The following is a 136,600-nucleotide window of genomic DNA, read 5'->3' on the forward strand; positions in this document are numbered from 1 at the left end:
TGTGAATCAACTTCTTCCACAGTTTGCAGACTCTTTCAATGGCAGTGCTGTTCCAAGTGAAGCATGCAGTGAATAGTTAATCATTAATTCTTCATGGTTCATATTTGCTGTCTGCTTTACTGCATATAGTTTGATATAGTTCCTTCCAATAGACTTAATGCTTTCATTAGGAGTCACATGCTGGATCTTTATCTGAACTATTATCACAGTCCAGACATAGCATTACAGCCTCCCTTTGTAAGCCAAAGTTATGGAGTTCAGAAAGGCTTAAAACTTAATAAATACTATGGGTTTTATGGTAATGGAACAGCTGCAGTGGCAGACTGACACACACACCCTGACTGAGCTTCCCTAGTTGCTGTAAACAGGTGCACCTAGAGGCTAAAGCTCTTTTTTTTTTTTTTTTTTTTTTTTTTTTTTTTTTTTTTTTTTTTTTTTTGTCCATGACACTAATTTCATTGTCAAAGTCTAGCCTGACAATTGTGTGTGTGTTGGGATAATGTAAAGGAATCCAGACACATGTGGTGAGCGAAATTCCTGGCTTTTACAAAGAGGGCAATTTTTAAAATTGAAATTGCAGTTATCATTGTACAGATAAAACAGCCGGGCACTTGTAACAAAAAAAATAAAAAAATCTTTTGTTATTATTGGAAATCATAGGCTGCTGCATGTTATGGGGAGACTGCCCTCAGAATAACAAAAATCACCACAAAGTGGAGTGAATTATAGTACATACTGTTCATTCTAGGTACATTCCAGGAAGATCTAAACCTTTACTTTAAATTTTCAGACATAGCCTGGGATCAGATTCATATGTGCTTTGGAAAAACTAGCTTCTCACTGTGTTAAAGTGCACAAGTGGGAAGGCAGAGGCATTTGAAAACTTCAGCTCAAGTGCCTTAGATCAGATCACTAGGCCTGTGGCTAACCTACTCGACCACACTAGAAACACTTTCCTCCTCCTCACTGCACATTAATCTGCCTACTTCTTGGAAGATAATCACCACAATCAGGATCAATGGTAAATAATTGCATTTGGCGTTCCCATTTGTTGACACCTTCCATAGGGGATGCAGTGAATTTAATTTATTTTGGATGAATCACCTCCCACACAGAAGTTTTTTTTTTTCCTTCCAGCCACTTTTGGAGAGTCTGCTTAACAGGATGTGATGTCCCAAAAAGGGTAAGTGAATTCTAAATAGGTTACTGTGGAACAAAATACCCTTTGCATTGACACAACACTTTCTGTAGGCTAATAGGCTCAACTGAGAAACAAATCATGAGTCTGGGTAAAGTCCTGTGTTAATATAGCCATAATGCTTCCCATAACCTAGCAAGAAAATCCAGGGTGGCTTCCAGGATCTCTGCATGACACTGAACTGTGCCATAGATACGGATCTTCAGCCCACAGCTTTTAGATGAGCAAGTTTCCCTTGTTTCAGGTAAAAAAAAACTTCATTGGTGTGAAAGATGTTATAAAATATAAGAGAAATGAAGCCAATATAGATGTAGAGAAATGTTCTGTGGAAATTTATTTATAATTTAATACTTTCTGAAAGTCTGTTAGCCATCCAGTAAAATTCAATACAGATTATATCTCTGCTTTGGAAATTGATGAGTTGATTGAAAGGTGAAGGTTTGCTTTAAATTCCATGTGGTTTCCCTCTGGTGGCTGGAACTTGTGTAGAAACAGAGGCATGTCTTTTTAGGGTTCATGTTCTCCCAGCCAGACACTGATCCCAGCTTCCAAAGACAGTTTTTGTCACCCCTCTTTTACAGTGCATTTCTTGGCTTTTCAATTGGCAGCTGTGACCTGAGCATTTATAGAGATGTCACAATCAGGCTTACTGTGCTTGATAGCTGGAAAAGTCATCTCTACTTGCCTTCAAGAAATCAAACTTTCCAGACAATTTCCCCATAATGAGACAAGCTATGGAATTGTAATGTCTCAAAACTGATTTAGAGATATTTCTAAGAGAATGCTCTTAATAATTGTCATGCAGAGGTTTTTACATAAAGGCCGGTGGAGCATGTCCAGCTGGGTTTGAATTTCCTTGTGTTTAAGTCCAAAAAGTTCCACACATTTTTTATAAACTAGTCTATCAAACAGTGGTTGGCTGTCAGATTTGATAAAAGTTGGTTACCACATGTGCTTAGTATATGATCCAAACCAGGAAGCACAGCATCCGATGAAGTAGATGACAAAGTGCCAGCAGCAGATATCTGGAATATGTGTTGCTCAAAAAGAAAAGATATTTTGCTGTTGGGCAATAGCTCACAAATTCAGTTGTAATTGTCTCCTTTCACTTGGTGCTCTGCAATTCAGATATTTGAATTGTTCTGAGAGCCTTCTGCACATCCCTTAAAATTACTGAAGAAAACGATAGTGATTCATTTCTTCTGCCAGTTTCTCATTGAATGACGAACGTAATTTTGCTTTAATACTTCTTTACTTTAACACTTCAAATTTAATAATTTAGTATAGGTTGAAATTTGGGGGAATTTGGGACAAATGTTTAAAACATAGATGCTTATTTATGAATCTTTAAATGCTTTTACCTTCCCCATAACTCCTTTCTCAAGATTACAATTTTTTATGACATCTTCTGAGATTGATAAGGCCCAGCAGCTTTCAATGCTTCTCTAATGTCTTATGTGTCCTAAGGTCAGTTCCCTGTTCTCTCCCTTATGGGAATTAACCTTTTGATTAACATCACACAAGAATGCTCTGGAAACACTTGGCCCTTCTGGGACTTTTCTTTCATCAATGTTGTAAAAGATTTGTCTGATACTTTCCATTTCCAGTCAGGAAAAAATTAACTATACTAATACATTAGCATGTATACACTGTAGGTATTTTTTATTATCATAGTTATTGTTTAGATATAATAGAGACAAAAGTCCTAGACATAGAAGTGACAAGGAAAGTGAGGGGTCCAACTATGGTTTTTGCGGATGCCAAAAGCTTTGGCTGTTTGCAGAGAACAGGGTCCACACAAATGGAGAAGCCAGAACACAACTACTTATACTTCTCACCACTCTTTTGCTGTTTGTTTTTTAAACATAGAGGGCTTGCATTTGACCACATTCAATTCCTTATTTTATGTTACCAATGTTTTCATCTTCAGTATTCTCTTGTCTCAAGTTTGCTTTTCAGTAAGGATCCATTGTTGGTTTTCTCTGTTACTTCCAGTATTTCCCTAATTTTGTTCCCCTGCTTCTTTTATAGTCCTCATCCAGATCTTTCATATCCAAGCCTGTTAAACAGACAGACAGCTATGACAGTATAGCACTAAAAAGAATATAACATGTAAATAAGTCTGTTTCTCAGAAATTACTGTATTTCTTTTGGCTGCTCTGTGGCATGACAAACCTAGTTCTACTGGTGCCACCTAAAGTGAAGCGTTACTGTATTTGCTTTCCCTGCAGCCAATGTAAACCAGAAGCAAATTAGGACCGTTAGCCACGCTAATGGAATTGGCAATACTCACCCACAGTAGCAACGGGAAAGGCAAGTGCAATATGTAACAAGGCACAAGACCCAGCTCCTCTACAGATCAAGATGTGACTCACAAATTTTGGAGTCATGAAACTGGCAGCAATATAGCCTGGTCAAGGGAAAAAAAACTCCCAAGGAGAGATTATATTACACAGTAAGATTTAGTTTTGAGGCCGGCTTTTATAAATTGTTTTTTATATTTTCTCAGTTCCTGCAGGAAAACTGCCTGGCTGCAAGATAAAGAAAAGAATAATAAGAAAATTTATCTCAATTACCCAGAACCAGCAGAAAAGTTCCTATTGATCTCCAGGCTGCATTTTCATCTCTATTTGAGAAGTCAAGCAGACTCTGTTCAGAGGTTCAGCTACCAGGTCTAAATGATTACCCCAGAAATAGGGAGCATTTGAAATAAATGGAACAGCTGTCTGTAGTGCCTCAGCTGTAAAAGGGGCCGAATGTCAATAAAGAAACACAAATAATGAAGTATTTTCTCGGGCTGTGTTAGGATGCAGTTGGGACCTCTTCCCTTTCAGCCTCCTGGTTCCCCCTGGAGCTTAGAGACCACATGTTCCAGGCAACTTCTGGGACTGAATGACTGGAAGGTGGATTTCCTTCTGAAACAAAACTAAAAAGCATAGAGGATGCCATCACTCCAGAGTCAGGGAAGGCCTGCTATTGCTGTAATTTAGATTTTTTTTGGAGTAATTTTGGTTTCAAATAGAAGAGTGATTCCAGCTAAATATTATTTGCTTGCCTTGTGCTTGTAGTTTTTTTGTGAGGGAGAGGGGATTTTGGTGATTTGTCTGCATGTATGCATTTTTAAATGTATTTTTAAAAAGTTCAGTGGAATAGTTATTTTTCTAACAGACAAGGAGTAAGAAGCAAACCTGGTAAGAGGTTTTCTCCTGACTCTCATTTACACTGAGTTGTTTTGAGTTATCTGACTCATGTGACAACGTCTAGGCCTGTCCAATCACCTGTTTTCTAAGGCACAAAATATTGCCATATAGCAGTTTGTTTTGCAGCTTGAAACAAGTATGAATTTTGTCATGATTTTAAATGAAATGAAACCTTCATGTTTATAAGAAATGTTTTGATTATTTCTGGGCTGGGATGAAAGCTTAGAGGGGAATCCATTGGATCACCTTTCTTCACCTTCAGCTTTTTGCTGACCACTGGGAGAGAGCCTGCATGATACAGGATAGCTGCTGCTGTAAATATAACAAGTGACAAACTAACACCCCTCTCTCCTTTGTTTCTCACTTAAAAAGATGCAACCTTGGGTATATTTTACATCCAGAGATGCACTGCTGGGAGACAGTGTGGCTCCAATGATGATCATGGCTATGTGTTTTTTGCAATTCCTTATGAATTTTCAAGGGAGAAATTCCACATTCTGGATGAGAAAGACAAGATAGCTATATTGTTTGAACAAAAATAACTTCTGGGTTTCTAGTTAGAAACAAAAATCTGTTTCAAAACAGATATGGATGTTTCATTAAAATAAAAACCTAATTTTTAAAGTGTATTAAAAGTGTCAACACAGTGCCTACTGCCACAAGAGCCCACTGCAGTGCTGTTGAAGGAAGGAGGACAGCATCGTTATTTATGAGCGTCTGCACTCTCTCAGCCTTTCATGAAACCCTAATTTTATCTGGCAGCTCTTAAGAATCTCTGAGAAACTGGGTCCTTTGTTACCACTGCATCCATCTAACTTCTGCACCTAAAAAGACATGGGCACTTCTTTCATAAATAAAGAAGTCCAAACATTCTGACATTAATGTCACACTACTGTTTTAGGCCCTAAACTTTCAAGCTCCTCTCTCTGGGCAAGCACCAACAAGTGCTCCTTTTTGCTCAACTTCCAGCTCTGGATTTTACAATAGTTTTGCTGAGAACAGAATCAGGCCTCAGTCATCTGTTTTCATCAGAGGGGAAAAACAAGACAAAACAAAACAAACAAAACCCCTTTATTACTCTTTGACAGGAGTAGTGCTAAGCCCAAGGGGGTTATTTTTCTTCCATTAACTTTTGCTAACCTCATCCCTCCCTCATTTTTTTTCTCAGATTTACTCCCAAACAGTTCATGCATATGTGTGAATGTGTCTGTGTGTCTGTGTGTGCATGTGTGCATACGTACGTGCACATTTATCCTTGCAATGAAAAGGAATCTATCTGTTCAGATAATTTGCTGTTGTTTGCAACATGATACAGCTAGTCCTTTTGACTTCAGTCTGAATAAACAGTCTTATCCCATAAAATAGGCCTTTTCTCTCCCCAGAGCTTGTTCCAAGACTGCGGAACCCAGGCTAGCAAAGAACATCTGCAACAGTTAGTGGAAACCCTAAGAATTCTTGTGAATAAATAGATTGGAAACGAAGCTGGAAATTTCTCAGTGAGATATAAATTTTAAAAAATGAAATCCAGTTGAAGTACCCAGATTCCCTGGGAGAATACAAGTCTAGCCAACCCAAGTTTAAATACATGTGGTAGTGATCACTGTATGCTGTTTCCAGTTTATCATCAAAAACAATCACAGCAAAATTATTGTCATTCAAATTTAGCTTCTAATAAAGAAATGTTACAAACCTCCTTTAAAATGAAGATGTTTGTTAGAAAATATTTTAATTTTTTTAAACTTACTCTTTTCTTTTTTCTCTTTCTGTTATCAGATATTTTAGATAAACATTACGTTTATCAGTAAAGGCCACCAATGAAGAACAATACAGATCAGGTAGATTTAAGGGCTGTAATTCAAGTTTTACATCGGTCTGCTTTTTGAAATATTCGGGGTGGTAACTCTTTGCAGATCAGACTCAGTGAAAAACTGTTTAAAGGCTGAGATCACTTAACTCTTTAGACTTTCACTTTTATACTATCTCTTTCCTTAGATGTGCCTTCTTCATTTCATTTGCATGCTCACTCTCACAGTTGTTAAGCTCATACAGTCCTTAGAGGCTTCCTTCAATTGTTTTGATGTTTACCCCTGGCAGAGTGTTATGAAGCAAAACATTTGAGTTATAGAGATTATAAGTTAATAGATACGAGTTACCAGCTTCGTGGGAAATACTTCACCCTTGTAAAAAAAAAGAAGCAATATTGTTTGGCTTGATTTAGTATAGCTTTGGTACGTTGAATAAATCTTTTGCAGCTGGCTTAATGCTGCATATGCTCTGGGGGTGAGGAACACATGCATGTTATCAATTCATTATTTATGCTGCAGTTCCTTACCACTTACGTGCTGGACAGCGACAGCACTGTCTACTCTACATCTGAGGGTATAACAGTAATGGCAAGAGATATCAAGCTGTTGGGAAGACAGCAAAAGCTAGACTGTGGTTGGATTAACATTTGATTGCCTAAGCAGTACAGCTTTGAAAGCATGGGAAAATTTGCCTAGTGAGCATGCTGGATTTTTTTAAAAAACATAAAGCCTGCCAAGATCCCAAACCTAAGGGGAAAAAAAAGAGCTTGTGGAGAACTTTAATTAAAGTAAATGGGAAAATCTCTCCTCTTCTTCTCACAAAAACATAAATATGCTATTTTGACTCTATGGTCAAACTGGTTCTTTTTCTCTACCAGCCCCCCCACCCCAAAAAAAAACAAAGTTAGGCAAGAAATTTTCACAAGTGTTTTTTATTGTTCCAGTCCCTATTTCCTTTTTTTTTTTTTTTTTTTTTTTTTTTTTTTTTTTTTTTTTTTTTTTCTGTCTATTATGGTGAAGAGAAGAAAGTCTGTTCAAGAGAATACTGGCCCAAATTGTTCCAGAAGACTTATTGTTTCTCATAAATATGTGTGTATACCAAGTGTTTACTCAGTTTAGTGTGCTTTTGAGGCAATATGAAGTTTCCCCCATACTTTGCTGCATGGATACAGGCTGCTGAAGTGGCTGTACTAAGGATGCCCTCTACTGAGAAAAAAAGGATAGGAATCTAAGTAGGAGAGCTACAGAGGATCTTCACCAGCTAGTACAAGTAATAAAAGACTGCTTGTTTTCAGGTGTAGAGAACATTAAGCTTTATTTCATTTTCCAACTTGAGGATAGTTCTGAGGAGCATGTGGACAGACTCGGTTACAGAATTACAAATTATAGTGATACCAGCAAATTAAACTGGGCCAGGGAATGTTCCTGAGCAATTTGTCTTGGTCATTGGTGTTGTTCAAATGGTGGAAGGGTCTCCACACATCTTTGGATGATATCAATTAGCAGCTTCCTGAACAAATTCTAGGTATGTCTTGGCAGTTGGCACAGGCCAATGTCCATCTTGAGTGGGGTGGAGTTGGCCACCTCATTTTGGGTGGCAAAGGCATTTAAATACTTTAGATATACATTGCTTTATACTAGCTGGAGTCATGTCAGAAAATGAGCCTTGGCAGATTTAAATTATCAGTACAGATGAAGCCCTAGAAAACAGGGATACAAGGAGTTTGATAAGATCAACTGCTTCTTGCAGATAGGGTTGATAATGCAGGACAAATGCTCAGTGCTCCTGACAGACTTTTGTCCATACAGTTCTCAAAAACCTCTTAGGACAGAGATCACATAATCACCACTGGTTGCTCATTTAATTGAGAATCATACTTGGTTTCATTCAAATCTAACCTAAATACACCCTACAGCCATGGTAGGCAGCTATTTTCATATCCCAGTGGACTAAGGAAAGATTGTGTTTCTTTTCTCTTTGCAGCTACCATTCAAATACTTGGGATAACAATTTATGGTTTCAATGTTTTCTTCTTAAAGTTAAAAAAACTCAATTATTTTAGTTTCTTGTGAGTCATGGTTGGCAAATCTCTGACATCACACACATATATGAAGTATTTTAGTCAACATATTGACAACTAACAGAGCATAAGAAAATTCATCCAGTAAACCGAATTTTCGTACTCCTGAGGCTGAGTCATGTCATGCAAAAACAACTAACAGAGGTATGATGAGTATGTCCTGAAGACACCTATTTCTTACCACTGACAACAAAATTAGTCCAGGTTTACTAATTCCTAATGAAAGATTTACAGAGAGTTGCTAAAACAAGAGCTGGAGAAAGAGAGGCAATCTATTATTGTTAGCGCCAAAACATCTATCAGCAAACCCTGAATTCTTGATAACCACACACCTGTGGCATGTTCCTGTAATAGCTACCACAGGCCCAAACAGAGACCAACAGCTTCCTGGAAATATGAATAATTTTATTCTTGCTTATATACTTCTGTGATCAATAGTTTTCTTGCAATCAGGTAGTACATGGGCTGCAGACATTTATGGGAAAGCAGGAAATATTGTGTATGATGGCCAGGAGGATGTGCATCACAATAGTTTTGTTCAGAGGAGTCTCCTGAGGGAGAAATATGCATTCTGTTAGAGTATGGTCTATCTAGTCTTCATATTGTTATACACAGAGTGACACAAAAATTATAAAGACACTACTGACCCTGAATGAATGCACCCTCAGAGTGACTGGCTTCATTGAGACCATTCTCAGAGAAGTATCCAAAACATATCTTCTAACTTTTATCCTCTCTTAGCTATAAATAGGAGACAGATATAACTAATCTTTCTACGATGTCTCTTCCTGGAGCCTGAATAACTTCTACAGTAATAAGGAAAACATTTGTAATGGAAAACAAAACATTTGGGTTTTTTCACCAGAAGGAATGCAATAGTGGGAAAATTATTTTTTAAATTACGTTGACTACATGCATTATTTACCAAGTTTTCTCCACTCTATCAAAAGGAAGTCCTCCTTTACTCCCAATTTCTCTGTCAGAAGTGACTTCTCTCTCTAATGTGGGAGGAGGGAACTCACCAGTGCCTTTTCATTGACACAATCTGGGCACTCTTCTGAACTTCCTCCCTATTCAAGGGTCTTTGAGGTTTTTTCCACGTCTTTTGATCCCAGAAAGGATGGAGCCAGACAGGCAAATGCTTCCCATCACTTGGTGTCCCAGCCATTGTTATCTGAACTCCTTTGAAGCTGAGAACCTGAAGTTCTTATCTGTGCCATTGTCTCACCTTTCCTGTCAACTTCTGCAGCCTTTCCTTTTAGAGTTCCCTTTGCCTTCACAAAGCACTCAGACAGGCAGCAGAGAAACCAAAAACACACGCAGTCCCTGAAAGGTTGCAGTTTTCCAGAACTGTCACACAGGAAATTTCAGGGCATGGAGAAACAAGGGGGTTTTTAAGGTAGCCTGCACAAACTATAAGAAAGTGATTTCTTGGTGACTATGACCAATCGCATGATGCATGTTGGATGGCATTCCCTGATTTCACCACATGCCTGGAAACTGCAACATGATGGCACAAGACTGCAAGTCCCCAGAGGCTGAGGCATCCTTCCTAGGGCCACTAGACAAGGAGCCCTTAGATAAAGCTCAGGTATTTTAAATGCTTTTTGTGGAAGGATATTCTGTAATCCAGAAGTTCTATGTCTAAAGATTGGATAGAAATCAATGCTGTGTTCTGACTTCTACAGTGAAGATTTTTCTGTGCTGACATTCTCACTGTGTAATGCACAAATATTTAGACTTGCATGAATAGTTGGTTATCTGGTGAGGCAGTAAGGATCAAGACTTGAGACTTATTTTGGACAGATGAGTTTTAAGTTACATAATGAAGTGCTGAAATTAAGAGATTAGTGTCTTTTGCATTTTCCTATAATCAGTGGAGAAAACTAAAAAGGCTCTCCAAAATACTGTCTAGAAAATATCTCTCTCTCTCTGAAGTAGTATTTTGTTGTAACATTAATTTTAAAAAGTACAGGGAGGACATTATTTGAGGCATAGTTAATATCTATTACTGATGTAGGTGGAAGAATTAAGCAAGCCTTTAGGTATAGAAACATTAAGGCTGGAAAGGGAAGCAACAAATGTTTTGACATCCGGAATCGAAATTGAATAGTATATCCCTGTTAACACTTTTGGTATGCAAAAGAGGGGGCTATCAATATGAATTGTACTGAAAAGGAAGACATTCTTCAGAAAACATATTGTCAGAAAAGAGAAGAAAACTGGTTGCAATTGCTTGCTTTTTTGTTTTTTGGGTTGGGGTTTTTTTTTGGGTTTTTTTTTGGTTTTTTTTTGTTTTTTTTTTTTTTTTGTCTTAATAGCTTTCAGTGTTCTTTCAATGGCTTCACATAATAACTGAAAAAAAGTAGTACTCATATTTTCCTAGTGAAAACTACAATCTCAGCTTTTTCTGGTTAGGACTGGAACATCCACGAAGAATTAATATCTCAGAAAAGAACCATGAATATTCATATTTTTGTTTAGTAGAACGATACAAAAGAACAGAGAATGAAAAAGTGAGAACAGCTCTAAAGGAAATAAGTAATCAAGTTAAGACTTTTTTTTGCAAAATAATCAACCAAGCTTTCAAAAGAAGATTTTTGAATTAATATAAAATATTTCGATTCCAAATGAAAGGTATGATTGATAGTTTAGAGAACTTCACATCTTTTTTTTTAATCTTTTTTCTTTTAGTTTGTTTAATTTAAGGCATTGCTTAAATTAAAATATTGCTTCAAAGGGACGTATTAAAATATAATTTTAAATATATTCAAAAATCCATAGGTAGTCTCCTGATAAGTTCATCCCACAGATTAACATTGTAACAGTATATTGTGGTATTGTTTATCTTCTTTACAGCTAGTCTATTTTAAACTCCGCTGTCAGCAGTCTTTTGCTGCATTTGTGAGACAGAAATGGACTTTCACTCTATGTTTCTAGAAAACCCTGCCTTAAAAAAATCCTGTTGTATGTACAGGACTCTGAATTACAACCATACATATGACTTGATACAAGTCTCCTAAAGGAACATTTTTTGGACAGAGACAGGTGATTTATTGAAAGTGAAATATTTGTCAGAAATTATATGACACTGAGAAAGTTGTGAAGAAGCACACATGGATTCTAGCATCTGCTGACTGTGAAAATTTGCACCCCAAAGCTGACTGTTCCCATCCTTTCACTTGCAATGCTGATAAGGTACCGAGTGGTTTTCTGAGGAGCTGAGCCTGCAGGCTGCCAGCCTTTTGCCAGCACGTGTGGTAGATAAAGAAGCAACTGTGAAATACCTTATTGTCAGAGATTGGTGTCTAAGCCCAGTGCACAGGCTACAAATGCTGTGAGCAGTGTGCAGCCAGCAATGCTGTTCAGCTTTAGCCTCTCTGCAGAAGACTAGTTCACTTTCAATATGTCACTGTTACTTCTGAGCACCTTATGTTAGCATATATCCCTAAAACACTACTTGCTAAACACACACTGACCAATAAGCCCAGAAAATCCCTGTCCCTTTAAAGAAAAGCTATGATTGCAATGGAGAGCATTACTTTGCAAACTGTTCAAATGCCAGCAGGACTTTCATTGTTTAGACAAGATGGCAACAAAAGGACTACCTTAAATGACCTCTCTTAAGGGGAGTATTTGCTTATGTCACAGCAGAACATCAGTAGATCTTGAAAGCCAGGGCAATATCATTAATCTTGAACTGAACAGATGCACAGGCTAATACAAGGTCAGAGACAACAGCACTTACAACTTACTAACATTGTAAGCAATATCCAAGCTAAAGAAATGAAAAATAATAGTCAGACATCTTTCAAAGCTGGGTTTACACCCATAAGGGGAATTCATACTGTAGATGTGAGCAATATATTTGGAGCTCAATATCATTCATTACACTATGAGAGAAAGTTCTCCCATGTTCAGTGTTCAACTAAATCCCCACTGCAGATGATCAAACCTGATTTTTTAGATTAGTCATTACAGAGTTCCCTTTGTATAAAATCAGAGGATGATTAATTTCTTTTCTAATCAGACTGTAAGTAAAGAAGACCAAACAAAAAGGGCCATTGTAGAGAGGAAAGATGGATGTATTCACTTCTTATAGACACAGAACAACCCACAAATGTAATAAAAGATAATATGGTCTCCACAAAGTAAATTTTTGGAGACACATCATTGATGTAAAATATTTTTCTGTCCTCAGAGACATCACAGCGTGTTTGTCTATATTACGTGTTATCTTTTGGAAAAATAAGCCACCATCTGGCTTGTATTTGGTAACAAGTTTTTTTGTACTGAAAATAAAGTAAACATTGTGATGGTAAGACAACTGCCAAGATCTAAGTAAATAGGCTTTTTTTCCCTGACGAAAGACAATTGAGGACCATAACCAGTGAATCCAAAGAGTTTTGGAAGGAGACAGCAATATCCTGCTAAACAAAATTAACATTTTATAATAAAATAGAAATTCCATCAAATAAGAACAACATTTTGGGATGAGAAAATGGACCACAGTAAGGTCAGGATCATCATGGCCTGCCTGACTGAACAGAGGAGGAACAGATATAAGAGTGTGACCATTCCATTTCAAAGGCTGGGATTAAGATATGAGAAAAAGATTATTGAATAGGAACAAAATTTAGTGTAGGAGCCCCAATCCTTACTTGTCCACAGGTGAGTCCACAGGCTGTGTTACTATAGTTCTCTGGTATCAGGAGAGGCTAAAGTGCAAATCAATGGTTTGCGCCCGTCCTATCAAATACTAAGCATTCAAAAAGACAATTTCGTTTATGGTGTTTTGTTAAAAAAATGTACATGACTCTACCCAATAAACTTGCAGGTAGCTGAAGCAACCATGGAAGTCCTGAGATACATAGAGGAATACATTTCTTCCATTATGTGTGTATGACTTGGAAATTGAATACCTTTAACAACGTCAATGACACAATAAAGGTGATACAGCAAAACCGCACTAGAATGAATTCTACAGTCAGAGCATGGACCTAGCAAACAGATAATGTGTGAAAGAAGTCTGAGAGAGCTGGGACTCTAGCCTGGAAAAAAAAAAAGAAGCTCAGAGGCAGGAGGAGGTGGATCTTATCAAATGTCATAAAAGTTTACACTGATATATTGATGAAAAAAAGGCAGGCAGATTCTTCTCAGTGGTGCCCAGTGATAGGACATGTGGCAATGGGCAGAGGTTAACAAACCTGAAATTCCATTTGAAACCAAGAAGAAAGTCTTTTTTACTCTGAAGTTAATCAAAAACTGGAACAGGTGGTCTAGAGTGATTGTGGAGTTTCCTTGAAGATATTCAAAACCTGACTTGGCATTTTCCTGGCCAAGTTGCTGCAGGCGACTGTATTTGAGTAGAGAGGGTTGACTAGATCAAAGAGCCATAGAATATGCTGATTTGGGAGGAATCGATCATGATAATTGAGTTTAGCCCCTGGTCCTGTACAGCACCACCCTCAAGAGTCACACCATGTGCATGAGAACATTGGCCAAATACTTCTTGAACTTTATCAGGCTGGCACTCTGACCGTTTCCCTGGGGACCTTCTTCCAATGCCCAGCCATCCTCTGGGTGAAGAACATTTTTCTAATATCCAGCCTAAACCTCCCCTGACACAACTTCAGGCCATTTGCTCAAGTTCTGTCACTGGTCACTACAGAGAACAGTCCAGTGTCTGCCCCTCCTCTTCCCCTCACAAGGAAGTCATAACTGCAAGGAGGCCTCCCCTCAGTCTCTTCTTTCCCAGGCTGAACAAACCAAGGCTCCTCGGCCACTCCTCATACGGCTTCACCTCTCAAGGCCTTTCACCATCCTCATGGCCATCCTTTGGTCACATGCTTATAATTTAATGTATTTTTTTATATTGCTGCACCCTAAACTGCCCCCAGGACTTGAGGTGAGGCTGCCCCAGTGCAGAGCAGAGCAGGACAATCCCCTCCCTTGTCTGGCTGTGATGCTGTGCCTGATGCTCCCAGGACAGATTTGGCCATCCTGGCTCCCAGGGCACTGCTGTCTCTTATTTAAATTTCCATCAACAATGATCTCAAGAGCTCCCTTCCACCCTAAACCTCTGTGTGATCCTGTGCCACTTTGAAATGCAGCAAGCAAGCAGATGAGCTGTGTGCACAACCAGGAGTGTAACAGGGGCCTCAGTGCTTGAGATAGCTTTCTTTGTCTTAGCAACATGGATGAAGCCATTTTACAAATAGCCTTTTTCATAGTCCAGAAACGAAGGACATGAGTGACAGTGAGCTAATTGCCCAGAAAGGTAACTAGAGGCACCAGCTCCAAGTCCAGACATGACATAACTTGAACTAATGCAATTACAACTGACTAGCACACAGCACATCAAGACACATCTAAATGGCAGAGGGATGTTTGCCATAAAGTTTCCTGCTCATGCCACAGAGCCTGCTGGAGCTCACAGTAACTTCATCACTGCTTGGGTGAGTTTCCCTTGCAAGACCTGGCAATGTGAGAGGTCGCCTTCTTTTAATTATGGTTGCTACTGCTCTTTCTACTACAAGGGTGATATGAGGAGAAAGTCATGATAGGCAAAGGATGTGTGCTGCAGACATACTGGGTCACCCCTGCACATGCAGAAGAGTCTAGAGTGATTAAGTCCTTTATTTTACTCTGTTTATCCACACGTCTTCCATCTGGATTTCCTAATAAAGGATGATGGAAATCCTCTATTAACCTGGCTTTTGGTTTGTACTTCCTATCCATCCAGCAAATGTGTGCAAAATCCAAAATCAAACATACCGCAGGCTACCTCTTCTTCCAGAGGATATGTAGGAAGGGAACTCAGATAGTTTACAAATTTGTTAAATAATCAATGATAATTACTATTTATTGCTGTATTTCATTAGGAATAACAGCTATGAGGGCAAAGGAATACAGGAAACATATTTATAACACAGTAGATTCATCATTTCCACTGTCAGTGGAACAACTTACAAAGCCTTTTCAAGCAGGAGTGACCAATTCACTTTCAAAGAGTTTAAATTGTTCATTATTCTCCATCTAGTGACTCAGAATTTTATTGATCTGTCAGTACACTGCACCATTTAAACATGGGCTATTTTTCAACTAAATGCCCAGTTAAAGCTTTCATAGTCACTGATTTTTTTTTTTTTTTTAATAGGAGTTGAATTGGAAATTCCCAGGCTTTTTCCTGTGACTAGTGATCCACAAGCATTTATTCTTTCCTTTTCTTTCTTCAGATCACAAAGTTTTCAGTGTTCTTAGAAGAAAATTAGAATTATCTTGATGAAAACATGAGGTAATACCTGTTATTTTGCTAGTCTAGGACTCACACTAAAAATGTAAAGCTATTACATTGAACAAATTAAAAACACTTACAAGAATGGAGGTAGACTTCATTAGCCCATGCTGTTTGCAATCAGAAAATTATTCTAATCTTTCAGAGAGGCTGGGAGTGGGAAGGGTGGGGGAAAGTCAAGACAAGTTTTCACACAAATTTTAGTTTGATTTTTCTTTCCAAAATAAAATAATGGAAACTGCAAGTTTTATAATTCTGAAGGAAGTTTTTCTGGAAATAGATTTTCTGCAGTTAATTTGGATGAAACAGTCCTTAGTAAAAAAAAAAAAAAAAAAAAAAAAAAAAGGGATTTAAACCTCCAAATATCCAGAATAGTATTTAGGAAGGTTTTAGTGAATTGTACAGTCTAACCCCATCAGCATTAGATTTAACCAACATTTCTACTATTTATTTTTTCAGTAATCACAGCAAAGGACAGCAAATGCTCTAGATGTTTTAGAGAGAAAGCACAACTAGGCAGTTATTAACCAATGGTATTGTGTCTAAAACTGAGCTGAAAATAAATTTGCTTTAGGAAAAATCCATGCTGGAGCTCTTAGTGTGTAATGTGTAGACTTTAGTACCAAGTGTAATAACCGATCTGTAACAGGAGAAAACATCAGTATGTATATTTTTAGAGCTATAGGAATGTTTTGAATTCAAGCTGACTAGACTATATCAGTAATTGTCTCAGACAGGATGTTTTCCAAGTTATTTATAAACCCATGTGTTAATGATTTATTTAAGTCAAGCAGGTGAGACGCTATAATTCAGGGCATAACAAATGAAATATTTAGTGTGTCTTGCACCTACTAATCCAAGTGAAAAAAGATAAAGGGAACAGTCAGACATTTCACAGTTTGGGGTGAGAATAGCATTTATGTGAACAGTAAATAGGTTGAAAGGGAAATTCTGGATGCTCAGTTCCGGTTATTTGTATTAAACAATAAAAATATTTTAACTGTGGATTTGTCTTTCATTATTTAAATAAAGTTTGGACTGTAGATCAAAACCCAGTGCAGTGCAAGTTATCAGAGAATCAGTCTTCTCACTGGTTGAATTTTAAAGGATTTTGCAAACCAAATGTACCTTCCAGGTAACCTTTTCTGTTTCTCTGCTCATACTTTAGAGATGTAAGTCCACCTAAAGTTAGGGTAGGAGTTCAAAGCACTGTTTTGATGGGCTAGAAATTACTTCTTCATCTTTTTCTGGCGTGTATTATAGAAGAAAAGTATCCATGTAGTATAGGAGGAATGTAAAGAGTTATGATAAAGACCAGTGAAGTACATAGTGCACACTGTATATTAAGAGACAATTTTATGCAAGAAACATTATTTTGACAGTGGGCAATAAAGTTTACAAACCATTAATGTGAATTAATGTTGAAACTTATGCATTTAAGACAAACCATTCTTAGTACAGGCTCAGAAATTACCTTCTGCCACAGTTCAGTTTGTTGTACAGCAGAAGTTTGAGGGAAGCAGCCACTTTGTACTTGGGACATAGCTGCAATCATGAACAGGTCAAACAAAACATAAAATCTGTTTGCAGAAACTTATGGAACTTGACCAAGAATCTTATAATTTAGTACTGTTTAGCTAAGAAGGGAAAGACTATTTGCTAAATCAAGAAATATGGAAGTTGAAGAGAACATAATTCAATTTTCTTCCCAGCATGTGGTTACCCAATTTTCCTTGAGAAGTCATGGTCAAGTAAATGTTGATAACTCTCCAAGAAACTCCAAATTTACTCCACATTTAAATTCTGAACAAGGTAATGGGGTGATGGGAACTGGAGGAGGGAATGGACTATGATCTATGTCAAGGGACAGGGCACAGCAACTTTCATTGTATCAAACAACAGGGTTTGCCCCAAAATCAAGCTTTGGGATGTGATGGGGAAATCAGTAGCAGGTAGCTGATCTATGCCATAGCATTTCTTGTGGAGAGGGATGCTCGAGGGTCCCATAGGCCCCAAGGACAGGGTGACATGAGACAGAGGAGCTAAGGGAATCCTGAAGGACCTTACCCTCTCTCATCCTCACCCCATATACAACTGCATCAGAAATAGTGGTTATAAATTTCTGAGGGAGAGGCCAATGTATCAAGTGTATTTGTATATGTTCATAGAAGAAAGAAAACTGGGATAAAAAACTTCAGTACTATTCTATGTGTGTGCATATATATATATATATATTTGTTGATGTCTAAGGTTTGCAATGCATGAACTATTTACTTAACACATAAAGTCACTGCCAAGGAATATTTTTACTGTCAATGGAATTTGGCAAATCTATATTCTGCTTTCATATGTTGCTACTTGCCTTTTGTTTTCTTCATCTGTTACAGAATTAGTGATCTGAGTCTTTTATGAAGGTGTCCTTTATCATTTTGAGCATATTCATGTGCTTCAGTCCTGTGTGATGACTGTCCTCTAGTTAAGCTTGTGTGTTCATTCACTGAGGTCAAAGAAGTTCGTTATATTCACATCCCAGTGTTCATGTAACATTCAAATATTTGGATTTAGGCCCTAAGGCTGCAATGCAATGGACACCTGCTGTTTGATACAGAGTTCCAGTGTTTACCCAGGAAATGAAAACGAAATTCAGAGTTTTACGAGGGAGAGATGTTATATATTGTGTTTGTCTCCACAAGGAGCTCAAATGGGTTGATCCACCTGCTGTTGTTTGGTAAAAATGGGAAGATCAGTTCCTACAGTTCCTTTGCCATTATTGCTGTTTTATGAATAAGTTGCCATTTAAGGAGTTTATTCTTTTTGCCTACAGACAAATATGTCACACTCTTACATGTGAATGAATTATTTGGTTTGGGATAAGAATATATGCACAATGATTTTCCTAAGGACAGTATTTGCTACAATAAATTCAGTGAAAGAACTGTTGCAAGTTAGAAGTACTTCAACCTTGACTGAGAGTTGTTTCTTCTTTTAAAATCTATTTATTCATCTTTCTTGTGAATAAATCCAAGAATAGTTTTTGCCAAAAAATAAATTTATATTTTTTATATTTTGCAAATAAAGGCAAATCTTACTCCTTTAGGCAAATCTTAGATGGTAGGAAATGCTGCAAGTGTTCTCTCTGTGAGGTTTTCTCTATTCAAGCACCTACTGCTATAAAACTTAATATAAAACAAAATTTTCCATTTAAAAAATCAATAAAATTGTCTAACAAGGCTATCCTAGATCATACTGAAAGCCCTTGAATTCTCATCTTCCATGTCCAATTGAAAATAGAAATAAAGCACAGTATTTCTATTAATTTTTTAAAAGGGACGTATGAGTTATTTTTGTGCTTTACTGCCTACCAGTTTAGCTGTCATTGATCCTTTGCTGTGGCTGATTTGCTGTCATGTTCTATTTGAAGTTGCCTGCAGCCGTAAAAAGCTGCCAGACACTGCTAAAAAGACAGCACAAAAAGGCTTTGCACACATTTTGTCCTATTGTTTTGAAGAGCTTTCCCTTTAAGAATATGCTTTAGGTGAGATTTTTTAAGACATATAATTGAATAATAATTAGAAATTGATTTTTCCATTAATAATTTTTGTCATTTGTCAAGTTAATCATCAATTACTTTCCATGTTGGTTTGTCACGTTTCAATGACTGAGCAGCTTTGAGCCAGAAAGCCATTCCAAAACTTTTTTTTTTCTTTTTGTCCAAGTGCAAGGAACTGAATAAGGAATGGATTTCCACAGTCCGACCAGACATGGTGCTGAGCTGATCTCCTTCCTTCTGAGGGCCATCCTTGCAAAGCTGAGCTTCAGTACAATTTCTGTCTAACTTAGTAAAAAATTGAGAAGCTAAAGGAGAAAGGATAGACATCTACTATCCTGATCCCCAAGTCAGTTTTGGTTGTTTATCCACTGATAATCTAATAGAAAGGAGATGCACACTGCAGTTAGCTGGGTCCAGCTGGGTTCCACTAAAAGCTCTAAGGGCTCCACAAGCTCTGTGGATGAAAGATGCTAAATAGCCTTTCTGTTCTGTTGTCAATTTTCTGTCAGTGTGCTAACCAGCCAGCATCTCCCTCCTTCTGTCAGCATGCGAGACACTGCGCTAACCAGCAGCACATGGGCATTGTCATTGTGTCAAACAAAAGTAATCTGTGGTTTAACGAAATCCTATTTTTCATTTTCTTCTCCAAGGGGCTTGGGCAGTGTTTGAGTGCATGTCCTCATCATCTTGAATCCCAAACTGCTTTAGGTGACTGACAGATATTCATTTCCTTGTAATGGCAATCTCAGTGTTTGAAGGTGAATCAAAACAGGAACTGAAGATTTCAAATAGGTAGTAAGGTTTAATGGCTTAGTGAATTTTAGATGCCTATGGGATTAAGCAAAATTGAAAACTGAGTGACTTTTAGGAACCTAAGTCACAGCATAGGCAGGGTTTTGTAGACTGAATCCCACTCAACATTTTTATCATCTGACATCTTAAATGAAGCAATTCAATCACCTACATCAGCAGGCTGATTTCTTTGTTCTTCCACCTTCTGTGTCTCCTTAACAGAGAGTTTTCACCAGCTTTTGAGCTTATAAACACTTTTAAAAATCCAAATTAGATTTTCTGCAACTGCATTTACAGATCACAGTTTAACAGTCTGGGCCTTCAATATTCAGAATGTAGCCAGCATAACTGTTTTATTTCCCATGATCGTGAAAGTCCCCACCCAACTCTGAATGGAGTCACTGTGAAGCATTACTTCTGAACTTGACAACAGCATTCACCTTATTTGACACAATTAGGTGCTGTTGCAATAGCCGATAACACACAAGAGCAGGAGGGAGGGGATGAGGGGGAGAAGGACATCCCATGGTATGAGCAGCAAGTGCTTGCACAAACCTTTCTTTCAGTTCAAGTATGTCAAGTGAGATAAACAGTCAAACTGCAGATGTACTGTATGCAGCAGGAGCCAAAGGCTGCTCCCCAGATTGGCAGCTCCACAAACCATCAGCACCGGATCCTCTCAGCAATTACCAGCTTGGAAATGCCCTTCCATTGATAGTGATGGACATAAACCAGCTGAGTCTCAATAGTGAGAGAACAGAGGGAGGAATAGCCAGACAGCAGGACACAAACAGCACCAAACACTGGGACCAGCTGCAGCCTTCAGGTCACACTTCCATGTCAACAAAAAATGTTATTTAATATTTTCCAAATACTGAAGTAATTCATCACAAGGTATAAGTGGATCTATAATGTCTGAGATTGCTGGTTGAAGATTAACTGCACGTATCACATTTCCAGTGCAGCAACTTAAATGGGAAACAAAATAGCCTGAACCTCATAGGCAAGGCACTTATTCATTCTCTGCAGTAGCAGGGTTCCCATGCTGGCCAGCCTCAGCCATGTCATTTAGGAAATCTTCATGCCAGAACATTTGTATGCATGAAGGACGGTGCTAAAGCAGGACAGTGCCAGCCTGTCGGAATTCAGCTGATGTGAGAGCCTGATCAAATGTACGCAGCTGCCTTCATCTAATCTAGAGCCTGTATAGCACAAAATTACTGTGAATCACCAACTGAGACAGGAAGAGCTTGATTATTGTTTAAACATAGAGACAAACTGGCAGTGAATGGATCTCTACTGGAGGGTGCCTCCAAAAATATCTACTTTACCCCTGCAGACAGTCTTCAAATGGACACCAGGCTTTGCGCCTGGCAGAGGTGGCACTTCCAGAGAGGCAGAGTCACAGCAAGCTGCCTTCACTCACACGCTGCACTTGCTTCACACAGCTTCAAGATTTTATAACAGAACAAAGACCTTTAAAATACACAGCACAGAGGGAAGTCCCACACAAACTTTATAGAGAGGTGGAATTGTGCCACATATCTCAAAGTATAGATAAAAATAAAAGAGTTTGGAAGTGGCTTTTAATTTCTCACTTATTACTTTTTAGCACATCTAACTCAATCTGTATCTGTGTCAATTGTATCTAAAAACCCCTAATAATTAATAATTCAATCCAGAGTCATCCAGCAATGGTAATGGCTGACATTTCTGTTCCCTGACTTCTGACTGTCTGCATCACGGTTAGACTCCAGCACTGCTGACACCGCCTCAAGTCAAGAGCAATGCTCAGGTAGTGGCTGTGGAGCAAGACAGTTCTGACAGGAGCTGCAATGCTGTCCCCAGTATCATCCCTTCAGAATAGTCACTTCTTGGGAACACTGATTTAATGCAGCCCTTGTATGCCACAGTACCAGCTCTTCTACCAGACCTCAGGAGTGGATTCGTGTGCCCTATTGCAGGTGTCCAAATCTTAGATGGACAAGTCTGAACACAGTAAGCAGAAAGAGGAAAAAAAAAATCCCTCTTCATTTAAGCAAAACCTCTCATCTGACCCCAAAAATTCTCTTCCCCACCAATGTTCCTTCAACAATTTTTGAAATAATGATTTTCTACAGAGAGTAAAGGTCAGTGCTGACAGTTTGAAGGTCTGGTACAGCTTTTTCCTCTATACACATCCAGTCAGCTGTAAAAACACTGCCAGAATCATTTGCTTAGAACGAAGAGAGAGGAGAGCATGCCTGTTCTGGTTTTCTTTTTCAATTTTTTTATTATTATTATTTTTAAGAGCTGTCTCATTTTTCCGAGAGCAGTACCAAGGCTTGTCAATACACATCTATCAGAAACTGAAACCCTAACAAGCAAGAACTGATGGATACATAGCCAGCAAAATTTAAAGTTCCCTTCTGATAAAATTCCATCTTTCAACAGCTCTTTTAAGAGTTAGCTTTGTGTAGAGTGAAGGAGAGGTGGCAAGGAGCATTCCCTGATGTGTTGTCAAACAAAACAACTTCACTCACAATATGGCTTGTTTGAATTCAGTTTCATGTGAATTTGAAATAAGCATGACCCTTCTTTTCTGAAAAACAGTCAACATTGTCCTGCATTTTTGTACTACCCATCATAGTTAATAACATCCTCTCAGGGTGCCCTCCTGTATTTAGCTGAAACCAGTTCAAACCCAGCACAGACAAATTCTGCCCTAGAAGTCAGATACATTATTTAGTTAATAAGTGAAGGGCTGAAGGAATAAGCTTGACAAGAAACTTCCAAGTGATGTTGTCAGGACAGGGACTTGTCTCAGCATGATCCCAGCAAGAGAAAACACCAGGGAGAGAGAAAATTCCCTGCCTAACATGCAAAGGTTGTCTATAGTCGAGGCTTTCAGTGCAACAAGAGAGGAGCAGAATGAAGCAGGACTTTGCCCTGCCTGGAAGAGATGTGAACTTCTGATCATTAATAGAAAAGGGAGGATGACTGACAACTGATGAAATCAATTTCCTGTATCAGAGCTGGAGGTCTCATAATTAGCAAAGCTTAGGGCAACTACATGAGTTTCTTCCCTTCTAGGTTTTGCAGGTTTGTTTAGGCATTGCTTTACATTACTGCATTACTCCCGTGCTTTTCAGTCTGAAATTACTTTCTGGCTGTGTGCTGAGATCTCTGCCCTGAAAGCTGATCCATGAAGTCAGACCAGAGAAGTTTCTGCACAGTCAAGGGGCTGCTCTGGGGATAGGGCTCCTCAAGATGAGGGTATTGGAGATGCCATGGTGCCAAGTGACAGTGTAGGAAACCGGCTCCTATCCAGGAAAATGTGCCAGGTTAAAGAAAGGGATTAACCCTTGAATTCAAAAGGCAAGAGGGGATTTTTAATTGACAAACAAAATGAAGAAGCGATTGATTTTAACACCCATGATTTATGAGAATGCAGAACAGCACTGCACAGAATTAGCAGCAGCTCTATAAGAGGTAAGAAAACCTATCCTGGGGAAACTTGTAACAAGATTTGGTACACTCCTCCTTGTTCAAGCTTTCCCATGAAAAAACAAAAAACAAATAAAAACTGACAAAAAGCGAACACAAGTTGATCTTGATTTGTGTGGGGTTTTTGAAAGAAAAAAGGATGAACACGTGATGTGTCATTCTATGTAATTCACCTACTTCACCAGTTTGAAAAATGTAAGACTACTTGTGCTGTTTGTGTTGGTGGCGTGTCCTTACACCATCACCTCAGAGGCAACCATGCTGTGCACACGTGTCACAGGAGCCAGTCCCCTGTGTCCCTGCACACACACACACACCTCCCCTCATTTCTAGTCAAAATAAACACAACAGGCAAAAGGTCTGAAGAGAACCCACAGTTACAGAGCTGAAATGTCCTTGTTTTACCACTTCTACACCCACTACTGAAGTTGGGAGGCCAGGTCTTCACTTCAAAGCTGAATAGCCCTCCTTCTTTCCTTCCTTCCTTCCTTCCTTCCTTCCTTCCTTCCTTCCTTCCTTCCTTCCTTCCTTCCTTCCTTCCTTCCTTAATGTCCAGTTCTAACCAATAACACAGTATTTAGGGCTTAGTTCTGGTGTTTGGGAAATGAAGGAGAGCATGAGCAAAAGGAGAGGAAGCTTAGCTTTGCCTCCAGCATGTTCAGTTCATGCCACTGTCAAAACTCCACACAAATGGAAACACAGGTGAGCCCAGCTCACTTGGCAAGTAGTTTGGATGTGCCTGTATGGGGTGATGTGGTGTTCAAACACTTACCTTTTCTCCTGAATCCACACCACAGCCTTTCTGATTTCTTCTCCCCACAAGAAAATATGTAAATAAAAGACACATATTCTTTGTTCTACAGGGTGTTAAAAATATAAATACATGAAAGACAAAAGATGCTTGCACCCCGTAATAAGGGAATCATCCTTCTATTCTGCAAGAATTATTTCTGACTATTGCCAATTTTAAGATTTTTTTTTAAGTTCCAAAATGTGTGTACAAATGCATTTGAAGAGAAAACTTGATACACTCTGTTCTTTAGAAAGGACAGATCCTTCTCTGTGTTGATTTTTTTTTAAATGTCCTTAAAAAACAATAACCTGCCCTTCACCACCACCACCCCCGGACTCTTATCCAGAGGCTCTGCCATGTGCCTAACTAATCAAAGTGTTGTGTTATGATTGCCATGGAGACTGCAATCCAGCAGCTGCCTTGACATTTCATCTTCAGCTGCTTTCAAAATGCTTTCTTTTTGCCAAGGAAAACTTTTCACTGTTATTAATTTTTTTTTTTACTATACAGTGCTCCCTCCACTACAAAAGAAATATTTAGGAAAAAAATCAGCAGAAACTGCCTCAGTTCTAACAACATATTTTGCTAATTGCTTTTGTTCTCTTCTCAAGCAGTTTTAAAGGTTCCTGAGGCTTTAAACTAAAAGTTTATTCTTTATTTTGCAGATCAACTGATAATTAATTGTGCACTACTGTGCAGGGTCACCACAAGAGCAACCTCCAGCCCTCAGGTGCAAGGGCAACTGTCTGACCCTTCATGCACACTTCTTCTGGAATTTTAAGGCTGTTGCTACTTACTTCTCCTGTCTTTTGAGGAGGTGAGGAGATAAGACAGTAGAGAATGCATCTAAGCATGTCTGTTTCTTCCTCCCCTAAATGAAGGAAGGTTGTGAAGTAGCTGGCTGGTGTGGAAGCCCCCAGGAAAGGTTTTGGGGAAGCCAAAGAGGGTACAGAGGTAGAAGACCACGATCCCCTACTTGCAGCACAGCCACAGGGTTTAGCATCTGAAGTGGCTACATTTCATGTACAGACAGGATAAGAAAGCAGCATACAGATTTTAAGGACATACAGAAGAGATCTGCTAACTGATGATTCATTTCACTTTATTCATTTCCCAAACAAGCGTTTTTTAATTAACTAAGCTGGTCGCCCCCTTTCTTTTCCAAAGGAGGGAAGGTCATAGCTTTTCTTTGAGCAGCCTGGGACACATAAGAAAGAACCTTCTCTGCAGCCTTTCAAAGCACTTGCCCCCAAAGATGCTTTCCCATCCTAGTCTGCACTCAAGGATGTCTCAGATCAACTGGTGCCAAGAAGGTGTGGCTGGAGACATCCTGGGGCATGGAGATGTGCACAGGACATATTGAAAAGAGATTGATTCAAAATCCCAGTAGAATCGATCATCTGCAGTTTGGCCAAGATAGGAGACACACATTATCTGTGTGTGTCTGTGTGTAAGTTGAAAGGATTTTCACAACAGTAAGAACTAGGTTAAAACTCTGACACATTTGGGCTGGGAAGGAGTAGGGTTTAAAATGAAAGCTTGAAACCATTTTTTAACTATTCTTCTTTAATTATAAGATACGATGACAAATTTGAGTTAAAAAACTTTATCTGAAAAGAATATATGCTTAACAGGAGGAAGAAGGAAAACACCTTCAGAAGCAGTCAGTTTCCTGTCTTATGTTTTTGAAGTCAAGCTGATGGCTCACAGAACGGATCTCAAATATGTATATATATAATCCCCACAGCTAAAAGTCGTCTATTTTAAAAGACAAGTGTTTGCTCACCCTAGGAACATTGTACTCATGCTTCAAACTTTGTGATCCATATGGGTTTTATCAACTTGTTTGCCAGGAATTTAAGAAAAACAAACTTTATTCATGTTCCTTAGAGAAATTAATCCACTTCATGGTCTGCACAAAAAGAAATACAGCTTCAGAAAATAAAAGCCCAGGGCCTTCCTGGAACTGGAAGGTCAGAGAGCCAAAATAACGGATCCACTTAATATGACAAATGAGTGACTTGGAGTGGCATCATTATCAGCACTGGAAGTACATGGTTTCAACTTAGAAAGTGATTTCATGTCACATCCTATAAAGGACCCCCAAATGCGAAGTGCTTTCACAAGCCCTCCTAGAACCAGGCACTGCCTCTGCTCTGCGAGCAGCATTTACCATAAAGATGAGGTGTGCAATCCACTTGAAGCAGAAGGTGTTCCTGGAGACTTACCTTTGAGGAGCTAAAGTTACATGAGATGAGACCTATTCCATATTACCCTGTAACATGCCTTGGTATATTTGTTTGTGTGTAAAGAATTTAGTTGTATAACCCCAGGTTTGGTTTTCCAAGCTTGATAAAAACCTGTGGGCCTCTACATAATTTTTCAGTATTTTGTTTTTTGTATCACAAAGAATAGGCAGTTTCTTCAAGATGTGTTAATACACATTGCTGCTGCAAACAGAGGTGTTTTTCTCCCATGACACTTGCTTTAAAAGTACAGTCTAATACAGGAAATATAAATTCTGATTCATTCTTAAAGCAAATAATTATGCAGACTAATGTCTATACAGTTAAAATTTAAATAGGCAGCCTAAAATTAATACATTGCAAATGTTTATGGTTGCAACACTATAGCATCTCACCAGCTTTTAAAGAAAGCTGTATTTCTGCTCCATAAGTGGTTTGTTACATTGAATTAATGTTGCATTAGAACCCTTTCAGTAAGTCAAATCACATTGCTCACCCCTATAGCATTCTTGGCAAGCATCAAAAAACATTTTTAATACTTAGGAACTGCAAGATTGAGCCAGACAGTTATCTGATGTTTAAAACAGGACTAGGCACCTTAAGTCAAAATTGCAGCAGAGAGAAAAAAAAAAAAATCAAACCCAAAAACTATTTACATTCTTAAGTCAAAAGGCACCTACTAGTGAAAAATGTTTCCACATACCCCTGCATCCTGAACAGAGTAGAATAATTTAGCCTTTTCTTCGCATGTTACTGTGAAAAATAACTTGTGAAACCACAATTATTCTTCAAACAATACTGAGAAAAAAATCCATAGCTGATCTGTTCTTAGAAAATGAACCTGATCTATTTTAATGGTGCATGTGGTACCTGCACAGCCTGGTGCAGGCAGGGAGGGAGGGACTGTCCCCTTCTGTCCCCAGCTGTAAGAGCCTCCGCAGCATTTCCTCCATCCCTTTCTCAGAGCAGCGCAAAGGGACTAAATCACATGAGCAAATCCATGGTTACCCCTGTTTAGCATTCAGGTGATGACACTTGGGTTGCTTTTCTCACAGCAACAACCTCCCTCAGATGCATTCAACCTCTTGGCTGTCCACCTTCCAACAAGTCTACAGGTGGCTTATGGATAGACACTAAGAAAGTGAAAAGTCCCTCACGTCATGGGTTAATTTTTGTGCTGATGATGACTATAGCTGTTTACTTTTTAAAAAAATGCCTGATACACAGTGCAACTGGCTGAGTGCACAGTCAAAAACAGACCACAGGAAATCTCTTTGACAGCCAGGATGGCAGAATTGTTAGCATGGGTCTGCATTATGGTTAACTTTTTTTTTTTTTTTTAATTAAAAATAACAAAGGTTGTGAGATCTCAAGGAGAAAAGCGGATGCTACAGAAAAAGCCAAAACCACAAATGGCCAGTTTCTTAGAAGAGTCATCTATGAATAGCACAATCATAAATAACTTTTTCCATTTTATCTGAAGGATTGTTGTGGCTTTTCACCCCAGTTTATTTCAGCGGAAGTAAAGACGAATCTGCAATACTAAGCAAATAAACCAGCCTAATATAAAATGTTCACTAGAGATAAGAAAGCACACTAGGTTATTTATTGCTGTATTTTTGTATTTTGTTTCTGTTCTCCTTTGATCTGTGCTAACACAGGCATTAAACTGACAGCTTAGGGCCACAATACGCACCAGGATATTGAAAGGCGGTCATGTATAAGGGAGTATCAAATTGTTCGTTTAGAGCAAGTTACAAGTTTTGGTTAATCAGTTCTCTGGGGTCGAGCTCCGTCCATAAAGATAAAATGTTTACTGGCTTTTCAAAAAGTTTTTAGATAGAGAAACTCTGTGAGCTCCTGTTTTTTTTAAGGTGTAAACATCTGCAGCAGATACTGAGGTTGATTTTACTTGCAGTTACAGTAGTGTAACAAGAGTTGTTTCACAGACGGCAGAGGAATTTCAGCAGTAAATGAAAAAAGAATAAGGCTCATTGTGCTTTTAATTTTGTTTCATGTAGGCAAGAGGGGAGAAAATTGATTTTAGTCCCAGCCTTTTTTTTCTCATACATGTCACTGATGCATTTTCAACCCTTGGAGAATTGGTGAATGTGGGAATACAGGCTTTAATACAAAACACTTGGCCTGTTTTCAGTTCCTAACACATACTCCAGAGTTCATGTTATGGTTATCAGAAAGAATCTATGAAAAATGAAGCTGCACACAACTGCAGACCATCAGCGTGGCTTAACCCCGTCAGGCGGGGATGAAGCAGGAAGTGCTTTGTGACACTGACTGGCAGAAATACAAACTGATGAAGAAAACACGCGGCAGGAAAGAGGGTCTTAGATGGTGAGTTAGAGCCGGGGACATTAACTACAGCTACACTCTGCCAGGGCCAAGATCAGAGGAGCTTGACATACTTGTTAAAGGTTTCATCAAAAGGATTAGTTCCAGCAGCTTTTTTTAACCTTTCCTACAACACAATTTACCCAAAGGTGGCCGAGGGCAACAAGGGCTGCCCTGTGAGATAACATTTTTAATTGTACAAATGCCATTCTTGATGTCATAATCCCGAGGTTAATGCAGTTGCCGGTCCTGAACAGATGTGGTGTAGGCGGCTCTGTCGTACAGAGAGGTGGCCACTCAGGCAGTGAAAATGGCCACAGTTCAGAGAGGAGTTTAGCTACTGCCCTGAGGGTTTTCCTACACTTTCCCTATGAACTTTTGCACTGTTTTAAATAGTCTCTGCCCAGATGTAAAGCAAAAAAAAGTGTTGTTCATACAATGTTTTACCAAGAACCAACAGTCAAGTATAGCCACTGCCTAATGGCACAAATCATAGACAGGGCAAGCTGATGCACAAATGAATGTAAGAAGGAAAAAGGGGAAGAGTCCAGAAAGCAGCTGGATCCCACCATGCTAAATCTTACACCTTGTTATTTTTTTGCAGTGTTGACTAATATGAAATAAGTTTCAGAAGGAGAATGCTGACATCCTCTTTAAATTCTAATACTCCTGCTAGATTTTAGCAGAGACCATATTTTGCACAATCTGGGGAGAATTCTTGATGAGTTTCTGGATGAAGTACTCTCTTCCTCCCTAAAAAAACAAACCCAAACATTTCTTAAAAGAAATGTTCACACTATATAGTTCAAAGAGAAAAGTTTTCCTCACTTTTAAACAGAGTAAATAGTTTAGTCCATGTGCTAAGCTGCTGCCTATGTCACCAGTCCCCAAGCAGAAAATCATGCCTTGTTGATGTGACATAAGACTGTGCGGGTTGCAGATCAGTTAAATAAAGGAACTGAATCTGGGCAAATTTTATGTGGAACTAGCTTGAATATTTCTGCACAGCAGTTCAAATATCTGCAGCATGGTACAGAGTGGTTCAGAGACATTCATTCACACTGGGGTGGGAATGGGCAAAAAGCAGCAGATGACAACACTTAAAAAGGGCAACCCCTTTTTGTGTATCAGAATTTGGGTTGTGTGCCACTAGGAGGTGCAGCAAATTGGGTCACTGTCATATAAGCTTTAGAAAAGCAAGGGAAAATCAACAATAGGCCATATTCTTGTTTTGTATGTCATCTGTGTGCCTACAAAAGAGGATTTGCCCCAGTCAGATGCACCAGTTGTGATTCAGTTTCCTGCTCTTAGATCTCACTTACCAAGGGTGACTTGATGCCTCACAAAATTGAAGGGTATGTTTTCAGGGATGCACGTTTCTTTGCTAGTGACCACAATCTTGTATTTCACATATGGCTGAGGTGTTAAAAGATCACTGAAATGATGCTTTGATTATCAGAAATGTGGTTTAAATTTTGGACTTCTGGGTTATTAAATCCTGTCTTGAACCATTTCAGTTCTACGTACCAGCTCAACCTTATGCATCCATAATTCATCAGTGAGGTACAAATGCAGTTTATTCTTGCAAGGCACTGCACAGAATATATCTCTTTATGCAAGCATGACTTCACAGTCATTAGGGCTGAAATTGCTACACAAATCCCATCCTGAACTGCTCTGCATCACTACACCTTGCAGTATTTGGCAAGGAAAGCCCAATGTTTGCAAAAGATATGTAAAAGGAGGATTATTCTTCCTGAATACTGGATAAGATAGGAATGAAGACAAAGGATTACTTAGAGCAGTGGAGCCAATTTACTCAAGAAGACGGATGGAATTGCAAAGGGAAGGCATTATTTCAAATAGGATTTGGGGGAAGGCTAACAGGTGCTGGGGAGCACTCAGGTCAGATGAAGACATCTGCTGGAGATGTCAAGAGCACAAAGGTAACTCTGTGTCTGGGAGTAGAGGGTAGGATAAAAATGACAACTGAACAGGAAATGTGGAAGACTGGGACTGCGGAGGTACATCCCAGCAAAGAAACAGGGTGTCAGATGGCAGAGTAAAATACAAACACACACACAAAAACTGTGAATGCAGACACTTGTGAGGAGCCTGGGGAAAAAAAAAAAAAAAGAAAAAAAAAAGAAAAAAAAAAAAAAAAAAAAAAAAAAAAAAAAAAAAAAAAAAACCAAAAAAACAGGTGCACTAGAAGGCTGGATGTCTGGTGCAGAAGGATGATGATAACCTAAAAGCATTTCTGAAATGTGACAGGGTGGTAATATTAGGCAGAATATCCTTCCATCAGTCTTTATACATGAATGAGATGTCTTTTGAGATGCTTTCAAGTTCCTATACACACTATAAACTTGACTCTAAATGCAAGCTGACCTATTGGCTACATTGCATAGGAGATCTGATAGGATGTTTTCAATGACCCTGTGACTAAAATATAAAAAGAACCAGTACAATATAACATATGGGCAAATCAGTTTGCACTGAAGCAATTTAAATCAGCAGTTCTGTGAGCTTTTAAGTCATTGAAAGCTGATCTTTTCCCTTTAAAAAATGTGTGACTACATTTAGCCAACTTACAGTAAAAGCATTCTAAAACATACATATTCATACATTTAAATAAGTGAAAAAAGAGTTAAAAAATAAACTGCCAGAGCTGTTATGCAATATACTTTTGTTTAGTACAAAGACACAGAACACTTTCAGTTAATTAAATGTTTGATCATCAATATCCTGTCTTCTGCAAGCAAATGCCCCCATGTAAGAAAATCAAATAAGGCACTTCTAAGTACAGAAGCTATCAGGTACTTTCAGTTTACTCATTTAGGTTATTCCATATGTTGAAGTTCATCTTTCTCACAACAAGATTTAAAAACAACTCGTGTGATGGACGTTAATAAAATGCAATAAACAGAGCCAACAGTGTAAATTGAAAGTAAACACATAGAATCAGTAAGAGTATCATATGATACAACAGGATTTATGAAACAGATCTCATCAAAACACTTGATTAGTTTCAAAACCGTCTAGAATATGTGCAAATTCACACTGTCTACAAGAGAATTGCTTTATGATAGATGAGCACAGCTTTGCTCCTGATTTCTGCGCAAATAAAGGTTCATAAGATAAGGATCCATTTCCACTTATTCTGTGGCAAAAATTGTAGTAGTGGTGCAGGACAAGGTGCCCGCCCAAACACTCCTGAGGTGTCCCAGACACCCGTCTCAACCCCCAAGTAGGGATACCTCCTTTGTATGGGTGTTTCTTGCTCTTTGCATTGTCCACACAGGCAAAAGAACAATGCTTTTAACCTTGGACACTTTTTGTGATTTCTGGTACACTTAGGTTCCAAGTTTTGAGTCTGAACCACAGTACACATCTCTCCATGTGAAATTCATGGCCAAGAATTGTCTCTTGGATGACTGCTATTACACCACCCATTTCTCACACGTTGCAGTCAAAAAGAGGAAAGAAAGGCCTCATATTTCTGATATGTCCAGAGAATACTCTGCTGGCCTTTATGAGAACAACTGCAGCAAGGTTTATTCAGCTTTGGGAGTTGTTTCATAGATGAGACCCTGACCAACAGTAGGCGTTTCTTTGGAACCTCAAAGTCAGTGTTTCACTTTCCGAAGTAGTGTCTAAACCACACTATCTCAAAGGTATTTCCTTAAAGCTAGCTAAGCTTTTCCACTCCATATTGACTTCTGTGAATCTGCCTTCTGGTACTTTCTCTCTTCATGGTTTGATTTCACTACTGACAGAGACACAGATTCCTCTAATCTAAAGTCAGCAGGCAGAAAGATGAATGTGTAATCCAAGCTGGCCCTCTCAGCTCCCTCTATGGTAAGCAGAGAGGAATTGGTGTTTTCAGACAGAGCCACAGCCCTTACCACAAGAGCCCCATCTCAAATGCCAGGCTGGATCCACTTTCAAAAGAAAGTTATAAAAGAAACAAGGTAAAAGGAAATTGTGAAATATGGTACCAGTTAGAAATTTTCTGAGTTACTACTCAACAACATTAAGAGGTTTTTGAATGCTCTACCTAAATCTTTAACATCAAGTGGATGTAAATCAGTTGGTTCCTGTGGCTGTAGAATCTGAATACATTGTCTTCCAGCTCAAGGCTATATAAGGCTTCCCAGTCCCAAACAATGAATATTAGAAATGGCAAAAGCCTCTGCAATTCAGAGCCAAGCACTGACAATGTTTGAAGTCAAGCTAAAAATACAGCCCATGTCCAGATCCCAAACAAGGCAGGCAACAAATGCAGATGGTTAGAGGGGATAGAGTGGCAGGGATGTACAAACAAGCAAGACACAAGATTATACACAACACTGCTTCTTTCTCATGCTAACTGCTACATCCTTTCCTCATATTTCCTGAAATTTCTTACCATTTCTTAGGCATTTTACATTCATCCTGAAAGAAGTTTTACTGAGTTCACAAATTCACGTCAGACTGGGCTTGGCTGCCTTTTTCCAGGCTTGTATCACGTAACTCATTAACTCAAATGGTTTTTCATCAGTCCTTGTTGAGTAACACAGAGCCCGTTCAGGTTTCTGTTATAACCCCTCACTCACACACTCTTAGCACAATGCAAAAAGTTCTCCCATGTCCAGAGTCATCAGATCAGTCACTCCCTAGTTTTTTGTGAGACAGACTCCTGCTTTGACTCTCCTTCCTCTGCAGCAGCAGTAGGAAGAAGACTTTCAGTGCCCAGAGATCAGTGTTGGGAAATATATTCTGTAACTTTGGAGCAAGTCCATCTTTCTTCCACCGATCTTGTTTCTTTATGTAAACTAAACCAAAGTTTGTTTAACCTCTTATTCACAAACCTCTAGTGGTAGATTTCCATAGGCTCTAGTCTAGTTTAGCATTTAGTCTTCCTTTATGCCAGAAAGGCTTTTGGCCAAAACAATTTCCACTCCAGTTTAACAAAATTATTGAAATTATTTGTTTTCCCAATGGACCTGAAAAGAAGATTAATTTCCTCCTTTTGGAGGTTAAATTTAAATGCTGTAATCACTCTCCCCTCTTCCATTGCACCTTCTCATGTTATACTGAGAATCAGCAATTAGTTGTAGCAAGTAAAAACTGTCACAGGTATTAAAGGCAGAAGCACCATTCGACATTTAAAGAAGTCCCATGTGTGGTTTTGTGCTGTGGAATGTTTTGAGGAACTGTTGTAAGTGTCTCTGTATTAACCTGGTCATTGTCTGGGTACCTTGAATTTCAGCTGAGAACAACTTTTGGTTGCTCATGGTAGGATATAGTTTGTCTAAATATTAAGCATCTAACATATAGTCAGCTAGCCTAAGCATACTGCTTGGGTTACCTCTGAATGAAGGAGGAAGAATCCCTGGAGAGAGAGAACAATCCTTATTTCAGACCATTCCTCTTGAGTGAGATGAATCCATCAACCCTGACCACAGAGGAACCTTAAAGGATGAGTTTAATTTGGAGTGAGAGAGACTTTAAGCCTAGCAACCAACTCTGGGATCACAAATCATGTTTCGACATGTCTATTTCAGAAAAAAAAAAAATGGTTTTCAAGTGTAGATTTTTTAGGAGACACAATAAAAAAAGTTTTTAACCACTTTTCAGTCCATGTCCTATGTGCTGTAGGACATCAGCAATACAGCTTGATCCTACCCAAAGTATGTTGGGGCCCCATCCTGTTTAAGCAACGTTTTTGCACAGTTTTGTAAGCAATACATGAGTCCTGTAGCACTTGTGGGAATTCACATGGCCTGTATGGAAACAAGGAATATGGCACATTAAGTTACACGAAAATCTTATACAAAAACTCAGGCTAAAAAATCCAGAAAATAAACCTTTTAATTTGCTCTGGCCTGGTGAAGACCATAAGGTTAGAAAATGTTTGGCTGTACTGGTACATGGCTTGCTTCTTATAGCTTCCCAAAAAAACAAACAAACAAACAAACAAACAAACAAACAAACAAAACAAAACAAAACAAAACAAAAAAAAAAAAAAAAAAAAAAAAAAAAAAAAAAAAAAACACCAAAAAAAGGAAAGCAGCTCAGCTCTTTCCAAGGCCAAGAGGATAGTGGTGGGGAGGATATTTTCCCTGCTGATATTCAGATAAACTTCCTGGCACTGCACCCTGCAATTTAATTTAGTGTAAAACTGTGCCTTAAAGCATTGGTCTATCTCTGAATAAAGACTAGGGGATATGGTTTTGTATCAGCACCAAGAGTTGCCTTTTTTTTTTTTTTTTTTCCCTTTCTTTTTTTCTTCTTAGTACTGAATGCAGAGAGGAAAAGGCAGGCAGATGCATGTCATAAATAAACCCAAGGCGAACAAAGAACAGATGTCCCGAGGAACTTGCTGTCTCAGTATTTGGAGCACAAAGAAATGAAGTAAGCACAGCCCTTCATAGAGGAAGTCCTTCACTTCCTCGAGAAGTTCGAACATGCCGAGAAAGCAAAACAGTTTCACAAGGCCAGAGTATACAGGCTTCTAATCCCATGAAAGTAGTATATGTTCTGCCACAAATGCAGTGTCAACAGAGCTTTCCTTTAACACAGGTATAGTATAGTTAAACCATGGGCTTAATACCAGTAAGGTTGTTATCACTTTGGAATTCTATTAGAAAGTGTCAGGAGTTTTTTGCAAGATTAAAGCAAAGATTAGAAAAAAATTTATCTTGGTTGCTTCTTTTTTCTCCCCTAGCTAATTCAATGCATTATAACAAAGATGGATCTTATTCTCCAGACCTGGGCAACAACAGATGGAAGACCCATAAGTATTTCTGAGGACTGTCTGCTTCGAAACTCTGACTCATGGTTATTCAAATAGTGCAAAAACCTGCAAAACAGAATGAAAAAATACACAGAACTCACCATACATCACAAAGAAAGGTTGTAGGATCTGCTCTATTTACTCTGCATTAAATGCAATGGTTTTATTTCCCTTTCAGCAAATCCCCTGGAAACAGACCTGCGAGTGAATGCAGAATTACAGATGTGGAGCAGAGCCAGACACCTCTGTGCTCCCAGAGCTGCTGCTGCCCAGCATAGGGGCTGTAGGCCAACAGCAGCAGGGCCAGGAGGAGACAACATCTGGGGAGGCAGGAAGCTGGAGGGACCAAGCTGGATGGACCAAACAGCTCCAAGCAGCACAGCTCCAGCCACAAATATATACTGATAAGTGGTGCTGGAGTAATGATGGTCTAGGAACATAGGCAAGGAAGGATCTGGAAGGAAACATCATATCTTTTATTAGACCTAACCACTGAAGAAAAAAAATAAAAACAAGATTGCATGATCTAAAGCTGAACCATTATATCTGGAAGTTGCCTATTTTGTCAGCGGTATCAGTGTCTAAATAAAAGACATTGCCTCTCCCTGCAGCTCTCAGTTCCTAAGTATTTCCAGACTAGTGTTTTTTGCTACTGCATTTTTAACTCAGACTTCAAGAAAGCTGATGGGAAAATAAAAATTAGGAAGCCACCAATCAGAAGTTGGAGGGAAATGTAAATAAATAAATAGACTGGGAAGTTGTTATAACCCTAAGAACCACATGGTCCTTGCCAGTTGCAGTTTTTGGACTCAAGCGTACACCTGTTTTGACAACTCTCAGTCTTGGCATGTGCTGAGGAAAAGAAAAAGGAGGTAGGTGGTAGCTGGAGTTTCCTGCTTGCCTGTCGTGGTGTCACAGCAATTGACAGACTGGAATGCAGACAGAGGTGAATCCCACTTCCAGCTGGGATGGAAGGCGGCCAAGAAGGACAGTAAAGACATAGGATGTCCAGTGCACAGCACAGCCATGACTCCTCGAAGTGGGAGTCTGGCACCAGTGCTTCAGGCAGCACCCCTCCTGGCACCATATATAGGGGTCTGTTCTTATTTTCACCAGAGTGTTGCTCATGCTTGTCACCACACCCCACTTTTGATCTTTTTCTTGTCTTGTTTTCTTTTCTTGTTCTCTCTGCATCTGTTTGTGCGCCCCTCTGCACCTCCCTGTCCCAATGCACTGCCAGAAGCCCCTGCCCAGATCCACTCTTGTCCCGCTCTCTCTTCCTCTCTTCCTCAGCACATCCACCCCAGAGCCTTGTTAGCTCTTGCTCCAACTCTGGACAAGAGGTGTTGGGCCCATCCTGAGCTCCTGTTCCCCACTAGCATGGCAGCAAACTGTCCTCAGGGCACTGGTGCTGTGCCAGGGGGCAGGGAAGGATGGCTTCTCATCTGCAGGGGACAGCTCCTCCCAGCCCCAGCTCCTGCTCACCGCTCAACCTCACTGTGCATCACAGGCTGTGGGGAGAGGCTGCAACCAGCAAAGGGAGACCTATTGACTGAGACATACTAGACCACAGACATCTACTTCCCATGGGACATCTTTTTTCCACACAGCCCAGTTTTTCTCACAGACAAAGGGTCTCTCTCACATCACCACAAGCAGGGAGCAGTGTGCTGCAGTGGGAAGAAGAAGTGGGGGATCACGGGGGCCAATTAATTTCTCTGAGTGCAGGAGCAATGCAAGAGGCAGTAATGTGACTCAGTTTCACAAAGTGCCCAAGGAGAAACTCAAAGCATTCTAAAAAAATCACATCTATAACTATGTGACTCCATCTTTCCCTTATTCAAGTCTCTATATCATCTTTTCCCTATACACACATTTTCTTACATGTTGTCACAGTTGCAACTATAGTATTTGCCCTACAAATGCCATGCAGAAAAGCTACAATACTGTTTTTTCTTAGATCATGTTTTTGTTTCTTCTGGTAGAATTTAAATATTTTCCTGCAATTAGATTTCAAAGGGTTAACTTACTACGATATGTAAAAAAAAATAAAATAAAAGCTTACAGCTCCTGAGATAGTATCAGCCCATTAAACATAGGTAAGAATATGAGAGGCAAAGAGAAGGGAACAGATATTATATATGTAAGGAAAATTAAAACTCAGGATGTTGGGCGTGGGGAGAATGTGCTTTGAAGTACAAAAGTTCCATTGTTAATGTGGGACAAAACCTCCCCAGTATGGGACAGAGATAAAAAGGAGGGAGTTTCTAACAGATCAAGGTCAACCAAGATATATGAATAACATAAATGCTATTAATCTCGTACAGCATGAATCAGAGAATTGCAGCGGGGTATAGCTGTGTGGCGGAGTTCATGGCATGAGTGTTTTATGCCACTTTGTATTAGATAATGAGCGTATTCATTACAGACTCCTACACATCATCCAAACTGGCAAAGAAGGAGCTTTAAGGAGCTCAAGAGAACAAATCAAAGAGCTGGATCTAAAGCTCGGAAAGGTAATAGGGATGTTCAAATGCTGCCCCAAGTTTAGATATTTGCAGGCATTCATACAATCTGACTCTGCAGGAAATAGCGTGAGAAAGAAGCTCTAGGTTGGACAGCTTACTGCTTATTATTTATCATGCTGCCTCTGTCATAACAGCTAATTTTACCAATTAAAGAAAAAAAAAAAAAAAAAAAAAAAAAAAAAAAAAAACCACCACAAAAACATAGAGCAATACAGGAAAATACTATATCAGAAAAAGTCTACCTTGCCTTTTTTTTTTTTCCCCTCATGGCCGCAAACTCAGAGACACAAAGAGAATCAATTTTCATCTTGGAGGGCTTAATCTAAACATCGTTGGGAAGTAAGGGACTGAGCCATACTGGAGTCAAAAAGTACATAACCAGATGTAATTCTGATTTCACATGTTGCATTTCCACACATTTTAGTCCCCTGGAATTTCAGACACACATGTGTTCCACAGGAGAAGCTTAAAGAATAATTTATCTTGGGAAGGAAGGAAATGAAAATGTATACACGTATGTATATAATTTTGACAACAATCTGCAACCAGATTGCTTGCAGTGGTTTGCATTTCCATTTATTTATTCCGAACAAACATTTTAACTCAATGGCATGGATCTATGTGGCATGTTTTCCCTGATTGTTATGCTTTCAGATTTTTGAAATAAAGCTGAAATACAGTTGGGACCAAATTAAAATTCCGAAACCGACTAATTCTTTCTCCCTGAGGTTAGCAGGGTTTTCTCAGCATGAACCTAGACTCGCATTCAATTCTACATTTTGGTGCCATGTAATCAATGGAAAAGGGCAAGGCCCGTAATGGGGCCAGCTCTCCACAATGAGCACATCCAAACTTTAAAAAAAGAGATTTTCAAAGAGGAGCTGGTTGTTTGTATGCAGTAGTACCTAGAGGCTGCACTGCATTTGGAGCTCTTCTGCAGCACTCTATATATGCATTTATATACATTCAAATATACACATACACATATATATGCTCTGTGTGTGTACATGCACACTACCCATGCATACATACATATGTGCACTGTACATACATATTCATACAATACCAACTGCTTCTCTACCTGATCCTTAGGAGATACATTGTTTGACCTTAGTGAAGGGAAGCTGGAGCAGGGGAGGTGGGGAAGAGAAAGAGAAGAAAGTGCTGGAATGGCTCAAGGTAAACTGCCCCTCAGGAAACATCTGAAGACTGCTCAAATGCAATGCCACTACTGTGATCCAGCTAATTTCCAAATTGGCTTAAGCAGGATAAGAATACTGGAAGATCAAAGGATAAGCAGCAGCTGGGTTTCAAAACTGTCAGCAGAAATATCATTTTGTGTGGGGAAAATCAGGTGAAGACAAGACTCAGTCAAGATTTTGACCACCAAACTCTGCTCTTGGCTACCTATATCCAAGTAGCCAAAGGATCCTGAAAACCTGTACTGGACAGCAGCACTGAAGCCTGAGGATCCTGCAGTCCATCAGAGCCTCTCTGGTGAGCCTGGGAGCTTCCAGAATCCCTTTCCTTGAGCACAGTCCTCTCCATGAAGAGGCACCCATCTCCCACACAGAGCTCTGCAAACTGCTGCTTCACATCCGCTTCACTCAGACATTACCTCTACTACAAACCTGGGCTATTAAAATGCTCTGCATCTTGAAAGAGGTGTTTGCTGCATGCAGGGTCCCCTCTGAGCACACCTCTGGTGCCCTTTGTGCACAGCTTTAGTTCAGCTGGTCAGAGCATGGTGCTAATCATGCCAAGGTTGTGGGCTCAATCCCTGCATGGGCCATTCACTGAAGGGTTGGTCTCAAGGATCCTTGTGGGTCAATTTCAATACAGAATATTCTGTGATTGTGTGGAGGTCTCTGGAGAAAGTAATTCAGGCTTCACCTGCAAACTTGCATAAAGAGCCCATGGTGAAAAGAAGTACCTTGCCACTGGAAGTTACTTGCCCTTCATGGGCACCTTACCTGGTAGGACGGGTAATCAAGAGTGTGAGTTGGAGAAGGAAGAGGAGTTGGGAGCAGAAAAAACTCTATTCTTCAGGCTCATTGTCAGGGCATAAAGCTGAGAAGAGGGGATCAGAAATATCAGGCCAGCTTCCACAGTTTTTGAGTCACTGCATGTCTTAAATTAGACCCATCCCCAGTCTTTTTCCATTTCCTAAAAATTCCTAGCCATACCAAACAGGTACCCTCAGGGAGCTGTTGCTCATACAAAGCCAGGCTGGTGTATTTCTGCAGAGGGAAGAAGCAGCATGAGAGGAGGCACAAGAAATGGCACATTCCCTGAAAAATTGAAGTGTGTCACTGCATCTTCTTTCGAGATGTGGAGAACAAAAATATGAATGCTTCACTTCTGACAGTAGCCCCACAAAGCTGGGAAGGCAGCAGGGGACAGTTGAATGTTTGCTCCTGCCCCACCATACAGACACTCAGCCCCGGCACAAGAACAAACAAATAAAGGGTAATATTCAGTTGCATAGTTACAGAGTTGTGACTGTAAAATTTGGAGGTTTTCAGTGTAATTACTACATTCCATTTATTTGGATTTGTTAGACCAAAAAGCACCTCTCTCAGAGGCTTTTACCTCATAGTTAAATATAGTGGTGAAGCAGTTAACATAGTTTTATGCATCACCGTGTTGGCACGGGGTTTTAATCTTTTATTGGCACCATTTTATCCCCGGAGACAATAGGAGATTGTTCTCACTGTGTTTAAAAAGATCTTGTTCTGGCAAGTAGGGTTTTCCCAGTCAACAAGTTTGGAATCCTTGGTAAGGGAGAATAGGCCGTGTTGGGACTGGCCTGCTCAGCACCTCCCCACTGCAGCAATCGCTGTGCCATTCACTGCTCACAGGGCTGCTGCAGCTCAGAGCCCCTGCCTGCAGCCCAAAGAGGTGAAGGATGGAGCACCAAACCCACAACCCTCTGCTGTACTGTTATTACAAAGATGGGACAAAAGTCTAGATTGATCTTCTCTAGGCATAAATTATGCCATAACTGCTAGAAACTATGGGGCTAGAAGAAAATGTGTGCTTAGAAGCTTTTTTCTTTGCTAAAACCTACAAAATCCATGTGGAAAAAAAGGGTTTGATTCCTTGATTTGGATGCTTTTATGTATTCCAAAAGTACAGGATTTTCTTTTTCACTTGTCTCTTCCTAGTTGTATAAATAGTGCAATACACAATTAGAGCAGTCAGAGGCATTACGGATAAGGAGCTATTTACATCGGAGATGTACATATGAGATTATGTGAGAATGGTAAAGTTTTATCTCCATCTTTAAATAAATATTATGCTTCATCCACACCCAAAGTCTTGAAAGAAAGCTGTTTTAGTGTAAACAATTAACTTCCTGGCCGATCACTCAATTTTTTTGATGACTTGCTGCTGAGAAATTCAGATTCTGTACTGTAGACTACACCTTACAAATTTTGATCAGTCAGATAATCCACCCCAAAATCACCCAGACACTATATTTATTTGCAGTCATACCACAGCATTAGGCAGGCCTGGTATTTCAGTTGTTCTTATTTGCAGAGGCTATAAAGTGATTTAGTTGCTACCAGGTTTGACAGCAATTAGGAAAACAGGCATGAGCGATGGCAGTCTCTGCTGTATATTTCATGAATGCCCACAGCTCAACCCTCCTGCAAAACATGCCTCAGATCTCAGATTACACTGGAAAATAAAGTCTCTAGCAGTTAGAGCTGCAGTCAGCTTTCAAAATGTTTACTGAGCATAAGGCAATGCGAAAGTGATTACAAACCAAACCAACCCCCCGGGCTCTGCGATGATAGGAACCGCCCAGAAGGTCAGAGCTGAACTAAGATCCTACAGCCATGACTATTTTCCAGATGAACTGAAATTCATCATCTTGCAGCAGACAGAAAATGCAAAGTTATCTCCTTGCCCTGCAGGGATCAAACTGCAGCTGCACTTCCCTTGCTGCCTTTTCTCTGCAAGGCCCAGCAAGCTGCAGATGTGTCAATAAATTCCTTGTTTTTTTTCATTTTACTTAAGTCTTGAAAATAAACCACTGAAAGAAATTAAAAGGCATTTTTCCAAAGCAGAATGGGACTTAAAAAGAAGTATCTTTAATGACTTAATGACACTGAAACAAACCAAACTGTTTTTGAGGCACATGAAATTCTCAAGCAGCTGAGCTTCAGCATTATCTGCAAAATGAAGGCAGTAGTGCTTTTATTCAGCAGCTAGCGTGCTGGATTTGGGAGATACTGGTTCAGGATGTGGAATCCTTAGCAGTCATCTCATGGGAGAGGATCCTGCCTGCCCTGACAAAGCAGCCCTGTTCTGCCAAGCTCTGCTCCTGGAGCTGTTCCACTCCTTTGTATAAAGTAATTACTTAAATATACATTGAACAAAGAGAGAGGGAAATTACTTTAAGTCCTATCAGTTAGGCCACTCTGCTGGGAAGTAAAGCAAACCAGTAAATAATTCATTAATGATGCTGCTACTTCAGAGACCTAATAAATTTTTATTGGGTAAGAAAAAAGCCATCATCAGGGACTGGGAAAATAGCCCCCAGACATCTTGTCACTTGGGGGTGCTGTTTTGGCATGGCATAACTGTCGCGTTTCGAATGGATACAGATTAAAAAATCCCCTGCAGGTAAAATAAGAATTGCAGCTTCCTCTGGCAGGTGTTTTAGTGCCACAATTTTTGGACAAAATGGGAGGTGGAGTTTGTTTCAGAGTCTTGCAAAGGCTCACATCTCAAAAGACGAGAATTGTAACTAAGGCTTTTAAAGAGCTCAAGTCAGACCACATCTTTAATAAATTAAATAAACTGCAGAGTTCCTGAACTAATTGCTTTAAATGCATCCTCCCTGCTTTATTTGGAGGCTCTGCACTCCGGGCAGGATACCTCCGGGTCCCACCAATGTCTGTTTATAGCTCCTTTGCTCACTGGCACTGCAGCCCAGGAAGAGGTCGAGACAGACAGATGGTCTGAGAGCAACTTAAACACCACAAAAATTAATAATAAGTTCCTACATTTCCTGGGATATAAGAAAGGAAGACCACCAAGGTGCTCAACAGTGCCACATTATACTTCCCAGGTCTTCCTGAAGCAGGAACTGGCAAATGCAGCTTAATGAATCAAGTGTCATCAGGAGAAATGACCGTGTCTGTCACGGAATTTTATGCCCACAATATTTTCAGCCTCAAAGCACAGCAAAGAAAAGGAGGATGGCTAGCTCCAAAGGTAAGCTACTGCAACACAATGCACATGGTTGGAGGATTTAGACACTCCTGCTGTAGAAAGTGGTGACACAGTGCCCTGAGGAGAACTCCTTGTCCCATCTCTTTCCTGGCCATGGAAAAGTCTCCCTCTGATTTCCAGAGCCTGAAAACTTTGCCATCTGTTCTCACTGAAGAAAAATTCTCATTGTATCTTTTTCATTTGTATTAAATAGTTTTCAAACAGGAGAGGCTTAACATGCAGGCTGTGCAATAGCGTATGATACAGTTAATTTCTCTCGCCATCTAATGTTAACAACATATGGAGACTGGCCTGAGCTGCCAAAGACATAAATCTATCCTTGCCTCCTGGTTTGTTCACTGAATCTCAACTTTTTATTACTGCACATTCCTCCACAAGACTTCACCAAAACACCTGGTGAGGACCTTCCAGAGGAAAGAATTTCACTGTTATGAAAGAAAAGACCCTTCACCCCATCCCCAGAAACAACCCACCTCCCATCAGTCTCCTTTCCCCCAAATCCGGATTCCCGTTTCCATTGATAAAGTACATTCCATTACCAAAAAACTGATTCATGTTTACAGTGTTATATAAACGTCTACAATGTTTCTTTAACGTTGTTTGACTTGTGGGTGACTTCAGAGCTCCTGATGGCATGGGGCATTAGTATCAGCTGGAGCAAAACCAGTGGCAGGCAGGTACTGTGCCAGCTTCCTCACCATTTTTCCAGTTGACCTCACTCCTGACATGCCAGTTGGCTGCTGTTCCCTTCCCATGCCAAACTATGCAGTGGTTTTGAGATGCATACAAATAAACTATCCAACATGCTGAATAAACCAATGCTTGAATTCAAGTTCCAGGATGAAGATATTTACACAAACCTTGAACTCTGTTGCAGCCCAATTTGGGCATTTCAAGGACACTGGATATCACTCTTGTAGCTTTTATTACTTTTAATACTGGGGATGCAGATGGGCTTACAGAGCAGCTCACTGGAAAACCATGGAAAAGGGAGCAACACTGCAGACTTGAAATGGGCATTTTCACTTTCCAAGTACAACTTCAAGACAAACATGGATGGTTTTGTCCTTCTGCTTGTATACAGCATTAAATGTTGTATTCTTAGGTACGTAGACATGAAAGATGGACTCTGTTTGCAAACAACATATGCATCTGGTCTCTCACAAAGCCTGTATGTGAACAGTAAAATGGAACCAAATCCAAGATGCGAAACACACATCTGTCTCAGGTGAAACCTGATGTTAATTAATGCCTCCTTATTCTCCTCTTTATTATCTTGTCTCTTTACAACATATGTAATGTACATATTTCATCTTCACTCCAGTAGTATGAATATCTTTCAAGTCTGTCAGAGATGGAGGACTAAGCTGTCATTAGTACAGCCTATGAACTCCTTTCTGTTTAAGCAAAAGGTAAGTATTTAAAGTCAACTGGTGGCATTTTCTTCAAAAAGTCTTTGCTAACTCTCTGTGGAACAAATCTGACCAGAACAGCCTGTGGGAGTTAACTCAGCACTATTTTCATAAAAAATACGTGGCCTCATAACCTTAAGAAATAATCCTCTTTTTTTTTTCCAGTATCAACTGGAATATCATATGATGAACTGGATTATTCATTATAAAATCCTGCTATATTGTCTTACATATTATGAACTCCTATGGATTTCAAAGGATGTGCAAAGTTACATCTTCACTTTTTTTAATCACCCAGTAATTATTTTGCTTTGGATTTCAGGCTTCTCTCCCAGTTCAAGTTCTTAATCCCATTTTCAGGAATACAGTATGCCTCAATAATATCAGGAAGACAAAGGCATTATTTCAAGGAACTGTCTTTTCTTTTTATGGACAAATTAATCCAGAGTTTGTGTTTGGAGAAAAAAATCCCAAACCTGAGAGTAGCAGGTAGAGGAGGAGGAAGCAGGGCATGTTGTGCCCCATCCAGACCGACACTGGGATCTCTCCTTGCAAAGCACAACACACCAGATCCCAAACCACAGCTTTTTTGATGCTTGGACGCACCTCACCTTTCACAAGCAGTGAAAGAAAGGACGCTGTACGGTGCAAACGCGATTTTATCGCTATGTCAACAACAGTGTGGGCCCCAGCATTCAGCAAGAGATGTTTGCACTGGAGCTGAGAAGTTTCTCATCAGCCGGGGCAGACAGCACACACCACCAGTTTCACCACAAGGCCCCTGTTTGTTTTGGTGTAGACACAGCAAGGTGCAGAAATGCCGTGTCCAGCTGCTGTATTTCTCAGCCGGCGAGTTTGGGTCAAGCTCTCGCTGCCTTAGTTAGGCCCCATGGAGAGGGGACAGGGAGGAGGAGGGGCTGTGGGGCAGAGAGCACGAGGAGCTGCCTCCCATCCACACTGTTTGGCAATGTGGAAAAGAGTCTCACAAATAGGTCACTCATTAAAACTCTATATACCTGAATTCAGGAAGCCTCCTCTCACTAGAACAATGGCAAAAGGAAAAAACCCAACAAAACAGGTTTTTATAGAGCCTTCTGGGTGGGCATAACCACCAGGATGAAGACAAAGCTCAGGTGAAGTGTTTTCTCCCAGATACCCATCCAGCCCCTCAGAGAGCAACTGATTATCATTTATGCTTGTGCCAACAGATCTCCCATCCTTTCCGTACCTCATTACAGAAAACCAAAAGAGGAAAAACATTACTAAAATATTAAAGAAGTCATATTTTCAGTGTTTGGTCCTTAACCAAAAACATTGATTGAGATTTATAAAAAATCAGAGAAAACCTCAGACTCACAAAGAAAAGCATCTCTTCTAAACTCTCCCACTCTTCCAGAGCAAGGGAACCGCTTACAAATGCAAAGTGAAGATTACGTGCTAATGTTGGCAGGATTTAAGGCCCTGCAGCTTGTGAAACTACCCAAAGATTGGTCTCTCTGCCTGGGCAGGGCGAGTGTATTTGGTAACACACTTTCCTTTTGTGGCTGTTTGGACCCGAGGATATTTTTAGAGCTCTCTGAAATGTCCTTTCTTTGTGTGGAAACTGCCCTGCCAGAAGATGGGATGGGGAGTGGAGGTGGGAGCAGGCAGGCACTCCTATGTCACACAGAATGAAAAATTAAATATTAACATGCCCCTTCTGCTACCTGCCTGGAAGCCACACAGTCACAATTTTTTAACTTGTATAGTGGTGGTGAGGGTACGTTTGAGCTTACAAGTGGTGTTAGACTCTCTCGTTCCCCATTTTGGATCACTTTGTATTTCATGTAACAGATTAATACATCCAGGCTTAACCTTCCAATTAATAAGAAAACTTGCTTGTTTTGGAGCAACTGGCTCATTTTCCCAGAGCTGACAGAAGGAGTCTCCACTACTTCTTAATCAATATGGAGGTTTTTCTCAGGCTTTACCTGACTGAGCTTGCAGCAAAGTAAATTTATGGTGTCATGAAAATAAGTTTTAAGGTTATGCCCACATTGCTCAATGAAGGAGTTGTGGATTGAAAGCAAGTACCTAAGCCCCAGTCCTCTGCACAGAGGAATTGTTAGGTCATTCTCTGGTGCAATTTTGGATTACTCTGAGTAAGTTCTCTCCCCATTGACTGGACTTGGATGCAGCTCAGGCATGAAATTATTCTAGAGGAGGCTCCCAACAGGCAGTATGACTAAGACTGCAGCAGGTTTGACTCTCTTTCCTCTTCTACTGTCTCAGTCCTCCAAACACTATCTCAGAAGTCCTAGGACAAACTGAGCATTATATATATATATGCAGCATGGACGCAGTCAAGTCTGCTGCAGGTCTGCTGTATCTGCACAAATGCAAACTGTTGTGCAAACTGGCCTGGGTGTCAAGGATCTCTTTCTGCAGCTACACTGCACTCAGGCTGCCCCTGCAAATCACTTAATCCATGTCGGTGCAAGTCCCTAAGCCCCATCTGGATGGAAAGCGTTGCCTAGTGGCTGAGCAGCACTCCTGCACCAGGATTGCTCTTGTTTCGTGCCAAGTGTCTAAGTAAAACTCAGAACTGGGGGAGCCCTCGGTGTTACAGAGGAAAGATTCAAGTATCAAATGGAGCTGTAGACCTTGGAGCACTTGGGTGACCCCTCAAAATCTCAAAATTACTCAAATAGCAAACAATCCCAAAATAACATCTGGAAAGACTGTTCATAAACTAAATAAATGAGCTGGGAACATGAAAATTTTTGACCAGCAGCTTGCTGTGTGGCATTCTTAACACACCTTGCCAGCTCTATCATGGAAACATACAGCCCTCACAAGTCATACCAAAAAGTAGCCTGGCCATGGGAACTGGTTTCTCTGGTCTTTACAAAGAACTCAGCCACTTTAATCACAACAAATATACAAATACTGGAGGAAGGAGTCCCACAGCTCAATGGTACGTTTTGTGAAAAAATTTTGACATCTGTATACTTGTTTCATTATGTCTTGACAATTCTTGGATCAGAAGGGAGCAAACAGCTGATCCTTATTTGCTTATGAAACAAAGTCTGTAGGAAAACAGGATTTCACAAAGCCCAAACCATTCCATTTGAAACACCACAGAGTGAAGTCCATTGCCAAATACAAGGCAGGATCCGGGAGGAACCCAGGGGACTGGCAGCTCTGGAAGTTGTGGTATCCTCAGCCATGGGACAGATGTTCCCGAAGGGCAGGAACACTGGAAATTGTGGAAAATTGCACAACTGAATTTCACAGAAAGAAAAGTGATTTCCCTATAATTGAGGAACTCTTCAGCAAGTTCCAGTGAGAGAGACTAAAAGCTATTGTTTTCTGAGGCACATTTTTTGAAAGGTACATTTTTGGAAAGGTACTGAAAGGTGCAGTTTACAGTCCAAATATTTTAAATGCCGATTCCTTTGACTCCAGTTTGGACATATGGTTTTGGGTGGAAAAAAGCATCATTTGAAATTGCATTTCTTGATCTGGCAACAGAGTAATCCTGCTAACTAGCTTAGACTAGATGGCAAATGAACGCAAACTTTTAGGCAAATGAAATTAGATTACATGAATCATATGGCAAGTGATCCAGGCCCTTAAACCTGTTAGTTGGAAACAGGAATCATGGGAGAATACCCAGATGCCATGTATTGAGGAAGAGGCCTCATGAGGGAGATAATTTCAGGAACAATTAAGAGTATTCACAGCATCCAGTACCCTCAGTGCTACAATGCTTAAACAAACTGGCAGGAAATAGTAGGAGAGCCACAATCCTTTTTTCAGTGTTTGAAATGTGAGCAAGAGACCTGGGTTACATTTCTCCTCACGGCAGGGTTCCCCTGTCAAGAGAGAGCTCGGAGCTCTGGGGTGCTGTGGAAGGAGGAACTGACCACATCCCTCATCAAGACTTGGTCCGTGATGACAACACATGAGGATAATCAAGCACTGGGACAAGTCACCCACGATGTGTGGAAAATCATTGTGCTCTGGGGTTTTTAAGATCCATCTGACAAAGTCTTAAGCAATGTAGTCTGAATTCAGCCCCAGCCCTGCTTTGAACAGGAACTCACATCAGATTACCTCCTGTGGTCCCCTCTAACCTGAATGACTGATTGTGCAGTGAGTGTGGAAACTACTGGTCCAAAGGAAAGCAGGTAAGAAGAAGCTGCTCAACCCTGTAAATCAGCTATAGCAATCAGACAGGAGTTGGGATTCTTGGGAAAGGTGACTGATTTATGCTAAATGTAGAAATAATCCTGGAAGAAGGAATTCAGGACAACCCATTGTGCAACCAAGCAATATACCTAAATCTGGCGTCATCGAGGAACTTAAATGTAATACACATCAGTCTGATACTCATTTCTCACTATCGTTAAAAAATAACTGGTTAATATGGATGGCCAAGATTAGCTGAAGAGTGTGATGCTCATACCCAACTTGGCCCCAAAGGCAAGTGCTTCAGGCTCACCAAATCTGTTCTACTTGAGTTACAACCAGCCATGTCAAACCCAAGCTGGCTCCACATCTAAATTTTTGACCCATAATTTCCAGTAGTCCTGATGATACTAGTCACAGTCTAGGAAATTAAAGATAGTTCTGGATGCAGCTAGATCAGTTGCAAAGGACTTATTAGCTCAGGATCAGGGACTTTGGGTGGCTATGGTAGCTTTTCCAAACTCAAACCTAAATCCAAGCTCTTAGCATGGTTGCTGTGACTTAACAGATTCAAGCACAGACTTGGATGCCATACAAGATCAGGGAAGGAGTCAGTCTGTGGGATTCACCATGAAGATAAGCTGCCTCTGGAGAGCTGAGAGTTAATAGTATGGTATCTAACACTGGAAGTGCAAAACAACTCTGTACTAATAAGGAGTACAAATAATACTAGACTGAATTCCATGCATTTCACAAGCCTCAAATCTGGATTAAATCACACACATGATTTGTAACGTGAGCTGTTTAATCACTTTTGTAACACAGATGCTCTATAATTAGAAGCTCTGAAAAAGATGGGGAGTGGGACTCAGCTAAACATTTGCACAAGCATGAACACAGGCATCAAAAAAAGAACAAGAAAAAAATGCTAGGAAATAAGTATGTAAAAAACACTTACCACTACAATTAACAGTTTAGGGCTGAGATGAAGAAGTAATAAACTGCTGAAATCTGCTGAAACTTCTAAAGCAAAACAAAAGCAAACTTCACCAGGTTTGTTTTGGTTTTTTTTTTAAAAAAACCCACACACTATCTTTTCTCTTGATAACTTAAATGTATAGTGCCCACACATAAAATAGGTCACTTTATGAGCAGGGACTACAGACAGAGATCAAATTCTATATATAGTACTTATACAGCCTGAACACTATAAGTCTTTACAAAAGCCACAGGGAAATAACAAGAAACATAAAAAATGCTGTGATAGCATTTACGAACTTAGTAGTAAGAAACTTTTAAAGGTCATCTAATGCAACCTGCAATAAGAAGGAACATCCTCCAACCTGGCTTTGAACATTTCTATATATGACGCATTCACCAACTCCCCAGGCAATCTTTCCAGTGGTTCACCATCCTCATAATAAAAAATTTCTTCCTTAGATCTAGTCTAAATCTAGTAATTTTCAATTTAAAATCATTACCCCTTGTCCTATCACAACAGACATTGCCAAAATAGTTATATTCCATATTTCCTGTAGGCCCCCTTTAGGCACTGGAAGGCTGCCATAAGGCAGAGCCTTCTTTTCTCCAGGCTGAACAACCCCAATCCTCTCAGCCTTTCCTCACAGGAAAACTGATCTCTCTCTGATCATTTTGGCATCCTTCCTCTGGACTCATTCCAACAGGTCCATGTCCTTCCTGTGCAGGGACCCCAGGGCTGGATGCAGCCCTGCAGGTGGGGTCTCACCAGGGCAGAGCAGAGGGGCAGAATCCCCTCCCTGGCCCTGCTGCCCACGGGGCTTTGGATGCAGCCCAGGACACCTTTGGCTCTCTGGGCTGGGAGTGCCCATGGCTGGGTCATATCCAGCCTCTCACTCAGCAGCACCCCTAATTCCTCGTCTGCAGGGCTGCTCTCCATCTGTTCATCCCAGCCTTTGCTGACATCAGGAGTTGCACTAACCCAGTTACAGGACCTTTTACAGGTATTTAACTTTTTGAAAGCAAAAAGAAAATAATGAATAACATATCTTGCAACATTATCAAGTTATTAATTTTTATATTACAGAATTTTTTGTATTACAATTAACAAAGCTGCAGCATCTTCTTGCATTATATGCCTTTAAGAGAATTGAGGAAGGCAAGAATCATATGAGTGTCTTGCATCACACATGATGCAAATCAGCCTTAAGAATTGGACTGGTTTATGACTCTCCATTGAAGAATCTGATCATGGAGGTAAAAAGAAAATCCCAACAACACTTTACCTCAGACATTCCTTAGAACTAACAGCAAGTGCACAAAATTTCAGGTTAATTATTATCATAGAACAGAAGCTTCTCAAGTTACAAAATCATTAGTTTTCTTTGACTAATCATGAATTATATGTGTGCTTACTGTGGGAGCACAAAACCAATTGAACTGTAAGTGCATAATTGGAAGGACACCTTCTGCTGAGTTCTTATTAAGGTCAATGATGTGCAAGGTAAGATAGCAGAACTGAAGATACTTTTTCACAACCAGCAATGGCAAAAAGTAAAAAAAGCTGACAGACTTTTTTACTTATTTGGGGAAGTAGAGAGAACAACACACAATGGCTTTTGCTTTATTTCTTAGGTATACCTCCTTGACTAATTTGATTCCTAAATTTTTGATAATTCATTGTTCTTGAAACTTTCAGTATTGCACCTCAAAGATGCACAACCCTATAAAAACAAAGTGACTCAGCCTCTGAGGACTGTTAACACTCACCATTTAGAAGTGTCTATCCTCCATTCATATTAAATGTGAAAATCAAAGTTAGAAGTAAAATAACACTGCAACATAAATAATTTAACATGGTACTCAAAATTTTTCACTCACTGCAAAATGTTATATATTAGACACAATCAGTAAGAAGTGTAATTGTTCTGGTCTATGTTCCCCATACCACTCTTGCTGTTACTGAAAAGCTAACATTTCTAGTAAGCAGCAGTTTCTCTTTAAAAATTCAAGTTTTAAGACTAAAATGCTAATTCCTAAGCAGCCTGTCACAAAATTTACTGACTCTTTGCACCAGGTAGTTGTAGAGAGGTCCTGCCAAGATCAGGAACAAGTGTTAATGACTGTATCATGTCCACTTCTGAGATTTTAAAGAGCATTCAGGGAGGGAACACACCTTTTTCACCTCTAAACATGTGTAGGTACCACACTAACCAAAAGCGTAAGGAAGGTGCCAGCGTAATGAGATTTGTGACAAAATACAAAGTTGAAAAAACTGATTTCTTCATTAATGTAAATTTCGGTGTTGAAAAAGTTGAGTTCACGGCATATCCAAACCACAATGTGTAGCAGCACTCACCATCATTATGAAGGAAGAATTAGGCAGAGACCTGAGCCCAGTCATATGTAACCTGCTGAAAACAACACGTGATGTCAGCTTTCAGTCAGAATTCAGGAACATTTAACTCCTGAATGTATAAACTTAGTTTGATAACCACAGGATTATGCTGTCAGTGTTTCTTGCACTTAATGTATGCAAGTTTACTACTACTACAAAAAAAAAAAAAAAAAAAAAAACACCTCCAAAACTTCTCAGGGGGAAAATAGCAGCACTTGAGAATCCTAAGCACAGTAACACTACAACAGACTGACGATAATTACAACAGAAATGCCTTTTTTTTGCTTAACCAGAGCATCATACTGTTCTCAAAGCAACAACTTTTAAGTTGGGATCTGGTTTTACATTTCAGGTAGAAATGGCTTATCAGTTTAATTTGAAGATATCATTTCCATCATTCTGTATACAGAAAAGTGACCCAACAGTGGTGTCTTCAGAAGTTCCTTGTTTCTAGAAGTAGAGGTAAATTTGATCCATCAAAAACAGCTTGTCATTCTCTCAAAATAAAAGTCCCTATAAAGACTTTCTATTAAAATGGCAAGAGATCATATCAAATCAATTAATTAGAAGTCAAAGAATCAAAGAATCATTTATGTTTTGGGTTGGAATGGACCTTAAAGATCATCTAATTCCAACCCCCTTGACCTGTGCAGGGATACTTTCTACTAGACCAGGTTGCTCGAAGTCCCACACAACCTGGGCATTGAACACTTCCAGGGATAGGGCACCCACAGCTTGTCTGAGCAACCCGTTCCAGTGCCTCACTACCCTCACAGTAAAGAATTTCTTCCTAATATCTTAACGAAACATGCTCTCTTTCAGTATGAAGCCCTTATCCCCACAACACCCCCCCCTTCCCCCCCCCATAAAAGGTGCACCTCTGCTATAGGGCTGCTTGATGTCAGCAATCGTCCCACAGGTGCTCATGCTACCAATTACATGATGATTAGCACTGGCTTTATCTCAGCAACATTTCCAGCAGTAAGACCAGCAAACTCTGCTCAAACACCACACCTGGACAAGATACACCTAAGACTTCAGACTCCAGGAGAAAGCTGTGTACAACAGAAGCAGAAGTGGACTAACCAGCAACACTACTGCAATTATATTAAAATTACCAGACTCAGTTAATGAATGCATCCAAGTGAAACATGCTTCATAGTTATTTAACTCATAAACAATTTATAACAGCAGGAGTCCACGTTCCATGGGCATTTGGAAGTCACAGGACTACACCACCCTAGAAAATTAAGAAGGATGTGCATTTCTGTAGCTGTGTATAACGAAGAATCAATGAAGAATTTCTCATATTACACTAAAGAAGATTCCCACACAAACACAGTGTTTCTTTGACCACAAGAAAGATTAGGAGTGAAGACTAAAAGAACAGAAGTAAAAACACGAGAATAACTGTGACCATCCCTCAGCATGAAAGAAGCAAAACATTTTAAACTTTTTTTTTAATAGATACCATTCTGTTCCTAAAAAAGGAACAAGAGCTGGAGATTTGATGCTGTTTGCAACACTTTCAAACCTCACTGCATTCCAGTTCTCAAGTAGAAAACATACCACAAGTAAAAATCCAAGAAAGCTGACTTTATTTCATTTGAAAAGGTTTGAGGGGAAAAGACAATTACATATCAGAAATAACAATAAAATATGGATGTATGGGGATACAAGCCATCATTGTAAGAAATAAAAAAATACCCTTCAGAATTTCTAGGTACTTTATTTATTAACTGTAGCCAACATGCAGTAGAGCAGCCTTCTGCCGATCCTTGCAGGGACCACAGCCAATGCACAGAGAAAGGAGAAGGGATGTGGAACTGGAAAGCATATGCTAAGTACAGAACATACAGATGGTAAAAGTATACTCAGAATTATAAAGAAAAAAGATAAGGATCTCTGAACGGTGGAAAAGAACATACACTGGAGAAACAATAGCCTAGACTCCACTGTTTCTGGGTAACTGTGCACATGTTAATCATGTTTTAACATCATTAGGATTTTTTTCTTGCCTTATTGAGAAATATTTACCTCCATATCAAAGGTTATTTATCTTCTCTTCAAAAGCCCCAGAAGCTATCTATTGTCATTTCATGACATGAATGTTTTTTGCTCAGTTGAGCAATGTAAGCAACCACACAGGAGGAACTAATGCAGAGTATTACGGGAAAATATTCTCAAAAAGTGGAAGACATTAAAAGCTTTCTGATGTTACAATAACACAAAAATAAAGCCACTTTTCCTCACCTGTTGTCATTATTCAAAGGGAGGGAAGCAGATACAGAAAGAGCAGGGTGTTGAAATCAGATTAAAAGGTGTTGCAGGATGGGGACAGTGTCCATACCTTAAGTGAGACAGCAAAGCAGAAGCTTGGAGACAGCCTCTGCTCCCTGTAACTGAAAGTGGGGACTGAAAGTGAGTAACAGATCATTTCTGAAATGTTGTTAATAGAGTCCCACATGCTACCTGAATCACATTCAAGACGCCAATCTTCCTGTGGTGTCAACATCAATAGAAGTAGATGACAAAACTAGAAAAATTTCAATGCCATCTGCTCAAATAAACCAGCATTTTCTCTCCTTACCTCCCCTCTTCAGCTGTTTTAGTCCCAAGCTTCAAAGCCTTATTTGCATCCATACAAAATCTGTTTACAGTCAACTTCATTGTGATACTGGAGCTTCTCCCCCCACACCCCCAAGACACAAAGCAAAGCTGGCCAGGTGTCTCTAAACCACAGAGCCAGCTGCTCCAAACCAAGCTCACAGGAAATAGCAAGGAAAATATGCAGCATTTGACACATCTGGAATAGATTGCAGTCTTTGAAAATACTGTCCCAGTTCCCCTCCTCCTGCTGATGAGATTTCAGGCTTCCAAACTGATGCATCAACTATAAAGGATTAGATAATGTGTACATTTTTAACTCTGCATATTCTTTCTGACCAAATGAGAATTTTTCCAAGGTAGTACACAAAGTATTTGTATGAAGCTTCCTATGAAGTGGACCAAACAGAAGTAATTCTACCAGAAGTTGCTACTTAATATGGGAAAATTGATACAGTTGAAAAATAGTGCTAGTTAATTTTGGTAAGCATAGAAAATGAATCAATATTGTTGGCTTTTCATGGTTGCATTAACTCCTTAAAAGAAATAGCCTCAGAGCTTGTTGCCATAAAACATGAGATGAAAAAGAGCAGGGAGGATTGGTTAGTACCTATTTTGCCAAGTAATTTGACTGTAATTCCATGTTGACACAAATACTGCAGAGTGCATTTTTCAACATGAAGTACAAAAGAAATAACCAAAAAGCATTAAGTCTTAATTAGCAAAACAAAGCAATGCTTTATTATTTGCTTCTTTTTCATCTGGACAATGAATGCAAAAGAACACAGAAACAAAGAGAAGTTTAGAAGGAAATCCCAATAGGATATTGAACATAATACTTAACTTTCTTCTTTCCATAAAAAGCTGAGAAGTAGAGGTGCCCCTAAAGTTTTAGTCACTATCAGTTATCTCGGAAAGATTAGGAAAATGAAAATGTTTACATATGTATATTTTAAACATTCATTACAGATACAAAACTCAATACAGCACAAGCTTAACACAACATAAACCTCACTGTTTTTAATGTTAGTAATTAAAAAGCAGAATTCTAATAAAAAATAAAAATGGAGGAAACTATTTGTACTTTTTTTCCTCAAAGGTGCAACCAAAAGCCAATGTATTTTTGCAACTGAGATTCCAGTTGTACAAAGGTCTGAGAGATGCCTTCTCCTATTTAAAGGAGAAGCACTAATTTCATAAAATTTAAAAGAACCTACACATGCATGAACAGTAGACAGTACCCTTTAAAGAGATGATATTTATAAGAACGTAATGGTATACCTTAAATGAATAAAGGGAGAGGTAAAACACATTTTCTACTTTCAGAGCTTTAAAAGATTTTTTTTCCTTCATAGATTACTTCCCAAATTACCTCGTATTTAAACTAGTTTGTTCTTATGAAATTAGGCAATGTATTTATTCTAAACAAGCATTGTCAAGTAGTTGGATGATTTTTTTTAAGAAGCACTCAATGCAGATGTTGTATTTATAGTGACCTCAAGAATGCAAACCTCCAAAATTACATCTACTAATAACTAAACCTTTAATAGCCAATTAACAAAAAAAAAAATGTATATAGCTCTAAGATTAAACAAAATTTAGAGACTATGCTGTTACAAAATATATTTTGACATATTTCCTAAGAAGCAATTAAAACAGTCATTTATGTAGAGTTATTTACAGGGGACTCAAAGTGTATCAGTTTTAGCACAAACCAGTATATTGGTTTGAATTTGATAAAATATTGGCGAATATAAGTTTGTGACAAAGAACTCTGGGGTTTAGTAAACTTAAAAATGTTCTATACAATCATCAGATGAATCTAAATTATATTAAAAAAAACCTGTCTGAGCTGGTTAATCTGAATCATTTAATGCATTTTATTGTACTCAGAGGTTCAGATCACCAGGTCAGTGGTACATACAAGCTGTGAAACAAGTTACCACTCAAATCTTTCAGATACAACAAGCACAGATTAACTGAGTCTGACTGTACCTAATCTATACTTACAGATAGTATTGAAGTAAAAACAAACTATCTTTTTAACAAGCACATATACAAATGTGCTAAAACAAAAGGCAGCAATTATAAATATTTACTAGAATGACTAGAACTGGTACTTGATCATAAGCCATCTTGTCATTCATTTTTGAAGCCATATTTTCATTAATTTGTCTTCTGGTTTTAGTAGCCTTCTATCTTATTAACTTGGAGGGTTACAGATCATCTGGAAGTTTCACACCAGCATAGGAAAGGAATGTCTGTTCGATGCAGTCTGGAGATAAAGAAAAAGTTGTACTTCAGTTCATCACTGTGACTCACTAGAAGCAGCGTTGCTAAGTGACCAGCAAACCTGAACTGCAAGCTAAACAGCAGACTCCCCATCCCCCATGTCAGGATGGGAGAAAAACCCCAAAATTTTACTGTTATTTTGTTATGATTTCAAAAGAACACCTGAATATTTCCAACTGTATGGGTGTTACTTGTTATTTATTAAAACTAATAGTCATTGTAGAGGAGTCACTTTGAAGGAGCTTACTTGTCTATGCAAGAACAAGGACATTTAAATGTGATAGCAATTAATTTGAACTTATTGTTTCAGTACTTAAGATGCTTCCAAAACCTAATATTCATCTCTCTAAATACCCCAGAGACCTTATGAGCCACAATCTGCACATCTCAGTGGGGCTTACAGGTAAAGAAAAAATTCAAGGCCAGTGAACTCTGATAGGACAGTTCATTAACTCCAGTAAATCCTGGGTTAAACTGTTTTGTCCCAACACAGAATTTTAACTGCAGAAGAGCAAGGAATCCCAGATTCCATTATCCTACACTTTCACTATTCTCAAACTACAGTTCTCAAATACAATTTAGTCCTAACAACTGGTTTTAAAATAGTATTTTTAAACTTTACTGTACTGAAAGCTAATAGATATTTTCAGTCATGTCTACAGATTTCAGTATTCTGAAGAGGTTACCACAACACTGAGAAAAGAAGCCATATCTAACTATTGCAAAAAGGCAATGCTGTCATGTAGTTCCCAATTTAGATTGGCTGCTAAAAGGCAATATACACCTTAGTAAGTTAATTAACTTACTGTATAATTTGGAAAAAAAATAGCACACTTAAAAGAAATATTATGTCACAGTTATGTTAACAGATTCTTTTCATAAACAAGTGTATATTGTATAGCACACATCCATCATTAGCTGTTTTAAAATGTTTATCAATGTCTTATATAAAAAGAACCAGGGTTTTTTTTCAGTCACATACTCTCTCTGTTTTCAAGCTTTAAAAATATGTTGCAGGTTACTTCAAATTGATCCTGCGATGAATCCTGGAGAAAATTTATAAAATACTTTTTTCTTTTACAGCAAACATAGCTTCTCAGGTACGTCAAAATACAGTCTTTAAGCACTTTTAGTAAAGTGCAGGGCAATGAAAATGCTGCAATACTTATTTCTAGGCTTAAAATTATCTTTTCATGCAATTTAAATAAAAAAAAAGTTGAATGCAAATAAAGACCCCTGGTTTAAGTTACATAGTGAAGTCCAATAAATCCACTTAATGGATAAATAGTATTAAAAAAAAAAAGAGAGTGGATATGTGCCAGACTGATTAGTCAGCTACCTGAAGGATACATAAAGCACATTGTTGCATACACAATAATCATACTTGTACATGGCTGTCTTAATCCAATCATGTAAAGAGAGACAATACTCAACTATTGTTTGCATGTTCAGACCCATGTCAATCAGATTTAATATGCAGGCAGATTAGTGCTTCCTAACTTGCTGACAACAGGTTGACTACTAAAGCCAGTTTTCCAGCACAAAGGACAGTATCCTGATAGCAGCAGATACTCTTTCTCAGGAAAAACAACATGCTCTTCCCAATTTTTGTTGCTGAACATTTGTTCCAGGGAAGACTGGAGGCAATGAGGATGCATTATTTGTTTCCAAGTAAGAGATTTCACACATCTCCAAGCCCATGAAGAACATATATACAATATTCATGACAGATGTTCAAAAACCGTGCAACTTCTACTTCATCACAGAAGTTTGATTATTTTTAATATTTCTTTCTTCTCCATTTTCCTGGGAAAGATAACCTCATCACTAAAAATGGCTTACCTTCAGTACAAGAAAAAAAATCTTGTTCTGTGAGCAGCTGCCATGCTTTCAGACATATTTCTGACTTTAAGATAATTAACAAAGCCTCGAAAGAACAGAAGGAGTCCTGAAAGTGTAGAAAATGCACAAAATTAAGTATATTAACATAAATACACACTATCCCACATTCTCATTAACATAATTTTTAAAATCTAGCCTACAATGTAAATTGAAGTCTTTATTTATCATTCACAATTCAACAAGCAAATCAGCTTTCATCTTGTGATATAAGGATTCGATTTTATGAGAGGTTTTCACAAATTTTAGTGATTTTTAGTTCAAGTGTCATCTGCTAAAAAGACTGCATAAAAATACCTACAAAGAAGAAAAAAAAATCCTGAAAAGTAAAAGAATCAATTTGCAAATTCTTTTCAAGCAGAATTCTCAAAATAAATTACTAGTGTGTTAGAAGAGTACCTGTTTACAAAATGTACTTTAACAATGTGCACAATAAATGTACTGTAAGTCAAAAGAGGAAGAAAAAAAGACAAAGTAATAATTGCTCTAGCAAGAAGCCAATAATGAACTATAGCAGATTATGGCTTGGGATTTAACCCAAATCATAACCTGCTATAAAAAATGAAAACGCATCTGTCCAAGTGGAGGAAAAAAATTGCCAAAGAAACTTACTCAACATATGTCAATATTACAGTTTTTGTCAACTCAAAATTTCAAAATTTTTAAGTTATTTACATTTCACTGCATTTGAAAGAATATTTAACTGGAAAAAGATGTACATAATAGTCACAGAGAAGTCACATTTGCAATAATGGTACCTTGAAGATATATCCTTATGTGAATATACAAGTGTGCATTAAAACTCCAAAAGTTCAAACAAAAATCTAAACTGAGGTTTTACAAGCTTAGGATTTAATTCTTATCTTTCCTACATGATGTACTTTTTCTTCCTGCTGTCCTGGATGAACCCCTGATTTTTTCCGATGATCATTTCTTCTCTAAATTATTTTTGTGATTTTTTTTTAACTTTCCTTTGTTTTTTTTTAAACCAAAGCTTCATTAGGACATGCATGCAAGCAAAAAAAAAAAATAAAAATTACAACAGAGAACACTCTGTTAACCAGTGGAACTTCATCTAAGCCAGACATTTCTGTGATTAAGGCAAATTCTCCATACAGAAGAAAGCAGTAAGATCTTCACTGTAAGTCTATTACAAAACCTGCTATTCAAAGGCTACAAGACATAGTCCCCCTTTCAACTGAAAAGAGCCTGAAACAGCAAAATGAGGGCAGGCAGGTCTTTAGGTGCTTGATAGCATATTTTCTGCATTTTGCATGTTGGAAAACCAGTCCAAACTCAACCCATATTTTACATTTGCCTGTTAAGGGAAGAAAGAAAAACCACCCCACTTTCCATTGTCTTCCTCAATAAGAAACATTGGGTAACATTTAAATTTAAAATTTAGAATTGTCTCTCTCCAATTTTTTCACTGTACATGACAGCTCTTTGGAAGTAGACTACTTTGCTTTTCCATGACGCCTAAGCAGACCTTTCCAGATGTTGAAAGAAGGAAAGCGAGCAGAAACAGATCAGTGAACACCAGAAGAGAGGAGATGGCAGCAGGTGGGCTGAAGGGTGTCAAAGGGCTAGGCAAAAGAAGGACGCCAACTCATTCACTCCTGGAGAGATGCTGGACATACTACTTTGTGTGCTCTAACAAAAGGTCATCCAAAACAACAAAACACAGATCTGGTTGGCAGTGTTCCCATGACATGATAATACTCCTCCATGTCCTGCTAAGTAGCTTTTCTAGGCAGAATCCTTCTATGGTGTTCTAGCGATACCATACAGCCACTTTATCAGTTTAAAAATATTGTTGGCATATTTCATGAAAAACATAGCACAAGGGAATGCTGACTGCCGGATGCACACTGTATGCCTCAGAGTGCCTTTATTCCAAGGCTTATTATAAACTTTGTGATTTAAAGAAAAAATAAAACATCCTCAGACACTTCAGACCAAAAATAAGGCTTTCCCAAATTAAAGTGAGCTATTTCTTGAACATGTGCAAAAGACTAGTAAAAAGAAAAACTGCCGCTTTTTTCCGTAGACATGCGGGAGCAGGGGGAGTGCTAGGGGAAGAACGCTGTTTTCATCCTAGTGAAAAAAGGTGTCAAACCTCAATCTCAGGCACCACGGGGCTTGGTTTTAATTAAAAACTTATCTGGAAATGTTTGTGCCTGCAAAGAGTCATTTCCCTTCAATGTCTGTTTGTGCCTGCAGAGAGTCATTTCACCTACTTCAACACAGCCTCAAACAATATGAAAACATTCAAGGGACTGATGCTGTGATGTGTTAAATATCTGCAGTTTTTATGTATTTCAAGCAACCAAATGCACAATAGCAGAGTAAGGTGGGCATTAGAAAGTCTGATGAATGTCCATGAACACTACTAAAAGGCAGATAGAGAAATTTTCAGGTAATGTTGTTTAAGACTTTTGACATATCTTGCAAGTTAAACAGCAAGTAACAAATAGTGAAGGTCCCAGAGTTGGTGTTTTTTCTTAACTTACTCAACACTTCATTCTAACATCTGCTGTTAGAATCAACTGACTCAAAGGGAAGAGTGCCACCTACTGAACCAGCAACAGTTTACCGTGCTCCCAGAGCTGGAAACAGAAAATTAAAATGCATAGCAGCACTCACTTCTGTAAAACAAAATTGTTCCAGATTCCATATTCAAATTACAAAATCCACAGTTAGAGAAAGGTTATGGTGGTTGGGATTGGTATATCCTCATTAAAAAGAAACAGAAGAGCAGAATTTGATGTTCATAAGACTTTGAACATGGCCAGGCAGAGTCCTTAAGAGAAAGCTGACATCATGGGACTGCTGTGATCAGCAAGCATGAAGCCATTCTCTCATCCTACTGAGCAAATGCTAATGCAGTTTGCATTTCAAAGGACTCAAAAAGGACATTTTGTGACCTGTGCACAAGACAGCAGACTCCACCTTCCTGGGTTCAGTCACATTTCTTAAAATTTAATACTTGACATATAGGTTTTTACATGTAAATACTACTTATCACTCACTTTTCAATATGTTCTCTACATAAAGCCAAAGTTTCATTACACGGTTCTGCACCCCTAGATCAGTAGAAGTAGCTTAAAAAGCACAAATGACAAGTGTGTTTTACACATAATCTCATATGCAGAACAAAATTTTTTGAGTTGAAGGATATTTGAATAGTCCACAGTATACACAATAATACCACTATGGGAAGCAATAATCTCATGACTACTAGGAAAATAAAAACAATGTATGAACTACCAGCAGTTAAGGAAAAGCATATAGGTAAACTTGTTACAAAACTCTTTTTTACAATTATATGATTCATCTTTGAGTACTGCTACATCAAAAAAGAAATGAACTCAACTGCCACTTACCAAGTACGAGAAATATCCACCAAAGCCAGTACTGTCCATTGAAATATCCAGTAAAATAATCTGAAAACTGAAATTCATACATGGGGCTTAGCTGCAGTAAGGTAGATAACTAAGACATACTTAATGCACTATGCAAATAGAGAAAGCATGGAGGAAAAAGCAAGTTAAAATAAAAGTAAGGTAGCCTACTAAAATGCAACACTAGCATTTGTACAGCAGTTTAATACACAAATAAAACACTTCTAGTGTCAGTTGGTTTACAGCAAAGTAATTAAAATTTTCTAAAAAAAGTGTGTCTGTGTACCCGTATAAATATATATACACAAAAAACACCCTTGTATTACTTGTCAGTAATCTGACTTTATTATAATGAATCACCACTTGTTGATTTTCCCTTTTTCCCCCAGTGCCTGCCATCCCAAACACATTACAGCAGCCTGCTGCTTTAGATATTAACACGAAAAGCCACATTAGTTTAATCTTATCAGACAGGGATGTTCTGCTGACCCCACAAAAGAAGAGCTTTTGACCTTCTGTATACCCCCTACTGTTAATCGCTGCCACGAATACCAGCCCCATAAAGACCCCCAACTCATTAAAGTCTTTTCATTTTCAAACCAGCATTCAGTTCCCAGCAGTGAGCTGAACACAACTAAATGAACCTTGAAGTGCCATTTCAACTGTTCCTTCGAGTGACCATGGCAGACAGTTTTGTCCTCCTGTGAAGTGGGAGGCAGCTGGAGGGCAGGGTGTGATCATACTGGAGACAGGTATCTGTGCCTTTACCAGACTCCAGACTTCATGCTTCACTGATAAAAAGGCTAATCAAATATCTCCAAAACCCACACAAAAAGTACAAATGGGGAGATGAGTGAAGAGTTGCCAGAAGAAATAAAATAACCTACTTAGCAGCTCTGCACACTTTCCATACACTTTTACCCTGCTATCATTCATTATGTTTACTGCATCCTGACAATGCCTCCCATTTGCCCTTTCCAGGACATTTCAGTACATCAACGAAGTAGTAATGAAGGGGAAATAAGAAACCCTGAACAAACAAAAGAACCCCCACAAAAGCAACAAAACAAAAAAACTCAACAAAACAACAACCAAAACCAACCAACCAACAAATACTAGGCCACATATGCAACCAGATGAAAATTTAGGGCATTTAAAGAATTCCAGATAAAATTGTATTTTTTTTTCTTCAATTAATCCACATATTTTCTCCAGAATAAAGCCAAATCATGTGAATTCTTCGAGGGTTTTTTGTTATGTACTCTATTCATCTCTATCATCAATCAAAGAAAAATAGCAAGAAATAGAATTGTGAAGTTGAACTAAAGAACTGGTATTTACATTATCCCTATATAAATACTCCATTCCCAGGATTTTGACAACACATTGACATTGATCCCATCTCAATTGTTAAGTCAGTATTTTCAATTCCCTAGACTTTATATGTGTGTGCATATAAACACACACACACACACATCAATATAATTTCTCAACAGTTACAATTTCATTTAATTGGAAAGAAGATTTACTGAAACCAACAATCAAATACTTGCCCACATGCATTTCTCTCCTCTCCTACTCTCCTTGGGCAGAATCAGCCATGACTGTAGAATTTCCCCTATAGTAAAACTGTGCTTTTGTTCCCCCTGCTCTTCCTTCTCCCCAGTAAAAACTGATACTGATCAAGCATATGTGAATTCGGGCTGTTTAGACACTAAAAAGTTTTGTATCACTGCCCTTGTGTGACAAAGGGTGACAAGCCTTTGGAAGATCTTGAAAGAAAGGAACAGAACAATTTGGTGCACACAGGCCTGCTTGTGTGTCACCATTAAAATGACTGTCAACACACACATAAGCTTTCTGCTCTTGTCCCTAGGAAGGAAGACAACAGAGAAACGTGATCTTCATTATGAAAAAAAACCACCCCTGAGTTATTTGAATTGGCCAGCTCTAATATTTTTGAATTAGTAATGGATTACATACAATAATTTAATTATAGTCTAGAACACAGTAATTCTGCAAGGAAGTTTAGCATATATTAATTTTTATAGTTGTTTTGAGCATGTTTTCCAGGAGAGAGGAATAATAAAACTGACATAATGAGCAAGTTCTGCCCTCTGTTTATATGCCTTAAGGGAAGCTGAAAATATCCCAAACCAACACATGATTGAAAAATTTATGCCTTCTCTCTCCATTAAGATGAATTCCATCTCAGCCCCTGAATTCTAACAAATACATCAGAATCACGTCTGGTCCACCAGCATTTCCCTGCTCTGAATGAGCAAAAAGGAAATTTAAAAAAAAGCTCTAAGAAGGATGCAATACACATTGAGGAAGGACAATGCAATCTTTCAACAATATTTTTACTATCATGCTAAGACTAAATCAAGGTACTAACACACTCAGGAAAAAATGTTTCTTAAAATATCCCTGATGGCAGAAGATGAAAGATATAAGTTATCCAAGATATTTTTCTTTGCTAAAAGGGATGGGATTTTAAATGTAGTGTCTCACAGATATGTAGAATTCAAGTTCAGAAAGCAGCATTACATTTCATCTAGCATCCACTTAGCTAAGTAACTTTTATTTGGCTTATGTGCCTTTTGGAGTATCTAGTTTTGCAGTGAAAACAAGCATTTTAGAAATCAAGCATTTAAGAGTGGAAAAATGTGACTAACTTCATATTTAAGTCGGACTTGATCCCATACGTATCTTACAGAAAATAAAAGAATCAAATACAAGGAAGAAATGTTTTCTTATATTTCCTTCCCAACAGGCCAAGACATTTACAAATCGTTTATAAATGACACTATAATACCAGTGATATTTAGGTACTTGCTCCACTTCTGTGAACTTTTAAATACTTGTACAAGGAATGAGTCATTCTGCATTTATTTTAGTGGAAATATGAACATCAAATGCTATGTCAGGTAAAAAAAAGTTATTTACAATTCCCTTATTATGCCCTTGAATAAATTGTTATGGATTTTTTCTACAGAGTCTGTACAGAGTGTGAATCGAGGAACATACCCGTACAATGAGAATCCATTTGATCAGGGAGAGACCAAATCCACAGATTGCACCATACCTTCCAGCTATGGTATTTGTTATACAGAAGGATAAACAAAATCCAATCCAGTTGAAAATAAATGCCACTATAAAATAAAAGAAACAGTAGCTTCTGTTAATTTGTATAGCTAAGCAAACAGACTTAACAGTAATTTCACTTTTAAACTACTAAGGACATGCTTACACAGTCAGTTAATTCCCTTCCGGTAATTCAGGCTTTCAGAGATTGACTTTGAACCCAGACATTCTCCATGGTATAGTCACTTAATGACAAAGCAAATGGTAAACAGGCTGGAACCTACTACTTCACACAAGAAAAAATTCCAACATAAAAGGAAGTATTACACTGCAATAGACACCAGATTATACTGGACATGAAAAGCAAATTCAGAAAAAGGACTACAACATACAAGTTTTGGATTAAAACAAAGAAGAAAAATCCTTGCTACGCTTTTATAACCAAAAATATAGTTATACGGACACATGTGCATGTATCAAGGCTGCATATTCAGCTTTATCCAGTTTGGATACAACAGAATAGAAGTATCCACTCTTGCTCCATAAACTTAGTGTAGAAATGAAGGTAAGTGAAGAAGTTGATGTTTCATGGATCTCTCTTAGATCTATACTCATGTCTTCTCTTCTAGGTCTATGTTCACAAGACATAAGAAGCCTTGGAAGCTTTACATAGAAGTTTAAGAAACCAATGAACAAAAAGGACATTAAGCATAACTACCACTATTGCTTCAATTCACACTTTTACACAACACCCAGTTCAGCAACTTAAAGTTTCATATCTGCATATGTACTTGGCAATCAGCATCAGCATCTGTTTTGACTTCCGGCTGCATGCATTACATCAGAGTGTGAGAATTCACAATTAGAGGAATGGCCAAGCTTGGGAGTCAGTGATGGCATCCAAAAATAAAATTGCCAAACAGAAGAGCTGGAGGAACTGATAGAAGAAGGTAACTCCAGGATTCTGGAGAGGACATGACAGTGGAAATTTGAAAACATTAGAAAACTCCACAGTAAACACAAGAATCACAGAGGAGGGAAAGAGGAATGGAAGAGAGGCAGAGGGGAACAAAACCCCTGCCCACAAATCCTTAATGTTTAAAATCCCAAACTTAGCTACATAAAATTCAGACATTAAATCAGAGGAAAGTAAGTCTGTCTCTTCAGTTAAAGTTTGAATACACAACTAGGAACAGAAAATTGCTCAATAGTTTTCTTTAATTGAAGCATTTTGAAATACTATCTATAAAAAAGCACTTTTTATACTTAAATCCTTCTTCCAATTATTCTTCCAATAATCCACAGGAAGATGCAATGATGTACTCACAAATACAAAATTAGTCTGTAAAACTGCAGCAGGATTCCATGAACTTTATTTAAACTGAAGTTCCAAGAGAAGTTTTGGAAAACTTCACATCAAAATAGTCATTTAGTACAAGTGAGAAAACACCTTGCATTGGTCAGAGATATGGGTAACAGATGATGGGCAAAAAAAAAATCTTACTTTTATACAAATTACTAATTTAAGAGGACCCAAAAAAACACTATCTAAAAAACCCCACAACTTTGAACAGATGCTGATCCAAACTGGCATATACAGAGGAAACAAAACCAATCCAACCCCTGCTAAAAAAAAAAAAAAACAAACCTCTACAGAACATTGTGACTCTAACATTTACCTATCTTTCCAAGATACGTTTACATTTCAGAGAGCCTGGATAAACTGTTTTGATTTCCCTATTTTAAGCAAGCTTAAATAAAAATTAGAGATTTCCCAATCATAAATACAGGAGGGGGAAAAAATTAGTTTTGATAAATGAAGAGGAGCAATGACAATTTTACCCTACTTTAAACTCGGACCAAAGGAATATTCAAAATAGAATCCACTGTCACTGCACAAGTATTTGATGGATATTTCACATCAAGGTATTTGTCCAGCTCTTGAAAGTAAAGGCATCAGCATGTTCCAGTCTTGTCCACAGTAAGGGTTTTTTCCTCTATAATCAGCCTGCTGTTCCATCAAGTTACATAAGCAGCTAATGCAAGCAGAAAAGACATAAACCTTATAAAAGTTGTAAACTATGCAAGTTCACGCATTCCAATAAAACTGAAGTACATACAGAAGAAAAATCTCATTATTTAAGTTTTTATCTGTAACCATTTGCTAGAATACTCGTACAATGAGGACCTAATCAAAAATCTGTGTCTTCAGCAGCACAAGGAACATGTTACTTCCACCTCTCTAAAACTCAGGCAATGCATTAGGGAGATTCTCCCAACACTGCCTTGGTGTTGCATCATTTTAACAAACTTAAGAAGGACAACAATAATGTCCTCATGTTTTCCATCTTTCCTATTACTTCTGTCTTACATCCCATGTCCTATTAGTACTTTGTCCACTCTCCTTGTCTCATTCTGGTTACAAAATACACTATTTACTTTCAGAAATGCATCTCCAGCTTCTGAGCAGACTACAATTCCTTCCAATTGCTTTTCTCTACATCAAGATCAGCCCCGTTTGCCTATCTGTATATCTTTTTCCATCATGTGCATCCATATGTATCTTCTGTCAGCCATGCAAGCTCTGAGCTTTATACTGTATCTAGTAAGAGTTATTGCAGTTAATTCCTGTATATATTCCTGCCTCAACTTACTATTGCAATGAAAGCTGTCCATAATTTTCATCCCTGTGTTGCCATAGAGAATCCACAGCACAAGCTCTCCCATTAAGCTGAGGGAGAAAATGGACAGGCGAGGGGAGTGACCAATAAAAGGAATTGCGTGCATATTTCTCTACCATTATCAACTTCCTCCTCTATCTACTAGAGACAGCTAAGTTCCTTGCTACAACAAATGCTGTCCTCCACTATTTTTCTGTGTCCACTCACTTTGTGAAATGCAAATGACCTACTCAGCTGTTCAAGAGATGATCTCATCCTTCATACCACATCAGATTCCATGACATTCCCACACAGACACTGTACCTGCTATGACACTAATAACATGCTATCATAAGGAAAGCCATTCTTAAAACTGAGGGGGAAAAATGAGTGAGCTGCTGTGAGCTGCTGCAACCACACTGATTCTAAGTAAAAAAACAATTCCTAACTTCTGCTTGCCCATCTTCTTCATGCAGTCAGGTTCTGTGTGCATACTGTAGCTCTCCACTGCAAATCAAACCACTGTGCAACAAGAATTGTCTTCTATCCCCAAAGTGATTACATCCCTACTTGAGCTCAAATTTCACCTACTGTCAACTTTCTTTTAATAAATTTCAGAAATTTAGGTGAAACTCACACTGACTGCACTGGCATCATGATTTCAGTATCTACTTTTGATACTCTAGCACCATTCAAAAAAGTGGGACTGATATAAGCATGAGTTTTGAATTTTGTAACTCCTGAGGTGATGACAAGAGGAGAAAGAAAGCCTATATAAATGTAATTTACATAAAAAGAATATACACATTTGCATTATCTCCTCATGACAACAAAACTCTTAATGAAACACATAAGAAATTGGTTTTTTTGGGAAGAGGAGGGTTAAACTAAAGCGTTGGTGATCCAACGCAGAACCTACATTTATGCTGTATTTCTCCTTAAGGTTTTCAGTAAGATAATCCCAGCCAAAAAATAAAACACAGAACTTTTGAGTTGTACATATTGAAATATATCAGATGAAATTATAATGACAAGTGTATTATTACACTGTGGTTTTTCCCCAGTTGCTCCAGCACTTCACCTGCTGATCTTTTTTACTTAGCCTTCTACCAGTACACATTAATCACCTGTTTTAAGTTTATATTCAATATCATGAAAAGAAGCCAGTAAAACTGATCTGAAGCCTTATGTTCCAAATTTTAGCCATGGCTCAAGCCTGTAATAAGATTGGCAACTACATATACAAAAAGCAACTTATGCCCTGCTGTAGCCTTTATTCCACAATTTTTTTTCATTTACTTACTATTTTAATATATAGCAAACACCAAAGAGATTAATGTTTTCTACCTGGTCTAGACTTACTAAGCACATACAATAATAAATAATCCTCTCCAGATCTTCATGCACCACTAGGAATTGTTCTTCCCATTCCTGTAAACAATTTGTTCCATTCTTTGACTAGGATACATCTTTTCTCCATCCTGAAGGTTCAGTTACAGAGTGATGATGATCACTAAAAGTATTGGCTATCAGCTTCCACAGAAAACAGACAATTTTTTTTCTTAGCGAATAGTGTTCAGAAACATTCCTTGGCAATTTATTCCTACTTTTTGTTGCTATGTTTTTCTTGCTACCCAATTAGAACCTTCCTCATTCCAATTGTTTTGTATTATACCTAAGGCAAAAACAAGTCAAATTGTTTCTACAGAAAGAAGTTAGGTGACTGTGTATGAAGGTCAGTCAACCCCCCCATAATAACGAGAGAGAAATAAGAACTCAAAACAGTTCCTCTATTTCTCAACATTAGAAGTTAAATGAATTGACTTCCCCTCAGCTTCTCTTGCATGACTAAGGGAAATCTGGATAACATTAGTGATGTAGACATAGAGAAGTCAGGCTTCCTAAAGTTACACAGAGGAAGCCTCCCATGGGAAATTCAACCACACTTACCATACTGAGGAATCTCAGGAAGCATACACCAGGAGGCTGTGCTCTCTCTGAGCTTGTGCCTTCCAAATTGGGCTCCCTTGAAATGCCAAAAGTAGGTATCCAAGCTTGTGTGCAATTTATTGACTCTTTGAGGCACTTAACAGTTTTGAAAACTGTATGAACACCAATTTACAAAACTTTGGTACAGTTATTTTCTGTTCAATATAGTGTCTAGGACACCGCAAACATACATTTACATTTCCCTGTAAAACAAAGTTTTATTGCTGTGAGTTGTATACAGTGCTTAAATTGCCTAGATGTTCAGAAAGAACAGGTCAGATTTCTGTATGAGAATTTAAGCTTTGGTTGTACTACTGAACACTTTTTTCCATTTTTTTTTCCTCCTTATTAAACCATCTGCAAAGTTTGAATTCATTTTTCTTATGTTCTAGGGACAACTCAAAACTCCCTTACATGGTTTCAAAGAATCCAGATAAGCTCCACAACTCCTCTTGGGGCCCCCACGGGAAAAAAAGGTTGATTCTAAAGCACTCCTTAAACATAAAGGAAAACCATATAAGCCTTTTAATAATGTCCAAAAGGATCTCCTTCAGAGAAGGTACCAGTATGAGTTTATCAGACATAATTGAAAAGACTTCCACTATAGGCAGATTAAGCATGGTAACCAAAACCTTTGTTCATGACAGTTACTTGCTCAATCAAAATTGCAGCTGTGTTCAAAATGGAATGATACAGCTCAGAAATTCCTCCCTTTTGTTGTGCATACAAAAAAATACTCTGAGAAACTCAACTTCTAACTTTCTCTGGCATTCTAGAAAATTTCTACTATGCTGTATAAGGCACAGTTGACTTAAAAATATGAAATAGAAAAAAACACCTGAAGTGGTCTGATAGCAATGGGGGTTTTTTTTCCATTTTGCAATCATAGCAAAGTGAATATATTCACATATATATTCATTTCCCTCAAAACAGGAAGCTGACAGACACCAGTCCCAACTATTAGAGAGCAGATTCTTAGCTCACCAACCTAATCACAGGCTAAGGGCAACACCAATTTTCTGAAACATGGTTTTACCATATATTAGAAATGAAATGGATAGTTTTCCAAAGTTTTTCACTAAGTTTCTGCATCAAGCAAAAAAAAAAAAAAAACAATCCACCTCTTCACGCAAAGGACATCACTTTTTTAGTGTGTATTGTCTTATTCTGTTTAGTTCTGCTAAAGAGAACAACGCTTTGGAGCTTAGACGGGAAACAGGTCTGTAACTGGCATACACCAGGCTCCTAAACAACCAAAACCCCCGAACAAACAATCTGGCCACTAGATGGCCGGGAGAAGGCAATTTTGTGCAACGTGGGCAGCCACCACTAGATGGTGGCTACATATCACTAAGCGACTGCAACATCCAGGTAAGCTCAGTAAAAAAGTTTATTTTGCTACACTTCACTTGAATAAAATGAAATTAAGGAATGCTAACTTACTGTTATACTTAAAGCTATCTGCCCCTGCTTGCATCCCCAATATCTTCCAAAGCTGTACTTGACAGTCGAGGAGGAGGTGGGAAAGCACATCTTGAACAAGCCATTTCTTCACTCTCCTTTCACCAGAGAGCCATTCCTGATACAGTTCTCACATTTTAACTACATGAGGGAATTTATCTGAGGCTTTATGTGATCTGCCACCTCTATTTGCAGCATTTAAGGATAGCCCACTCTGGGAAAAAACCCAAAAGATAGCCTTACTGTAAATTTCATTTTAATCGCTGCTCTCTTAAATCTACATACATCAACTTTCTGGAGATTTTTTTCTCCTTTTTGGACAAATGCAAATACACAGCCCACTATATATAATATACCCTCATTATGTTAAGCTCAATTTTCCATTTAATTCTCCAATTACCTAAGAAAAACTTCTAAAACCTAACACTACAGTTCTATTACTATCCATAACTGTGTTTTTGTGAACTCCTCATACTACGAGCACAAACAGCAAGTAAAGTTTATCAATTTCCCTATGTAACCAGTATCCATAATAACCAACACGTTCCAATTAAACACACACTTACATAAATACCTTACAATGCGTAAGAATTCGTTTTATGCATTCCCTTCATAGGTCAGCAAAGTTTGCTGATCTTAGCTTGATGCAGTACACAATAAAAAAATCTCAGAACAATCATGAAAAATTATGACCTACAGAGTATTTTTGCCCAATGTGTAAGAATAGTGCTCTGTGCAGTCAGACTCAGCTAAATATCTATTTGAAGAAAAGGTTACCAGTTTATCCAAGTAAATACTTTCATTCTTGAAGGTGGACACAAGGGAATGCAAATTTGGACATCTGTGATTTAAAGGACTTAAGACATATTAAGGCCAGCAATCCCCTTGGCCTCCAAGCGCAGTGCTAATGAAGGCCAGAAGCAGAATTTAAAAGGAAGAACAAGTTCAGACATTAAAGGATCTAAATAGGTTAAATACGAAAAGTTATAGAACATAGAAAAGAGAGAGGAAAATAAAACAAAAAAGAAAAATTAAGTCACACCTCCCTTTGCACCCAAGAATATACTTTTTCTAAGCTCCAACTACAGAAAGAGGTCAGACTACAAAACTCACTTTGCTACTCCATAAGCATCTTTATAGATTTTCTTTGTGAGGCAGACACATATATTTTCATACTAGGATGCAAAACACTGCATCATACACCAACTTGAAAAAACCTTCTGTGAAAGCATTGCAACTTGTGTCTGCAACAGTTAAAGAGATTGCAAAAAAGATTTCAGAAAAAAAGAACTACTATGAAACCTAGGTTGAATGACATAATGAAGACTTCAGTGAATAATCAATCAGCTTTAATCCTGATGAATTCTCACCAGAACAGAGATATCCCCAACATCAAACTTCCATCCAGGCTGCCGAACACATTTTTTTCAGAAAGGGAAGAAACCCTTAGAAATTAGAAAGAAATAAGCTATTGATAAAACTAACACAGCTTCCTCATAAGAACAGGTTCTGGTTGCTAAATCTTAGTTTGATGCAGTACACAAGTTACAAGAAATGCACAGTGTGCACACAGTACATGACAAGGAGCTATAGAAGGGCTAGTTGAAATCAGAGGTTATCCAAAGACAATGCATTTTTATATGACAGTGGTTAGTTCAACTGAAAATGAGTATGGTTGGATTTGTTCCAAAAATCAACCCATGGCGGCCTAATTCACTACACTAACATCAGCAACTTTAATACAGCACATCATCTCTCTTAGTTTTTTTCCAGTTAAAAATCAATTGCCAGATTCTTGTGATCTGGCCTTTAATTCAAGTTGATGATCCAACTAGAAGATGATAGAATTTCCAGTGCTAAACTTTCAAGTATTTACTATGATTTTGCTTTGTTCCCTTATCTGTGACAGATGCCATGAAAAAAAGGCAACATATTTGCTGTATCTGGAACAGGAAGTGTTTATATCGATGCATAGGCAGAAAAATCTGTTCATTACAGTACATTAATGCAATTTATCACAGCTCTCTTTTATATTCCATAGGAAAAAGGTACAATTAAGATACACCTCAGTAGGTCTGGGATACAAGATAACTTACTGAAAAATGCCAACATGAAGATGCCATCATTGCCCACTCTAAGCTGATCTGCATCACTGAAATCATCCCGTGGTGGATATTCTTCTTCCTGGATTTACAGGTTAGTGATAATTTAGTGAAAAGTTTAGAATAACTATCTGTAGGATAAAGTATTAATCATGTTTCTAAAGCTAGAAGAAAACTGACATTTCTGTAACATATCCACATAAAGGAAGCTTTTAAAAAAATAATTTATAACTATAACAAGTCTTATTTGTTGCTTATATTGACAGAGCCCAAATTTTCTCTAAAAGTTTTGGTAGAAAATATGTACATACAGTCTATTCATCTTAAATGAAGAATTATTTCAGATTAGTACTTTGACAATCAAAACCAACATACATTTTTTTACTGTAACTATCTTCATGTTTAGCCAAACTATTAAGTATTTTTTTGAAAAGCCAACACACAGTATGCTCTATACTTTTCCTGCTGGAAAGGTCTTCTAATAATTCCCTTAATATAAAATAAAAGTTACAGAATAAGGTTAGTATCTTGAAATCAAGTGCTGATGCAACAGCACTGCACTAACCAATTTTATAACTCACAGCAAAACATAAGCAAGGCAAAGAACACCTCCAGGGTCACTAGAGGGCGTGAGCACATTAAAAGTATCTAAAAGGCTTCTAAAGTCAAAAAGCACAGCACTTGAAGTCGAACAAAAGCAAACAGAGACATCAGTCAAAACGATCCAAAGATTTCTCCCATTGTGTCAAAATGCTGGACCTTAAAATACTGAAAGTGAGAGTTGCTTTGTTTCTCAGCACACAATTTTTAACAGAATTTGGCAGATTTTATATATGCAGTTATATGCACAGGTGAAACATTCCTCTAGCTGTAGACTGGCAAACACAAAAGTTTTCACAATGACAGTGCTTTCTAAAGAGCCTGATGAAAACTAAGACCAATTAAAGGCCATTTTTATACTTAAATGAGTAACATCAAATCAAGGCAGGATGACACAAGATAAATAATGCTGTCAGTAGCAGCAGTAAAATGGTCTAAACAAAAGCACAGGTAACATTCTTTTCCTAATTTTTCCTCCTATTACCATAATGTATTGGAACTGACATAAGAAATTACCTATAAAAACAAATGAGATCAAGAGAGATCAAATGAAATTTACTCGGCTGTTTCACCTACAAGCACTTACTACAGAAATAATATTTATGACTAAAAGGGAATTCAACAAGCACAGTGATCTAAAATTCTGTCATATGTTCCCCTTTGTCAATAGAGCAAAATCATTTACCAGGGTATGGCAATTAGGTTAAAAACTGCTGTAGCAACTCAGAGCAGTCAGCTTCACCCTCAGTAACACAGACATGAAATTCCAGCTATGCTCTGTATTTCAGATTAATTAACCAAGACACTGTATCAGATAACTTACTTTAAAAACACTGCTACTTACACAGATAATTCCAATGGAAGCAAAAAAAGCCAGTTAAACAACAATCCTAAGGCACTGTAACTCAACTCCACATAATTTTAGGCGTTCCTAAATGGTCCTCGTAATTGACTAAGCAAGCATCATTTTGTTTAGCTCAACTTTGCTGCAGCTACAAGACTGATGGAGAGGAAGGGAATGGGAGGGAAGGAAGGGCTGAAAAGGCATTAAAAAAAAAGAGCTGCATTTGAAGGTGTTTATCTGTGAAATGCATGCCATAAAACTTTTTCCTTTTTCAAGTCAGAATAAAAAAAAATGTTTTTAATTTTAATTTCACAAGGTCTACAAAACCCCATATGTAATAACTTTGGACTTTTTAAAAACTGTCTGCTAACTACTGCACTTCATACTGGCATTTCTGAAACAATTAGTGAATTATCCTCCATGTAAAAGTTGCCTCAGAAAAAAGAAAATTTTGCTCAATGACAGTAACAAATTTAGCAGAGGCTTCTCTGAGGCTTACACATGTGAGAAACACAGGTCAATAAATACAGCTCAGGAACATGAGAACAGATCTCTGCATACTGTTGTATTAAGCGTGAACAATTATTAATTTATCACACTCCATGTCAAAAAGGAAGATGAAACTGAGTTCTCTTTACTGTCTCCAAAAGCCAGAATACAAAAACTGAGTGTTTAAGAAATGAAATACTTAGAATACTAGGAAATTAAATCAGCCTACATCCACATCATTTAGGATTATGAGGTTTTGTGAGGATTCCTGCAGACAGAAAACACTAACTGACCACTGTTAAGGAAGATGGACAGCATTTCTTACTTTCTAAATAAGCTGACATCTGTAGGAACAGAAAACTTATTGCTCCTATGACCAGAGAAACATCTGAACAGCAAATTATATTACCAACATAAATGGCATGTCACACAGAGTAATTTCTCCAAACAAAAGAACATCAAATGGTACACAACATCTATTGAAGTTGAATCTATTAAATCCCCATAAACTAAAGTGTTCTCTGTAGTATTCTGCAAGAGGAGGACTGGTTTTCTTCCTCAGTGTTTTTTAGCATTTTTTCAAACTGAAGTCTAGTATGGCCTATAGGGAGACAACCACCTTAATCAAGTAAAGAACCACTAAACTGATATAACTCTTCCCAATGCAGTGGTTACAGAGAAACTTCTGAGGAAAAGGTTAATTACTTAATAAACCTCATAAATTATACCTTCAGGATACAAACCAATAGGGAGAAAATAATAATAAGGGGAAAAAGGTACAATTAAACCCCAGAAGCATTTGTTTGCCAGCAGGAAAATTCATAACAAAGTCTAAACTAGAGAGAACTATACCATACCTCTGGACGACTGAGGAATATTTCATCAAACAGACTCCTAGATTCCCTAAACTGGGCGTGCTAAGCATGTAAAAACAGAAAAACATAAGACAAATGCAACTGAAAAGCATTAAGTAAAAGCCATTCATTGCAACATACAAACAAAGTCATTAAACTGTTAGCAGTATTTTTGTCCATTTAAATTGCCCTTCCAAAACTGATCTTGAGAATTTGAAAAGAAAAAGGCAGGATAACTAATGCTATCACTACTGATGACACAGGGCTAGTATAATTTCTTTGATAAAATGAGATATCTGGGAGCATTTGAAAGGAATACATGTCTATACACAATCTATTCCTGTAAATCGAGCAACACAAAGAATTATAAAATTATTAAAAGTTTCAGTAAATGTTGAATTTAAGTTGTTCTTATTATGTGTTAATACAGGGGCTATGATGAAGTATTTAATATAATCACATTAAAGACCTTTTAAAGTGGCCGACATGATTTGGGGGAAAAATATGAAAGCTGCATAATTAGTGTGCTGCCCTTCCATGTCATTTTCCTCTCTTTTTCCTAATGAGTAGATTTGAACCTTCACTGCACACTTTGGAGTATACCATGAAAATGATCACCTTGACGCATCACTCAAGGTAACATAAGAACATTTAACTTTTTCCAATTGCTCACACTACTGCAGTAAAGAGGCAATATATCCTCATCTACAAGGAAGAAACTAGAAGTTTAGAACACAGTAGAGTTCACATTTGTAAGAGCACTAATTTCATGAGGCTTAAAATAAAAACTGAAAAATCTACATGTTACATCATTTATCTATGTTTTTCACACTGCATAACATGCAGGTCAGATAATGTCTGCAGCTGTCACTTGTGAAAAGGAGAAAACAATTGAACTTTACACTACTGTTACGTAATTAAGTTACTTATGTTTTCTTCCATGAGTATTCAGAGCTAAACCCTTGTCCTAAAGATGGCAAACCACCACTCAAACTGTAACAAGAGCCTTCTTTCTTATTCCAGCCATCTGCCACATTAAGACAGTCTTATTACACAGTCTTAGTCTATCTCAGTGTAAGTCAAGAGGTATTAAATAAGGTAGGGATTTTGTGGCAGCATCACATGGTAAGATAATTAAAACAGCAGTAATTAAAACTGTACTGGCACATAATTTTAATATCAACTACAAAACTGAAACTCAACTTCAGTGTTTCTTACTTTTTCCCCAAATCCCAACTTTGCAACCTTTATGCTGTTTCTCTAATAAAGCCTGTGTGCGTGCACGCATTTGCTTAAAAAAATAAAAAATAAAAAAAACAGAAGCAAACTGAGCAGAATTACTGTCAAACTTGAGCTCTTCAGCAGTCAGCAAGAACGTGCCTTTCAGATACACTTCTGATACTAACTTAGTACTGCCGTACGTCTAGAATCTTTTATTCAATCTCTGCTTTGGGGGAATTATAGTGTGTTCCTACTGATTTTTCATGACTGAAATTCTTGTGGTGCCAGCACGTAGTTCTTGAATTTCAAGCTCTCCTGTATGTTCTAGCAAAGCAGACTGTGAAAAAGTTTATTTCTCACTTCATCACTGTAGCCAATTCTCTTGCCTCTTACCTCCAGATTCCTTTTCCCTCCCTGGCCACACCAGCTTCAGTTCCTTTCCTAGTACTACATTTTGTCCCCACTTGAGTTCCTTTCTCCACCAATCTCAGTTAAATGAGAAACAGAAGGGAAAAGAATTAAGTCTTTCTACTCTATCCATACCATGGCCCTCCATTCATCCTTGCCTTTTCTTATTTTGACTTAGACTCATCCCCTCTGATCCCTGCTAGAGCCAGTTACCTCCCTGCTCAATCAAAACCAGACTTCTCTTCCCATAAAATGTAAGCTTCAGCCACTGTCCTTCCCTCCATCCACCCCTGAAGAGAGCTGAATCTAGGCTTTCCCCTTCCCTTCTAACTGAAGGCTAAGAATAATAAAACTGCTTCAGGGCACACCAGAAATTGCTATTTCTCAGGTCCAATGCTTTCACCAAAAGCAGTCAAGAGCAGCCATAAGGTGTATCTACTTTTAGTTCTGTAATTCTACTCTGATACAGAACATTTGAGAATGTTCTCTGGGAACAGCACATATGAAGCCCCATCCCATTCAGAGCTATGAGCAGTCTAAACTTTTTCATGCAAGACCATCTCCATGCATTTACAAAATCTGAAGCTGTACGTATCAACTGAGGAAACTCATTTTTAAAAAAATTTGTAGTTTGACCAAAACCAGGCAGACTGTTTGAGGAAGGGCAAAAGATGTTTCTGTCACAGTGACCTGAACTTATAAGAAAGAGAAAATAAAAGTTTAAAATGACAGGACAAAAATACTTGTTCTGTTTTGGGGCTTTGGCTGAACCTCAGGCTGAGTTGTCAAGGAAGATTGTTTGTATGGCTGAAATTGGTGCTTCAGAGGGTTCTAGGTGTAAGAACAAGAATCTGGCAAAAGCTGCACATCCTGTCTCAGTGTCACAGATACTCTAAAAGTTAGGGTTTGGGCTGTTAATCCTCCAAATTTGTAACTTCAGAATAAGGGTTTCATTCAGACAAGTATTTCAGCAAACATTTTACTTATGTGACAAGCAGTAAGAACAGACTACAAAGAATCCATGCTCCAGTTAGAGCAGATAAAATGTGACAATGGAGATCATCCCCTCACTGCTAAAACTTGGCAAGTCCTCTGTGGTTTCCTACCAAATTCAGTCAAATGGATTTGTATGACACCATCACTGCTGATGCCACACAAACCCACTTTAACATTAGCTGTGCACACCTTCAAGTGAGTGCTGTGCAACGGTCAAGGAAGGACCTGCCTCCTGCTGGGTGAGTAAAGGTGTTTTCTTAGTCACAAGCACACCACAGCCAGTAAGATTTTAAATGTATATCAAATGGAATTACATTTGATCTCAAGGAGAAGATTTTTAGTGAAAGCACTGAAAGCCATTTTTGGGTATAGTATATTATGGTCAATACTACCAAGCAGCAGAATTTCCACATTCCAAAACTTCAGAGAAAAGAAGAAACTTGCTTACAAAACTAACATTTTCCACTAACTGCAGATACTAATCTTCTATTTTGAAGACTGTATTCTTCATAAGGTTAATTCTTACAAAACTAGAAACACTGAATATACGCCTATTAATTGTTTACCACAACTCATGTAGGGCCTTTTTAAGTACTTGAAACATTTCTTTGAAATTCAGTATTTAAGTTTCCATAGATCAAACAACAGGAACCTTTTCTTTTAAAAATTATGTACACGATTTGGGGTCATGACCCTTGCAGACTGTTGAAATTCTCCCTTCCTCTCCAAAGGTCTTTGGTAATTCTTTTGGTTTTACCATCCAAAACAGTACACATTAATGATAACTCTACAGAATAACATTAGCAGGGGATACCTAATTAAAAGTTGATAAAATACTGGATAAACTATTAAAACAGGGCAAAATTTGTCTTTTAAAGCTGTTTGGATAGCTACGTCTTTCAAAAGACTGAATATGATGTTCTTTTTATAGTATTGACAACTAGCTTACATTATCTATATAAACCTAAACATCCAAAATATTTCAATCATCAGTCCCACCATTATAAGAGTCGTGGGTCATAATATGGGCCCAATTGTTATAAATAATCAACCTAACACATTTCACAAAACTGAAATTCAACAGAACTGTATCACTTACTCTCTGGGCAACTTCAGCTGCAGCAGCTGCCATGGCTGCAGCTTTGGCCTTCTCTGCTTCATCGTACGTGGGAAGAGAGGTAGCTACACTGTATGGAGGTGGTACAGGATAAAACTCATTGTGTGTGTCTGTTCAAAATAAAGAAGTTATTTATTTTTAAACCAAAAAGATGCCAAGAGTATTAACTTTCACATACACATAATTATTTACCTTTAAAGTATATTTTTTTACAGAGGCTCAAACTGAGGATATTTGCATTTTAATCTCTTAAAAGTATTTATAGAGAAAAACTTTTAACAGCTTGATGTTACTTTGAGCTGCTACCCAAGGCAGAAACCTTAATATAGATTATGTCAAGGAGTCAACAAATTCATGAAGAAAACATCATATTTTAGTTAGTTATATCCCCAGGGATTCCAACCAAATGCTTTTCATCCAATCATACAAAAGATATACACAGAAAAACCTTTTAAAACAAGCTTTTAAATATCAGTATCAATCTGTTACTTCAGTCTGATAATAGCCATGCTGTATTCTTATCAGTGTGGCCTTGTTGCCAACTGCAGTTGCTCTCTGAAAATCAGTTTTTCCAAGATTTTCAACACATTCTTTCAAAAATTGTTCCTTCCATCAAAATGGACAACAGACTTCATTCTTTTGTGTTATAACAGTAAGACATCACCATATAGAATTATTGCCTTGAGCTTCCTCCTACAGCCAGCAGTAGCTCCTTAAAAGGCTGTTTACATGGTAAAGATTTGTCAGCACAGGTCACATGGTCAACAGATTTGTCAGCACACCAACACAAGGATGTTATATATAGGCATAATTCCACACAGCTATGTATTATACTTGGCAACACTGTCTCAAAGAACAGGGACAGGAAACTGTTCTTTTAATAAACATTAAAAAAAATTAGGTTGGCAGCTACTCCTAAAATATTTATTTGGCACATGGGAGACATAAATCCATGCACCTTCATTTAAACAGGAACTTCCATGTTGCCTGCTGTTAAGTCTCCCATATCACCAAGAAAAGTCACAATCCCCTAAGAAAGGGAGCAACGAATAAATGGATAGAGACCCATTACTCATTTTTCAGGAGAAGTTTTATCGAGACCCTTTAAAGCAAAATAAACCTTTTCATGGCAATATTTTCACCAAACCACGTCACACACTAAGGAAGTCTGAAGAGCTTTTTATAAAGAGGCAATGAAAATTGCTAATGAGGTCTAATAATGGAGCACTACTCAAAGATGTAGATTAACTGTGGAAAAGAACTATTAGCATACTTAAATAAAACCTATTAAACTAATTAATGAACATCCATTTAGTCAAGCAATTGGAAACAATCAGTGTCGTTTAGAAGTGTGCTTCTTCTGAACAAACCAAAGGGCTGCACATCAAAGGACAGCTTTTTACTGCAACTGTGTGTATGGGGAAAAAAAATACACAGCAGTATCAGACCACTTTGAACCAAGGGCTGATTCATACATGCTCGTCTCTGAGAAGCTGCTATTTGAGAAAAATACCTGAGGTTGCAGCTGCTTCCACAGCTATGCTACAGTAAGGAGGAGGGGAAGTATCTGCCTCAGGTGAGGCTGCTGTCTGCGGAGGCTGCGGAGTCTCTGCAGATGTCGAAGGCTGCTCAGCTGCTGAAGACTCTGGGGGATCATCCTCATTGTGAAGCTTAGGAGAAAAACACACACATTTCAGAGGCACTCAGGGAATACTTCCCATGACAACCTAATACTTGCAGACACATGTTCAAAGAGAGACAAGATTACTCTCATCAAAACAAATGATTTACAAAACAGCATGTGACCACTTCAAGTAGTCCAGCTAAATTCTTTTAAGCAATCAGCTAAAGATTATCTTAACTGCCTCGCCTTTTTCCGCCCCCCCCCCTCAGGAATGGTTTTCTTCTCAGTGATTTTGAGGGACTTTAAAAAAATCTCGAGTTTTCCATGTTTACTATATGGTAAAATACTGTTATATAAATATTTTATTACCATTATAATTTTTTTTCTTCTGTACAGTCATAAAATGTATCAACCTATTTTAAAACATATTGGGTGAGAAATATTACTGCTTATTGTATTTATCTAGAAGAAAAAGAATTAAGACATTTCTACTTCTGTAACTGGGACTTTCATTCTCTTGCATCTTGTCAAAGAGCTAATTCCAAGGCTTCTCAAAATATTCTGCTCTTCTTTACACTCTGGAAACAATCCTTTCCCTACAAAACTTCAAGTTGCTGGTTTGGTTTTTTTCTTGATTAAGATGCAGTTTTAAAAAGATATGTTCAGTAAAGCATATAAAGAAATAAGAATTTGGAAAAGGAAAAATGTTGATTAAAACTATGGAATTCAGAACCAGTAGCTAATATCTTTTCTTAGAGAACACATTTTTGATTATTTTAGCTAACTTGATAGTTCTTAGAATGTATCAAGCTTTTAAAAAGAAAGAGTGCTAGAATTAAAAACTGCTAGTTCCCAGCAGCGTGAGCTACAAGATAAGATGCCTAGAACTGAAGCAGATGCAACAACTGAAGCACCACATGTAAAACCCAGAAAAAATAAGAATAAGTTAAACATATCTAAAAGAAGAATTCTATAACCTCAAATTGGTACTTTTTATGAACATCCTACAGCAAAATATTATTTCAGTAACAAATATTAAGAATATAACTACAACTATTTCCTATTAGACAAAGTATAATCAGATTACTGGAAAGTGCCTTCTGAGAAGAACGCTAAATTTCTTATTAAGCAGGGTAACACTCACACCAAAATTGTTTTAATATGCAGATTATATCAAAGTTCACAGAATGGTTGAGGCTGAAAGGTCTTCTGAGCCCATCTAGTTCAACCTCTCTGCTCAAGGTGAAGCACCTACAGCTGGATGTATGAGACCACATCCAAACACTTTTTGAATCCCTTCACTGATACAGACCACACAAGCTATGCAGAAAACCTGTTTCAGTGCTCAGTCACCTTCACATTACTAAAAATAAGGAAAAAAAATAAAAAATGAAGTTTCCTGATGCTCAGAGGTCACCTTCAATAGAAATGATAGGTGTTTTTGAGAGTTTCTGGGTCCTGTGCAATCAGGTCATTAAATGCCTAAACAGTGATCCAGAAGTAGCAGTAATATGAGAAATATTTTTATCCGTTTCGAGTAGTAAAAGACAAAGAAAACAAAAACATTTCAAAATAACCCAATATATTCTGGGACACAGAAAGCAAGTGAGAATACAAACCACTCAACTCTAAAAAGGTTGATCAGATCAGAAAAGCAAGCTGAGAGCTACAAATGTTATGGTTCTAAATTAAGTACAATAATTCACAAGAAAAATCTAGTACTGCAATGGATATAGCCAAAATAAGTACATTCTTAAATAAAACTAATTTGATTAAGGTATAAAGAACAAAACACTACTGGCATGGTTCTTACACTAATAGCTGGTACACTCACCCTCATTTGGGATGTGTGTCTAGTTTTGAATACCCTATCAAAACAACCTGGTCTTTGGGCAGGGGAAAAACTAAAGCAAACTTAAATGGACCTCTGTTACTTCCATTCTTCCTCTCCTGCCCTCCTCTTCTTCAATCACAGCAACTTCTTTCCCTATCACATCACAGTAAATGGTGTCACTATTCTGAAGATACAGAGATCCACAAGCAGATCATTGGTCACAGAGCATATTACTCCTAAACAAAAACAAACGAACAAACAAAAAAAAAAAAAAAAAAAAAACAACAAAAAACTTTGCCATTCCCCAGAAATTTAATTTTACATCTTCAACATGTTATTTTGAGCTGTTTAACTCCAAATTATCTGTAATATACTAACAGTGGAGTAATTTAGCAGATGAGGGAGTTAACATGAAGATCAGACATAAACATGTACATGAGACTTCTTGCCTTCAAAGAGAAGGTTAATGAGTCATTCAGTGGTTATATCAACTGCAACTAGGAAATGGAAAAATTCCATCCTAAGGGTTCCATACAAAATAGATCCATTAAACCCTTTAGTGTCACTTCAAATGCTTTTATTTTGTAAGACTTATATTGAGGAACCAAGTATTTCTATTTATCATCTCTTCTATATAGGGGCCTCTCAGAAATTCTGAAAAGCATCAAGGCTATCCTAATGTAGCAACTTAAAGAAAAATCTTCACCCTTTTTATAAAAACAAACAAACAAACAAACAAAAACCACAAACCAAAAAAACCAAACCAAGCAAAAAAAAAAAAAAAAAAAAAAAAAAAAAAAAAAAAAAACACAAAAAAAAAACAACACAATAATTGGATTAAGAGCTTGAGTGTTTACAGCTAGAACAATAGCTGTAATAATCAAGCTGTTCCATGAACACAAACTAGATATTGTTAGTTCTTGTTAGTGTCCTGTATCTACTCTCCTTAAGAGAGTAACTTAGCTCCTTTCAGAGAACTACTTCACTGGGTTAAAAAAACCCAAAACAAAACCTCCCAACTGCAGCAGAACCTGCCCCAGTAAACTGGAAATTTTGCCCACACCAGCAGGCTAGACAGCAGTGGTTATATCATTTTGTCTTGCAGCAGCTCTGCCTTTTCTTCACAGAGCACTGACTCTCCTCTCTGGAGTCATCAGGAATCTGACTACCTTCGAGCCTCCCCCTTCACGTTTAATTTTGGCTTCTTCTGGTAGTAAATTTAGAACTTATTTTTGGAGATGGGGAAAAGAGGCCTGACACTCTTCATGGGCTTCATTGCCATAGAAACCAAGCTAAAAACAACCAGAAAGGAACAGAAAATGTCTGTTCAAGGCATATACTTATGCTATGTACTTTAATGTCACCTGAAGCAGCATTTAACTTTGAAAGTATATAAATAGAATCCAAGATTTTCTTTTTCCAATATTAAGAATGTTTCACCTAATTTTTAATTAAAGGACTAAGAAGAATCCACAGCTCATCATCTCAGCCCCTCCCAGGCCTCCAATGAACCATTATTTGGTAGCTGGCAAAACAGCTGCTTTTGTCAAGATCATGGCCAAAACAATTACCAAGACCTATTAAACCACAGACAACTGTAAATTAGTACCTTCCCCTATTCCTTCCCTCACATTTTAAAAGTGGGTGACACAGAAATTTTTTTCCTTCATGTTTTAGTCTGTACTTGGGGTATCTGCCTCACTATATGTAGCCTCACTATAAAAAGAAAAAGTGAGTACTTTGCTATTAGACACATTACTCTTAAACTGTTAATGCTAATGTTAATTATTTCAATCCCTGCTTCTGCAAACAACAGTACATTACAGGCTCATATTCTCAAAAAGTATCTATGATAGGACATGTAAAATTCAGAGATCAATGGCTGTTCTGCTGACAACAACTCAGTCTCATGGCAACTACAAAAGGGTGAACAGCACAGGATATCACAATAGTTTCCTTCACATGATTCTTACCCTATACTATCTTCAGTTTCCTTCCCAGAAAAGATCTACAAAACAGTGATTCACTACTTCATTTCAGAAGTTAAAATCAATGCCAGACCTGGCAACACCAAAATACTGTATAAAACACAGCTATCTTTATTTTCTACTTCTACATTAATAATTTCTTTTAAAAAGAAATTATTCTTATACAATGTGCACAATTATTCCTTCTACAATTGATTTCCTTAGCTCTGTTATTTTGTATAATTATTTCCAAAGTAACCAGATGCAATATCTGAAATCAGCTGACACCTTACAAAGAAACATGACCCATGAGAAAGTGCTTAGAACAGAAGCTTTTACCAAGGGGATGGATGCAGATACTTTAAATGTTTAGGCTTATCAAAAGGAAAACTAAAAGTGGAAGATCTCATTCTTTACTTAACACTTTTTATCTATCTGCAGATATTAACTTCATCTGACCTACAGATGTCTGCTTTCCTGGCTTAACAGAGTTTGCTTCATTTCTGATGAATTGATTGGACAAGAGTGGCAATATAAGCAAGTTATCCAATTATGTAATTTAAAAAAAAAAAATCAGGAGAAAAGGATATGTCTGTTGTCACCTGTACCAAAAATACTCAAGATTAGAATGATGCTCTATGATAAAGTACATTGAAGTAGCACATGCTAATTCTAGTCATAGTGCACAAATATCATTTGATTTGTACCTGAATGTACCTGATTTTACATTTCAAAAGCTGCTCTTTACTCCTTTTATAAAATATGATATATGGAAACCAGTATATTATAAAATTATTGCAACACAACTAACTTCAACAGCATATTGCACATATTTTAAAAATCCTTTTTTTATAAACATGTTTTTTTCACACTTAAATAATTTCTTTCATGTAGCACAAAATTATGCAGGAGAATTTGCCATACGAATTTAAAACAAAACCCCAAACAACTAGCCAGCTTTCTTTCCCTGTTTCTTTTAATACCTTTATGACCAGTTAATCTTGTCAAAATGTGACTTTTAGGTAAATTTCAGCAGTGATGATTCTGTCTGGGTCACTACAGAGTTACACAAAATTCTCATTAGCAACCATAAATTACAAACCACCCCTCAAATGAAATTAAATTTTTGAGGAAGCTTTGACTCGTCCAGTTTTGACCTTACACTGATGAGTTTATGGATTCTTCCAAGCTGTATTAAAACTAATACAACACAGAAATTCCATGATGTTGGACCTAACACTTTGCCACAAGTAAAACTGTGGAGACAACCAAGTAGATGATGCAAGTTCTACCTTTGTGTACAAAATTCCATTGATACACTTACTTCACAAAAAGCAACACTCTTGGCAACTGAGATTTATCTTCTTCACTTGGTAAAAGTTATTTTGGTCTTCTATTACCAATTTTTCAGAATATGACAAAAGGTCAACCAAAAATATCCATTTATTGCAGCTTCTAGCATTGGAGGGAAAGGCATGACAGCCTCAAGATTGCCAGTGCAGTGCACAAAAAGAACTCTGATATTTCTGCATTAGATTAATGACATCTTCCATACTGGTACATATGTATTTATTCCACAGAAATCATAACATTGTAAATACAATAGGTGCAACACACAGTGGGTTAAAAAAAAGCTCTTCAAAAAGCTATCAGGGAGCTTTTCACATCTGTGTTTCACTGAAGCTTTCATTTGCTGGAAAATTCAAGTCCTTTTACACTTGCCTACTGGTAGTGATTTGCAAGTCTGCAATAAACTCCTCTCTACAAATGAGGCATGAAAGCAGAGATCTCTTGCTACATAAAAATAACTTCAACAAATACAGGCTGCAAATTTAAAGCTCATTTTGTAACCACATACTGCATTTTTCAGCTTTACTAGTCTAAAAATAAGATTTATTTATTTGTAAATAGTAAAATTTTAATTTTGGGATTTTCAAGGAAAAAAAAAAGATGTTAAAATAAAATTTGATCCTGAACCTGTTAGAAAAACACTTCATGATGTTTCTTTTTTCTGAATGCCACCTAATAGTATCAACAGCTCATACTATCAGCTATTGGGTTTTTTTTTATTTTAGGAAAAACAAATAAAACCTATATCATTAAACCATAATCACCGCAAATAGAATCACAGAATGGTCTGTGTTGGAAGGGAGCTTACAGATAATAGAGTTCCAATCCCCCTACCAGGGACAAGGACACCTTCCACTAGACCAGGCTGCTCAAAACCCCCTCCAGACTGGCCTTGAACAATTCCTCAGATGGGATGCCCACAGCTTCTCTACAAACATGTTTCAGTGCCTCACATCCTTCACAGGAAAAAATTTCTTCCTATATCTAAAACAAACCTAATCTCCCCTCAGTTTGAAGCCAATCTCCCTTGCCCTGTCACTGCATGTCCTTGTAAGAAGACCCTCTCCAGTCTTCTTTTAGACCCCCTTTAGGCACTGGAAGGCCATAAGGCAGAGCCTTCTTTTCTCCAGGCTGAACAACCCCAACCCTCTCAGCCTTTCCTCATAGGAAAACTGCCACATCCCTCTGATCATTTTGGCATCCCTCCTCTAGACTCACTCCAGCAGGTCCATGTCCTTCCTGTGCAGGGACCCCAGAGCTGGATGCAGCCCTGCAGGTGGGGTCTCACCAGGGCAGAGCAGAGGGGCAGAATCCCCTCCCTGGCCCTGCTGCCCACGGGGCTTTGGATGCAGCCCAGGACACGTCTGGCTCTCTGGGCTGGGAGTGCCCATGGCTGGGTCATGTCCAGCCTCTCACCCAGCAGCACCCCCAAGCCCTTCTGGGCAGGGCTGGTCTCCATCTGTTCATCCTCTAGCTTGTGTTTGCACTTGGAATTGCCCCAGCCCAGGCACAGGACATTATACACTGGGCCTTGTTGAAATTTATGATGTTTGCACCCACCCACCTCTCAAGCTCGTCAAGGTCCTTCTGGGTGACATCCCCTCCCTCCAGCATGTCAGCCATACCACACAGCCTGGTATCATCAGCAAACTTGCTGAAGGCAAGTGCTAAGATCAATCAGCTCTGATTTAGGTCTCTAGTAGCCTCTGAAAAATCAAAACTAAAACCAATAATCTGTAATTACGCTTGGAGAATAATTTTAAGAGTAGAAAAACTAAATAAATCTTTCTGCAAAATAAATGTTTTCATTTTCTTGTTTATTTAGAAAAAAAAAAACACACAACAGCTTTTTTAAAGAAGTATTTCACAATTTTGTAGAATACAAGGATTCTTGAGAAAATTCATCAAACAAACCATAATGCATTTAAACTTACTGGCTTTCTCTTCAGTATCACTTATTTTCCCTCCACAAATAAGGTAGTTTACAGCATGCCTTCTTCAAATGTGTGTTTTAACACCAGTCTCCCATGAACCCATGCACACCAGCTAGCAGGAAGGCAACTATTTCCAGTTCCCCACCAAATGCATGCTCTGCTGCAATATAGTTCTGGCCACAGCCACAGCCCTCCAGAGAAACACCATCCTCTAAAGATTGGTGAACCTTCAGATTAATAAACACTGCACTACTAAGCAATTAAGCTTTAAAGGCACTTCAGTAAAATGCAGAAGTATAGAAATTTTCCCCTACTTTTTCTTTTTATATATTCAAAACTAAGTCATCAAATCTGATTAGAATTTCTGACTGAGCAGAACAGATGCACATCATTTTCTTTTCCTCACCATCCCATCACTTGGCAAGCATCAACTATCCAACACCCAGATCTAGCAATATCCCTTCATGATAATGAAGTGGGTTGTTTTGTTGATTTTTTGTTTTGTTTTGTTTTTCTTAATCAAGCATCTCTGCAGAAAGTTTTCAACAGTAATTAGTATGTCAGAAGGTCAAAGGTGTAAAATCAGCACTAGAAGCAGGAAATCTGAACAGAAGTCCATTGCTGCCATTCCACAGCTGTACAGAAATACCAAGTGTGTCTGTTACACAGGGATTAGATACCATGGAAACCCAGAACCTCTGGAGGCAAACTTCAGCTGAAAAGAATCCAGAGATTTATACTAAATGTTGTTGAAAAATAAGTTGCCAAAAGAATGGCTTTTTTACCAGTGATTTCCTTGTGCAAAAATAAAGTAATCTGTAACAAGTGAAAGTGTTTCACGTGCATTTAAGTGACACTTAAATTATGGTAGCTCTCTTTTAACTAGGGATCTTTAGGTTATTGAATTTTTCAAGGTTTTTTAAATCTTACAAGTCTGATCTAAAAAAAAACCAAACCAAGTAAAACAACAGTGATCAAGACTTTGTAAAGGAAAAGAAAATAAAAACCTTATAATGTGTCTGTAGATAGATCCATATAGATGTGTCTATGTTCATCCCAGTACCTCATATACAACATTTTACTTGTCCTTTCATTTTACATGGATTATAATCCAGATTTAACCAATTAATTACACATTTAGTAGCACAACATACACCTCTGCATTCATTCCCTATGGCTTCTATTGAGATGTATTCCTTCCAATCCCTCCTATTAACAGTAAAATCAGAGCCATTAGTGAATATGAGAACATATCTGGTGTAAATATGTGAACTCTTCCAGAAAAGTAAATGTTCTAAGACTAATGATACTAGAAGTATGGCCTTATTCTTCAAAGTATATTCATTTCTCTCCTCTTTTCTTGAAGGTTTCTTGTCCGATAAAAATTATGCCACAATAATTTTGGCACTGGAATCTAAACACTGGAATTTTGGTATGATCCAAGCAGATATATGCTTCATATTTATTGTAAAATTATAAATAGGGCATTGTTCCTAGGATTCTTCCTATTCCACAGTTATAGGAATTAATAGAGAAATTTACCAACAAAAAACTGATATAGTACTAATAACAACAGTGGCTGGGACCAACATTTTCAAATCTTCACACATGATATAAAAAAATTCTAGGAAAAAAAAGTTGTTAAAAGCTTACTCTAAAACTTGTACACAATTAGGTATTGCAACACTGACCTACTCCAGAATGCAGAAGCTACTAGAAACATTACCACCTATCATGTATCCTTATGTTTGTCAAATGGTAACTTGCGAACAGCTAGAGGAACTGGTTTAAATTCCATAAACAAAGTATAAAATGAGGTTTTCCTCCTTAAACACTTTCTAGATAGAAGAAACTCAGTAACAAAACAGAAGCATGTTACCTAGACCAGAGGTCAGTCTAAGGGCGTCTTGCCTCTCCAACACAATCATCAGCACACGAGCCTTAATCACTGTTTTGACATTCGTTTTCCTCAGATTCCCCAAAATGCACAGCAGTTTCATTAGCTGGTAAAGTGTACATCTCTGCCTATTCCACTGGCATCTGTTACAGATTTGATGCAAGTTTGTTTTCTTGAATCTGATGGTATAATCTGCCTGTGTAATCTTGTGTACTAACAAACGGTGTATGTTTGCTTCTCCTTGTGTACTTTCCTTTCTAAATCAAACCTCAGCGAGCACTCTACAATTTTAATATTGTACAATTTGGTGAATAACAGTTCCACAACTGCTTTACCCACTGCCTTGGTGACTCTGTAGGTGTTGATCACTTCCAACTCGCACCACCTATTTTAAGAAGTCTGCTTCCCACTTCCTTTCTGTAGCTCCCCTTGAGAGCAACCATAACAGTGCCCAACACATGGGCAGGTCCTGTGTTTCATACAATGACACCTGCTGATCATTCTCCCGACATTCCCTAAGGATGGACAGCGCTGCATCAGGATTTGTTGGCAGCTGCCACTAACCAACTGCTTCAGCAAACCACCAATCCCAGGTCACGTCTTTACTCAGCAGCAGCTTTATAGAACCAGCACAGAAAGTAGATTTGGGTCACTCTTAAGTCACATAGAACATACACAACACTTAAACTGTAAAAGTAGAGGGAACAGGAAAGCCTGTAAAATCAGGAAACATCACCAAGAGCAGACTCAATATTCAACAATTAGTTCCAGTTTCCATTTTAGCCTTCATTCATTTGGGCTACATAATTCAATGTTGATTGAAAAATCTGACTATTACTCTAAATGTTATACATATTTCTGTTAAAGTACAATAGGAAAGCTCAAGCACAAAAGTTTCTTAAAGACAATGCAGGAGGATGCTAAAATGATAAATTTATTTTACAAGGGAATAACAAAGATGAAGAAGAGTTTCTTCCTGGAAATGTATTATGGAAACTGAACTGCAAAAGTAGCATACAATTTCACCTCAAGCCCCTGATTTGAAAGAAGGAGAAAAAAAAGGACTCAAGTTTGTTTCTCCTGTACCATGAATAAGTGTCATTGAAAACTCTCCAGAAAAACTATGAAAAATTTTAAAAGTCTCGAGTTTATCAACAACCCAGGAATTTTATTGCATGTGTACTTAAATAAAGCCAGCCCAGCAGAGCAGTTTTCTATTCAACAATATGACTCAGTAGTCACAAATGAAATCATTAATTAAATAAAATATAAATCAGAGGATACTACCAATCAATAAGAGCAAACTATTTTTATTAGCAGGTCAGTCATGCTTCACTTTTTCAGCATAACTCATTTTCTTAGTAACTGGAAATGGAGTAGCTGAGCTCCTAAGCTTACAGAGATAATACAGACAAATTTCAAATTAAAAAAAAAAAACCAACATCAGCTAAACACACTTATTGTGAACTGCAAGAACAGGCCCTACTGAAAAGATTTTCATTTTGATTTGAAACTCATGCAACACTTATAAACATTCAATGTCCTTCCTTTTAAAAAAGGCATGTTTAGGTCTCAAGAGGTAGTTGGGAATTTTTTCAATGCTACTCAGTGCTGACTGAGAATTTTAAAGCAATCCTACAAAATACACATCACAAAGGACAACTCTCTGGACCTCTCAATTGCCAGTAAGGTGACGCACACACCTGAAAGCAGGCACTTTCCAGCAGGTTGGTTGATTATAAGGCAGCTAAACAAAACAGAATAGCAGCAGTCCAGGAAGTTCACCTCTTTGGAAAACAGCAAAACATGACCAAATCAGTGCTGTCACTAAATAGAAAGTCTCCTCAGGAACAAAAAAAAAAAAAAAAAAAAAAAAAAAAAAAAAAAAAGATATTGAGGCACATAAGAAAGGAACATAAGCCACACCAGTGAACATCAGCTATGGCCCAGCACAGCAGGGCTTTAGTGGCCAGCTTCTTTACTTGAATTATGCACTCATTCTAGAATTTGGAACAGATTTTAAAGAGCAAACAGCTTGTGCAAGTCGTCCTGCTAACCACTTATTCCATATATTTGATGCAAGTCAATTTTATGACAACTCTGAAGATTCAATTAAGAGCCTTAATGCTTCAGTACATTCCTTGAAAAATACCTTAAGGACTGTTTCTTAAATTTCAAGATATGACAATTGATTCATAAGTATCATGATCAAAATGGACAATTGGCCTCAGTATCACCCAAGACCCCTATCCCAATTGTTTCATGTTTTACTAAAGGAATCATTTACTCCTCAAAGATGACAAGTGTTAATTACACTAACCATTACCAAAGCAATGTTTACCCACGAGCTTGCACCACTTTAAAAGAACCCTAAACTTCCCTGCAGTAAGGAAACAACTACAACTGTGGTTATCTTCTTTTCAATAACCTCTCCTCAAGGCTGCTCTATGTAACCTTTCCAGATTAATCAGGGAAAAGCAAAAGTATGTTCAATAGCTCAAGCCACATATATATCTTTACCAAGGACATGACTCGGACCTCCCCTACGAGCACAATCAGTGAACATCTATAGGATTACTTTCAACAGGTAAAATATTGTCCAAAACTAAAATGGACAAATCACGTGTGTGAATATATTAAGTTACCCTGCAATAATGGGGAGACCAACTTTTTCTTCATTTTTTACAGGAAATCCACATTTTACAAGTAAGAAGGTAACAAATCTCTGCCAAGCACCTAGTCACTAAAGAAAAAGAAAGATGGGTTTACAAAGAAAAATAAAGAAATACATAGCTTATTGCAGATATTATTGTGTCTACACCACTCAAAGTTTGGAGGACTTTGTTTTAATTTTCTGTGTATTCCAAACATAGCTGGAGGAATAACCATGGATGAGGTTGGGGGGCATGACTCAGTATCAAATGTTTTGGCTAAGGAGTGGTTGAGGAGTAAGTTAGACTATGACAGTTTTAGACTATTCTTAGCCTATGATCATGGAAACAATACTTAAGTGGAATAACCAGTTAAATGTTAAAATGGAAATATATTTTTCACTTTCACTGTAAATCAGACATGGTCTGAGTGCGGGCTGTGCCTGACAAGATTTAAGCACAAGCCAGAAAAAGTTAGTCATGCTCATCAAAAAACACAGCTGGTGAAGGGGGTGCCCAATTTACTAAAATCAGCTACTTGTGAAGTACTTGCCCAGGAAGTGGGAGACCTAAGCCTGAGGCAACTCAAACCCACAGTCTTGGCTCTGCAATAATTCAGTTTCAGTAGGAAAACTTGGCAGTGCCTCTTTAACTTAATAAGTTGCCAATTTTTTTCTTTTTTTCTTTTTACCTAATCTCTTAGGATTGCTTTTTCCTCTTCATTTGAAAATGGCTTCCCTGATTTGAGTGTACTGGTATATGTTCATTCCCGTTTTCAAAACAGATGGAAATCTAGAGGGAAATTTGAGGCTATGAAACTTTAGAAAATACTGAAATCTATGACTGTAAGTTGAACACTGAGGTCTCACAAAGCTTGGTGTGATGACGTTACCAGTTGCCCCATCTTCCTTGTTTTGTCAACACTGTCACAAGGCAGAAAGTTTCAAAATAAGCCTGTAATTAGCCATTTGTCAAAAGTAACTAATTTTCCACATTGAGAAGACTACTACTAACATTTTGTATTAATGCAGTGCTTGATTTCTGAGATTATCCTGATGTGGTCCCTACCACATTTTCAGATACAAACAAGCTGAGAGAAGGCTTATAGTTTCTCCTTTTTCAACTACCAGGGAAAGAACATCTAGTTTGGCAATAACACAGCTGACTCCTCCTCAGAACTCTGCTATTTGAAGTAATTTTATTCATGTTACTGAACTTTCCTAATAAGATTAGAAGACTTACTATATGCAACATGCACACCACAGTCTGAAGCTGCCTTTTTACCTTACACGATTTCACATCACTGCACAGATCAGGTACCTCTTTCTTTGGGTTTCATGCATCTTTTGAGAACCTAAAAATCCTCCAGTTTCACAAGACAGGCTCACCCACACCAAGATCTCACTGCCACTAGAAAGGCCAGTTCTGTTCCCAACCTCTCTTCCTGTACTACTTTGCACAGATCCAGCCTCAGACTCTGGCCTACCGAGGCCTTTAGTGAAAAACCTGAGTGGGGCACCCCAGGTACATCTTGCTGGTTTTACTTTTTTTTTTCCTCAATATGGTAAAACTTATGAAACAGCTAATTTGTGTGCAAAACCACTTAGGTCATTCTGTGCCCAGACCAAAAAGAAAGGAAACTGCCCACATAAAACCCCAGAAGGTTACTGTAACCACTGATATTCCTGATGTACCAGTAAGCCAGGGTTTCCTCCTATGAATCAGCTGCAGAACAGGGTGATATGTCTGTGGCCCTCCAAGAGATTCAAAAATCAGAGAGTAATGGCAATACACAGTTAAACAACCCTGCTTTAAATTTATATAAAAAGTGTTGTACCTGTCTAGTACCTCAGCACCTCTACTTAGAAGCAACATACAGAGAGATTTGAAGCTTATTTCCTTCTTCATATAAAATGAGAAAGTACTTAGAAATTTAACAAAAAGTAAAAAAAAAAGTAAATTGTATTAACTGCATCCCTTCTGTATATGCAAGTGTCTCAAGAGTTATATTTTTCTTGTTCATAGCAGGATTCTTCATTAAAATAGCAAAAAAGTATTTACAAAAATATTAACACTATTCCTTCAAGACAGAAACTACTGTTTAATAGAGAAATTTGTAACAGGTAAGTGCTACATGAATAAATTAAAAATTTAAAATGGCTAATATTACAGTCCAAAAAACACCTAAGATGCAAGGACAGATCATTTTCTGAAGGCATCATTATACCTCATTTCAGGAGATCCTCATTTGCTCTTCTAAGCCATTAAAAGTCTAAACTAGGTGTTTTCTGTGCAAAAAGTCAGTGCAATGAAAATTTGTATCTTCTTATGAATGAGGCTCCTATCACTAAAAATATCTGCGCAACTGTCACAAGCAAACAACTGTAACATCAGTTAATATAATAATCTTTCAGTTAATAATAATCTTTCCTCAGTACTTTTCAGTATTATAAACTTAGTCCTCCAGATGCAGAATTTTATCTTCCAGTTACAACATCATCCCCAATTTGCAGAAAGCAACAGAATTTCCCTAAGCTAGCTTGAGCTGTTCAGTAACACCAATTACATAAGTTTTTCTAAGACAAAAAATACTGTAGAAAATACAGTGGATATATAGATATAAGCTTATGGCCTTACATGAAAGCCATAGAATTACTGACTTTTGGGAGTTTACATGCCAATCATTATAAGGCTCAGTCCTTGGGAAAAAAAAAAAAAAAAAGGAGGAAGAGATTTTTCTTTGTTCACACTTCCTGTATAGGTTGACTTTCATGGGAGTTACAGAGACAACTTGACTTTGATCGAGGTTTTTAACCAAGTAACATTGGGAGACCAAACAGTCAGTAACAATGGAAGTAAACAGATACAGAAAATAAAGTCTTATCTGAATTTGTGTTTTGCTATAGTGTTTACAGAACAAATTTTCACCTCTTAGCCCCATTTCTATAAGCACACACAACTTACACTCATACAAGACTAACATCCCTTTTAAAAACCACAATTTCTTTATCCCCGTGTAGTGCCATACAACAGCAGGCTGCCAGAGTCTTGCCTCAATCATCACTTACAAACCCCACCAAAACCAAGTGCTACAGTGGCATGGCAAGTTCAGTAACAGCTGAACTGACATCCCTGTGGAGAGCGGCCTTTGGCTCCACCCAAATCAGTTTGTTACCTTCCCATTTTACCATTTACTTATTTAGTTCTGACCAAATCTTAAGTCAAAGTCTCAAGACTACTTGACCCCAAACTGGTTACCCAAAACTCTAATCAAGAAAGACTGGTTATTACAATTCATGAGCAATACAGCTTGTAAGTCCAGCAGCCTTCAATACACTTTCTGTGCCTAAATCACTCACATGCACATGAAGTCTTCCCTCATGACTCAGTTATCTGAAAAGCCACATTTCTAAGTTAAAAAAAGGCAATTTCAAGCTTTAATGTTTAGTTGCTCTCAGTTTTATGTGCTGCAGAAAACAGCTGCATTTCCTCCTCTTTCTTTCAGTACAGATTCACAAAGCATCATTCCAATTACTTTTTCTGCAAACAGCCTGGACTAGAAGCAGACGTTTCAGACAAGATAGTAATGCTATTAAGGTCAGATGACAAAGAACTAGAAGGTAAAAGCAATCAGGAGAATTATTACTGAAGAATTTTTATCATAGTTTTCCTAAACTTGACGCCTTCTCCAACAAAGAGAGGAATAGGGGAAGAAATAGAAAAAATACAACAATAAGCAAATGATACAGCTGAACTGACTTATACCTGCAAGGAATGTCAAATGTAACATTTAAGACACATTTACCAACAGGAATGCAGTCATTCAAGTGACTAAGGAAAATAAAAAAGGAAGTAAAGCAAGACAACAAAGGTTGGCTAATTTACCTCTAAGGTCATACTCCTGCAGGGAAGCATGACAAATTCTTACCCATCAACTATTTGTCTTTTTGCCCTATGAAGAGAAACAAAACAGGAGTGCCAGAAAGCAATACAAATCACACATGCCCGCGGCAGATAGTTACGTAATGCTGACGTACTGCCTGCTCTTCGCTCACAGCACTTACTTTGCTGCAATTCAAGTACCAGCTTTAACAGCTGCCCAGTTTGAACACTTTTAAACTGCTTTGTAAATAAAATGCAGACACACAAAGAAGAACAAGATACAGAATGAAACTTTAGAGCTATTTCCAACAGAGAGAAAAATAAGAAAAGCTGGGGATTAGATTTATGATGAGACATTTTCTGTTTCATAAGAAGTCATAGAACTGGCTTTTTGTGCAAAAACTCAAAACTAAATTGCCTGCCAATCTAAAGTCTTCTGGTTTAACTTACTTGAAAAAAACCACAAATAAAAAGACAAAGATTGCTCCTTCAACTTCACTGAAGTGCTACTGCCAAGAACAGAAACACAAGTCAGTAATTCTTTTGATAATAATATACACCTAGAAATCTTTCTATTTAGAAGAGAACTTGCCATGAATAGAGTCAAACAGATCAGCTAGAAGTAAAGGCAGAATGGATACAAGCAGGGCCAAAAAGTATTTATTATTAATCATGAGAGAAAAAAAAAAAAAAAGAAAAAGCAAAACAAAAAATACAGTAAATACAGCAAGTGAACTGGCCAGATTTCATAAAACTAAATTCATAAAATATTCATAAAATGTGGCATTAGCCTTAAGTCATCTTTTTTTCCTACATTTTGTCTTTAAAAACTAGGACACAACCATAAAATCTGCAATGATGTATTGCTCAGTACCTATCATAGCCATTATGTAAGCAAATACATCAGAACACTTAAGATCACATGCCTGAATAATCAGCTGCTAATTAAGTATATCTGCAATTGCCTTGTTCCTTCCTTTCTCTGACCCAAAACAGTAAGTAAACAACATTACAGAGAATCTCAGTCTTCAGCAGTCAGATATAACAAAGAAACCAAAACAATATACTCCTCCCTATGGGGCTGTAATCAGTACGGCTGCGTTTTAAACTTTGGAGGACAGCAGACTGATTTACAACAAATGACTACGCATTTTAATATGCACAGCAAACTGAGGGGGCCAACTCATGCAGTCAGACATAAAGATAAGCTCTTTTGGAAGGCCAGACCAAAGAGTGTTCACTCAAATCTGGGCATCAGCATCACCACTGGAAGCTCCTAACAACCATAAGATAAAAACATTACAGAGATAGATTTTTTCTTAATGTGTTTGGGTTTTTGTACTCCTTTGATTCACTCCTACTTGTCTGACCTCTAATAACTTATGTTTTCAAGGCCTTTTAAAACATACCCAGGTTACCTCAGGCCTTGAGGAAGATAGTGTTTGTAGGCTCTCAAGAAAATGCTCTGCCAGCATTTTCCTTCTCTGTTGCAGAAAAGAAGGAATGACTTTAGGACTTCTACTGATTTCAAGTTATGGAAGCACAGTGCCAGAAGAGAAGTGTGCTGGAAAGCTCTGACCCATAAAGCAGTTGGTGAGCAACTACCATCCTAAAGGCAAACGTCACAGGGCGTGTGGTGTGTTCACCACCTCTATGGCAATCCCTGTAGCCGAGTGTCCAAAATCATAAAGAAATTTACAATGCTCTGAAACTATAAATATTCCAAATATAATAGAAGTGTTTACTATGCTATTTTTTTCTTAAATAATAACCTAGGAACAATCTGAATATAAATACAAGTATTTACATACGCACAGATGTGTGATTACTTCTGTGGACATTCCTTTCACTGCTCAAGCTGTAGAACACAAACACTAAGACAAATAATTCAGTATTTGGCTAGAAGATTGCAGTAGAAATTTGAATCACAAGAGTAACAAGGATTTCAGACTTCCTTACCTTTACATTTATAGTAAACCTATAAAGTACAAAGAACTTAAGGATAAAATTTAAACTTTCGAGGAGACTGACTTCACCTAAGTCATTTTTACATCCAATAATCAGAAGAGCTTATATATTTATATATTTTGAGTATAATTGACCTTAAGCTAATGACTGCAAGATTTATGTAACTGACATTAAACTCACGACTGAGAGAAACAAACAGGACAATTAATTCGGGCAGGGTGAAAACCTTTCTATTCTAAATGATTACTTCTGTAGTTAAGTTCAGGATCGAAAGAAAAACTGGTCTCAGTGACCCACAAAGCTGCAGACAGCTCTTGAGAAGAGTGTGTTCGTGCATACACACACACACAGACACACACTGAAGGTCAGTCTCCTCCCTGCATCTCACACTCCCCTCCCTCCCTGTAATCTTCACACAGGCCTTGCCCTCTCTCCCTGTGCCAGACAGCCAGAGGCTTTTAGTGCTCAGGAGGTGTCAGAGGTTCGCTCCGCAGCCCGTCCTTCGCAGAGACAAGGACCGCTGTCCCTCCTCCCCCCTGCTCGGCACCGGCCCCGCTCTCCTCCCCGCTCTCCTCCCCGGACCCGCCACCGCTCCCGGCAGCGGGAGGCGCCCGGGAAAACCCGCCGAGCCCGGGCCGGGACCGGCAGCCGCGGGAGGGAGGCGGGGGACGGGCAAAGGCCGGGCAGCCACCCCTCCGAGGCCGGGGCGGGCGGGCGGAGCAGCCCCCGCCGCCCGAGCGAGGCCCAGCTGTCAGAGCCCCCCTGTGGGACGGGCCCCGCTCCCGGCCCCGGTCCCTGGCAGAGCCCGCGCTGGAGCCGGGGCGAGGGCGGGGGAAGGGCGCCCCGGCCCGGGGGCGGGGGAGGCCAGCGGGGCCCGGCCGGGGACGCGGCACTCACCACTTGGTAGCGGCTGACGGGCTGGTGGTGATCCATCCTGGCCGCCGCCGACACGCACGGGCGCGGCCGCAGCTCCTCCGACCTGGCGCCGCGTCTCTCGCTCGGTCCGTCCTTCCCTTCTCCCTTCCTTCCTCCCTTCCTTCCTTCCCCCGCCCGCTCGCCCGGCGCCGCCGCCCGGCCCGGCCCTGCCCCGCTCGGCTGCGGCCGCCCCCGGCCCAGGCCCCGCCCCGCCCGCCGGGACCGCCTCGGCCCTGCCCGGGCCGGTGTGCCCCCCGGCCCCGCTCCCTGCCGCGGCCCCGCTCCCTGCCCCGGCCCCGCTGTGCCCCTCCGGGCCCGCCGTGCCCCCCGGCCCCGCTCCCTGCCCGGCCCGCTCTGCCCCCCGGCCCCGCTCCCTGCCCGGCCCGCTGTGCCCCTCCGGGCCCGCCGTGCCCTCCGGCCCCGCTCCCTGCCCGGCCCGCTCTGCCCCTCTGGGCCCGCTGTGCCCTCCGGCCCCGCTCCCTGCCCCGGGCTCCTCGGGGCTCTATCGGCGCTGCCGGCAGCCCGGCCTCCGCGTCTGTCCCCGCTCCTGGCCCGCAGCAGCGTTCTGTGAGTCTCTCACGTCCCAAGCCCGGGCCTTGCCCAGTAGATATTTATCGCTGTTGATCACCGTGGGGCAAGAAGGACAATGTGGCACACAAGACTTCTTGGGGACCCGGGGAGCGATTTTGAATAGGCATTTATCTGACGTGATTAAGAGCGCTGAGTCCCTTTGCCTGCTGTTCCTGTGACGGCAAAGCACCGTTCTGTGGCAAGGAAATGTTCTGATTTTCCTCTTCTCTCTTCTCCCTCAAAGTAAACGTTCAGATGTTCGTGACCTCCTGGAGTTAAACTGGTTGAAAACGCCTGCACCCATAAAGGTGAATGAGGCTGACTCATTTCTAGGTTCCCGAGCTGTGGCACGGAACAATTTCAGGTGGCCATAGGACGCATCCATTTGCTGCAGCGGAGCAGAGCTTCACGTGTGCTGCTCTACCTGATCTCCAAGGCAAATTTGGCTTCTCACTATCAGTGATGGCCGGCACGCAGAACTTTGTCCTGCAGCTCAGGCCGTCACCGTTCGGTATCTGTTTGCTGCCCTGAACAGCAGTGTGAGTGTAGCTGAGCAGGCAGGCATCACTACCCAGCTGGTGAGGACCTGCGGGATGGGGTGAAGGGCCAGGACGGGCGTGGGAGGGCAGAGAAGTGGAGAGCGAGCTCCATTATTGGAGCTGTTTCGAGACGGGAGTGGGAGTGGAGATAAGGCAGGATTATAAAGGTGGAGGAGGTGGAAGCGTGAGACTCTGTGTGTATGCCTGGGACCTTGCTTGCAGCCCATACCTGGCTAATGCAACAGTGACTAAAGCTATCCAAATGAAAAGAAAAACATGTTTGGAAAGTTCAGGCCTATTCTGTTGCTTTTGCTTTGTTTCTTGTACAACTCTGTTGCACATCAAAAGCCCCAGCAGTTAGGAAACAGAGTTGGCAGAGAAATATAGGTTAGGAATGGATTAATATTATTTTCCCGACAGGATTTTCTCCTTTTCCCTCATTATACATAATGGATGTTTAATTATTCTGTCCTAAAAGTACAAAAGTATTAGTAAAGGTTATCTTGAGTTTAAGAAAGTTTGTACAGAGTATTGCAGTCTCAGTTACCAAAACTTCTTAATTATATTTCCAGATTTCACGGGACATGGAGACTGGACCATCCGTGTAATCAGTTTAACATCTTATGTATCATTAGCAACAGTTACCTCCAGAGTAAACTTTTTTCTGAAGTGTTTCATGTGGCATCTCAGCTCAGGAAGTTGTCACCTGATCTCCATGGATTTTTAAGTATTGTGTTTCTGCTCTGCAATACACTGTCTGAGAAACTTCAACAAGTTAAGAGCTGCCAAATGGAATTTGAGACTGCAAATGTTGGAATACAATTAAGTAAGCATTTATTAAGATGTAACCTTCAATTTTGAACTCATGCAATTCATGTCTTTTAAGGGAAGACAGGACAATAGGTGAGAACCAAAGTGTATTTAATAGGAAAATTGGAAAATATTCCATAGTGCTTGGGAAAAGAGTCACCAGAAGCAGGAGCAGATTCAGTAGAGGTAATAGAGTTGTGTGTGGAGAAGGAGTTTCATATTTAGGGACAAATTTTAGATGGATGGTCTAGCTTATATACAGAGACCAAACTTCTTTTACTTCGGGAATATAAGTGTAGTTATGGGACATATATCAAAGCAGGCCATGTGACTAATTTAGGCTTTAAATATGTCCTTCTTTTGATTCTTATTCTTTCTGGAACTTCAAAATATAAAAAAGGAAGATCATGCATTTTTTTCAGGTCTTTGTATTTTCCAAATAGCGTAATCTGTATATTTTAATTTAACTGTCCGATTCCAGAGGTTTCCATATGGGAACATGGCATAATATTAATCTATAATGCAAAGCAATTGGCAAGCCTTAAGGTTCCTTAAAATCACAGAACCACAGAATGGCTGAGGTTGGAAGGGACTTCTGGAGGCCACCTGGCCCACTCCCCTGCTCAAGCAGGGATACCTACAGCAGGCTGCCCAGGACCAGAGGGATTTTGAATATCTCTGAGAATGGAGTCTCCACAAGTTCTCAGGGTAACTTCAGTCACTGCTCAGTCACTCTCACAGTAAATAAAATATTTCCTAATGCTCAGAGGAAGCCTCTAGTGTTTCTGTGTGGGCCCGTTGTCCTGGTTTTGTCACTGAGCAGTGCTGAGAAGAGCCTTGGCTCCATCCATTACCCACCTTCTCTTCAGGTATTTTTATATACGTTGATGGGATCCCCTCTGAGCCATTTCTGCTCCAGGCTGAAAGGCCCCAGATCTCAAAGTCTTTTTTCACAGGAAAGATGCTCCAGTCCCTTCCTCACCCTGGCAGCTCTTTGCTGGACTCTCTCCCATGAGCCCATATTTCTCCTGTGCTCTCTTGTACAGAGTGTATATTGAATGGAGGAAATGTGTCTTTCAGAAGTGCTAGGACTTTATTATTTAGATGAACAAATCATGTGGACTGTCCTGTTGACCAAAATACTTGAACGCTAGTTTTAAGATTTACTTTTTTATTTTGACCTTCTTGAACCTTAAGGGCCTACAACAGTAATGGTTAGGACTGTTTTCTAGATCCTGCGGAATATTGGGTTTTTGTCAAAGAACTGTATTTAAAGAAACAGAAATAGTGCTCTAAATAGCGTGTAATCAAAATAGTTTCAAATTTACATTTAAAAGGAAGTATTGCTTCAGGCATTTTTTTAGGGAAAAAGAAACTTAATTGCTGTTAGTCAGCAAACTTACAACAGTTTAAACTTTGTTCCACCATAAAAATGAGCCAAGAAAAGATTCTTAGTAACAACAGCTCTTGCAAGCCCCGTTCTGTGAAAAGTTGTCTTGGAGGATGGCATCTGAATTCAGACAAGTCTAAACTTAATTGCACGAAGGCAAGCAGTACAGGACTGTTAGCAATTTTAATCTTGTTTTTTATTCATTATTCAATCAGCCTCCAGCAACTAAAAAAGCACAGTATTTATCTTTACATTTCTTCACCTGTATAAGCCTATTCAAATTTTTAAGGTTTCTTGCGGAACTTACAGAGTAGGTAGATTTCAGAACTAAGTTAATTTTATCTTAATAAAGATATGTAAACCAAACGCTTATATCAGTTAAAATACAGATATTTGTATTACATTTATTGTACATAATTTTGTACTATTTTAAGAAAATACAGAAGTCACTATAATATTTTACTTGCTGAAACATATAAAGAATTTAAGAATTTAAAAATAAAAGCTGAACAGTCCTATCCAAAACCTGGGAAACAAAGTAAAATTTCAGGATTTATAGCTTTGTTTTACACCTTCAGCATGTGTTTTTAAATGTCTAATACAGATAATGTCAACGAGAAATAGATTTTTTTTCAAACATAAATCTAATGAAATTAATATACTTAATTTACTCATGGACCAATCCTAAAGGAAGCTGTTAATTTATTAACTGTATTTATTTTCATCTCTGTTTTTAAACTCCTTTTATAAACTATTTCGCTTTAATTCTATGTTCCTGCTTATGTAAACTGCACAAAATTTTGAGATCTCTGTATGGGCTTAGATAGTTACTTTAAGCAGGAAATTGGCTTAAACAAACCACTGGGACTGAATTTCTTAGAAAGAAACAACAGCAGGACTTTGGCTTGGTTTTCATCTTTTCTTCTCCTTTTTTTAGGCAACATAGGCAATGCCGTAGCCATCATTAGCAGGAACACTGGGCTACTTCTAAGATTTTGTAGCCAAATGTAGATTTTCAATTACATTGTCATCATCTGTGTTCAGTGTGTCTCTACATGTGTATAGTCTTGCAAACCTGGCTTTTGGATATGTCCAAATACCATGCAGATATGTCTGAACCAGGTTTAAAAGTAATTTCTGCAACATAGACCTCAGGCTGGGAAATATCTCAAATATTTGCCTTGGTCTAGGACAGATTTCGCAGCCTGCATGGATCTCTTTACTGCTGCAGCTATTTCCTGCAAAGTCACAGAGACAGTTCTGAACTAGCTCAGATATATTCTGACAAATTCCTCACAGCTGTGCATTGCACAGCTGTACTTTGTCTAAGCTGGTAGCATGGTTAGATCCCTACATTTCTGTTGTCTCCCTTACAACCTACACTAAATACCTTTGCTGAATTCAAGTACAGTTAAATAAGGACACCACAGAAGTGAAGGAACATCATCTTCCAGAAAGGCTTCAGACAAGTTCAGGGAGTCAATGGTCACATTCACAGCAGTAAAGCTTCTTCAGTATAGCTCAATGGTTTTGCAAGGAGAAGAAAAGAGCAGGATGAGCTGCCACTGTGAGATGACTGCTTAGCCAATTCTGTACAGTAAGCTATGAGTCTAGAGGAAATGGTACAGAGTCCATAAATAAAGGCTGAGGCAGTGTGTGCTTGTCTCTCACACTAGATTCTTCTTAATAGTCATATTTCCATATGATGTGACACACTGAGAATGAGGAATGAATGCAAAGGCTGCTGGTGTTTCAGACAGATGACAGAGGAGGGTCTAACACCGAATAAAAAGGATCTGCCAAGTCCCACCTTTTTGGAGAGGCGCACGTACTTGAGAGAAGCCATTTTAAAGCAGAAGAATCACAGGAGGAGATGCGTGAGTGTGTGTCAGTTTGAAGTTGTTCACTTTAAAACCAGATTCTCTCTTAAAAATCTGTGACTTTATAACTACTGCTTTAAAATTCCCTTGTAATGAAATATAATAACTTAAATATTTGTGTGTTGTGAGCACTAATGGTGGACACTACCTAAACACACCACAAATGTCAAAAGCTGAGAAGTAACTAGAATTTTCTAGAATTTATGTGGCCTAGCTTTTCAGTGTGTTTTCAGCTACAGACATGATGTTAAAAACCTGATGTTGACAGTTGCCAACATGTGCTGTTATGTAAATATACAGTGTTTAACAAACAAAAAAATCCCCCTATGGCTTTGAAGTTTTCTTTTAACAAGTGACGTTGAATGGAATGTTCTGAAGTGAGTCAGATTCGATAAAAATGGTGACAGCAAATTGGAAATACAAAATAAAGAATGTACCAAACTGAAGGAATGTGGGAAATATGTGAGAAAATACCTCCAGCTGGAAAACAATGAACAACAAAACAATCCCCATACCCTTGAAATCTGTTGGGGAAAAAATGGAGGAAATGATAGAAAATACAGGCATCTGTAGGCTTAGTGCATCAGAAATCAATACAGATGCATGCAACAAGAAGAAATCCAATGCTGTTACAAAGTCTTATTTGGACAAGATATTTCTATTCTGATCTTGGCAATACTTGTCATTTCTGTAACATCAATAAGGCATGATTAAGTAGAAAACAGTTTTAGCATGTATTCCTTAAAAAAAGGATTATTCAAATATTTGTTGATCCATTTATCTGAAAGCTTTGATATTAAATTTGCTGTATGCAAAAAAAAAAAAAATCTAATCAGTTAAGGCCTTGATGTTATCTGAAAATCATTTTCTCATAGAAATAGAAGAGAAAAGACCAAGCAATAGATACACAAGTAACTCCATGCTCTTGTATTGCCAACATTGCTGTAAGTATTAACCACAAAGCATAGTCTCTGTCCTAAAGGAACAGAAGGAAGCTGAATATATATTCACAATAATTTACTGCTAGATCAGTAAGCCTGAAGTGTTGGCATTTCTCCTAACACTTATAATATAAAAATCTATTTGAAAAAGCCATAAAATGAAAATGATCTTTTCAGTTATCCAAATGATGCTGATCATTCAAATTAGACATGCTGTGACACTGCCCTGCACAGTAGTGTTAGTGGGTTTTTCTAAATAACTTTCAGTCTGTTCATCATTGTATATGTTCCCCATATATACAGCTCTTGAGCAGGCTTTATGCCAAAATTGATTTTCTTCTACATGAAATAAAATTCCACATAAATTATAAACCTCTTTTATTATGAACTCTCCCCCTTTTATTCTGTGTTCGTAATGCAACTGCATTAAAAACCACACAGTGGTTACAGAGCTGTGGAGCTGCTAAAGTGGCTCCTTGTAATGCCAACTTAGTCTCCTTTGAACGTAAGGCAGAACACAAACAGAAATAGAGCAGAATACACCAGAAATGTTGTTAACCACCAGATCATCAACCAGACCTAGTCAGCTGCAGTGCTAACTCAGCCTAAATTCTGCCTAAGGCCCCATGCCTTGAGTTTCCTGTTGAGTAAGCATTCTGTTTCTTGGTTCAAATGACTCTTCAAATGACTTTCAGAGGATTTCTGATGTACATAGATTTTACCTTTTAGTTAGCTACATAAGCTTAGGTAGCATGTGAATATGACCACTTATCTTAACAGATAATTTCTTAAACATCAAGAAAACTTCTTTTTCACTGGTCCAGCATGTTAACAGTCAAACAATATTGTGTCCCATTGTCAGAATACACTCTGCTATTTTAGATAGAGGAAGTTGCCTAAATTTTATCCAGTCACTTCTCAGGAACTACTAATATGCAAACACGTAAAAGTTGCTCAGATCTTTTGCATATTCTTGTTTTGAAAAATATGTAGCACTCTGGAAAAAATGCCTCCTTCAGTGAATCTGAGTGGAAGTGTCCATCAACATCTGATCTGACCCAGGGCTGCAGTGGCAGAAAGGAAAAATAAATGTTGGGAAATAATCTTCAGTGGAGATTTCCACTGAAGCTAGCTTTTGTTCCATTGTGTGGTATGTGTAGGTAGCTTCAGGCATGATACTTCATCATTCCTGTCACTTTGGCTGCAAAGAAAGCAGCCCTATGCTTGAAAGTCTTATATGCTGCTGGGAATATACAGAAGGGCTCTAAACCAAGCAGTTCACTAAAGCTTTGATCCTGCACATGCTTGTGTGAGTTCAGCTAATCAAAAGGAGGAACACTTATCTTGAAATATTTGTCAGCTATGTTGCCCCAACTTATTCTACTACAGAGCAGTTAGCTCACCTAAATTTAGATGTTTCTCTCAGAGATGTCTGCATTGGATCCAGATATCTGGGTATTTTTTATAGTGAGTAGAGAAAAAAAGGCACTTTTGTGATACAATTCATCTCATTCTAAGATACATGTTCCTGGTCTTGTCACTGGGCACAACTGGAAAATGTGTGGCCACCTTTTCTTCATTCCCTCCCTGCAAGTATTTATACACATGGCTAGGACTCCCCTCAGCCTCTCTTCTCCATGCCCAACTCTCTCAGCCTCCTCAAGGTGCCAACAATGAAAAGTGCTTTCCTGGACTTGATCATTACAAACAAGGAATAATTGGTCAGGGATATGAAAGTTGGAGCAGCCTTGGCTGTAGTAGCCATTTGACCACTGGAGTAACAGGATCCAGAAGGATACAGCGGGAAGAATATCCAGAGAGGAGGAAGCAGGGGAAAAGTCAGGATCACAGGCCTGCATTTTGGGAGCTGAGAACTCCAACTTCTTCAAAGAACTTTTTGGAATAAACCCATAGGATATGACCCTTGACCCTAAATAGAAGAAGATTCCAGGAGAGCTGGCTTATATTTCAGTATCACCTCCTTCAAGCTTAAGAAAGCTCTATCACAAGTAAGAAGAGATCAAACAAAGGCAGCAGGGATCCTGCATGGATGAGCAAGAAGCTTCTAAACTAATTCAGATATAAAAAAGAAGTGCATGAGATGAGGGAAATGACAGGTGATCCACAGGGTGTGCAGAATGTATCTTTAATAATAATATGTTTCTCAAAAAAATAGGAGAGGTACTTTATCTCAGTGTCGGAGATATTTTATTTTATTTTATTTTATTTTATTTTATTTTGTTTTGTTTTGTTTTACTTTATTTTATTTGGATATCTCATTTGACTAGCCCTTTCTACCTGGAAAGTTGAGGGAAAGAACATTTAAGGGCTAACTTTTCTCACCACAAAATAAGGGAGAAAAGATGAAAGAGGGAAAGGATATCCAAGAATTTGAATAGGAGATAAGTCTCCTGTTTTGCTTCTTGAAATGTGTTCACATGCCAGCCATATTCTCTTGGAGATGAAAACCTTATGGGCATCAACCACCATGCTAGATCTGCACTGTGGCCAAAGCAGAAATAAAAAAACATACAAACAAACATAAAACCACAAACAAACAGAAACCCCACCCAAACCCACAAACCAAGTACATATCTCAGAAAAGAGAATGAGTGACTGGAGATCAGGACCATGGCACGTTCCAGCCCTAAGTCTGCAAGTACACTGAGTACATTAAGTGAGCTTATTTCCATGTAATTTGGAAATTACAGTGAGATCTTCCAGAAGTGCTGGGTCATGTGCTGACAATACTGCAATTAAGATGGTGGGAACTGAAAATGGAAGCCTCTGTAAAATCAGCAGGCAATAATGAATCTCAGAAAGAAGCATAAGCACCAGACAAGGAGAAACAGGTGAAAAATAATTTGCAAAAAGCTTCGGAAACTTGGAAACCAACAAATGGGAGAAACCATACTACTTAAGATACTGGCTGATACTTTGAGAGTTTGACTAGAACTAAGAAATAGTCCTTCACTCCCGATACTTAGAGATCTAAGGCTGCTTTCCTAGGTTCAGTTTCCCTTGACCATATCCCAGCTCCATTTGAGGGACATATTCAGCAGGCATTATACCAAATTCCCTAGCCTTTGATATTTAACATACTTCAATAGAAACAAAGCCAGGACTTGTGAGCTGAATGGTACCCACAGTGTTTTACAGCATCTTTTTCGGGTATTTCCAGCTGGAATTGTGCCAGAATCCCAGTAAAAGTGAAACTGCATGTAGCAGCCGTAGTTACAACTCAGGAAGTGCTACAGGAACAGGGCTTCAACTCAGGTGTCAACAAGTCACACAGAATGCTGTTCAATTCAGCACACAAATGTCCACTTGGCAAGATGTGCTGGACTGAACTACTTTCACTCTGACACATGTAATGAAGGAAGTGTGGCATTTGCTTGGCTCATTGGGACATCAGATTTACGAGTGATAGACAACTTGGTTCCAAATGTGGAATATGCCAGTTGTTCTGATGCGTGAGCTCTTGCTGAGGTAAAGAGTCTGAGATAAGAACCATGGTATTTGCATATCAAAACAGTTTTGCCAAGCATGTGCCTCTCAGGATGACCTTTAGAAACATTATTTTATCTTAGTGCTATCAGAACTAGGTAAAGTAAATGTTAATAATTCACTCTCCTTGAAGACCAACAAATGTATCCCCAGGATTCAAAACTTTTTCAGGACATTGTAGGCAGGACTGGGTGCCTCAAATGGAGTCATCTACCACAGAGTGAGCTATCTGTCCAGATTCCTCAGCCTTAGAGCCTAGCACATGCAGTACCAATACGAGTAGCAGGCTGCAGCCTCTGTGTGTTTTAAGTTTTAACACAAGTATTAAGACGTATCAGGATTCATCTGGACTTGCCTTGAACTGCCTAAAGGTCAACATTATCTTGTTTAGCTGTAACAGCTGTTGTCTGATAACCAGCTGACAGTTACCTGATTTGTTCCAGCCTTTCCTTACCATTGCACAGCTGAATGGTATTAAAGCTTATTGCAATATATATATATATATTATAAGTAGCAAATACAACATGTAATTTTTCTTTCTCTAGTGATTTATGATGATGCTACAATAAAAACACAGAGATGAGATTAACAGGCATTGAATGATAACTGGAGCCTTAACAGTAGAAACACAGGTTGATAACAGAGGCCTTTGGTTTTAAACAACTTGGGAGCAGCTGGTTACTGGCTGCCAATGGAATATTACCTTGGCAGATGGGTAAAAAAACTTAGAGGTGACAAGAAGAGGAAAAAACAGGTATCTGATGTATGTTAAAACTTGTCATACATAGAAGATTTTGCTGTTATATGGAATTGTGAACCAATAAGTAAGGAGCAAATAAATTGTTAGGAAGTATATAATAATGACACTAAGAAGACCCAGGAGTGAGGAAACTGTCAATACGAACATCATAATTTCAGTAAAGAGAAGTAAGAAACCCTCCACATCACACCTCTTCCATGGATGTCTTGGCATGACACACCTCAGACAGAAGCCATCAACTTTAGGACAGGATCTCTGTGTCACCAGAGTAATGCTGGAAGGGTGAGCATAATACCAGATAAAGGGATGATTACTATAAAGTTTGAGTATTTTGATTTTCACCCTGTGATTGTAGGGAGGAGCCATAATGTTTGGATAATTGGAATTAAAATTGATAGTATCATTATGTTCAGACTAATAAAAATTCTTTGATTAGACTATTGAGACATGAATTAGACTAGCAGTAAATCCCCAGTTCTGCATAAAATGTAAGTGACCCTTATGAACTGCATAAGTTGTATTGCACCAAATTGGCAGGGGAGACCTAAGCTGTAATTTAAATGCAATGTATCAGTAGTAAGTCTGTGAAGGATCTAGTTTGTGGGCCTAGATTCTTAAAACTTGATATAGCTACCAACTCTATTGATTTGATTTCCACAGAGTATAATGGGATGTGGAGTATCAAGCTCATATATAGGCATCTAGCTATATCCTGTGTGCTTTCAAAAAGATACTGAATGTGTGTTTTGACATTCTCATCGTACAACTGAAGAGATGCCAGGTGCTAGCAGTCAATTCATGGAGACTTAATACAACAGAGTCACAGAACCACATAGCTTATATGGGACACGTGAAGGTCAGCTAGGCCAACTCTGCACAAAGCAGGCCCAGTAAGCTCAGATGGCTCAGGCCTTGCCTAGTCAAATTTTGCATATCTCCCAGGATGGAGAATCTGTTTCAACTGTGAAAATTAATTCTGTTCTCTAGGTTAGCTATAAGAAGGGCTTCTCTGCTAACTTTAGACAAGGATTAATGAAACACTGAGGAGCTTGATGTAAAATCACAGTTGAATGTGTAATTATGGATTGGTGTCATGGAGAGGGTGCTGGTCTAAATATTTGTGGGGTTTTTTTCTGTCTGACTCAGCCTAGTTATAATGCTTTTATACAACCTAAATTTTCTTCCTTCTTCAGCAGTTTTTGGAGATACAGTCATAACTCTGAGCAAGCACTCAGATGGAGGAAAGTTTTCTCCATAAACTCTTCATATATTTTTTAGCAAAAGAAGCCAATGGACACAAAAAATTGGAATCATACCAAGGCATGAATATTTTTAGAACCTGATGTCTGAATGAACTAGAAGACCCTTAATTCCATCTGAACCAGATATCCGTAAGACCAGAGCTAAGAAGGGAAAAAATACAGCTTTTCTGACTTTTTTTTTTTTCTTTTTTTTTTTCTTTTTTTTTTTTTATCCCTCAACAAACACCCAGAAAGAAAGGTACTGTTTAAGTAGGATTTTCTTTTTCATGGGAGTTTAGGGATCTGTCACATAATTAACCTCTCCTAGTTCTGAGAAGGCTGCTTATCACCAAAGTACAAAGTTCAGATTTAACAAAGGACAAAGGAGTATGGATCTTTGCTGTAACTTTTTACTCTGCTGTTTCTAAACATTATACCTGACATATGTTACTGAAAAGTATAGTGATTGATATGTCATAGAGAATAGTGAAGCAATTCAGGAAATCAGTGCCAGTATCCTCTATTTTCCGAAATAAGGAGGTCATTTTGTCCAAATCTGGCTGGCAAATGAATATATCAAATAGATCAAGTTGCTAATTCATTTCGCTAGTAGTACTGTTGCCACTAAAAGTGCATAATTATATTTACTGTCTCTATTTGTAAACCCCATTAGAATTTGTTTATGTGATCATCATCTCACAGCTTAGCTATAAAAGCTCATAAATCTGAAAACTTTAGATAAAATACCTCCATCAGGAGAAAAAAGCACTATCTGTACAGAAACAAATGACTAAGGTAAAAATGGCAATGAGTCAGTCCATGTACGGCCCCAGCAGTTAATGACTGGCTTACTTCCTAACAGCATGAGTAGGGAAAAAAGCAAACCACTGTGTGGTGATTAGGCTTCTTCCATTTTTTGTAGTTTCAGTACAGAAGTCTGTCAATACTTAGGACACCCACACAGTCCCCATGGACCTTGCTAACTAGAATATGTCTTAAATATGTGCACTATGTACACCACAGCTGGAATATTCATAGACAAGTGCTCCAACTTGGTTCTTCAGAAAAATAAATAATGTTATATTGAGTTTGTGTTGAATGTCATGCAGAGTTCAAGATTTGGAGTTCCTGCCTCCAAACTGTGATGTGTTTATGTTTATAGCCAGGAAAAGCTGCAGATCTTAAACAACCCTGCTGTTTTCACAAAACAAAGTGTGCAAGAATGAATGTAATGATTGCTTGTGACTTTTGAATAGTTTCTTTGTGATTCAATATCGCTGTAGACGCTAAAATCTGCTGCAGTTTCCTCTTCTTTTTATTTCAAGGTGCAACCTAATTTTCTTTCATAGTAACACATAGTCAATGATACAAACTAACTGATTTCCCATTATGAGAGCAAAACAGAAGTAGCATCTAATGTGCAGCCCCTCAGCACCTGTTATCTCCTCAAGAGAGTGGCAATGGATTCCAAAGGACATAAATTTAAGTTGTTTGGTGTTTTATGAAAACACATAGAGTTAGTTTACTAAGGCCACAGGAGGATCTTAAATGTCTATCATGATTTAAAGACAAACACATGTAGTTGACAGCAATGAGAGTTTAAGGTTATTTCTGAATTGCAGGTAAATGTAGTGAACCCTTGTAAACCTTGCTATAGAAAATTCATAAATGCACAAGAATGAACTCTTCCTGAAGGACCACTTCCTTCCTGTAAATTTCTATGGAACAAAAGCAGATTTTCTGCAAAAACACTCATTCCCCCCAATGAGAGCAAAACTGGTTACTTATAAAGGAAACATGATAAAAACAAGGTTACTCTGGCAGCTAACTGCAGGGGAAACTATGTTTTCCCTGGCTACCTCAGAGAGCTACTACACTGTCTGGCATTGCCCTGAAGCAGTGTCCTTGTCTCTACAGAGACTGCATGAAAGGTCTTGCATTGCACTTTATTAGAGAGAAGGACAAATGCTGAAGATGTTGTGCCAAAGTACACATTAGTATTTGATTTTTTTAAAAATGCCATTGTGTCCGAAGCTAAGGAACAGATACAACTTTATATTTTCCTGTATATTAGTAAAATAACACGTTGTCACTTCAGCAAAGTATGAATAATTGATTCAGTGAGTCATTATAATTTATTTTAAAATAAGTCTAGAATAAAATAATACTGCCTTTTGTACTAACAGTACCACAATAGTAGAGCTTCCTATGTTTAAAATAAGTAAGGCTAAACTAAACATCTTTGAATTGTGGGGGCCAGATACTTTGCATGTCCTTAACTGCTTTCGTATGCTCAAAGTAAGGAAGTAGCTTTAAAAATAGAATTCATAAATCCCAATTAAATAAACTCAGGTGTCCCCTGTTGCTATATTGCTCCAAAACTTTTTTTTTTTTTTTTTTTTTTTTTTTTTTTTTTTTTTAAATATTATTTTCTGGAATAGAGTTGCTTTCCCATGGAACAGAACACAGACTACTGGATTTTAAAAAAGCATAGCCGTGAAGTAACTTGTGGCAGTGATTAGATTTGCCCCAGTTCCTGGGAAAGTAAGGCTGGATGACTGCAATTATTTCCTTTCATTGTCTCCCTCTGCTTAGTTGTGCTACACAAGTTACCAAATCAACTGGAAATGCTAGATTAAAAACAGACAAACAAACAAGCAAACAAGCATTCCCATTCCCACCCTTTTCCCATAGTTTGAGGCTCTAGGTGAGGCTCTTCTGAAATTCCCTGGGATAATCAAGACATCCTTATAGGGCTGGCTAGGAGATACCTCAGCTGTTTGAGGTGTCTGAAAGCATCTTCTTCAGAAACCAGAGGGCCTTTGACATAGCAATTGAAAGTTAAAGCAACTGAACCAACCTTTTCTATTTTTTCTGTCTGATTATTTTCCTTCTCCCCACTCTGCTCAGTAAACCCACACAGCAGCCTCATAAGAAATGACGATATTTAGAGTAGCAATTCATGGTTTTTTAATTGATAACCTTACCTCTCTGAAATATTTTTTTTAAGTTCTCAAAGTTTAAAAACAGAAAGACTGGTTTAAATTTTCAGAAACAAATCATTAGTAAGTGAAACAGAAACATGCTGACAGTAAAGGCACAGCAGATGAGTAAAATACTGTATAGATCTGCAATTATTTCCATTAACAATGTGCTATTGCTATAAGAAAAATGCCAAGAAAAATAATGGGGATTTTAGATTTTACAGCTATTAGATAAAGGAGGAAAAATGTGTAGAGAGAAAGAATATCCTGAAAAAAACCCCCAAAACAGTTATGCCTGCCTTTTCCACAGATCTAGCAGTTATCTAATAAATTAAAATCTTTCTTCCACAGGTCTTGCCTCATTTCTATTCTTGGATGGACTGTCATGAAAATCTTAACACTATTTTCACACATATTTTATAAATGAAACAAACAGTGAACTTTAGATAAGACAGAGCAAGAGATCAAGAATATTGAGAACAACCAGGACTTGAGCTGTTGGTGTCTCTATTCTTGCCATTATCTCACCCTGTTGGAAATCAGAGTTTTTCCTGGATTTTTTCCTTTTTTTTTTTTTTTAATAATATAGTATCATAGAAACATAGAATGGTTTTGGTTGAAGGGACCTTAAAGATAACATAATTCCAACCCACTTGCCCTGGGGATGCACACCTTCTACTAGACTAAAATGCTCAGAGCTCCATCCAACATGGCCAGGAACACTTCCACAGATGGGATGCTCACAGCTTCTCTGCTCATGTTCCAGTGTCTCTCCATCCTCATAGTAAACCATTTCTTATGTTTACTTAACGTAAACCTTCCTTCTTTCATTTTGAAGCCATTCTCCCTTGTCCTGTCACTGCATGTCCTTGTAAGAAGACCCTCTCCAGCCTTCTTCTAGACCCCCTTTAGGCACTGAAAGGCTGCCATAAGGCAGAGCCTTCTTTTCTCCAGGCTGAACAACCCCAATCCTCTCAGCCTTTCCTCATAGGAAAACTGCCACATCCCTCTGATCATTTTGGCATCCCCCCTCTGGACTCACTCCAGCAGGTCCATGTCCTTCCTGTGCAGGGACCCCAGAGCTGGATGCAGCCCTGCAGGTGGGGTCTCACCAGGGCAGGGCAGAGGGGCAGAATCCCCTCCCTGGCCCTGCTGCCCATGAGGCTTTGGATGCAGCCCAGGACAGTTTGGCTCTCTGGGCTGGGAGAGCCCATGGCTGGGTCATGTCCAGCCTCTCACCCAGCAGCACCCCCAAGCCCTTCTGGGCAGGGCTGGTCTCCATCTGTTCATCCCAGCCTTTGCTGATATCAGGGATTGCCCTGATCCAGATGCAATGCCTTGCACTTGGTGTATAATAATCTTGCATTTTGTTCTATAATATTCCTTCCTGGAATATGACTGGGTTTCAATTAAGTATTGATGAGAAGTAAAAACTATGGATAGTAATTACACCAGCCTAATAGCCTCTGCCTCCTAAGCATTTAATATTTGAGGGATATCTGTAGCTTGCATTACTTATATTGTCTTTTCTTCTATATCACATATGTAGAATTTATAGATATGTTTTACATATTTAAAATTATGAGTTCAGAAGATACTTTGAAAAACTATGATGTCAGCTAGTGGCCACTTAGCTTTTGTCTCTCAGAATATTAATAAGGGAAGTTGACTACCTTGATCTCGCTTCCAAAATCTGCCAGATGCTCAGAGAGGGGAGTAAGAACAAGATGAGCACATAGTGACACATCACAGAATAATTCCCTGGTCTGTAGCTTGCAAAGTGTATGCACTGTCTTTTTATCTAACAGTTCCCACAGAATTTCCTTCAATACATTTGTTCATTTCTTCTTGAACTCTCATGACATTTTAATATTCCAGTGCCACATGGCCAAAACTTCTACATTATGTGAAGAAGTATTTTCTTTTCTGTGTTTTGTTTTATTTTGTTTTGTTTTTAATTTTATTTATTTATTTTTTTAATCTCACCCTCACCACCTTTATTTGATACCCCTATGTTGTTTTGGTTTTTTTCCAAAAAGATAGTTGGCAGTTGATTTCTGTCCATACACTTCACCCTACTTATGTAGACTGCTTCCTTCTCTTTTTCAGACCTCCAAACCAGTGAAGAGCTGGTGGTAGAAGCACTGGCTATATAGCTCTGAAGGAGATGGAATGGGACAGAGGGGAAATATGGAAGATACTATCACTGAAGTGGAGAAGATCTGATGGAGAATGAAAATGGATATCTTTTTATTTCAAAGAGCAGATTTCCAGAAAAATTGAGAGAATGTTTTAGTAAGCTTTATAACTATCTCCTAAACAAATGGCTTTTTCTGGAAACTAATATGGCAGAAATATTATTTTAAACGAACAAGAGGAAATCAGACTGCTTGGGAACAACAAAAGGAGAGACTGTTAATTCTCTTGATTAATTATAAAATGCAAAAGATAACAAAGACTTAACAAGCTAGGTTTAGTAGTCGGAAGATACCTCAGTGTATGAACAGTTAGACATAACAACTTTGCAGAAAGCATGGTTAAATTAATTTGAAAGATTATCTTGGTATCTCTATAATTAATGTCATCTTCATTACACAATCCCAAAATCAAAGGAAGTGAGAAGCAACATCAATTGGAGATTTAAAATAAAGCTACTCCTAGGGGATCAAATGTTTTATGTTTGTCAGCTACTCAAGGAAAACATGAAAAATACTGTTAAATATATTGATTTATAAAATTGGTGGCTGTGGGGAAGGCATATTGTGGCACTCTGTAAAATAGCCTGGAGTTTTGATGAAAAATTAAAACTCTCAAAATACTTGAATGATAAAATTAGGTGCTGGAAGCTGAAGAATGTACTATATAGATAAAGAAGGAAATCTCTTCTAGTATATCAGTCTCGGAGTACTCTAGGATATACGGTAGCCTCTTTAAAATGACTACTGAAAAACTGATTTAAATAGAAGATAAAATTTTCAGAATATCACGACTACAGAAGAGTTCACCATCTTTTTAGATACGCTAATAATTTTGTCATGAAATTAGATACATAGGTTGTGGGGGGAAAAATGTTATTGGATTTGGACAAAAGAATTTGAGATCAACAACAGCAACAAGAAGAAATTTATTATTGTAAACTGACAAATTATATTAGTCACCAGCCTGTAAACATTAACATTAGGAAGTTAAAGCAATTGAAATTACTACAAGCATTAACTGAGAGTTATTTGGGGACAGTAAATTGAGGTCTGGGGCAAAGATGGAATGCTTATAACTATTCTTCAGATAATTTCAGTACCAAAAATTAATTGTGAAATAATTTTTCATATAAATGATTCTTACAGGGCTTTTTGTTTTGTTTTGTTTTTACAGATGGAACATTTGAGTAAGAAAGACAATTCAATATATTATAGAATTAAGCAGCAATTTATTTTTGAGTGAATTTATATTTGAGTGAATTTCATTTTTCATAAATTTATAGAACATAATTTTCCTTTAAATTTTTCATTCCTTCTTTGAGAATACCTTGAAAGAATAAATAGGTTCAAAAGGAAGGATACACTCAAGTGTCATTTTCATATCTAATAGGCTGATTTTTTCACTTTTCCTGAATTTTTTTCCACTTTGGGTTTTTAAAGGATTATCACCTCACAAGGACCACTGAAGATTCTGTGTTCTTTAACAGAACTAATTATTTGAGACAGTCATACCAGTAGAAAAAATAAAGTTGAAGCATGTAATGTGTTGCTGTACAATACTGATGCCACTGTTTTTCTTAGAAAAGCAATCTAAGGACTGATGAACATCAAAATACTGAGTTGTAAGTTATCCCTTTGATATTTTCATGGTTCACTGAAGCCAAAAGAAGCTGTGCACTTCAAAGAGTGAAGTGTCTGTGCAGTGTCTTTTTTTCCAACTTTGAACATTTAACATGAGGACATATTTCACATATTTGCAGCCTGAAAGATATTAGTTTATCAATTAGTTTTTAGACACGAGTTGTTGGAAGACACATTGCTGTAGCAAAGAAGGTAAAGGAAAAGAGGCAAACCAATTCAAGTCATTAGTATTACTGTTTTACTCACAACTGCTTGCTGACAATAACCTAAGTCTTTTTGTATGCCAAAACTATAACAAATGGGTAATGGAAGTAGCATTTCTGGGCATTTACTGAGCAGCCGGAGAAAGGGAAAGCTAATACAATGTTCAGAAGGAGTGATCCAGCTGGCAAGTGGCATCTGGCATGTCTCCTAGCCATCAAGTTTCCTCCCGCATTAAGGAAGAACTCTTTGCCCTGTACTCTTCCAGTTTTTCAGGCCAATGTATTTTTTAAAATAGGTCTATAATTAGGCCCTAAATCCATACATTCAACTTAAGTAATCGAACTTTCTAAATTATCAGGCACCTGGAAATTTCCACATCAGCTAGCTGGGCTATATTAAGAAATCAAATGTACTAAGGACTGCTCGCTGGCACCAAAGGCAATTGGCATGCAGCAGCCCTCACCCCCATAGCTATGTGGCTGGGCTGTCCTGAACAGGGTGACCTGACCTAAACTGCCTGTTGGGAAAGGTTCCTTACCCATGCTGTTACCACACCATGACTAGGAACAAAGCCCAGACTTCTCCTAGGGATCATACTCGCAGTTTAATGATACAAAGCATTAAGTTAAAGTGCCTGAAGATTCTCTCCAGAATTTTAAAATTGCTAACACAGTCATGGCTAATAAGCACTCCTAAGTGCTCAGGATTTCTAAAAACAGACCCTCTCATTTGGTTGTTTTTTTCACTATTTCACTGTTCCTGTTTGCTAAGATTAGCCTAATCCACTTTGTTCATTTATGCTAATATCAGTGAGAAAAGATCTTCCCACTATATCCTTCCCACAATATCTTTCCCAGAAGACTAGGATGTTCTTTCCAGCTTTTTAGCACCTCGCTTTCTCAGATATCGTGTTAACACATTAACCTGTGAAAGTTAGACTTGGATTGTGAACTGCTTTGTGGATTCAGTCTTGTTCCTTGCAGTGTATTTTTTAGGCATGCAGACTATAATCCTCTTTCTTGTATTAAAAATTACCTACCTCTGAGCAGTCCACTGACATCAGTGTGATTTCCTCTGCTGGATATAAATAACAATGGTAAAAAACACTGGTATATGTAGTTCTTGGGAGTCAGTCTCCACATTATTTTCCATGGGTATGTGATTTTTTTTTCTGGTCTCTGTCCCACAGTCATTGAAACTCAGAGCTTTCACAAAATAGTAAATCAATAAAGAAAAAGAAAAACAGATTATGATGCTGATTTAAAAGTAAAAAAATTGAAGATGTTCACGGTAAGACCAAAGCTATTTGAAAAGGAAGAAAGATTAGACAAGGATTTGCATCTCTTCGTGCTTGTCTAAGCTTTCTAGCAAAAAAAAAAAAAAAAGTTATTTTGTTTGAAAAAGAAAAAAAAAAGAAAAAAAAATGAACTTTTCAAAGACAACTCTTACAAAGTTACCTTTGTGAATTGCTCTGTTTCACTGTTAGGCAGAAATGTGTTCTTAGTTCCTCAAATATCTCCAGGCACTGCACAGCAGGAGTGGGTGGCATGAGATGTATTGATGGGGGCTGTGTCATTGAAGAATAGAAGGACTAATCAAGAGGAAACTGCCATAAGGATTATATGAAAGGAAACTTAGAGACAGGAAAATTCCATTATCCAATGGGCATTAAATAGTTGTATCAGAGTCTAATCACATGTTTTAAGAAAACAATATTCTTTCAGACCTCAGATTGCCTTGAGATCCCTTCTATTTAATATTTAGGAAGCCTCAGAAAGAGAACAGTTACTTTAGTCTACCACACCAATAAAGTGGCAATGAGGGCATGACTAATTATATGATACCTTACAACTACAATCTGAAAGTTGATTCAAACTGAATTCAATAATTTTAAATCAAAATTTAATTAAAGAGATTTCTTCTCTCCTAGTTGAATAAAAACTACAAGGATTCATAAATGGCGCTGCTATTCTTCCTGGTTTGTTATTAAAAAACTTATTTTGTCTAAAATGTCTACTTCTGGTATGATTTAAGGAGAGAATTATCTACAAATGAGATGCTGAAACTATGTTTTTGGATTCTACAGTAAAAGAGAACAGCTAAATAGTAACAAAAGCTAAGATTAAGGCATCAATTTCCTCCATAAGTAAGTAAAAAAGACACTGTTTCCTACTGAGAAAGCCCTAGGATCTGTCAGAGAAAAGAAAAAAATAATTAACAAAAACAAAACTTTGAGAAGAAGCTTTTAAGCATCTGTTACAATTATTAGATTGGCTGCCTATTGTGCTTACATCTCCAGTTGAGTTGCCGCAATACATCAGCTGTACAAACACAGATAGAAAAGGAGCTGAAAAATATTTACTATATTTTTCTCCATTCTTCAGAGAGGCTTCTTTTCTTTTCTTTTCTTTTCTTTTCTTTTCTTTTCTTTTCTTTTCTTTTCTTTTCTTTTCTTTTCTTTTCTTTTCTTTTCTTTTCTTTTCTTTTCTTTTCTTTTCTCTTCTCTTCTCTTCTCTTCTCTTCTCTTCTCTTCTCTTCTCTTCTCTTCTCTTCTCTTCTCTTCTCTTTTCTCTTTTTTCTTTTTCTTTTTTCCCTTCCCTTCCCTTCCCTTCCCTTCCCTTCCCTTCCTTTCCCTTCCCTTCCCTTCCCTTCCCTTCCCTTCCCTTCCCTTCTCTTGTTTTTTTTTGCCCTGAGATGACATGCAGGGTAAAATTCATCTTGTCATTAAGCTAGTGAAATAGGCAGAACTGAGCCAGAGATTATTTTCTCCAAAGCACATAAATATCTAACTTATATATGTTACATAATTTAGATTTACTAGATTGAAAACTTCCTTATACTGTGGTCAATCAGACTAATGAAGATATTTCATGTAACAAGAACTACAGAAATCTTGATTCTCATTTTTTTCATCTTCATGTGTAGGCTGTACGAAGGACTGTACATGAATTTTGAGACTCCACATTCCATTTGAAATATTACGTAATACTCAAAATGCATACTACTGTTACTGACAGCAGTAACATAATTACAAAAAAGAGTAACACCTAGTGAAGTAGAAAGGCATTACAAATAGGGAGTAAAATGGTTACAATATTCTCATATACCCATAATATTTTTTTAGACTCATTAAAACACAAACTAGAATATTAAGTGGCACACACAGTCACTAGCATTTGTTTTTCTAAAAAATGAAACAAGCAAGGATGTAGTATGGCCTTTTTTTTTCTTCATGGACACACAAAAAAATCTAGCTAATTACTCTAGCTTACTATTTAGCAAGTCTTTAGAAAGTCTGTAATCTTTAAACACCTTTTATCTCTGAAATAGTCACAGGCATTCAAATGACAGTGTCTTAATCAAGGGTCACTTTCTATTTTACCATAGCTTTTTTACCATATTTTTAACATGTAAGGCATAGGCATAGTTGCTTGCATATTTGAGCAATACCTGTTAGATATGAATATCAGTTTTAACAATCAGGCCTTTAATGAAAAACATAGAAGGCTTATATGAAAGCCCATTGTAATAGCATTTATTTTCATTTCTGCCATTCATGTAGGTGACTGTTCAGCATATAGTCACAAAAAAGTACTGACTGGTTCAATTCAATGGAAAGAGAAACTACAGAGTTCCATATCTAGAGACTGCTCACAAGAAATAATTGGACTGAGTTTAGTAAAAATCATGAATAAAGACAACAGAAGGCTGACCTGTAAGTCTTGACCTTTTTTTTCTGCAAATATCTACAGGAAATACATTCAATTATTTAAGCTACCATAGTTGTAAGAAAAATACAAAGGAGGAAGAGAAGTCTTTTAATCGTAAGTGGAAAATCATAACAACACCAGCATGAAAAAAGTAAACTTGGGCTAGAAAAATCTGTCCTAGGCCACTCGTGGTCAAGAGCCAATATTTAAAAGAAAAAATTCTGCTGACATTATGGTGATTACTTTTACTGAATGATAACTGCAGTTCCTACAGAGACAATGTGACTCTTCCACAGTGGCCTTCAGGCAAATAACTGAAGCACGTTAGCAAAGAAAGATTCCCATGTGCAGCAGATGTCCCAATGAAAACCTTGCAACAGCATTAATGTTGTCAAGTAACAATAATAAAAAAAAAATAGGTTGAGTTAGAGTTTTCTGTAATAGACTAGTATGAAATAAATCTATCAATATGTGTGAAGTCTACAGTTTGCAATAATTATGGAAACATAATGTACATGTCTGGGAGTGAGATGCCAAAATAAAAGAATGGTAGCTAGTCCTTATTTCTGTGCTCAGGAATCCTGACTTGCACCCTGTTGTGAATTAGCAATGCAAACAAACTTCAAAAGGAAGTACACATTCCCAAGGTTCAGTCACACATGTGCTTCAGAGTGCTAATGTTTGAAGACAAAATATACCACCTAGAAGGAGGAGTTGTGTCAGGAAGATGTACATTTTCAAATGCAGTATCACATTCTTGCTTTGAATTATTACAAAGCAAAGATTATTACAAGCAAAGATGATGTTGCTTGGATCACAAAGGAAAATGGTAATAACATTCAAAGTGATAGAAGAAAAGCAACATAAAGTGGCTTGGTATAATGAATATACGTGAAAAATCAAAGGTGAAAAAGCACAGAACACTATGAAGGCATGAAAAACCATGGGTATTATTAAGCTAAAGGCATAGTTTTGAGAAGCCCAGACATCAGAGTGCTTTTGACACTCCACAGAATTTTATTTGTAATAAAACCAGGCAAGAATGGCAAGGGTACTTCTAGCAAGCTTAATTTTGGGATTTTTTCTCCTGTAAAGTAGATCCATACATTGAAATGGATGGAAAACTACTGACCTTTTTCATACAAATAACCTGAATAGTTTTCAGGGGAAAAATCAACAGTATTATCCCTATGAAAATTTATTGATGTACTTAATTGTATTGTTTGTTTCCAACACATTATTAGTAACATAAATAAACATGCCACTGTTTTTTATGTTTATATATAAAGCTACAAAATGTATTAAAGGGTTCATTCTGAATTACTATTACACTAGTAAAAAGGACAAGATGTTGTGGTATCATGAATGTTACTTCTTTATCCCAATGACAAAGTACATGAAGAAAGATATTTGTTAATCATTCAGTTTAAAAATCAGACTGTGTCCCTTTGCCATAAATCAAAGTCCCAGCAGAAGCACCTAAATCAGCTATTTATAATTTTTCTGGTGCCAGCAGAAGCCAGGTTTAGCAGCAGCCATACCATTCCCTGAGGAACAGAGCTGGCCCTGTGATTGTTTCAGGAAGAAGTCAGGCATCCATGGAAGAGAGGAGCAGAGAGCACAGCCTTATGCAAGGTGCAAGGGGCCAGGGATGGAAAAAGGAAAAAAACCAGACAGAATTAACAGAGATATATAAAGCTCCATGCTCTACACATTTATTTATAGTTTGGTATCAAAGAGATCTTGGACCAAAATATCAGGATTAGAAGAATGCAGTCCAGATTTCAGATAATTTGTTTTTGGAGCAAGTGTTTTAACTGTTTTAATGTTGTACAGAAATAACCTCTTTCCTTCCATCCCTGGAATCTAACTCCTTCAGGGAGCACATACACTCAGATGGGATCCACCTGACCTAGTTGTGGACACTTAACATCTTGATAATTAGATCTGAGTTAGCTATCTGAACTGTCTTCATAGTGAAGAAACAGTTGTATAGCACCATTCCTCTTGGTTAAAATAAATACTCATAATAAATAGGTCTAAGTAATCATTTCCTATTAATGTTGTTAATTATAGAGGGAGACCAAGGTGACTAACAGAGACAGAGGTCATAAACACTCAACATAATTCAGGCTGCAAAGGACCTCAGTAAGCCTCCAGTCCAACCTCCTGCTCACTGAAGTCAGACTAGGTTGCACAGTGTTGTGTTCAGTCAAGTCTTGACCACCTTCAAAGCAGAGATAGCAAAACCTCCCTGGACAGGCTGCTTCCCTGCCTGTCTGTCCTCATCTGGAAAAAATTCTTTCTTATGTCCAGTCTGTCTCACTTTGTGCTTGTCTCTTCTCATCTCACCATGCACCACTGGGAAGAGCAAGGCTTCATTGCTTTGCTCACCTCCCCACAGGCACTGTTGGGTGAGGGCTTCTATTAGGTTTCCCCAAATTCATGACTTCTTCAGGCTGAACAAGCTTTTGTCTCCAGCATCTTCTGGCCTCAACCACTCTGATGATTTTCCACTGAACCCACCTCAATTTCCTGTACCAGGGAGTCCAAGATTGAATGCAGTATTTTCACAATCATAGAATGTTTTGAGTTGGAAAGGACCTTTAAAGACCATCTGGAACAACTCCCCCTGCTATGGACAGGGACACCTTTCACTGATCATGTTGCTCAAAGACCCATCAAGCCTGGCTTTGAACTCTCCTGGGGATGGGGCATCATAAATTGTCTATGTAGCTCACCAACCAGTGTGTGCAGCAAGAAGGGGCTAAACAGGGAAAAACAAGGGACTTGAGGATTAAGTGGTGTCAGGAAAAGCCTCAAATCAAAGGGAGTTTTTGATTAGGATAAGATCTAAGCAGCCATTTAAGTCTCTGTGTCTATGTCTAGCCTGGCCTTCTGGGGTCATGCTGCGCAGTCTTGAACCTTAGACAGAACAGACATGGAGGCACTATGGGTCTCTGTTTTTTGTCTAGTCTCAATACCTCTTTCTTTCCCTCACAAATCAATAAGAAATTGATGCCACAATCTGCCTGCGCCTTGTAGCTGGCTGTGCATCTTCCCTGAGACATATGAAAATATTCCTGTGTTTGATAATGCAAACATTATCATTGTGGCCACATACCTCTCAATTAGTGAAAATGGTTCATCCAGTTTGGTCAGAGAAGAGAAATCTCCTAGTACTGACTCCAGTTCTGTATCATGGCCACTTCCAGCTAGGAATACACAACTGCTAGTCATAACCAGGGAACCTGGACCACTCATCTGCCAAATGATGGACAGAAGCCTTGTTTTGTACAGAAATTGTGAAACAGAGTTTAGGTCTTGAATAACTTCGGCCAAGTGCTCCTTCTCACTTGGAAAATGGGGCCAATATTGCTATTTTCTGCTTAGCTTTTAAACTTTTCTACTACAACCTTTTGCTAAGCATTGACATTCTGACTTCTCAGCATCAACTGTAATTTGTAGGTATTTCAAAAAATAGGAACAGTCAAGTAGAAAAACAGCAACGTAGCATTTGGCCATGTTGCTGGCAACAACAGTGTTTCATTAGTCGAGATGAAATGCTGACTAAAGAAAAAAAAAACAACTATGCAGAATATCATTATTCTGAATGGTTGCAAGAATCCTTTTCTGATCCACTTGTCCATTATACCAGAACCACGACCTTGGATTTGCCTCACCACTACAGGCTAGCCTGGAGATCGCTGCATAGTGGCTGACCTTGGTAGCTTGTCACAGACACAATCCCCATACACTGATCTGACTTCCCTTGACCCTAGACCTGCCTCAGCCCCATGGACATGTCTAGCTGCCCGGATTGCTGGCTGACCTGGTTGCCATTACCATCTCTCCTCTTTTCCCCTTGTTTGGATGATGGGAATTGTTGTCCTGCCAGCCTCTCCATCCCTCCCAGCTGTCAGCCCCAGTGGCCTTGTAGAGTATGCCAGGGTTGCTGCTTCCTGACATAGCCAAGCTGTAAAGCAGGCAGCAGACACAATTGTGTATTGAGCACCGGGAGATGCAGATGGATAATTTTATTATAGGTTGTACTACTGATATTCATGGAAGTGCTTGCAATATTATGAAAAAAATAACCTTTCTTCCTCATCCAGCTCTCTCCTTATGAAACTTGGTCTCTCTTCCCCCACAATGCCCTTGTACTTCACGGCTTTGTGTATGCCTCAAAGTATCAGTAGCTAATGTTCTGGATAATGTTTAGGCATGAACACAGCTACTTTCTATGTATTTGCACCAACACAAACTTGCATTTGAGGATCAATAAATAACAGAAAAATATGACTTATACCAACTAGAAGATGCCAGAATTACAGTGTAAGAAAGCCAAGTATAGACAGTATATCTGGCCAACAACTTTTCTATTGTCTAACTATATGAAAGTCCTTTATCTCTTCTTCCTGTTCATCATCCTGTAGTAGAACAATTATCCAATATCTATCGGATTATTTTGGCTACATAGATATTGGGCTATATATAGCCCAAATAATCATGGCCTAAACATTGAGAAAATCAATAGAAAATGTCTGCAGGATTTTTTTTTTTAATGCTAAGATGTTACTTCTCTAATTTCACTTATTAAAATTGTTTTTGTGTGTGTATGGACATTAACTATACTCCACTTAAGTTACAGTTTCTTAACTTTATAAATTTTGCCAAAGAAAAATTAGATTCTCTTCCCAAGTGATTTCATGTGCTTAGTTGAAACTACCCATTGACTACATATAAAAATTTACTTTAATGGGGCCATACATGAATTAATTTAACCCACTTAAATCTGGCTGGACTTCAAAGCCAGCTGGTATTTTCCTCGCATGGCTTAGCTGAGACCTCCTCAGTCAGCAGAGCTGGGTCTTCCTCTTAGTTTCTCCCAATTTGACATGGTATCTATCCACAGGCTTTCAACAGCCTCTTGAAGAAATAGTGAAGAGCACTGTTTCTTAAAGCAGCAAGATTGTAATAAATGTTGACAGAAGTCAGATTCTGGAGCTGAAAGATATCCTTGTCTATGTGTCTATGTGTCTGTGTCTGTGTTTCACTGCAAATAAATTTAAAGGAATTATTTCTGTAGAAGTTCTGTTGTAACTTGTGACTGTAGGGACAGTCATATGCAAGTTCTTAATACAATAGTTGTTCAACAAACAAGGAAGATTATTGTTGGTTTTTTTTCTTTTTGTTTTAATCAAAGCATAATATTAAGGAGTTTAGCAGTTTCCCTGAACTTCCTTTTCTTTTCATCCTACTTCCCCCATTTAAAGCTGGTTTGTTTACAGATACTTCATTAGATTAAACTAATCCACATGTATCTTAGTATATTTATAGTATATATCATTTCCACATGGATACCATTTGCCGGTGACAGTAATTTCTATTTTTAGTTGAACAACATATTTACTGAGTGCTGGTGTAAGTGCTTGGCTTCAGATCTGTAACACAGTCAAGGTGCATTGAGCCAACAATTTTGTGGACATATTAATATGGCTGATAATGAAGATATTAATATGGCTGATAATGAAGATACAAATACTTGTATACAAATTATGTTTATTCTTACATTTCCAAGAATTATAAATCTAAAACTCTGTAAGCGTCACTTCTCCTCAGAATGTGCATAGGATTGGTTTGGTTTTTTTTAAATTAAACCACACCAAATACATACTAACATAACATAACATAACATAACATAACATAACATAACACAAAACTAAGAAGAACAAACCAATATCCAATTCTTTAACTTTTTTTTTTTCAAAACCTGACAGAAATTCCATTTAGTTATATTTCATTGCATATCATTTCATTGCAGGGTAGCCCTTACCATTAGACGAAAGCATACCTAAAAAGGTTTGTTTAGAGCAGAAGAGTCTCAGTCAGTGAAACGGTCTCCCATGAGTATTCCGGGAGAGCCCTCCCTCTAGCGGGAAAAGAGGAGATTTTTTTGGAAGAGATGTTTTTCTGTCACACTACAGGACAGATACACACGATGAGTCGATGCTGCAATATGGGAAAAAGGTGAGAAAAAAAATTCATTTAGCTAAGAATCAGAAGTTAGATGCAGGAAGAAACCATTGTGGACCAGGTCGGAGTGTTTTATGGAACTGTACAAATAGTGGTTGTCATCTTCCACCTTTCCTAAAGGGAAAAAAGCCCCAAACAAAACCAACAAAAAACTTCATACAAAACTAGTTTTCTTATATCAAAGTGCTGCATCTTCTATATAAAAATATATCTGAAAATCCTTCAGAACTTTGCATAAACAACAGGTAGAAAATCCTTTTATACTTATTGATTATACAAGAATGTAGTCCAGTTTCAGATTAACTTCTGAGAAAATTTTGTGTTCTTGCTGTATCAGCATTTAACATAACTATCTTCCCTTCATCCACTGTGATTCATCAATTCTGATAAGCTTCATCCATTTTGATAAGCTTTACCTTCCTCAGAGGCTGCAGAAGAAAATGTAAACATACTCTGGAAAAGGTGTTAAAAATGGGAAACCTTAATTTACTTTGTATTGCTATACCCCCCATTCACTACAACGCTTTGAGCCCTGTCATTCAGCCAGTTCTCCACCCAGTGCACCACGTACTGCTCATCCCACAATTGCACAACTTGTCCAGAAGGATGCTGTGAGGGACACTATCCAAAGCCTTACTACAATCTGGAACTCTACATCCACTGCATTCTCTTCATCCATGAGGTGGATGACCTTGTCACAGAACAATAAAAATTTGTAGTTAAATAGGAATTTCTCTTTGTGAGCCCATGTGGATTGTGACTGATGACTACATTATTCTTTAAATGCCTGTCAGTAATACCCAGTATAATCTTCTACAGTGTTTTTTACAGAAAATGAAGGTAGAATAAAATGCCTCTGATTTCCTGAGTCTTCTCTTGCTCTTTTTGTGGATGGGAATAACACTGGCCAATTTCCAGTCAGTAGGGACCTCCGCAGACATGCAAGACCTTTGGTAGATGGTCAAGAGAGGTCCTGCCATAACATCTACCAGCACCTTCAGAACTCTGGGATGAATCCCATCAGACCCCAGGGACTTGTGAACACTCTGCTGATACAGCTGGTCCCTTAAAATTCTGGTGTCCTCAAATGGAGAATCACTATTCCTGCAGCCCTCTGACTCAGTCACTCAGCACCCCAAGTAATATCAGTAAGTCTCAGTAATACTGAAGACTGACCCAAAAAACCCCAAAAAACATTCGATGCCCTTGCCTTTTCTTCGTCAACATTTATCAGGTGACCAGCTTCATCAGGTATTGCTTCAGTGTTTTCCTTAAACCTCTTCTTGCTATGAACATACTCTTTTTTTTTTTTTTTTTTTTTTAAGCTCTTTTTAATGTTTTGACACAACATTGAGCAGTTTCAACTCTTTACCTTTTGTGTTTTCTCCCTACACATGAGAGCTACAGCTCTATGATCTTCCTGCAAAGCCTGACCTTGCTTCCAGGGAACATACAATTTCTTCTTCCACTCAAGTGGCAAAAGGAGCTCCCAGTTCAGCTAAAATGGTCTACTGTCCCACTAGCTGATTACAACACCATGGCATTGCCTGCTCCTGGGCTTGCAGAAGGTGGTGCTTCAAAATCGACCTGCTCTCACAGAAAGCCCAAAGTCCTCAAAAGGCAGGGCAGTGTAAACTGACTCCCTCAGCAACTTAAGGCTTGCTCTCTTCTAGTCCAGGCTAGTGACTTCACTGACCCTTTTTCTCATTACACTGCAAATTTTAAACTCCACCATTATGTAATCAGTGTGGCCAGGTGATCATCATTCATGTTACTACATCTACCATCACTTCTCCTATGACTCCTCTAAAACACAGATAAGAGGTGATAAGGGCTTATCTGCTGAGTATATAAGGAGCCACGGCGTGACACACAGAGCTATGAAGTGACCTGACGTTGCCTCGTGTAGTCTGAGCAAGAAGCCAGCCTCTTGCTCCTTGAGCACTTGGGATAGAGAGTGTGTGGCCCTGAATGACAGAGCTGGCCATCAGGACAACTGGCAGTCTTCACTCAGGCACTGCCTGACTTGTAAGCTGTCCTCCTTGTAATGCTGTCTATGCTCTTTGGACACAGATCTCAAACTAATGACATGAATGAATATTTTTTCAGTACTACAAAACCATCTCACAGACTATACATTTTTATTTTTTTCAGGGAATTCTTATAGAAGCTTCACCCAAGACTGATATAGGAAAGAAATGCAAGTCTCCTGTATCAAGTGATCAAGTAGTAGAAATTATTATCAGGGTGAAACAAGGAACTTTCAGATGGTTTACTCTCTAAAGTCAGGAATATCTAAGTGGTATGAGAAATCATAACTGAGAAATCAAGGGAATTATGACAGAAGTGAGATATGGGAAGTTCTAACAATTGCTATTAAAAAGTTGGAGAGAATTTATGTACCCTTTGTGCCTTTAAAATAATGTTTTTAATACCTGAAAATTACTGAGTAAACATATGATTTGAAGTTAGACTAAAACTATTAAAACATACTGAAAGACACTTTCTAATATTAGACTGCAATGAATCAAGTTTTTGCCCTCTATTTGGATTCTGGTAAACATCACCTTCCTCAGTGTCTGCAGAAGAAATTGCAAAAGTACTCCTTAAAAGTTTCTAAAATGTTAAAATACCATACCAGCCAGTCATTAAATTGCAGGGGATTTTTTTTTTTTTTTAATTTTTCTTTACAGGACTTTTTTTGCTTTATAGGATGAAAATATCCAGTTTTTAATTTCCCTAATTAAACGTTATTCAAAAACTTGGGAGAAGAAAAAAAAAAAAAAAGAGCAGAAAAAGAGGATTCCACAATGCCTCTTCTTAAAATCAGTTTAGTGATTTTCCTCTGGAAATAATCCAAGTTGCCTCTGAAAGCATGACCAAGAAGCAGCAATGTCTATGCTCCCTCTCCTGGCTCTGCAGCAGCACTGACCTGGGCAAATCCTAACCAGGATAACATTAGGGCTGAAGCCTGTGCACAACAGAAAGAACAAAAAAGTGAAGCACTGTACTGTTTCAGCTTCCTCAATGAGAAAAACTAAAAGTTGCTTCTAATGGAAATTAAAATGATTTTTAAAATATTTTATTTCCAAGCTTCTTGAAAGTCATTTTCCAAGATCTGACAATTGAAAAATATAAAAATGCCTTTCACAAGGGACAACAGCAGTTTTCTCAATATTTGTGATACTGCAGGTAATTTTTAAGAGTAGATTGTTACATACATCCTGATCTCCATGGTGGGCAATTTGAAATCTTTAAAATAATAGTTTATCTAATAAATTTTTCACAAAGAAAATTTAAATAACCCTTTTTAATGTTAAAATTAGATCCTTTTTAATTGTGTAGTGGTAAACCCAGTAGACCCCCAAAACTAAACAGTACCAGTGATAAAAGGTAGACATCTTCATCATTTGAGGAGCAATTTTTTGTGTACATTTCTATAGGAAGAGCTCATAGACTTTATTGCATCACCACACATGATTATGTATAGTCTACTATGAAGAAGAACAGGTGCTGTGAACAATACAACTTCCACTTCAAATATGAAGGAAGGTATAATTTAAAATTCCTTCAGCGGTTCTACCACATTCAACACAGAGCTTTTATATCTGTAGAATGAAGCCATCCTTGCTGGATTAGTCACATGGCCTCTCAGCAGTCTTTAATAATGGCTAGTTATTTCAGTCTTAACTGAGAAAATATCTTTATTTATAATTAAAAATAAATCAGTGGTGTCACAATAAATGGATAAAGTACATTCTGGCACTTAAGATTACTTTTTCATTTATTATGATCTTAGACAGCTGAGCCATCTCATAGGCAGTGAGGTTCACATTGTGGCTCACAAATGCCTTCTCTCCAGCGTGGTGTACCCTACACAAAAACTCAGAAAAACAATTTTCTTCTACTCCTGTTCAATTTAACAGGAAGGTGAACTGGGCATGAAAGGTAGCAGGAAGGACAAAATAAAGATCGTGCTTGCTTCCTCCTACATTTTTAGTATTATTAACCTCTGAGATGGAAAGGATACCTTTTTCCTTTTCTTTTCCTTTTTTCCCCACAAGATTTGCAAAGCAAGATACACTAGGCAGCACTAAGCGAAAATCTGCCACTCCAGGAATCAACTGTTCACATACTGCACAGTGTGACTCAAAACTGAAGGAGGACATTAGGTGGTGTCTAAGACGCACTGTAGACAAAACTTTGAAAATAACACCTGGGATGGACCACGGTAATTACTAGGGAGGCAGCCTCTCTTCCCTAGCAGTAAATCCCAACCACAGCATATGTTCCTCATGACATGACAGCTGAGACCGCAGCACCATCACCAGAACCACAGTTGCCTTCAGCCTCAACCCCTCCTTCACAGCAATTTGCCCAAGGGAATTGGGGAATGTGGGCAGTCTCTTGTCCCACATGCAGGTATAAATTCAGGTGTGGCCCTGTCCCATAGTCATTTGCTTGTGCAAACCACAATGACGCAGTAGCTTGAGACTCCATTAAGAAGATTTCTGGAAGAAGTTCTGCTGGTTGGTGTCATAGCGGCAGAATTATGAGCTGTGTCTTTCCTTCCTTGCTACTCTGCAACTTGGGAAGAAAAGGAAGGAGGTATTAATTACACCCTGGCCCCTTTTTCAGTCATCCTTCCCATAGGCACAAGCAGCAGTTAAGCTTAATTTTGCTGCCATTGGCAAAGTGGAGCAATCCTGCGTCTGTGCTGGTACAAGTCAACAAGCAAGTCCACAACAAGCAATCCCTGCATTACTACAAACTAATGAGTTTCTAAACCAGTATCTTCACTTGCAAAACGAACGCTTCCTACTTTTCAAAACACAAGGCCATTTAGAGATATAAAATAAGCGCTTAGCATAGTGTGACTTCAGAAGTGTGATGTATTCTGCTAAATATCAACTAAATATCTCACTTCTGGTCTCTGTATTTAAACAATAATTTAAACCACAGAATTTGTAGGTTTGACCTCTGACGGTAGCAATTGTTGCAACCTTGGCTTTCAAGAAAACCTGTTGAACAACTGTTAGGTCAGTTCAAAAAAGCAATGCTGTATTCTGTGACTTGCAATCTCAAACTAAATGCTACATGCGCCAGCTACAAATATTTCAAACACTTGTGACTTTGGGACACTCTGCACAAAGCCTTTCATAGAATTGTAGGGTTGTTAAGGTTGGAAGGCACCTCTGGAGTCCTCTCCTGCTCAGTAGGGCCATGTAGATCCTTTTTCTCCACCTATCTGCTTCCTCCAGCAAGAGAAATCAAGAGAGATATATAATCCCAAAGTTTAGGGCTGTTGTGTAGAAAGACCATGGACAAGGAAGTTGTCTAATGCTCAGAGTTGATTTAATAATTAAAATTTTGGTTTCAAGGTTAGATTAAGACATTTACATCTTAAAGACCATCTGCTCTGAGAGCTTCTACAGGCCCTGTTTTTAAAGTAGCAATGGCTCTCTTTGGTTAAATTCACTACACAGAAGTCAATAGTAAAAAAGCAAAGAATTAAACATTCTTATGAACAATGATCTGTTTGGACCACAGTCAAGTAAGAGTATTACAAAGTTGACCTGCTTTGTTACACTTGTGGAAGCACCAGTAGATGTATTCATGGGGAAAGGCAAAAGTGCCTCAGCTTTCAGATGCTTAAGAGCACATAAACATCTGCTATTCGTGAAGGATGGAAGGGGGAGTCTTCAGGTCTGGATCAATTCTGTGACATAATTCTCAAAACTCATATTGACGCCTCCTAGACAAGGAACATCAGGAGGAACGTCCTTGTGACGTTTTACACAGAGTAAAGGCAGTACATGTACAGACACATGTCTAGATTGCAATTAATGGCAAACCCCAAAACTCAATGACAGGACAAACTAAAAATCTGAACAACATACAAAATGGTTTTGTTTCATCAACCCATCTTGATGCCATCCAGTTTCAGCAGCCCTGCTTTTTTAGCCTGTGTCTCAATGCTAGGGGCTGTGATAAACTGCTGGGACATGGAACCCTTTACCTCTAGGTCATCCACTCTGATACACCTGAGGTCTATAATGCTGAAATGCTTTATCTGGGAGACAATAGGAACCCCAAATCTGGTGTGTTATACCTGCTATGCAAAACCAGAATCACATTTAATACTAGAAGAAAACCTCCAGTCAGAGATTAATATTTAAATACAATTGCAAATGCAACTGCATTTTCCTAAATAAAAGGTTAAATGTTAGAAGATACATTGAAGAAATTTTAATGACATATACCAGTCCAGCTTGTCTTCAAAAGAAAATTAAACTTGATTAAAAAACAAAAACAAACCAAGCCAAACCAAAACAACCAAAGAAATAAAAAAGAAGGAGAATTAATGTGGTGGGGTTTTTTTGTTTGTTTGTTTGTTTGTTTTTTGTTTTTTTTTCTTTTCTTTTTTTTTCTTTTTTCCCTATATGACAGAAACAGAGACTAATGAAGGTAGTATAGGTTTGGCAAAAAGATGGATGATGTGCCTAAAAGTTATTCTCTTCTACAGCTGCTTTTTATATTTTTTTAAAAAGGGAACAAATCTGAGTTTAAAAGACATCTATTGACAGTTATGAAAATGTCAGCTTTCAAAGAAAAATCTTTAACGCTTAAAAATTACAGCTTTACACATTGACAAAGGTTGCTTATAAGCACAAATTCGATGGCTTTGGAGAGGAGTCAGCAAAAATAAAATCTCAAGAAATGTCAGGAAGGATCGATCGATCTCTCTCAACTTCACTGGCAACATTCAGCTCTCATGTTAGCAGGTGATCCAATAAAATTGTGAATAAATACAACCCATTGTTTTTAGACATCAAAGGTCACTACATTGAGTTAGATAAGACTTCTGCAAACTAAGTGCACATGAAACCTATGAACTTTGAGACTTATTATACATGAAAACATCTATACTACTCTGAAGAACTTAACAAAGGTTTCATAAGCCAAAAGGGCTGTTAGGGGATCTATGATACATGAATAAGTAAGAGAACTAGATTTGTATTATTTTATTTTCAGTTTATTTATATTTTGCATTTATTGATGTTAAAATGCAACATTTATATGAATCCACAGAATATATATGTCAATTTCCAAAGTTTTGAAATTATTATTTAGTTGCTTAGATCCTATTAAATGTTTGGTACCCTAGGTTATATACATGATACAGAATATCACTATCATGTATCAACTGTAATGGATTTCTTAAATGAAAGTGTTAAACTGTTGAAACCTAAGGACAGCTGTTCAGAGTGTTCTTTTTTCCTTGTTATCCCCTACAGAGCTTTTTTGTACTGGTAGGGATGGAATTTAGCATATGGGTTTTTTCCCTTTTACAGTTTGTGAATCTTACATTGAATAGCTACTGGAGGAAAAAAAAAAACCTATTTGTCTTACAGAATTATGACATTGTAGAAGTTAATTATTACTTTGACCCTTTGTACAGGTTCTTATGTTGCCTTAAATGAAACATGATCTTTAGGATTTTTGTTTTAGTTAGTGATTTCACATGTGAATGAAGCTTAAGTAAAAACTATTCCTTTTTCGTTTGTGTATGTTTTAAAAATTGCTATTAAGATCCTAAAGGTATTGCATCTTAAATAGAAACCACCTTATATATAGAAGACACTTTATATTTCAGAGGAAATTATTTCCTCAGATCTAATAAATAGTCTTATTTTGTACTCCTGTAATCCAGCTGTGAAATTAAATGAACAGTGCCCAAAAAAATGCTACAGAACATTGCAGTCACTTCTGAAGATGTGGGATCTAAATATTTATGAGGCTTTTAAGATTTCAAGTCTGCA

General features: G+C 38.2%; 1 protein-coding gene across 2 annotated transcripts; it reads right to left on the bottom strand.

The window, feature by feature from the left end:
* Window positions 1-55,635: 55,635 nt before the first annotated feature.
* Window positions 55,636-100,526, bottom strand: NDFIP2 (Nedd4 family interacting protein 2). Of its 2 annotated transcripts, XM_083884981.1 has the most exons (9): window positions 100,349-100,526; window positions 81,858-82,014; window positions 80,327-80,454; window positions 76,606-76,665; window positions 73,810-73,897; window positions 65,547-65,671; window positions 62,499-62,565; window positions 59,056-59,161; window positions 55,636-57,196 (listed from the first exon to the last, which is right to left on the bottom strand). In XM_083884981.1, exons 1-8 carry the CDS (start codon window positions 100,382-100,384, stop codon window positions 59,058-59,060), a joined length of 765 nt encoding a protein of 254 aa, XP_083741107.1. In that variant the 5' UTR covers window positions 100,385-100,526; the 3' UTR covers window positions 55,636-57,196; window positions 59,056-59,057. The 2 variants fall into 2 exon arrangements, with proteins under 2 accessions (XP_083741107.1, XP_083741108.1); XM_083884982.1 differs by lacking the exon at window positions 76,606-76,665 and having other exon boundaries at window positions 100,349-100,524.
* Between the last annotated feature and the right edge of the window lie 36,074 nt (window positions 100,527-136,600).

This window comes from Zosterops lateralis, assembly GCF_965231275.1.
Source record: "Zosterops lateralis genome assembly, chromosome: 2".
Classification (NCBI taxonomy): Eukaryota; Metazoa; Chordata; class Aves; order Passeriformes; family Zosteropidae; genus Zosterops; species Zosterops lateralis.

Coding starts and splice junctions, on each gene's coding strand:
- NDFIP2 (XM_083884981.1), bottom strand. CDS start 100,384: ATGGATCACCACCAGCCCGTCAGCCGCTACCAAGTG. Junction 73,898..76,605: donor TATTCCTCAGTCGTCCAGAG/GTATGGTATAGT, acceptor CTGTAAATCCAG/GAAGAAGAATATCCACCACG. Junction 59,162..62,498: donor GTGGATATTTCTCGTACTTG/GTAAGTGGCAGT, acceptor CTACACTTTCAG/GACTCCTTCTGTTCTTTCGA.